The sequence below is a fragment of the Oryzias latipes genome, chromosome 19 (genome assembly GCF_002234675.1).
Source record: "Oryzias latipes chromosome 19, ASM223467v1".
NCBI classification, from domain to species: Eukaryota; Metazoa; Chordata; class Actinopteri; order Beloniformes; family Adrianichthyidae; genus Oryzias; species Oryzias latipes.
In genome coordinates this window covers 22,019,316-22,155,799 of record NC_019877.2, presented here as the reverse complement: position 1 = coordinate 22,155,799, position 136,484 = coordinate 22,019,316, and the positions used below count along the sequence as shown (strand labels likewise).

Here is a 136,484-nt window from a genome sequence, read left to right as displayed (position 1 = left end):
ACTTGTGTCATCTGCATATAAAAGAGTTTGAGTGTATTTGATACCAAGTGTCTGTCAATAATGTATAGGATGAACAGTGTTGGGCCTAATATTGACCCTTGTGGAACTCCATGGCTTAAATCCAGCAGGGATGATTTACAATCTTCCATTTATATAAACTGCTGCTGGTTCTTATTGTAACTGTTTAACCAGTTTAATTCCAGTCCTTGTATTCCATACTTTTTCAGTTTGTTTACTAAAATGTTATGATCAAAAGTGTCAAAAGGCTTTTTCAGATCCATGAACTCCTACTGTGAACTCTTCATTATCGGTGCCATTTATCATTTCTTCAGTTAGTTGCGTATTCGCCATACATGTTGATCTGTTTTTTCTGAAATCATATTGGTCGTCGGATATTAGTTTGTGTTTTTACGACAAAACTTTCCAGCCTTGTGAGAAATACTTTTCAAGTATTTTTGAGAATTGGAGTTCATTGTTCAAACTTGAAAATAAACTCAGATTATTGTTTTTCTGAGATTTTATTGATGTGTTTTGATAGGTTCTGCATATTCAGCGTTTAATAATTCATATTCGGGCTTTCCTTGTTTCTTTTATTCTTTTTATTGTTTTCATTAACAGTTTTTTAGTCCAAACATATAATTTGTGCTGATATGCCGTTAAGACATAATTCCCTGAAACACAAACTTCACTGTGTCTTCAACAAACTTTTGCTCTTTTTTTCTTTTGTTTAAATTGTGTAGAGAAAAGTCGCACAATATTTCATTGTTAGATTCAAGCACAGCACATATTTAAGAGACAGAATTTTAGTCATGATCCTAAAAAAACGTCTCCACAACCTCCTTACTGTGAGCAAACACAGGAAGTAAAACAAATCTTATCATAATTTGATAAGATTTGCTTGATTCACTGTGTGTTTCTTGCATTTATCTCATTTAAAAAACATTCTGAGCTTAAGCTGTTCTGTTTCTGACATGTTACTGCAGCGCCATCTGTCGGTCATTTCTGGTCATAGCCAGCATTTTGTTTTTAAAAATATCCTAATCAACCAGTGATATTTGGACAGCTGTTGATTCTGTGCTTTATATGTTCATCATTCTGTCTGTTTCCTCACTTGTACATAAACATGTCTGCAGGCCATTTCAGCAGGTGCACCAGCAGAAGCTGCAGAGGTTTATGTCATATTTCAACCATTTCCACCAGTGGTTCATCTGCCGATACTCATTTCCACCACCAGATGGCGTCACTCAACTGTTTCTCCTGAACACGTGCAGCTTTATCAATGCAATGAAAAAGTAATTTATGTAAAAATAAATGAGAAAAATATTCAAAGAATTCTTCGAAAAAAGTCAATATTGATGATGAGTCCTATAGTTTTCTACTGACATGTAATATCTGATAACATAATCACGTTCTTTTAAGGTAAATAATGATTTAACAGGGTCATTTGGAGAAGTTTTCTTTAGTTATTTTTTCATTTTACATTTTTCTTCACAGTAAAGTTTTCTGGATGTGTTTTGTTCAAATGCAAACCTTTGGAACAACTCACGTCTCCTATTTCACTTCATTTAACTGAGCTCAGCTCCATGTATATCTATATGCCTATAGTTGTTCTGGTCTCCTTAAGGCTCGGACTGCAGAAGTGCAGGACTCCCTGTAGCAGAACCGAATAGAACCGAAGCTCCTCAGCAAATATTCAGCTGTGGCTTTCAGAAGAACCAGAACCAGACTTCTCTCATTAAACGTTCATCGTTTTTTGTTTGTTTGTTTGTTTGTTGTTTTTTCGGTTTGTAGATGTTTGCGCAGAATCAAATGTAGTTGTTGTTCAAAAAGTGAAAGAAGTCTCTCTAAACTGCTTGTTTGGTTCGTGGAAGCAGAGGAGATGTTTGATGGATCTCCAGGACTCTCCTCCTCCTCATCCTTCGTGTCTCTTCCTCCTCCTCCTCCTCCTCGTGGGGTCTCTTCCTCGGCAGCCATGGAGATGAATGTTCCCTCATCCCGGATGTGGAGGGAACATCCTCCACGGTGAAAAGGGGGCTGGACTGGCGCGTCGTGAGGGAGCAGAAAGGGGGTAGATAGAGAGAGCATCAGAACCGCTGTGCGCTCTGCTCGTGGCTTGTTGCGCCGCCGCGCGCGCTTTTCCCGCGGATCTTCTGGGTTCTCCTCTGTTCGTCGACCTGGAGAACAGGCGCGTTTGCCGGAGCTGAAGATCCACGAGCCGCTCGGAGGTAAAGCCATCCAGGTAACACCTCCCCCGTGACCGCTGCGCCCCCCACCTTCCAAGGCTGCGAGGCTGGAGTTGGATGGTGGTTCAGGCGCACTTTTAGCGCGTTCTTTGCGTAATGGAGCTGTCCTCTGGGACACAAAGGTGACAGAAATCCCAACCAGGAAGAACAGCTGGGATGTTTAAACCACAGTGGCCTTTTGAGAGTGACGGACGTTCTTTAAAGGTGAAAGCCTCTGCTTTGTGTTCAGAGACACCCCTCCCCATAGAAGTGAGGGGCCTGGGTGGTCTTGGGTCTGCTGAAGACCAGGAACAGGTTCACAGGTCAAGTCCTGTAACAGCTGCTGCTTCTAAACTCAGAAGCTTCCAGTTTGACCTCATGAAGATGAGTCCGTCTGTGCAGAGTTTCATCATTTAGAATAGAATAAAGAAAACTTCTTTCACCAGTTTTTAACTCTGTGAAGTTTTGACAAGGCTTTAAAGCAGCATTTTTTTATTTGCTTGTGTTTTTCTGTTGTTTTTTTATAAGCAACAACAGAGTTGAAGCAGGGTTGGCTCTTGTCTTAGAATATGATTTTCATCCTCCTCGTGGTCTCGTTCAGGATCAGTTTTTCAGATTTTTGGGTGTTTTTTGAGCTTGGAGCCCTGTGTCTATAGGCAACCAGGTGTTGTCCCCATAAAGCAGCTCTTTTGACGTAACTCCACACCCCGATGAATCACACGGCTGACGCAGGGGAGTGGGGGGGGGGGCTGAAGAGGGCTTTGGACCGGCCCGATCCATGCTGGACGTCATCCCAGATAAGAGCTGATTATAATAAACAATGACTGCAGCTGACTCCTAGGGATTGTACTGAACACCCACAGGTGTCCCACCCCAAAACCTGATGATTCCAATCAAATGTGAAACCTCAGAAATCAGGGATTTGTCCATCACTGAAGAATATCAAATGAACAGAGGAGTGCTGGAGTCTGATTGATGGGTCAGCAGGTCTGCTGACCACCAAGAACCTACTGAGCCTATGAAACTCTGGCCAGATATCAGACTCATGACGTCCCTGCAGTCCAAGTCATCACATTTTTAACATTTTCTCATTTTAGACCTTGACAAAGTGTTTCAGACTCGTCATCTTCCTACAGAGGTCACCAGACTGTTTCCTAAAATAATCATTCAAAATGTGTCATCTATCTGTTATCCATCTTCACTTAATGAATGCCATAAAAATATGAATCAATTTTCAAACAGAGCACCATGTTTTTTCAGGCAAAAAGAGGATTATCTTTTGGTTTTTGATCAAATAATTCATAACTTTAGTAATTAAGGGTCAAAGTTGAATGTTTATGTGAATTGCGTCAAAACCAAATGAATTTAAATCAAAACCGTTCAAGGGTATGTGGACCTAAACCGTCTCTGCTGGCTTTATTTTCAGAAGAACTCATGTGATGTGTGAATAAAACAACATTAAAGACTGAAAGTCTGTGTGGAAAAACCTCTAAAAGTCTCAAAAAAAGCAGATGATTCCGGTAAAGACCGGCGTCTGGTAAAACCGAGGAGTTTCTCCTGAATGGGACGTTCCTGCTTAACGGGTGCTTCTTTATAGTTTAGTAATGTGGTTTTTATTTTTTCTTGATTAGACTTTGGTTTAAAGGTTGTAGTTTGAAACCCAAACAGCCGTCCACTCCTCCCTCCATGGTTTCTGATGCTGTGAATGACTCGATACCTGGAATTTCTGCCGTGACCCTCCCTGTCCAGGCTCGGTCACTTCCCTCTGCTTTGTTCATCTACACTTAAAAGCACTTTTAGGGACAAAAAGGTCTCATCCTTTGTTGCAGAGTGGTGTTTGCTCGTTACATAACGAGTGTTTGCCAGCGCTCAAACTGGTCATAGTTCATGGAGAAACGGCAGATAAAGGAATCGCTCCTCCATGGACCCCATTCCACCATCTCCTGCCTTAACGTATTTTCTGTTTTAGACATTTTTCCAGATAATTGTGCAACACTGAGTCTTTTTGTGTGCATTGACTCATGCAGGTGTATTATTTGCAGAATTGGGTGTTGACTGTTTCTGCTGCCGACCTGTACCTATGCGCTCTCATCAGATCTTTGTCATTCCCTCCCTGTTGGTCCAGGTGCCGTCAGAGTTCCTCCAGGACTGACTGAAGCCTCCATGACCAGCAACGGCACCCCTCAGGGCTGCGGCCCGAACGTGGACTCCCTCTACTACAACCTGTGTGACCGCAGCGCAGCATGGGGCATCGTGCTGGAGGCCTTGGCAGCGGCTGGAATCATCTTCTCCTTCGTGCTCTTCATCTCCCTGCTGGCCAGCACGCCCTTCATCAGAGGCAGCAGGCAGAGGAGCGCCATCCCTCTTCACACCGGCTTCCTGGTCTGCACCGCTGGCCTCTTTTGCCTGACGTTTGCCTTCATTGTGGGGAAAGACTTTGCCACCTGCGCCTCGCGTAGGTTCCTGTTCGGCGTGCTGTTTGCGGGCTGCTTCGCTTGCCTCCTGATGCAGAGCGTGAGGTTGAACATCCTGGCCAGGAGGAACGGCGGGCCCCGAGGCTGGGTGTTGTTTCTTGGAGCTCTGGGGCTGTGGCTGGTGGAGGTGATCATCAACACAGAGTGGCTTATCATCACCGTGGTACGCCATCCACTGGCGCCGATCAACGCTACAGGCGCAACCGGCAAAGCCACGGACACACCGTGCAACATCAGCAACCAAGACTTCGTCATGGCGCTGATCTATGTGATGGCGCTGATCCTGGCTGTCGTGGTGGCAAGTCTGTCAATCATGGGAGGCAAACATACGACGTGGAAGAAAGAGGGCGCGCCGGTGCTCGTCGCATCCCTGCTCTCTGTAGGCATTTGGGTGACGTGGATCGTCATGTACGTCTACGGAAACGAGACCACTGGGGGTCCCACGTGGGACGACCCCACTCTGGCCATTGCTTTGGTGTCAAACGCGTGGGTGTTCATTGTTGTCTACACCATTCCACAAATCTGCTGTGTGACCAGCGACGAAGAGAGCCAGCCGGACTACGAAGACCCTAACCTGTCTGACCGAGTCGGATATGAAACCATCCTGAAGGAGCAGAAGAAGAACACGCACAACATGTTTGTGGAAAATAAGGCTTTCTCTATGGACGAGCCCAGCAGAGGTATGCAGCCGCTATGATTCATTTCAGCCGTTTTGGACAAAGTGCTTGATGAGGGACTTTCAGATGTGTAAATATTCCAGGGTCAGTGAGCATTCTCACCAGCTTTTGTCTCTGAAATGTGTCTCAGAAGTCTGGCAGGTCTGCATTCTGCCTGGTATTTTGCATAGTTTTCCCCCCAGGATTGAAAGGATGGAACGATCGTTTATGTTGTTCTGGGTCCATTTATGGGCTAAAAGGGAAACTTTGATGATGGCAGATCTGCAGGTTTTATGTTTGCTTTGTTTGTGCACCAACTATGATCTTCTCAGAATAATTCAAAAATCTTAAACAGAAGACAAGTGAGGACTGTTCTGATCCTGTTTCTGTGTAAAATAATGAAGAGGAGAACCATGGAGACAGGTTTCTTTGTTTCATGAACTCATGCATGTCCAGATTGTGATTCATGCAGGAGTTTTCCATCAGAAGGTTGATACCGTACCTTTTTCCTTCAGAAGGGATGAATCATCTTGTTATTCTCAAAAGATAAATATTTGCCTCCTTGAGGGATTTTAAAAGGTTGTTTATGAGCAAATTCATGCGTTCAAGTGCAGACAGACGTGTGACACGTCAGGTAAAGCTGTCTGTCCTTTTCAAAGTCCACCAAGCAGCCATTGGAGCGTCCTGCCAGCCTATCAGAGTCCACAGAGTGACCTGCCCAATGTTGGAGTGGTGGGAAAAGCCAAAAATGCAGGTTCATTCCCCCTCTGTGTGATGATCTCTGCACAATCCGATATCCTGCGGCTGCAGAGCTGAGATGCACAGATCAGGCGGATCTTTCTGCAGGGTATCTGATGATTTCAGATGACGAGGATCCGCTTTCATTCAAAAAAACGAGCATTTGTAAATCATTTTGGAAGATTCCCCAAGCAAGCATCAACAGCTAATTGTGTTTGCTTTAAACATGATCCCACATTTAGTAACCCCTGCATGTGGCAGAGTTTAACATTTAGTTTACATATTTAATAACATGCAAATATTGATCTTTGGTCCCTTTAAATGACTTCATTCCTTTTTTTCCCGGCAAAAACCTGTTTTTAGTTTGCCTTTATTGTAAGAATTCACGATTCTATAGTTAGAACTTCCACCATTGCTCTGTTTATTATGTTTGTAGTGTTTTTATTATTAGTTCATTACTGAAAGTTTGTGAAGTTCCAATCTAAAGTTAGATTGCATTTTGGTGGTGATATCCAGCCTCAGTAACATCAGAACCAAAGGGACGTTTTGATCAACCAGTGCGGTCGACTGAAGACGAAGCTGTCCATCCTTCTGTCTGATGTGCTGAAAGGAGATTTTTAGTGAAGGTTACGCGAGCAGGAACCTTCGTTCATAACCCTTGTGTTATCTTAGATGACCCCACCCTTCCATTGAGGTGTTCTCCCTACCATGACAAAGGTGGATAAAGGTGGAAAGATTTCATGTAATCCATGGACACCAGTGAAGATCACAAATCATTGAAGAAAAAAGGTTCAGCGCACTGTCTAGTGGGTCTAGATGACCCAACTCCCAATGTTAAAGTGCCTAGGATACCACAAGGGTTAATCATTAACTCATCACAGAGCCCCAGCATTTCATAGTGAGCCATCACGAAGAGTCAATAGCGACCGTCCCCACCTGAGAACAAAAATGTCTTCCAACTCCTGCACAAAAGAGGCTTTTTCTTGTTGTTTTAGTGGAGTTCAAGGTGAGTGCACCTTCACAGTGACCTCTGTTAATAAGTGTTAGACTGAATCCCAAACATCTATTTTAGTCATGGCCTCTCTGTCGCAGATCCCACAGAAACATCAGGCTCTTTGTTTGCACGGTCTCCACGGAGACCATAATAGTACTCTAGCAGGAACCCTAGCCTCACCTCTAATGCCGATGTTAGAGTCCATGTTTGTCAAACCCTAACTTCCTTTGTTCTATCATTAGCACCTCAATAAACAAATACTGCTTGAAAAAAAGAAAGTAATGTAAGTAATGCTAAGATTATTCAAAGATCTGGACATCCAAACGCTGTTAGAGGAAAGTCTTCTGCTAAATGTCCTGTCCCCCAACCGCTAAGTACATTTTGCGCATTTTCCACGTTTAAATGTCAATCTTCGGTTATTCATGCGTGATCCGCGTCATTCATACGTGTTTCTCGGTTTGTCGATGTGCCCAGACGTCCTTCGAGGGTTTCAGCCGACGGATCTGTACGTGAATTCAGTTTTGAGCTGATCAGACTTTTTGGTCGGTTGAGAATTATGTAGTTTACGCTTATTTTATGTAGTTTATACACAATTATAACGTAAATCTTATGCAATTGTGTCTGATTTTTGTGAGATACAAACATAAATGTGTGTCTTTCCGTGACCGTTCCACGTTTGTCTAACAGACTTCACGCATGAACCACCGATGCATGACTTTATATCCTGTATACGGCGCACATATCACGTTGAAATGACGTAATTGATCCATGAATCACTGATGAATTGCAGATAAACAGCACAATAATCACACGGTTCATGTTCTACGTTGGTTTACGTGTTCTTTAAGGGGTTCATTCGTACTTCTGCCATGGTTTTAACGTGGTTCATTCCTCATCCATCTGTGAAAATTTCACGTAAAGAACCACAACCTTTCTCAATTTTTCCACGTATGTTCACGTATGACCAGTTTTCATCCGTGCAACACGTGCTAAATGTACGTAGCAGCTGTGGAGACACGGCCTAAAGGTTTGATCTCTGACCTTTCCAGATATCCACTGCTGTGATTCAGGTTTGAAGGAATCCTCTCTGATGGTTTTCCATGTTCTTCCACCATATTCTGGAATATTAAGGGATACTGGTTACAGCCTCTCTTTCCATGTGAGGCGTTTTTGCTAAATTGATTGCTTTTTTTCCTTGAAGCATGGCGCCATGCATGAAAGACAAATGTCTTCACTTTTGCTGACATCGTTTCAGAAGCGTCAAAGTCGTTTTTGGTTCTTAAAGTTGATCATGTTTAGTTTGTGCTGTGAGCTGGAGCTCACAAATGTGTAATGCAGGGCACCAAAGGTGAGATGAAATCAGTTTTTCCTTCTTTGTTTTCGGCAGGAGCCAAGTTTGTGTCTCCGTACAGCGGCTACACTGGTCAGGTGCGTAGTTCTGTCTACCAACCCACTGAGCTGGCTCTTATGACCAAAGCAGTGGGACCTGTGAGTATAAATGTTTACGGTTGCTCACTTTGAATATGCCCTACATGAGGTTTTCTTAGCATAGCAGGCAGTGGTGTCGCTGCAGGCAAATCACTATGGAAATAAGGAAGCTGCACCAGTTTTACAGCATGCTTTAAAGGCGCTCTTTACCAGAAAGAACCAATAAATCACAAACTGCTGCTCATATACAGACATTTGCCTTTGTGTGGCACAAACAGGAGCTTTCTAAAACTGTTTGAAGTTTGTTAGACATTTCTTTACATGATGTTGATCTGACCTTTGAAAAATTGGCCTTTTTTGACATTATTTTCAATTGTATGTCAATGCTGTGCTAAAATTTGTCTCCTAAATGAATTGGCACAAGTTCTATAAAGTTTTTAAGGTGGAAAATGTGCAATTCAAAGAATTCTACTGACAACTACTGTTTCTTTAAACGTATTTATGTTTGTATGCATTTCTTGTTGGACCAGATGGAAAAGGGAAGAGGAGGAGGAGAGTGGGATGTTATTTAAGGGCACAAATAAAACATTTGTCTTTTTTTCAATCATATTCAAAATGTTCAGATATTGTCTGTCACTTCTATCTTTTCATATTTAAAAAAAAAAAAAAAAAATTTAAATTGCATAAACAATATGAAACAGCTGATTTCAAACCTCAAAAGTAAAGAAGAGAACTTTTCCTTCAGCATGTAGACAAAAGATACCAAAACCTCCTCTGTAAATATAACAAAAGATGGAAGTTAGTATATAAATCCATTTTAAAAACAACTTCAAAACCTGCACAGAAGAATTCAGGATATATTTCTTGTTGTTAGTCCTATAAATAATAATCTATGAAAGTCATGCATGAAGGTAGCTGGTGTTTGTGGCAAGGATGCATAAGACAGGCTTAGATGGAGGAAGCTGATTGGCTGAGACAAGCCCAGAAGATAAAAAACCTAAAGGAAAAGAAGAAGAAACTCTCTGTCTGAGTCGGACCGGTACCGGTCCGCGGCCCAGAGGCTGGGCTAGAAAGAGGTTGAGGCAAACGTCCTCCCTGCTGAGCTGTTTTTGTCATGCTGGTGTTGTAACTTCATGCAGAAACCTCCGGACCAGACCCACGAAATGATTATTCCCAGAGCCACCGTGGGGTCAGCAGTCCACAACAGGGGCAGCACCCCCCCGGCCCACCATGACACCGGGAACGCGGCGCACACACATCCCAGCGTAGGTCCAGCCCTGGTGCCGCTCCTGCATTTCTTCTTATCATCTGCTGCACTCTCATTTCCTGCCTGTGAGCGTATCAGCCGCTCAGCTCCTGCTGTGGCCATGGCAACTTCTACCCGCTCACCATGAATCACTCCTTTGTCTAGATTTTCCCTTCTGTCCATGTTCCTCCTGTCCTGAGCAGGCCAGGTGCTTTTGCTTACAATCCTTTCGCTTTATTGAAAAAAACATGAAACAGGATTGTTTAAACTTTTATGATGTCATCACTGTTTTTAAAAATATACTCTTTCTGTGCTGTAAAGAGGTTTTGGCTAGGAGAGCTGATCTGTGATAACGGATCAGGGTTTGAAACCAATTCAACCCGTAGACATTTTGTAAAGGGATAGCTGCACGTTCTTGTAAGAATTTGCTGTTTGTGAGGAATTGATCTACAGCTGGACTGTTCCTGTCCCACAGGGTCCCGGCTTGCAAAGGACCGCCCAGTGGTGAACACGCCTCTTCTCATTTGCACGTTTGCTGTGATCCTTGGTTCCTGAGGAGGAAGGAGAGGGTTCCCTTCCAATGGATCTGAGATAAACCTTCTATTGAATGATTTTCCAAGTGCCACCCTGTGTCAGAAAGTCAAGAGCCAGACCAGCTCAACCGGAGCTCCCGGGGTGGAAGTCTCGCTTCAGAACCAAGACTTTACAGACGACACCTTTGCTGAACTCAGAGTTCTGCGCTGGATGTGGATGGGAGTTGGAGCTGATGTTCTGTGAAAGCAGCTGGTCCAAAACTGAAGCTTGGATGGGATATTTACTCTGTAACAACAAGCCATTTGGTTCCTGGGCCTAAATTTAAAAAAATAATTTATACTAGTAATAATCTTCCACTGTTACGCTTGTTGTAGTAGTTATTTTGCATTTCAGGAAATGTGGTTCCTGCTGTTTTTAATCACATTTCACAGACAAATTGGGCTTTTGGTTTGAAAATGCATGCTCTGAAATGTTAGTAATTTCCCATCATGGGATCAATTAAAGTTCTATCTAAATATGTCATTGATTATACTCTGTTTGGGTCCACTGTACTGTACTAATGTTAAGTTAAATTAGGACTTTGTGCTATTTAAATAAATTCTAAGAATCAAAGAAGTGCTTTGTAATTGTCTTTAGTGAAGGTCATTATATTTGTTGAGAAAAGCAGAATATAGAAAGTATCTAAACACGGCTAACCTGTCCTTTCCTGCCACAAATATTATCTGTCTGACAGAAGCTCCTCAAATACACAAAGATGCCTGAACTGTAGATGAAGGTCGACCGCAGCCGTTTCTGTGCACAGCCAAAGTTTTAAGTCAGCTGAAAACAGAAAAGGATGTTTCCCTTTTTCATTCATTTCATTACGTTTGAATGGTTGGTTTATGAGTTTCTGAGGAAGCCGGCTGGTCACGTGGAAATGTAACAGCAGTTCTGCAGATTCCCGCTCGTTTACCCGCCAAAAAGACTCAATCCAGCCGAGGTCTGAGAAGGACGCCGAACGCGGAGTGGCAGTTTTCAAGTAACAGGATGCAAGCCAGCTATTTTCAGAATGTCTGCAGAACAGAAAAACTGCTGCAGAAAGTGCTGACAGACCTTCATTCTCACTCTTTCTACCAGAAGCTTGTGAGCTGAACTGTTTTGAGAGGCGGAGCTTTGTGAAGCTGATTCATTCTGTTTTTTCCTCATGTGTCACAAACCGATTCCTTATGATCTGCTTTAAAACTCTGGTAGTTGCATTCAATACTTTCAGATTACTGTCTGTTAAAGGGAAGGGAACACTCGACGTCTGCTGGTGTCTCTGTCTTGGTTTGGGTGTTTTGCCTTAGTTTTTAGCTTCCATTTTGTTTCTGTCATGTTTGAGTTCTGTTTCCTGTTTTATTTTGACAGTTTTCCTGCATGTCATGGTTTTGAGTTTTACTTCCCTGGTCCCAGTCTCTCCTGTTCGTTTTCACCTGTGTCTTATCAGCTCTGTTTGTATTCAAGTCTTGTCTCTGCCTTCCTCTTGTGCTGGTCCATACAGTCTTTGCCCTCTTTACCTGTTTTACCTGGTTATCCCACAGTCAGTTTTGTGTGTTTCCCTGCTCAGCAGCTCTTTCTGTTTTGTTAATGAGCCCCTGGCTTTGGAACCGTGTGCCTCCCGTCTCTGCATTTTGGGTCCTTCATGCTCATCAAACCTCACACCTGATAGTCTCTTTACTGCCAAGAGTTTTTCTGGATCAAACTTCTCTTTAATCCACTCATCATCTTTCTAACACTTTCCATTAAAAATACTCCCAACAGACGAAAAGCTCAAGCAAGGTTAGTCTATTTCCAGCGTTAGTGACACTATAGGAAAGTCCTCCACCGTCGCCTCGGTAACAGGAATACACCAAAAACCGGTAACTGTTGGTTACCAATGTTGGTCATTCAAGATGATCTGGCTTCATTGAAGAGATCTAGACTGAATCCTAACTAATGTCACTCCGTCTGATGCCACATACAGGCCACTTCTGTATGTCGATCTGATGTAGAGCAATACAGAAATGATGGCATTACATGTGTCGTCCCTCAATGGAAGCATATTGCATTAAAAAATAAACAGCGTGATCTTCTTTCACATTTTTTTCGCGTATAAAACAATAAATACAGGTATTTCTGGTTCTACTTTAGATGAACCATTAGACGATGAGCTGCAATTAAAAGCTGTGTTGATCTGTTTTGTTTATGTGACTAACGTTTTTCTCTGTGATGATTGTGGATCAAGTCATTAAGAAGAACAGAACAGACTGGTAATGTGGTGACGAACATGTAAACTACATGGATAATGTCTATGACATGGACACTTTGTGTCTTTTCTACTTCTAATTGCAGCTAGTTTCCATGAACAGATGAGGTAAGAGTCCAGTCTGTTCAGAGTTCTTGAAAATATTAAAACCAGAAAATCCTATGTACATTTTCCAAAATACTCGCCACAACCAAAGTTTTATCAAAGAACGTGTTTTGGAGGAAACTCTGCCGTGTTTCCTGAATGTGGAATGAAGATTCAACCAGGAACATCCAACATGTTGGACGGAGGATCTTGGATTCTGAATGTTAGAAGTGCAGCCCATTCTCCACCCAACTCAACAACTGTCAAAAAAAACAGGAAGTTGGAAGCAGAGACGCCGAATTGGACTGGAATTGCTCTTAAGTCATACAAACTGGACCTTCCAACATGAAGCTGGACTTCCAGGATGGAAGATTTGACTCGAGACTGGGGCTTCGGGACTCATGAAAAATATGAATTTGTTTCTAGATTTTCCCTCTAGCTTATGACCATCAGGTCTCACAAAACTGTTTGTTTGTTTTGTGTGGTTTGGTTGTTGTTCGATTCAATTCAATTTTGTCTGTATAGCCCAAATTCACAACAACAGTCGTCCCGATGGGCTTCGTATCGGTAGTTCAAAAAGTGAAACATAAAATCAAAAGGATCATGAATACATAGAATTTAATAGGAAAATACTAAAATGAACTAACAAACTGACTAAGCTAAACTGGCATCCCTGCCCTTAGACCCCCCTTCGCGGTAAGGAAAAACTCCTAAAAAAAACGGATTCCGGAAAAAATGAAGAAACCTCAGGGGTGCCCACATGAAGGAGGGATCCTCCCCCAGGACGGACAGGCGATTTACCAGAACTCTTAGAGAAGAATTAACTTATCTAAATCTACAACTACATGTTTAAAGTCCAGCAGACGAGCTTCATCCAGATGGAGTTGGGGGGACGGCCAGGGGCCCGGAGTCGAGCGGAGACAGGATCCACAGCCAAGTGTAGGAGCAGGAGTACAGGCGAGCTAGAGACGAGGTACACGGTCAGGAACAGGGGCACGGATGAGCCAACTGGAATCTGGAAGCACTCCCACTCCCCAGGAGGGGAGAGAGAAATAGGGACAGTACATGAATCACACTGTACCAAACAGAGGCATGGAGAACTAAATGATGAATAATGATCAAGAATAGAGAAGAGAGGAAGGGTAGAAGTAGATGAGAAAAGAGGACAGAACCCCAGTGCACCATAGCTACCCCAGCTTCAACTTCTAGCAGCCTATAGTCTAACAATAAGCCAGTCCAAAGAGGAATGTTTTCAGTCTAACTTTGAATGTAGAAACTGTGTCGGCCTCTCTTCCATGAGCTGGGAGTTTATTCCATAAGACAGGGGCTTGGTGGCTAAACGCTCTACCTCCAACTGTACTTTTACTAATTCTAGGAACCACAAGCAGTCCTGTGTTTAGTGAGCGAAGTGTTCTCATTGGATGGTAAGGGACTATGAGGTCCTTAATATAGGACGGGGCCATTCCATGTAAGGCCTTATAGGTTAACAGGAGGATCTTGAACTTGATTCTAGAATCAACTGGGAGCCAATGGAGCGAAACTAACACAGGAGTGATGTGATCTCTTCTGCTAGTTCCAGCTAACAATCTAGCTGCTGCGTTCTGAACAAGCTGGAGACTTCTTAAGGAACTCTTAGGACACGCTGCTAACAAAGAGTTACAGTAAGTTGTTGTTTTTTGACCACTTATGCAAAGTGTTAAGACGTGACTCAAGACTTGGGACTTGAAAACAGGACTTTGTTGGGTCAATCACAAAACCACACCCCATAATATGCACTCATCGGAGCTCTAATAAAACTGACTTTTCTCAGACATGTTTCTTATGTTCCAGTCCCCCAGAATTTCTATTGTAATCATTTGTTTTTTTTCAACCAATGTCTATGCAAAGCCCTTTGAATATTCATTTACATTCAGGTTACAGCAGCTACTTTCACTGAAGCCACTGCTGTTTGCTGATGCAACACTGGCCTCTGATTAATGACCAGGACATCTGCTGGGCCTGATAACCTGCAGGTGTTAGGGGTGGGGGGCTATTTTAGGACAGAGCAGGCACGCCTGCTACTTGACATTTGGCTCAGAGATTTTGGTTGCCACACAGTAATGATTCTGCAGACAGAAACCTCTGCTGGGACCAGATAAGATGATCAGTGAAATCAATCAGAGCATGATGCAGCTTTTTTTCTTACTTTCTTTTTATTGCCCTTTGTTGGCAAAAAGTCCAGTAATGTGTTCTTCTCACCAATTTTAACTCCTTTGAAGTCTTGGTTTTCCCTGATGGCTTGTGCTAAAGGTTCGATAAATAATGCAAACAGTGTTGGGGACAGACAGCAGCCTTGTCTTGTAGCTCGTTCTAAACTTATACTTTCAGTGAGGCTGCCATTTATTTTGATTCTCACAGTGGGATTTTGGTGAAGTGTTTTTTTTTAATACATGTAACAGCTTTTGTATTGAAACCAAATTTTTCAAAATATAAAAAGGACCAATTCACGCTATTGAATGCTTTTTCTGCATCGAGACCTGTGAGGACTGCACTTGTGTTGATTTTTTGGATGTGGTGAATAACATGTAGAGTTCTTCTTATACTTTATTGGGTTTGATGCTTCATGATGAAACCTGTTTGGTCCTCATCAATAATGTCACTAATAAAGAATTCATATCGTTTGGAAATAATGGAGGTGTAAAGTTTATAATTTACTTTAAGAAGGGATATGGGACGGTAGTCCGAGCAGGTTGATTTTTTTTGGGATCACTGTTATCACCGCTTCTTTCCATGACGGAAGGATTTCTCCATGTTCAAGTGTTTGGTTAAATGATCGTTCAAGAAGTGGTACAAGATTTTCACTAAGTGTTTTATACTATTCCGTTGGTAAACCATCACTGCCAGGGGATTCGTTAGATTTGAGTCTCCCCAGTGCTTTCTCTATTTCCAGCTTTGTTGGCAAGTCTAGCTTTTCCAGAAATGCTTTCATTTGGTTCATAACTGCACAGTTTGATTGCTCATACAAATGTTCATAATAATTTATGAACTTATTTTCAATCTCCTTGGGGTCATTTATGGTCTGTTTTGTGTCTGGGTCTACTATCTTGTGAGTTGTTTGATCCACTTGCTGTTTTCTTAATCTTTTTGCTAATAATTTACTTGCTCGTGGGCCTGATTCATTATAAGATTGTTTCAAAAATCTAGTCTTTTTTCCAATTCCTCCATTGGTTGTTTGTGTAATTTATCCCTGACATTTTTCATTTTTTGGAGCAGCTAGGGATCTTGTGTAGCTTTATGTTGTTCAATTTCTAATAATTCATTTTTTCCCTGTTTAGAATTTTCTTCTTTAGCTTTGATGCAGCTTTTTTTTTTTAACAAAACCAACAACCCTGCTTGGCTTTGAGGGATCTGAAACCTTTTCTGAAATTCTTGTCTGGAAGACTAGACCAAGTCTTCTGAGCTATAAGTTATCATCCTGCTTCTTACTTAGGGTCCAATACTGTTGTGTGTTGGTGGCAATACATTTTACAGCCTTCGAGCTGTAACATCCTCTTATTTTGGTATGTTGGGTGATAGAATAAGAAAAAATCCTAAAAAGCTGCATTGTCCACGTCTGATCATTTACTTTATAAGATATATTTTCAATCTAAGCAGCTTATAGTGTGAAAAGACATACTTGGTAATTTTTGGAAACAGATCTGAACTGCTTCTGTTTGATTTGCATGAAAAATAGGCAGAAGGTTGTGATGTGTGAGTCTTCCTCCCGGTTACAGGCGGAGCTGTGTGACGGCTGTTGTGGGAGGATGAAAGAACCGGAGCCTTTAGAAAACAAGAGAACCCTGGGCTAACCGGTGTTGAGCTTTTAGCCATAATTCATGCGTGAAACACCAAGCATTTCGTCACAGAGAGGCATCCAGACCTGAAGAAAACAAAGATAAAAAACAGGGAGAGAAACAGATCTGCACGACGGTTAAGAGCTGACCACCACAAAGAAATTACGAAACTCTTTACAGATTTTCAGGTTTGAGTGGCCAATGTTGGGTTGTCCGTCGGGCGGATTCCTTTGATCTTCTTTGCCACGCTGGTGTCTGGGGGACCCTGGTGTCCACTACTGCTTCGCCTTGGGCGGGGTCCTGGTGTGATCTGACCAGGCATCCTCCCCATTTTGCATTTTATCATCCACCCTTTGACGGGGGTGATGCCACCTGTAGAGAACGCCTTACCTCCGGCTCCAGCCAACTAAAGCCAATTCAGTCGCCATTTGTCCCCGATACGGACGCCGCCACGTTAGACTTGGTTGAAGTCACATGGAAACTACTGTCGCCAATCAAGAGTGAGCTTTTTCAATGTCCACACCCCTTCCACTGAAAGCAGCAGGGAGAATCTGTCAATCAAACATTAGGGTCAGTTAACAGTCTTTCAGTTTCATTTTGTTTTTGTTCTCAGTTCTTTGTGTTGTGTGCGGGGTGGCTGTGGCTCCGCCCCTTCACCTGTGTGTACCTGAAGTGGCACACAGCTGCCTAGACTTAAGTTAATTTGTTTTGTTCTATGTGAGTTTGTTTCTGTGTTGACCTTCTTGTCTGCGCTAAGGGCCTGTGTTTTTGTCTTGTTCTTTGGAGTTTTCTTCCCACTTGTAATGGTTCCTTTTGTTAAATTAAATAATTCTCACTCCACTTCGCTTCGTCGTTCCTGCATTTGGGTCGCCCTGATTCCCTGTAACATTGCGGGCACCACATGCTTTTTTGAGGGGTCTGATTGGTTAGTTTTTGATTTGAATAATTTGTGATAAAGAAAAAATATCCTGAAAAAAAAGAGGATTTTCAAGAAGATGTTGAAAAAAAGTATCAGATCTAGAATGGTTCTTCTGACCAATAGAATGACGGAGGAACAGCTGTTTATTTCTCAATTGAAGTCTATGGGATTCTGGCTCCTCAAACCACTTCCTGTTTGGAACCCCAGGGGGGAGGAGTCAGTATGTCAAGTTCCTACATATAGTCAACCCTAAGCCTTATTATTTATTAAGTGTTTTTCCAACCTGTGACTCGTTTGAAAGTGGCTGTGAGGAGACAGTCAGGTCTACAGGAAGGTTGGTATCACACCGCCATTAAATCATTTTTAAAAGGAAAGAAATTCATGAATGGAAACACCCAAACTGCAGTTTTAACTCACTAATAAACCAGTTTATGGTTCTTGGAAATGGAACAAACCCTGGAAAACAAAGGGATCCACCTCATTGGCAAACAGTGGACAGATTTTTCCGAAACCATATCCTTTATCTGTTAGCTGTAAATGTTCTCCTCTGGTTCCCTTCTGAACTGAGAAACAATACTAACCTGATAATCAAATCAAATTCATCTTGATTTAAAAAGCAATTTTCAAACAGAACATAAAGCAAAGTTCTTTAAACCAGAACAAAGGGAACCAGTGTCACCACAGGCGGGGACCAGCCTCACCACAGGCGGGGACCAGCCTCATTAATTGGGGGGGCAGCCTCACCACAGGCGGGGACCAGCTTCATTAATGGGGGGGCAGCCTCACCACAGGCGGGGACCAGCTTCATTAATTGGGGGGACCAGCCTCATCAATGGGGGGGGCAGCCTCACCACAGGCGGGGACCAGCGTCATTAATGGGGGGGGGGGGGGGGGGCAGCCTCACCACAGGGGGGACCAGCCTAACCACAGGCGGGGACCAGCCTCATTAATGGGGGGGGGGGGGGGGGGGCAGCCTCACTACAGCTAAGAGGTGATCCAGGTCCCCATCTAGAGCTTCAGCGGCTGAACAGCAGCCGACCCAGAGGGAGAGGACCCAACAGAGGAAGCACCAGAAATAAAATAACCATAATTAGTAAGAGAAATAGGAGATATCCAGAACCATCTGGGATTTTCTCCAGGATATCCAGAACCGTAGCTCCTGGAAAACAGTGATTGACCGCATTAAAGAACCGGTCCTTCCTTATGGAGCATCCAAATAAAATAAACAGGAGAGGAGGAGACATGGGTGCAGGTGCTGAGCTGACAGGTGAGGCAAAAGGGGGAGCGTACCTGCATGATAGCGGGGCAGCCTCATCTTCCAGCCGCTGGGATGGCGGCGAGGCTCGAGCACCACTGGAATGGAAACGGACAGTTTAATGTCCCAGTAACTGCAGTTCTTCATCAGTCTGCCTTTTATTCTGGGCATAACTGGAATTCATGCCACCATCACATCCTTTCTGCTCATAGACACCAGAGATGCCGGATCAGATACTCTCATCCCAGTGTTTCCACATTTACATTTCTACTCTTAAAATAATTGTTGGTCCTTTTTTGGATAGAAGCTGCTGATTATGAAACAAGCCTGTCAACAGTGGGGGAAATGTTTTCCGCTGCTGCTTTATAAGTTTTTGATATGTTTATCTCACTCAGACCAACAGACATAGTTGGCAGCTAGAATGGCGCACAGAGGCCTGGCAACCTCCCCCGTTTTCAGCCCTGGGGTGATGCATAAGTACTTTAACGTGTCTCCAGAACCTGCTGTACTTGAACAGCTTCATGTTCTGCGGGGTTTGCACAGAGAAACTGAGCGAGTGGGCAGGGCTGTCATCGCACCTGAACCTGGCGGACAGAGGTGGTGGGCCGCACATTCAGGACTCTGCTTGTGGAAACACAAGCGTGGGAGACCTTCATGTGACCTACGCAGCCAACAGGCTAATGATTTACCAGCAGGGTAAACATGTAGTCCAGTCACCAACGCTGTTCTCACAAGGTCAGTCTGAATGCTTACAGAAACTCACATACCAGAGGTGGTCGGCATGTTCAGGTGTTATAGAGTAAAACAAGCTGACGACCACCACTGCTGCTGCTCAGAGGCAGAACTGGACACGTGTCAAAGGCTGCAGATCTCAGAGCTACAGTACAGACCAACTGGATGTCAGCAGGAGCTGAGCTTTCAGACCACATGGTCAGGCTTCGTGTTTAAACCTTGAAATGATCTCCAACAACTGCTCCAAACTGAACCAAAAGACAAACAAAAACCGCCTGCTTGAATAAAACCCAGAAGTGACTTTGTTATGCATTCGGGTAACTTCTACTGTTTTGGTTCAGGAAAAGTCAGAGCATCATTGTTCTTCGTCTTTGGGAGGCTCCCTTTTGAAAACAACCAAAAGCACTGGATAGTGCCCTCTTGTGGTTGAATTGATCAGGGCATTAGTGCACCTTTCACAGTTTTTCTTTAACGCTAAAACACATTTTACAAATGTGTCCTCCATGTTCCCCAACGTCTAACCCTTGTGCCATCCTAGGCACTTTAACATTGGGAGTTGGGTCATCTAGACCCCCTAGACAGTGCTCTGAACCTTTTTTCTTCAATGACTTGTGATCTTCACTGGTGTCCATGGATTACATGAAATCTTTCCACCTTTATGCAACTTTGTCATGGTAGGGAGAACACATCAATGTAAGGGTGGGGTCATCCAAGATAGCACAAGGGCTACACACAACACCCTTTTCTAAAGCTACGTAAACACCACACCTTCTCACTTCAATACTCAAACTTTCACAGCAAAAGAGCAGCTTGAAGCTTTCAAAACTTTGAACAAAATTTACATCATTACACATTACAGCAAACCAAAGGAAAAACCAATCCTCAATTTGTGAGAAGAATCTTGTTTCACAACTGCCAATATATATTTGTAGAAACTTTACAGTAATTGATGTTCTTAGATCTCTGCAGAAGATTAGGAATTTAGTTTTGAAAGATTCATATGAAGAGTATATGTCATGGCTAGCTTTAGCGAAGCAGACCCAGACGCTGGAACCCGGAAGGAAAACACAGGTGAGTGTTGAGGTAAGTAAAAAGATTTATTTTGTCCGGCGTGGTTTGTAGTTGTGATGAGGCAGATGGGTGGATCATGGATCATGGATCATGGCTCATGGCGTGCCTGGAGGTAGCAGTGGCTCGTGGCATGACTGGTGGGTAGTAATGGCTTGTGGCTTGGTAGAAGGATCCCAAGGATTCCGTGAAAGACTTCTGTTCAGGAAGACTGGAGAGTCAGGTGACCACTCGTGGTTAGAATTTACTAAAGACAAGGCATAAGACGAAGTTAAGCGAATATAGATACATGGGTCAAGAATAAACTTAGTGAACAGACTAAGCACCATCGGGGGCAACGAACTGGCGATGAATACTGGATCTGGATCTCCTTAAGTAGGTCTGGATATGATGAATTGAGTGGTCACAGCTGGTTCAAGTCAGGAGCAGAGCAGAGAGAGCAGGGGCAGGAGAGCTGGCAGAGGCACCATGACAGTAAACCCCTCAACGACCGCCTCCGGGCGGTCCTGGACGCCGATCCGGGTGGGCCCGGTAGAAGTCGTCGATCAGGGATGGGTCCAGGATGAGGGAACGGAAAAACCAGGACCACACCTCAGGACCGTAACCCTCCCAAACTGGTCGATTTGGAGGGTCTGTGAAAAATGGAATGAAGGGTGTACCTTGAGGGCTGCCGGTAGTCGGAGGCGGACACCGGAGGGATTGATGTTTTTTCTGATAATGTAGGATCCGATGTATCGGGGAGCCAGCTTCCGGGAAGTAGCTTGGATGAGTATGTTCCGTGCTGAGAGCCAGACCCTCTGTTCAGGGTGGTAAGTGGGTCCCACCACCCTGTGTCGATTGGCGATGCGGGAGTTGCTCTCCTTGGCGCAGAGGAGAGCAGCCCTGGTTTTGTGCCAGACGCGTTGACAACGCTGAAGGTGATGTTGGACCGAGGGCACCGCCAAATCCAATTCCTGGGACGGAAACAAAGGTGGTGAGTACCCGAGGGCAGCCTCGAACGGAGACACCCCAGTAGCGGAAAAAGGATGAGTTTTATGAGCATACTCGATCCAGACTAGAAACTGAGACCAGTCCTTATCGTTCTGTACTGCCAGGCAATGGAGGGCTGCTTCTAATTACTGGTTGGCCCTCTCTGCTTGGCCATTAGACTGAGGGTGGTAAGGCTGACCATAGCACCTAAGGCGGAACAGATTGCCCTCCAAACCTGAGAGACAAACTGAGGACCACGGTCTGACACAATATCCGAGGGTATGCCATGATGCCGGAACACATGATTAACTAGGACGTCAGCAGTTTCAGAGGCGGTGGGTAACTGAGGTAAGGGGATGAAATGAGCCATTTTAGAGAATCGGTCGACAATAGTAAACAGGACCGAGTTACCCTGTGAGAGAGGCAGGCCGGTAACAAAATCAACGACGAGGTGGGACCAGGGACGGCTGGGAGTAGATAGGGGATGGAGGAGTCCAGCAGGGGCTGAGTTAGACGATTTGGAGCGGGCGCAGGTGGTGCAGGCAGCAATATACTCCCAGACGTCTTTTCCCATTGAGGGCCAGAAGAACCGCCTACGGATGAGGTCAAGGGTCCGGTGAACTCGGCCGTGACAGGACACCCGGGAGGCTTGTCCCCAAGAGATTACATCAGACTGGGGGTGGTAAGGCTGACCATAGCACCTAAGGCGGAGCAGATTGCCCTCCAAACCTGAGAGACAAACTGAGGACCACGGTCTGACACAATAACCGAGGGTATGCCATGATGCCGGAACACATGATTAACTAGGACGTCAGCAGTTTCAGAGGCGGTGGGTAACTGAGGTAAGGGGATGAAATGAGCCATTTTAGAGAATCGGTCGACAATAGTAAATAGGACCGAGTTACCCTGTGAGAGAGGCAGGCCGGTAACAAAATCAACGACGAGGTGGGACCAGGGACAGCTGGGAGTAGATAGGGGATGGAGGAGTCCAGCAGGGGCTGAGTTAGACGATTTGGAGCGGGCGCAGGTGGTGCAGGCAGCAATATACTCCCAGACATCTTTTCCCATTGAGGGCCAGAAGAACCGCCTACGGATAAGGTCAAGGGTCCGGTGAACTCGGCCGTGACAGGACACCCGGGAGGCTTGTCCCCAAGAGATTACATCAGCCCTGAGAGAGGATGGGACAAAAAGAGTACCCATGGCACAGGATGCATGATCTGGTTCCTCACCCTGAGCTTGGAGCACCCTGGTTTCAATGTTCCAGGTGAGGTTGCCCACAATACAGGTAGTGGGCAGGACAGTGGTAGTGGTGCGTTCTGTGGGGCAGTACTTGCGGGACAGGGCATCAGGCTTGACATTGCGACTCCCGGGTCTGTGTGTGATGGTGAAGTGGAAACGATCGAAGAAGAGGCACCAACAGGCTTGCAGGGAGTTAAGTCTTTTGGCCGTACGCAGATAGGCCAAGTTCTTATGGTCAGTCCATACGATAAAAGGTTGCTCCGCTCCCTCCAGCCAGTGATGCCACTCCTCCAGAGCCAATTTGATGGTCAGCAACTCCCGGTTTCCGACATCATGATTCTGCTCAGCTGAGGACAACTTGCGAGAAAAAAAAAAGCACAGGGTTTGAGCTTGACTGAGGTTTCTTCCTTTTGAGAAAGGACCGCTCTAACTCTTGAATCTGAGGCGTCCACCTCCACAATAAATTGTCGTGAAGGGACGGGTTGAATGATTATGGGAGCCGAAATGAAGATTTTTTTGAGTTTATTGAAGGTCGTTTGGACTTTTTACGGTTGTCGGGAGGTTCCCACTTAATGAAGGCTTCGATTTTGGAGGGATCAGGTCGGATGCGACCAGCGTCTAGGATGTAGCCCAGAAATTGAACAGTGTTGACGTGGAATTCACATTTTCCATACTTGACGAATAATTGGTTTTACAAAAGCCTTTCCAGAACCTGACATGGTTTTCATGTTGTGTTTGATTTTGTGAATAAATGAGAACATCATCCAGGTAAAAGAAGACAACACGATTGAGGAAGTCTCTGTGAACGTCGTTTACCATCCAGGAGCTTTGGTTAACCTGAAGGGCATAACTAGGTATTCATAGTATCCGAGGGGTGTGTTGAAAGCCGTTTGCCACTCGTCTCCTTTTAAGGATTGATTAGGCCATCCTGCTTCTACCGCTAAAATACGGAAATCTATAACATGGTCGCTAACCGATTGATTGCATTGCTTGAGGCTCAGCAAACATCGGGTGGCTTCTTCCTGCTTGCGTGGTTGGTCAAAGATTATCCGGAATTCATTAATGAAACGATCATATTGCAGGTGTGAAATAGGATTGGCTTTTATGAACGCTTTGGCCCATTGCAGAGCTTTATTTCTAAGAGAGTTGAGGATTTAAGTGATTTTGCTGTGATTGAAGTGATAATACCTGGGTGCTAGCTGGAAGATTAATTGACATTGTAATAGAAAACCTCCACCTCGACGTCTCCGAAGAAGGGTTCTAGTTGGAGGCAGAAGTTTTCCTGTGAGGTGACGGAACCGGAAGCGGAAGTGGAGATGTTGCCGGAAGATGGAAGGGTCGTGGCAGCTGTAGGATTAGAATATTGTCCGGTTAGTTCAATAAGGGTTTGTGTCATACCGTCAAGGCGACGAAATAGGTCTTGTTGAGCGGAAGCCATTTGGGACAACGCATCAGCTTGGCGTCCTAGCATGATTCCTTGTTGGGTGACTGCGAGACGAAAGCCTTCCGGGTCAGCTGGGTCTGGAGTTTGGCCAGTTCGTTCTGTCATGGCTAGCTTTAGCGAAGCAGACTCAGACGCTGGAACCTGGAAGGAAAACGCAGGTGAGACTTGAGGTAAGTAAAAAGATTTATTTTGTCCAGCGTGGTTCGTAGTTGTGATAAGGCAGATGGCTGGATCATGGATCAGGGCTCATTGCATGGCTGGAGGTAGCAGTGGCTTGTGGCATGGCTGGTGGGTAGTAATGGCTTGTGGCTTGGCAGAAGGATCCCAAGGATTCCGTGAAGGACTTCTGTTCAGGAAGACTGGAGACTACTGTGGTTGTGGTTAGAATTTACTAAAGACAAGACACAGGACAAAGAGCATAGATACATGGGTCAAGAATAAACTTAGTGACCAGATTAAGCACCATCAAGGGCAACAAACTGACGATGAATGCTGGATCTGGATCTCCCTTAGTAGGTCTGGAGGTTGATGAGTTGAGTGGTCACAGCTGGTTCGAGTCAGGAGCAGAGCAGAGAGCGGAGGGGGAGGAGAGCCGCCAGAGGCACCATGACAGTATAAATCTGTAGTCAATTCCGCATCTACACTACTGTAACACATTTCAGTGCAAAATTTGAATCTACAGCACACTATAGCACTCTGGAAAACATGATCAGGGTGTGAAGTTATTTTATGTAGTCTATTCACACTACAATCACTGTGCAGCATAATCTCGTATATGGGTGACTGTCATTGTCCTTCCATCTCCCCGAAGGAGAAGAACTCCTCTATGAGGTTCAGGAAAGGGGATGAGGGTGGCTGACAGACGTTTAAAAAGTGGTGAACCACTCTCTGATTTGATTTGTTCTGTGGGTTCTTACATTGTCCCAGATGATCACACAAATGTCAAATGTTGGTGTTCTAGGAGGATGTCTTTTGGCTCAACTAGGAACGTGAGGAGACTTTTGGTGTTGTAAGACCCAAGGACAGCATGCCGGTGGACATGCCCCTCCAAACCCATCGCTGCACAGAAAGGAATATTACCCCCCTGCTGGCCAGGAACCTCAGGGATGGCTCTCTAGCCAATGATACTACGCCGTCTTTGCCTTCGTTTCTGCAGGTTGAATGCCCTGATTATGGTGGCCACGAGGAACCTACTCAGGTTTGGACGGACTCTTATTCCCGCTTCAGCCATTGTCATGCCACGGACAATGTCATGGTCAATGACTGTTGTTCGCATCTCATCTGTGATGATGGTGCAAGTTCATTTTGCTCTCCCTCCTGGACCTCCTCCTCTCCCTTGTTGGCCTACTCCTCCTCCTCCTCTGATTTGATCTCCTCCTCCTTGCTGGCTGGTTCCTCTTCCTCGATGGCCAACTCCTCTTCCTTGTCTGATTTGAACTCCTCTTCCTCGTTGGCATGCTCCTCTTCCTCCATGACCAGCCATTCTCCCTCCTCTGACTCGAATTCTTCTTCCCCTGACTCTGCCTTCATCCATTGTGTTTGTTTGAAATCTTCATCAAACTGTGACTCTGAACTTACTTTTGTGGTCACAGCATTATCAACAAGTGTCTTCAGTTTAGAGTTGTTGTGTCTCATGATTGACACCAGGTGTGTTCATTGTGTTCAAATATTGCTGACTGTGGCAACCATTCTGCATTAGATGAGCTTTCATTTGAGAATATAAGCAGAGTTCTTTTGCAACTTGTGTTTTAGCAAAGAAAAACATGTTAAGATATATGAGAACGGAGCATTGTGTTTTGTGAATTGTGTCTTCGTGTGAAATGTGTTTATGATTTTGGAAAATGAGGGCTATATTTAGTAAATGTGTTGAGACAACTGGTCATTTGTTTCAGGGGATTGTTTTTTGTGTTTTAGCATTTGAGACAATAATCCAAAAACTCCACAAAGCTTGTCCACCCTTTTCAGTTTTAGACTGAGTTTGACTTCTGAACCGATGTAGGATTGTTTGTCATAAGAGAGAAGGCTTTATTTTTGAGCACCACCAAACACCTTCTAGCCATCTGACATGTTCATTCTAGCAGGTAAAATCAGTTCTCATCAATCAGTCTGTGTGTTTCATTGTCAGGAAGTGTGGGAGAGCGACTGCAGCAGACACCAAAAACAAAAACCAGCACATGATGACAAAAATGGGAAAAGAGCTGCCAGAAAACTCCAATGCAAAAAGACTGAGGGTTCAATAACAGAAACACATTGTGGCTGGAAATTTAAACCTGGTGGGACACTGAGAGAAGATAGGAGAACGAAACTGCAAAGCCACTGAACTGGGTGGTGGGGGACCATCGTCGTCTGCCACGTGCAAATCCGATTCACGTTGAAGGTTCCTGCCTCTGCTGACGGTGTGAACATGTGAACTTGACCAAACCTTCAGGGGTCACTGTTTGCTGCTTTAACCCTCCAAATCCATCCAGGGGGGCAGCAGGTCCTCCAGGGTCGAGCACGTAGATGAAGACCACTTCAGGAGTCCTCATAGCGCTGGTTTGATTTCTGGCCAAAGTTTTCTACATGTTTCTATTGAACCTCTTTGTGGATTCTGTCTTGAAATCCCTTTCTTTGTTGTCTTTTTTTAAGCAATACAATACATGAATGTCAGAAGCCTGAAGCCAAAATAACCAAGCAAACTTCATGTGGTTGTTCCCAACAATCTCAGTGGAGAAGAAAAAGGTTCCCGGCAGAACTGTTTTTGGTTCTGTGCGTTCACATCCGCCTCCTGCTGCCTCCCATGACCACGTGACGCGTGTCAGTCACTCGTCCTCCTGTAGAGGCATCGCAGCCACACAACACGGTCTTTGTGTGCTCAGGACAAAGCTGCTGCTGTGAATCCTCTGTAGACACCTGAGCACAAAAAATCCCAACTCATCTAGCTTTTTAGCATTAGTTCATCCTCATGGAAACGACGGCCTTCCATAATGTTAGCGTGACGAGGACACGTGCAGCGAAAAGAAGCAGTCTGTTGTCAGATCAACCCAAAGCCTCCACAGCAGGACATTCCCAGCAAAAGAAGAGACTGTTCAGTGTGTTGTACTATATTTAGAATCAGACTGATGCCTTTCAGGAATTTGGACCAGCTCTGAACCAACTGAAGGCCTTTTCCTTGCCTGTTTGGCAGTGGGACCATGAAGGATCCGGCTAATCCTGCAGGAAGTCAACAGCCAGGGGGGGGTTCTGTCAGAATCCATCAACAGTCTAGTACACCCCTCCACATGGAGGTTTGTTTTCTTGTACTTATTTGACCTGCAGATCTTCTAAATCCTCATTGTTGTGTTTGAAAGCCAGGATGAGAACGGTAAAGGTGTCTGTCTGCAAACCTCCACTGGAGGTCCGGACACCACCTGTTGGGAGCCTGAAGGAGTCAGAACCTCCGGACGGTTACATGTGCCTGACAGATTCTGTAGTTTGTCTGAGGAAACGCCTCTCCGATGTACAGCAGGAAATGGTTGAGAGAAACCTAACCCAGGAGGTCTTTGGTTGAAGGAAAGGCTGGCCGCCTGCCATCCTGCAGACAAAGGAGGCCTGGCTGCAAATACCTGTCATACCTGTGAGATTCCCAAGCTGTGTCCTCATGGTGACTCAAAGCCCTGGATTCAGACAGAAAACCTTGGATATGAAAATCTATCAACTATTTTGACTCAGGAATGGAGATAAACTATTGTGTGTTGTCACTCTGACTCACTCTCTCTCTGTGTATACAGTGACACTGGTTTAGTGTAGTGGGTTGCCTGTTTACATCTATTTTACGGTTGTTTTCTGTTTTCTATCTTTGCTTTAAGTTTGTGCATCAAAATCTCTGGTCTGTTTGTTTCTTTCATGCTGTCTATTTGTGTTGTAGCATTTTAATTGTGATGCTGAATGTATTTTGTGGGTTTTCTCCCTGGAGTTGTGTTGTGTCTCTTGCTGTCGACATTGTTTGTCCTCTGATTGTTACTGTCTGTTTAAATTTGCTTCCCAGGGACCTCTGGCTTTGGTTGAGCGTGTGTCAGCATGAATGGGGGGTTTGGATTTTTCTCTGTGACGTCCAACGTTTGCTGTCACAGCTTTCATGGACATTTTTGTTTAACTTTCCATTCCTCATGAAACAACAATTGCATCAAATAAGGATCATTTCTCTTTGTATGTGATGTTATTTTTACAAGCAGTAAATGGATTGTGGTTTGCTTCTGTTTGTGGTGAAATGGGAATCTTTGTGCCTGTGGGACGGAGCCCATTGTGTGCTCTGCCTCAAAGCTTTGACTGTAGCAGCAGAGGGCTGAGTCACTGAACACATTACGAGTGTTTGCTCAGCTCCTCTGGTTTGATTGTTTTTCCTCTGGAAATCTTTTCTCTTGTTTTACAAAAACCTTTAAGTGAACAAAGCGGCGAAGCGAGCCAGGACGAAACGGTAGGGAGGCGTCTTTCGGCTGGGTGAAGTCCCGGCGAGGCCACAGGAGACCTCTGCTCAGACAACATGGCCCATCATGCACCTGCCATTTCCCATCGGTGCTGAGCAGCTGCTGTGTTTCCACTTTGTGTTACCAAGGATGACAAGTCCAAACACTGAGGTGTGCAGAGCACCTCTGCACGGTTAAAACGCCTGAAGTGCAGCCTCAGCAAATGCACCAGCTGAGTTTATCCACAACGGAGCTGACATTCAACTCTGAGAGCGCAAAAACAGAATAATTGCTGGAAAAATACAAATCTGATATCAGGGCAGCTTGGAATGTGATTAAGGAAGAAGTGACCCATCAGTGTGAATCCAGACAGAATAATACGTGCATTTATGAATTCAAGCAAAGCATTTGTCCTTATTAATCAGTCACTACTTTAAAAAAAACATTGAGGTTTTAGAGGTGGTGGCAAAGCCACAGTATTTAAACAATAGTGATTCAGTGGGTTCAGCAGATGGACGGATGGATGGACGAACGGATGGAGGGAGGGAGGGATGGATGGATGGATGATGGGTGGATGATGGGTGGATGGATGGATGGATGGATGGATGATGGGTGGATGGACGGATGGACAGACGGATGGATGGATGGACGAATGGATGGATGGATGATGGGTGGACGGACGGCTGGATGGACGGACAGACGGATGGATGGATGAATACATGGACGGATGGATCGACGGACAGACGGATAGATTGGATGGATGGATGGACAAACGAACGGATGAATGGATGGACGGACGGATAGATGGACGGATAGATGGATGGAGGGAGGGATGGGTGGATGGATGGAAGGATGGATGGATGAAAGGAGGGATGGAAGGATGGAGGGATGGGTGGATGAATGGATGGATGAGGGATGGATGGATGGATGGATGGATGGATGGATGGATGGATGGATGGATGGATGCATGGTGGGATGAATGGATGGATGAATGGATGGATGGATGGATGGATGATGGATGCATAAATGGATGGATGGATGATGGATGGATGGATGAAGGGTGGATGGATGGATGGATGGATGGATGGATGGATGGATGGATGGATGACGAACGGACGGATGAATGGATGGATAGATGGATGGCTGGATGGATGAATGGATGGACGAACAGACGGATGGATGGATGGATGGATGGATGGATGAAGGGAGGGATGGAGGGAGGGAGGGAGGGATGGATGGATGGATGGATGGATGGATGGATGGATGGATGGATGGATGGATGGTGGGATGAATGGATGGATGGATGGATGGATGATGGGTGGATGATGGGTGGATGGATGGATGGATGGATGGATGAAGGGTGGATGGATGGATGGATGGATGGATGACGAACGGACGGATGAATGGATGGATAGATGGATGGCTGGATGGATGGATGGATGGACGAACAGACGGATGGATGGATGGACGGATTATGGGTGGATGGATGAATAGATGGATGGATGGATGGATGATGGGTGGATGGATGGATGGATGGATGACGAACGGACGGATGAATGGATGGATAGATGGATGGCTGGATGGATGAATGGATGGACGAACAGACGGATGGATGGATGGATGGACGGATTATGGGTGGATGGATGGATGGATGGATGGATGGATGGATGGATGGATGGATGGATGGATGGACGGATGATGGGTGGATGGATGGATGGACGGACAGATAGATGGATGGATGAATAGATGGACGGACAGATGGATGGTTGGTTGGACGGACGGATAGATGGACGGATAGATGGATGGATGGACGGATGAATGGATGGATGGACGGACGAATGGATGGATGGATGGATGGATGGTTCTCTCTAACAGTCTGCTGGAAAGGCATTGATGCTTCTCCTTCATTGTGTTTTATTTTTCAGAGAAGAAAGTGACCAAAGGTCACCACAATTTTAAAAAACATTCAAATCCAATCAGAACTTCTCGGCTGCCTTAGTACAAAGGTCTCTTGGATCAGACTTTAAAACCCTGAGGCAAGTGACCCTTTTTCTGCCATAGAACCCTGCGGATGCACGAGAGTCTTCACAGGAAAAATCCTGACTAAATTAAACTGTCTTGTTAAAAAGGTTCATTCCAAATAATCTGCTCAGCAAACAAAAAACTTGTGTTTTCTTGTTTAAACTGGATTATCGGCTGTCACTGTGAATTTCTTTGTGTTCTTTTTGGGTTGTTTTACAGAAAGTTGAGGCTCACAAAGTTGTCCTCCTGTGAAGCTGGAATTTGGTCACATTTTCCAGACGTCTGATGGACATTTCTTACATAACGTAGGATCCCATAAAAATCCACTTTGTCATCAACAAATACACTGAAAGGCACTCTGCTGTTTGTGAACTTGTAAACCAACGAACAAAGTGAGCTTCAGATCAAAGGGGATTCTCCAGGCTTTACTCATTTAAAGTTGTTGTTGAAGAGGCAGACTGCACAGTTGTGTGATGGTAGGAGTTCCAATGGAAGTCATTCTGATTCTGATCCTACTTTTCCAACAAGTTCTGATGACACACTTTTAATTCATTTATGCTGCTATAAACACAACAGACGATGATGAAGAGTTTTACTTCAGACCGGAGAGGTGATGGAGCGAGCAGAGAGTAGATGGAAGTGTAAACAGAGAGGCTCCTGTGGAGCTGAAGACAAACTATTAGTGGAGACTCAGCCTTTGATGAGACGCACACGGTCTTTGAAGCACACGTGTTCAATTAGACAGCCGTGTAAAATGCTCCATGACAATAGAAAACAAACAAAAGCTGACGTGAGACGATAGGACTCCTGAGACTGCTCATTCTGTCAAATGAAAAAATCCACTTCCTTTGGAACACTGACATCTTGCAACTTTGTGTTGTTGTGTTTGTTTATCTTATAGATAGTGGGTTTCCACCACAGCATGTAAACTTCAAGAAAGGATTTTTTTTTTCTCCAAAGTGGCATCGTCGTTTTTATTTTTCCTACAGTAAAAAAAAACCGTCTTGGTTCCAAAAAAAACAAAAAGCCCTTTGGTTTGTGTGATTAATGGTGACACCTTGTGGCTAATGTGTGAAAATGCAGTTGTTTCTGTAGATCCGCCCCCAGAAAAGTCTGCTTTTTTGATTGGTTAAAATCGCACTTCCTGTTATCTGATTGGTTGATGGTGTTTTCCCTCCGGTCAATCGGTGATTTGTTTACGAGCCTGGGTCAAAGTTGATAGTGGGACATTTTTAACCACTTTTAAAGGTTTCACCGCTGTGTCGATGGAAAATACGATGGTCGCGGGTCTCAGTAACCTGTTTTAGGAGCATCCGGGCCGCTGGGAAGATGCCGTGTCTGTGCCTCAAACCCGGAAGCTCTTCGCTGCATTTACTAAAGGTTTGGAGCTGAGCGCTAAGCTAGTCGACGTGATTAAACGTCAGTCTTCGGTCATGGCTACAGTTACAAAGACCTTTACCTCTATTTTCTAGAAACTTTTGGATTTATTAACGTTCAGCTTGTTAGTTTGTTTACAGACGAATCATTTGAAACTATTTCTATGAGCTAATTATGTCCCTTTAACTTCACTGGAGCGTTTCAAAGCTTAAACACATGAAGAATAATTATATCGTTGTATGTTGCTCAATCATCATGACCCTGAACTCATTCAGTCTCTAACCTAAGTTCAGGATTTTAATACCGTTAATTACACCAGACAATGATTTGAAAAACGGTAGAAGTCATCTCACTTAAAAGTCAGTGACTCTAAGTAAACTGACACTTGAGCATCGATCAGGGTTACACTCTGGGATCTGATTGGCCGGTGAGAGGCGGAAGGCTGGCAGCAGACAGACGCTGATTGGTTGATCAGGCTAAACATTTTCTGCCCGCGTGCAGAACACGCTACAGCACTGAAAGCCTGTTTTGCAAAAGCACAGAAATATTCCATTCTGGCTAATTTTCTGGTTTGCAGATGAAAAACATCATTTGATCTGTAAAATACTCTCAAACGGAATAAACCATCACGTCATTCTTTTGTTCTGTCTCTCCCCCACAGTTATGTCAGGCTTACCTTCACAGTGGGGCAGTTTGCCATCTGCCCCGTGGGCCCAAGACCCCTGCCCCTCCTCCTCCAGCCCTCTCTGACTCCCCAGATCCAGAACCGAACCAGAAGAACTCACCGTGGTCGCCGAGCCACGGACCCCCACCCGCTCCCACCCACTGCTGCATGAGCGGCTGCCACAACTGCGTGTGGATCGAGCACGCCGAGCAGCTGCTGATGTACTACCGTGACGGCGGCGACCGCGCTCTGGCAGCCATCGAGGAGAACGTCCTCGATGAGAACCTGAAAGCGTACCTAAAGATGGAGATCAGGTTACTGCAAAAGACACGATGAGTCGCTGCTGCTGCTGCTGCTGCTGCCGACTCGGCGTCCTGCCAACGACCTGGATTCTGTTCAGAGTCTCAGAGGTTATGGGATGTTCAGACGGTGCAGTTCAGACTGATGTGGTTGATTTTGCTGTGAACGTCATGTTGGTCACAAACACACCAAGAGTGTTACACTTACACACATGAAGTGACTTGACGCCGTCAAAGTACATTTTAGTGAAGCTGCAGTTCATTAACGTTTCTGGATTGAGTGTTAACTTTTTATATCTGATTTATATTATTTATATATTTGAAATAATATATTTGAAATGACGATTAAATGTGATCTACAACTATTTTGGTGTGATTGTGTTTTCTTAAGTCATGAAATAAAATGGTTTATATGTGACGTTTAAAAGGACAGCGTTGTGGAGGAGGTGTGTTCAGATGTGGAAAACAAAAAGCTGCATAAGTTATTTTGGAAAAGGAATGTCACTCATGTTGCTTTCAAGTAGATGCTATATAAAGACAATAAAGTGCATATGCATGAGGGGATAGTGATCAAGTACCTCCGGGGTGACGTCAGGCCGTCTGCTGATGTTTCAGTCGGACAGAGCTGGTTCTGCAGGTGACCCTGATCTCCCTGCACTGACTCAGCATCTGTCTGACTAGAGCCATGCGCTGGGAGTCCTAATTACAGCGTGTCCAGTGCTGCAGCTCTGACTCCACAGATCACACATACTGATGCTGTGGGGCAGCGGATTACAAAGGAGGTGCTTTCCTCACCACGCAGGTCCGACACAGGAGACTCTGACGTGATGGGAAGATTACCGGCCCCACCAGGATTTATTCTGTGGAATGTAAACCTGCATAGTCATTGGGTGGAGGTTGTTGCAAATGGTAGTTTTCTGTTTCCTGTACCTTTCATGATTGATTCCTTCAGCTTTAGATGGAAAACAGAAAGTAAGTGTAATGTCTCATATGTCAAAGGAGTCTGGGAACACGCCGTGCCTAAACGCCACAATCAACAGGTCGGATCTGAACACTGATGAACACTCAGGACCAGACTAAAACCCCAGTTTTAGATTTTCCAGACTATTTGTGTTTCTCATGATTCCAAGTCAAAACAAACCCTCAAACTTTCAGCGAGACCCCACTGAGAAGGCTGATGAGCCCCCCTGCACCCAAAATAGGTCACTGAACGTTTGTCCGCTGATGAGACATTGCTGCAACTGTGTTCTCGGAAAACCTCTGATGGATTCACCTGAGTGTGTTTTTGTTCTTTGAGCTCTTTACATTTGGTGGAAACAGTTCAAACATTTGGGATTCAAATGAACTTTATTGATTCTGTGTTTACTTATCATTTAGCAGCATGTCTTCTCTTCCCTGTTTGGTGCTTAATGAGGAACAGATATTGATCTCTTCAACCAGCAGTGATCAATTCCTGGTATTTAACATGGTGGAGGCATCTCGACCGTAAAGGCCGTGTCTCACAGCCACTTGGTATCAGACCTCCATGCTCTGATAAAGCTCCCCTCAAAGCCACACGTTCTGTCAAAAAGGCTCCAGAGCTTCACCAAGGATGATTTAAGAACATATGGATCTCAATCCAGCCTCCGTACCAAACACTTTCATTATGACTAACATCACAAGGGTTTTTATTCACTTCTTTATTTTTCTCTTTTTCCTCCAAACTGACTCTGAAAGCAGGAATTTTGTTTTTGGTAACTGTGGATTCATTGGTGTTGTGTTGAGCCGTGTTTGTGTTGAAAAGACCATAAAACAGGAGAAAAATGGCCTCTGAGGAGACTTTGCTGGAAAAATCCAAGTATTTTTGGACCAGTTTTTCTGCTGACTGTAACATTTAACTGGTTTAGAACAAGTGACGCAGGTTTGTGGTGCAAAGAAAAGTGCAACGTAAGCCTCTGCTGTGTGAGAGGCTTTCAGTCTCCTTACCAAATATTTACATTCTGCTCCAGAGCGGAAAAGAACCCATAATTCTTCACACTTTACAGGTTTAGAAATAATCGAGTGATCTATGATTTCCCCTCACCGGGTTTTTAGCCGGTGTGTGTGTGTGTGTGTGGGGGGGGGTTAACCATCAGGCACATTTTCTGCTCATGGAGGTGCTGAGTTCCTGTCATAGTCTGAAATGTCAAGAGCAGAAAAAAGATTTTCCAAATCTGACATTTCAAACTCCAAATAAACCAAAAAATGTCAATCATTTAAGGATTTAGAAAAGTTGTATCCGTACGTAATGGATTATAGTTGGGAAAAAGATGATCACAAAATAAAACTTTTGGTTAAAACATTGGCACAACTAGTTAAGCCTTATTCATTCGTTTGTTAATTTTCTATTCCGTTTTTCCCTTTTGGCGTCACCTACGGACGAAGGCAGGGGACACCCTGGACAGGTCGCCAGTCTGTTGCAGGGTAGAATGTCCACAATCACACACCCATTCACTCTCACATTCACACCTATGGACAATTTAGATTAACCAATGAAGCATGTTTTCGGACGGTGGAAGCCGGAGACCCTGGGTAGAGCCCACACATGCACAGGGAGGACATGCAAACTCCACACATAAAGGTCTCCAGTGGTGTTCTTCAGGTCCCCCAGCCGGGACTTGAACCAGGGTCCTTCTTGCTATGAGCCTATTGCGCTAACCACTGCGCACGGTGGTGTAGGCGTTCTTGCAAAAAATCTTGGGTAAAATAAGAAACTGTGAAAGAAATTTTTTATATACACTGACCAAAAATATAAACGCAACACTTTTGTTATTGCTCCCATTTTTATGCTATGAACTCAAAGATGTGAAACATTTTCCACAAACACAAAATAACCAGTTCTCTGAAATATTGTTCACAAATCTGTCTAAATCTGTGATAGTGAGCACTTCTCCTTTGCCAAGACAATCCATCCCACCTCACAGGTGTGCCATATCAAGATGCTGATTAGACAGCATGATTATTGCACTGGTGTGCCTTAGACTGGCCGCAAGAAAAGGCCACTCTGAAATCTTCAGTTTTGTTTTATTGAGGGGGTCAGGGGACTCAGACAACCAGTCAGTATCTGGTGTGACCACCATTTGCCTCATGAAGTGCGACACATCTCCTTCGCATAGAGTTGATCAGGTTGTCTATTGTGGCCTGTGGAATGTTGGTCCACTCTTCTTCAATGGCTGTGCGATGTTGCTGGATATTGGCAGGAACTGGAACACGCTGTTGTACACGCCGATCCAGAGCATCCCATACATGCTCAATGGGTGACATGTCCGGTGAGTATGCTGGCCATGCAAGAACTGGGATGTTTTCAGCTTCCAAGAATTGTGTACAGATCCTTGCAACATGGGGCCGTGGATTAATAATAATGGATTAGATTTTTCTGCGCTTTTCCAGATGCTCAAAGCGCTTACATTGTGTCCATTATTCATTCACTCCTCATTCATACTTGGTGATGGTAAGCTATGGTTGTAGCCACAGCTGCCCTGGGGCAGACTGACAGAGGCGTGGCTGCCAGTTCGCGCCTACGGCTCCTCTGACAATTTCATACACATTTACACACCAGTGGAGCCACACTGGAGGCAAGGAGGGTGAAGTGTCTTGCCCAAGGACACAACGACATTTGGCTGGTGGGAGCGGGGAATCGAACCGCTAACCCTTCGATCATTGGACGACCCGCTCAACCACCTGAACCCCTTTTTTTATTTTATCATGCTGCAACATGAGGTGATGTTGTTGGATGTACGGCACAACAATGGGCCCCAGGATCTCGTCACGGTATCTCTGTGCATTCAAAATGCCATCAATGAAATGCACCTGTGTTCTTCGCCCATAACATATGCCTGCCCATACCATAACCCCACCACCACCATGGGCTACTCGATCCACAACATTGACATCAGAAAACCGCTCACACACACTGTCTGCCATCTGCCCTGAACAGTGTAAACCGGGATTCATCCGCGAAGACAACACCTCTCCAACGTGCCAGACGCCATTGCACATGAGCATTTGCCCACTCAAGTCGGTTACGACGACGAACTGGAGTGAGGTCGAGACCTCGATGAGGAGGACGAGCATGCAGATGAGCTTCCCTGAGACGGTTTCTGACAGTTTGTGCAGAAATTCTGTGGTTATGCAAACCGATTGTTTCAGCAGCTGTCCGAGTGGCTGGTCTCAGACGATCTTGGAGCTGGACATGCTGGATGTGGAGGTCTTGGGCTGGTGTGGTTACACGTGGTCTGCGGTTGTGAGGCCGGTATGATGTGCTGCCAAATTCTCGGAAACGCCTTTGGAGACGGCTTATGGTGGAGAAATGGACATTCACTTCCCTAGCAACAGCTCTGGTGGACATTCCTGCTATCAGCATGCCAATTGCACGCTCCCTCAAAACTTGCGACATCTGTGGCATTGTGCTGTGTGATACAACTGAAGAATTCAGAGTGACCTTTTCATGTGGCCAGTCTAAGGCACACCTGTGCAATAATCATGCTGTCTAATCAGCATCTTGATATGGCACACCTGTGAGGTGGGATGGATTGTCTTGGCAAAGGAGAAGTGCTCACTATCACTGATTTAGACAGATTTGTGAACAATATTTCAGAGAACTGGTTATTTTGTGTATGTGGAAAATGTTTCACATCTTTGAGTTCATACCATTAAAAATAGGAGCAATAACAAAAGTGTTGCGTTTGTATTTTTGGTCAGTGTTTTTCTTAGACCTGCACAATAAAGCTATCGTTATCATTAAATCAAGCTGTGCACTATGCATATCGCAAGAGTGGTCGAAAATTGCGATAAATGGTTCCCTTAAATAAGCTAAAACAATCTTATGGCAGCTTGAAGTATTTAATGAATCAAACAAATCCATGCATTTGACCCATCGGATGGGGCCCTTTTACTTTATGTTAGATGTTTGCCTCCTGTGTAGGCGAGGCTCGTTTGGAGAATAATTTAAGGTTGACTGTTATATAAATTAAACTGTTGTGTGTTTTTGGTTGTCTTGCTATTTGTTCATGTGCAGCAATTATATCGTCATCGCAATATTGATCACTAATATCGTGTATTGTGAGTTTTCCTCATGGTGCAGTCCTATTTTTTATCATAGTTTAAATGTGCTTTAAAATGTCAACTCAAACTGACCTTTTTAGCTTTTAGCAACAGTTATTCTGGGTTTTCTCGCCGGCGTTTACCCCCAACTAGGAGAAGGGGGATGTCCTTAGCAGATAGCTGAAAACATGCCTAAAAGGTTCATTGCAAGACACCCCTGATGAACTTTCAACTTTGTTTCTCTGCTTGTCAATTGTAACCTCCTACTTGGATTCTTAATAGAAGGAGTTCTGGGAGAAGCAGTCCTTTGAGAGAGACGAGGGTGATGGGAGTCACACAACAAACTAGTTGTTGTGGTTTTTTAATTGTGTTTTTCTTTGTTGTGTAGGTGAATTTCTCTGACAAAATAGTAAGAATGAGAGCATGCAGGACATTAGAGTGCACATAGGGTACATGCAGGTGCAGTACGGAGGTAAACTTTGGCTCAAACGCAGACATCTCAGGTGCAGAAGAAGCTGGAGGCGGCACCTTCTTAATCTGCAGAGCCCAGAATATAAAAGGGATCCTGGTTTGTCCCTGCAGCCAGCCTAGCATAGAAGTCCAGTCATCGGAGCAGCGCCGCGCTCACACCCACTCGTCTGGCTGTTCTTCACCCAAGCAGCCGGTGAGTACAGCCACATCGTTCACTTCTCTGCAGGCTCCTGGAAATGTGTTGCCAGCCAGAAAAGATCAACTTTCACCTCTTTTTGAGGCTTTTTTCACATTTGTGATACATCAGACCAGAAGAATTGAGAGTCACACTGCAGTCCAAGCTGTTGAATGGGTGAGGGCAGGAGCTGACTGCAAACTTCTTACCTTGTTAGGATTTAAAAGTTGTGTTAAACTCTTTTTAAAGAGTGGGCGGGGGGGGGGGGGGTGACTAAAGCAGACTAAAAGACCTAAAGTAATCGGCTGGTAAACATATCTGAAAAGGTAAAGTTTGTCCTCAGAAAATATCAGAAGAGAGAAATAATTAAAATAAATATTCCCATTGTTTGAATCCAAAAATAAAGTCAAATGTTTTTAGTCATTATATTGTTTCTTTTTGTATTCTTTTTTAACTTTCTTGTCCTGAATTCCTACATTTTGAAAAGATTACTTTCTGACATTCAGAAGACTTTAACCTCCATGCCGGGATTTCTGCTTTATTTCATGAAATATATGTGAATTGGGTTAAATCTCGTGAATGAACATTTGTGGCTGTTGAGTTTAAGGCATGAGAAGTCTCTCCTGACAGACCAAACATCCCAATGCTCTGTTTTGGTGCTGAATGAAGCTGGATGCCTCGGTTTGAATCCCTGCTGACGGTGAAACAGCACTAAGGCAGTCCACGTCAATGTCAGCGGGACGCAGAAGACGGATCCACGGCTCAGACCCTCAGTGCCCAGCTCAGCACTTTTGCCTCGTCGTCCTTTCTTTAACAAGATTACCTGAACATGACCAGCCTGAGACAGAAAGGGCGAGAACTTATTAAGTTGATCAAGGGATTATGGGAAATTGGATCATCTTTGCAGGACAGGCTAAGGCTCTACGCGCTGCAGGGAACCAACAGGGTAGTAATTCCTGTTTGTCAGGCCTGTAAGAGGATTGAAGATGAATGTCAGGCAGAGGTGACAATGGATGCAAATGAGATTTATAGGCTGGAAACATGTGGCAGGATGCTTTTATTTTCTCCTTTTGAAGGGGTTCTTGTCTCCCCAAAGCAGATTTCACCGCGACGACTGAGAGCCATCTCTGAGGCCAAGAGTCAAAACACATTTGCATAACTGCTCAAAATGAATCTTGAGCCACCGAAGGCCGAGATCAAGTCGGCCACCCGCGTAAGTGGAGGCCCCGCCACCCCACGCAAGGGCCCCCCCAAGTTCAAGCAGAGGCAGACCCGTCAGTTCAAGAGCAAGCCTCCTAAGAAGGGGGTGCAGGGGTAAGCCGTAAACGCAGAGTTAGTCAGTAGGTTTCAGTCAACAAACGTCAAACTGAGTATTTCACATCATTCTCCACAGCTTTGGTGACGATATCCCCGGCATGGAGGGCCTGGGCACGGGTGAGTTCACCTAAGGGCCAACATTTACAGAACAAATGAGACACTGGTGTTTTAATGTACCTCAATGATCCGCCTTTCCTTTCAGACATCACTGTTATCTGCCCCTGGGAGGCCTTCAGTCACCTGGAGCTGCACGAGCTGGCCCAGTACGGCATCATCTGAGCCTTCCTGCACCCCCCTGCCACCCTCTGAGGGTTCCAGGCGGTGCTTCTCAAACCATCTGCCTCAGGCTCCATCTCCAACATTTACATGGAACCGCTCAAAAGAAACAGTGATGAACTGCAACAAACATAAAAATTGAAAAATGGGAAAAAATTGTCACAAAAAAAAAACCTTCTCTCTTCTGTGTCTTTGGACTGTTCTTCTGTCTGCAGCACCACTGCTCACATTTAGGATCTGTCGATTTCTGTCTCATCATGTCACTCTCTAGACCGGACCAGAACCTTTCCTCTCCTGCTCTTTTCTCGTTTGCTCTGCATCCTTTCTTCTTTTTCTATACACCTGAGGGAAAAACAAGAAACTTACGCAAGCAAGGCAGCCTCACAGTGAGTAAAGAAACAGACCCGTGAGGTGGGTGGGTCCCCACTTCACGCGCTGCGGCACCTCTTTTCCCAGCGTAGAGGTTTCCTCCATCCACGCCGCGCTTCATAAAAGACATAACCTGAATTCTGTAGAGAGCAGACACCAGCTGGCCATTGCTGAGCGTAACCAAGCAGGATCAACCTATTCTTATGTAATGCTTCATTTTTCCATTCTATGTCATTTCAGTCATTTAGTTGTTCCTTTTTAAATGTCCAGAAAACACTTAGATGTTTTGGGTCACAGTTCAGAGTGATGTGATTGTCAGTACTTCATAAACTTTATCGTTTTTAATAGTGGAAAACATCCTTTATATGTCTCCTTTTTCTACACATCCCTTGTATTGTATAATATTTGTATACATATATCCTGTTTTCTCAGTGTGTTTATGTAACTTCACCATGCTTGTCTGTCATGTTAATATTTTGAAGCTTTTAGTTCCAACACTCCCACAAAGTCATTCTGTCTTCCATCCCTCTGAGTCCCGTTTGTCTGCGGTTTCATCTCCACGTCTCCTTCCCACATGGACGGATGCACTGACGGAGGGCAGAGGGATGAATGACAAAAGTCACATGACTAAGATCTGATGGAAAGAGTAATGGAGCTTTGTCCTCTCTACAGGACGATGGGGAAAAAATAAAGCATAAAAAGGGTAAAATAAAAATGGTTTCCTCTTATTAGACTCATTGGGAGTCGGATGCTTTGGCACATCATGAAAGGGAATTGTTGGCTATTTAAACAACAGTTTGCATATTCCAAACCCTCTGAATTCCTTCTGGGGGCATGGGTTGCTGGAGCCTGTCCCAGCTGCTGTGGCATAGGCAGGCCACACCCTGGACAGGTAGTCAGTGCGTCACAGGGTCAGATAATCACACACTCTCACATGCACACGTAGGGTGGATTTAGGGTCCTCGGTTAATCTATGAAGCATGATTTTGGCCGGTGGGAGACCGCCAGGGTGTCTGGAGAAAAACCATACATACACAGGGAGGACATGCAAACTCCACAAAGGAAGGTCCCAGCTGGGATCTGAACCAGAGACTTCTCACTGTGAGGAAAAAGGGCTTACCACTACCTCACAGCCCAGCCTCAAGATACAAAAGTACATATGTATATTTGGCAGGCAGAGGATCACTTAATTAATATCACCTGCTGCTTCACCAGCAGAGGGCTGATAAAAGCCCCCCACTCCGTCAAAACTAGAATCAGCCTAAGACCCAGGTTGGAATGTGCAGCAGGTGTGCAGCAGTGTGCAGCAGTGTGCAGCAGTGGGCAGCAGTGTGCAGCAGTGTGTGGCAGGTGTGCAGCAGCCGGTCTCGACCTGCCCTTGGGGCCCGCCAGCACCGATACAGGACACCATTGTGGAGCTCCAGGTCACCCCAGAGGGAGTGCAGCGTCTTCAGCCCTGGGTCACCAGCTGACACAGCTGACCAATCAGGACGCCGTCCTTCCTTTAACCACTTCCTTGCTTCGGCAAAAGCCTGGTCTGCCTCTTGTGCCTCTTGTAGCTGCTCCTGCAAAAACAGCTCCGCCCCGTCACCGTGCTCCTGTGGTGATGTCACTGCCACAGCCACCGTTACTGCTGTCCCCTGGCTCCGCTCCTCCTGGCGCCTGCAGTATCTACACTCCTTTAACGAGACAAGGGCGCCGGGAGAGTGAATCAGTGTTGGCATGCCACTGTTCTGGAGAAGTCGTACTCCTGAAGCACCTCAATCCATCTGGTCACCTGACCCTCTGGCTGAAGGAAGTTCAGCAGCCAGGTGGAAGAGGCATGGTCGGTCCTAAGCATGAACCGGGTGCCAAGCAGGTAAGTCAGAAAGTGCTTCACAGCCAAAACCACAGCTAGTAGCTCTCATCTGGTGACCCAGTAGTTCTGCTCCGATTTCTTGAGGCTGCAGCTGTGAAAAGCCACCACTCTCTCCCCACCTTCTCCAGGCTGGGTCAGCACAGCACCAACCCCAACGCCACTAGCATCAGTGTCCAGGATAAAAGGCTGTCCAGGGTCAGGATAAGCCAAAACAGGGGCCCGTGTCAGTCCAGCTTTGAGTCGTTGGAATGCCTCAGTGCAGTCTCCAGTCCAGTCAAACTGACTTTGAAGGTGAGTTGGTGAAGCGGTGCAGCTACTGTAGCAAAGTCTCGAATGAACTTGCAGTAATAAGAGGCCAGGTCCAGGAAACTCCACAACTCATTGAGATAGGCTGGCTGCGGCCATTCTGTCACTGCTGTCACCTTCGCTGGTTCAGTACTCACGGCCTCACTACTGACCACATGTCCCAAAAAGTGGGTTTCTCTGGCCATAAACAACACTTTGCTGGGTTAAGGTGCAGCCTTGCTTCACAAATGGCTAAAACACTTAAATTATCCAGGGCAGTGTCAAAGTACTGAGCATACACCAACAAATCATCCAAGTACACCACACAGCGGCTGCGGGTAATATTCCTCAATACCCGCTCCATGAGCCACTCACAATGCGGCAGGTGCATTGCACAGTCCAAATGGCATCACAGTGAACTGCCACAGCCCCTGTCCGATGCTAAAAGCAGTCTCAGCTCTGTTTTGTTTGGCCAGATCAACTTGCCAGTAGCCGCTCCTTGATTCCAAGGAGCTAAACCACTGGGACCTAGCGACATAATCCAGAGCATCATTAATCCATGGGAGGGGGTAGGAATATTTCCTCGTTATTGCGTTCAGTCATCCGTAATTCACACAGTGGCGCCATCCTCCATCTTTTTTTCGGACCATGACCACAGGTACAGTCCATGGAAGGTCCGATGACTCAATAATTCCATTCGCTGCCATGCTGCGAATACAATCCTCCGCAGCCTGCCATTTGGCCAAGGGCAGTCTATGTGGCTTCAAGCGAATGGGAGCTGCATCCCCAGTGTTGATGTGGTGTGGTACCAGAATAGTTCTAGTGCAGTCCTCGTCTCGAGCAGCAAAAATGTCCACATACTCCAGCAAGAGGTGATTCAGCTGCTCTTTCTGTCCTGCATCTAGTGATTGGCCACACCGGGCTGCTAACTCCCTGATTGGCGGCTGCAGCTGCTGTGGCAGAGGGTGGGCAGTCTGGTGTAGGCTGGTCACAGGCTGCGACTTGGGTACGGTGGTTCCTTCGGCTTGATTTGTGAGTCTTTACGGGGGTCTTGGTTGAACCAGAGTTGCGCAATCTCTGCACCGAGGTAAAGTCGAGCCCTTGAGACGTCAACTTGTGCCCCTCCATCGGCTTAGTAAATCCAGCCCCACGATGCTCACATTTCTGGGTTCCAAAATCAATCAATACCCTGCAATGGTAATCCCCAACACTGCACTCCACAAACAGTCCCACCACTGGACAGAGGGGTGACAGGGCGAGGCTTCCCTCTCACAACCTCGCCCCACCTTCGTTTCCCGCCCCGCTACTCATGCTTCTGGGTGCTGGAGCCAAACACTCTCTGGCAAGGTGGCCTTGGTCCCCGCGGCGGTGGCAAAGCAACTCTCGGGGTGCACGTCGCCTTGGGGGAGCAGACTCAGTCCGGTTAACTGGTACTTCCAAGACTGGTTCCTCTCCATCCTCCACACCAGCTGCTCGAACCAGAGCATGAGGTGGTGTGGGTCGGCTAGCAGTAATTCCTCTGCAGTCTCACCTTCACGCAGTGCTGCCTCTAGGGTAAATGGTCTCGCCAGACGTGCATGCTGGCGCAGACGTTCCAGAGCAAGTCCTCTGAGGAAGGCATGTAGGCTCAGTTACTTTAATGTTGCAGGTGGAAAGGTTGGTTAACCCCACCGAGCGAAGAGCTGCACATCAGCAAGCGAAGATCCCCAGGCATTTCTTATCTCTACTGTGACGAGACTCCAGCTGCTGTCAGTTTCATTCCGTCGAAATCTGCTCTCCAAAGTGTCCCTTCAATGCTGCTGTCAATGCCGACAGTTATCCCTACTTTGCAGAAGAGAGGTCCAGCAGTACCTGGAGTACAGCACCCTACAAAGCCAGTGCTAGGTGTGTAACAGTCTCTTCGGGACTCCAGCCCCCATAGCCACCCGCCAAGTTGACCTGAGCCATTGTATCGCGGAAGTTTGATTGGGTTGCGCATTGTCATCACAGACTGCTCTGGAAGGTTCATCACTGGCGTGGAAACCTGACTCGCAGGGTCAGGCTGCAGATGACGGCGGTTGCTCGTACCATCAGGGAGGTGATTGTCCCGAGTTGACTCCAGGGTGCGTATGTCGCTCTATTTCAGCCATCTCTCACTCCATGGCGTAGCTTACCATGGCGTAGCAGCACCGGCTAAACTATCCCACTTCTGACACCAATGTAACGACACAGCTGGTACTTCACTGTAGCAGGGAAACGAGACCCGAGGTGCTAATTAACTGGCTGGGTTGGAGACCTGTCCGTGCCCCATACACAGCACGATTGTGAACAGTCTCAGAGTGGGAGAAGTAAACAGAGAAACAGATTGCATAATCTCCTTTCCGAAATCAATGCCCATTTATTTGAACACATCTACAAACAGCCAAACAGCATTGTGGTCACTTCTGCTCAAAGCCCCTTCACTCATGGGGAGGAACTTCACACCCAAGATTCCCCACTTCCCATGAGACTTAGGGGCTGAAGGCAGTGCTAACCCCCAGGTCGCCACAATATTAATAAATGGAATAAAAAGCAATTTTCACATATTTAATGTTTTTTGTAATTATGAAAATGCAGACATGTTCAGATGCATTGTTGAACAGTTCTAGAGGGGTCTGCAACCTTTACTACTTAAAGAACCAGTCAGGGTCGATTTCCCACCGATGACCACCCAGCAGGAGCCAAAAAGTCTTATATCTCCATTTAAAAACAAAGACACATATAATGCATGAATGTTTTTGGTACTTTATGGTCAATCAAAAATAACTAGTGTTCTTTGACATAAAATCAAATGTAAAGAATAAATTTCCTTTTTTTTAAATATGAATATGAGGTTCACATGACTTCTTTTCATAATAAAAGGCACCTTGTGCCACAAAGGATCATCTCATTGCAGCAAATGTAGTAGTATAGTGTGATAAAAATCCATTGATTTTACAATTTGTGGTGCATCTCAGCCAGAAATGTATAATTCTAATGAACTAAAAATACATAAGAGCTTATCAGGTGACCTTTACTGTATTTTTTCAAACCATTAGGCACAACTGTAATCTTTGAATTCGTTCAAAAATAAGAAATCTGCCTAATGATGCAGTGTGCCATAAGTATACTTTCTGATTTTACTTACTGACCTCAAACTGATTTTCTGTGGTACACAGAATTGTCAATTGGTGCGACTTTGATAAACATAGAAGGATTGGTGGATGGAGATTTATGACTACCATAGTCAGAGTGATAACCCCATGAACCTTTTATCTGCTTTGCTCTTTATGTTTTTGAGCTCAATGAATGATGATTTGAATCGTACTAAACAAGCAACTAGTCCCACAAAGTAATGGTAGTTGAACCTTTTACCTAACCAGGTTTTACTTTCAGCAGCAAAAACCCTTTTTATCATCAAGTTAAAGAAATCAACCTATAAAAAAGGCCTTTGCAAATTTTAAAGCAAGTATATGAAGGGTTAATGTAACAGGAAGCTTTTGAGCTTCAAGTGTTTTCTTTCTCTTAATGTATTGACAATATGTTCCATATATGGAAGTAATATATTTTTCAGAATATTAAAATATTTTTTGATTTTATTTTTTTGAAATGGTTTATTTCAAGCAATCAAATAATAATAATAATACACAACAACAATACAATCATCAGTTATACATTCATACAATGACGAATCAAACTTAGGATAATTAGACATATTAATAAATATTGCTGTAAAGGGAGTGGAAGGAAGCGAACTTATATAATCCCACCCCTGTTCTACCGTAACCATTTTATTACATGATTTATCATTATCCCATAATCGTAACACCCAGACTTATATGATGTTACACATGTAACAAATACATATAGCTATGACTCAAAGACTTTTTTTCTTTTTTGGATTATGTAAACAACCATGTAGTATTACAGTCAACAACAATTAAGTTATATAAATTACATAGCCATATGGGGTTCATCCATTTCCTTATAATAAAAAATGTCGGTTGAAAAATCTTATTTAGGGTTTCTACTTAATGACCAAAAACATCTATTTCAACAAAGACACAAGCAATTATGAGAAAAGGTTTATTTACAAACTATGAGATTTTACATATTTAAAATCCAGAAATAGGTTTTCCTCCATATATTGCTATATATTTTAAATTATATGTGTAAGTTGCTGATGTATTTAAATGTATTTCTTAATATATATGATTAGGGGTAAAACGATTATACAATTAATAAATAAATCTATTTCTGTTCCTATGATCCAACCTGATCGATCTATCTGAGGCAGAATCGAATCGAATCGACCCGATACCGACAAAGAAACGTTTCAAAATTAGATCAATGGATTATAATCCATCTTGAAAAACACCATTTGGATTGAGACATTTAAGATTTATTTTTTTATTTTTCAAGAATAGTACTTTTCTAATAATTGTGAAAGCTAACAGAAACAAAAACTTTTTTTAAACGGAAGTAGGGGGAACCTTTCTTTTCCGATTGGTGGTTTCCACCGGGCTCGTTCCGTTGTTGAACTGGTGTCAAACTGAGTTCTGTGATGGAGCTTTGCTCTTACTCAGCCTGTACCTGATCGTTAGTTTCTTTGCATCTGGTCTGAAACACAGCGACACTGACGGAGATCCTCCACGAAGAACCATGGCGGACAGCATAGTAAGCGTGTCGGCGGGCCGGGTGACTCTGCGCGGGGAGCTAGCAGGCTAACGGTCGCTAGCCTCTTAGCTGAAGTCGGGAGTGATGAGGCAGCAGAATTAGCTCAGCAGTTAGCTAACATTAGCAAGAGTGACTGCGGCCTTTTGAGCTCTTCCACTCAGATTAGCTTTCAAGGTTGCTTCCAAGCTTCGGTTAAAAATAGCCGGAGATGGAAAACGTTTTGTTTAAATATTTAATTTGTGAGTTTTATTTCTAATATATCCCAGTTTTTTCAATAGATGATGTAGCCACAGTCACTCAGTGCTGACAATGATGTGTCTCAAAAACAATAAGTGAGTGACAGCAGCAGAAGTTTGTTTTTCTCTTTACTAAACGGGTTTCCAAATGAACCTTTAATTTGGGTTGGGGCCGGTAATTCTGCCGCTGACAGAACCAGAGAAGGTTCCTGGTTTTTATGTACTGTGGAAACAAATTCTCCAGAAACATCATTCAGTTGATTTGATGTCTGGGTATATTTGTTTCTTTACTGATATTTTAAAGCAACAGTTGACCAAAAAAGTACATCAATTCTAAAAAATAAAATAAAAACAGAAGAATAATATAGTTTTGCAAATGATGAAACCAAGCTCAAATTTTTCAACATGAAGAGGTCTAAGTCCATCCTGATGTTTTGAAGATCTGTGAACTACGCTGAAGTTGGTTTCTGATTGGCCAGGCCACTAAAGGAACTTTCCACTGCATTTTTCACACTAACACCACCTAGGACCTGCTGGTCCTGTTCCAAAACCACATGACCTGGACTAACCTGGATTCACTTGTGATTTAGATAGTAAAGAATACATAAAACACAGTTGCTGATTTGTGAAACCTTCGTCTGATTTGTGAAAATGTGAAATAGGGTCATTTTATCTCATTTTACACGCCGAGTCCACCTCAGACCAGGTCCTGTTCGAAAACCCGCTGGACCCGTTTCAAATGTAAACATTTGTTGTCTGGAACTTCTGTTGCCTCCCGTCTTGTGAATTTGTGTTGCCTGTCTACAATCCAGCTCACCCCACAACAATGGGCAGACTGATCAACTACAAATCAGAAACTGTATTTAATGTATTCTTTACTATCTAAATGAATTGAATCCAGGTTGGAGCAGTCCAGGTCCAGCGGTTTTTGAACTGGACCCGGTCCTAGGTGGTCTTGAGACTGTCTTTGAGACTCTAAATGTTTCCACGTGGTTCTCTGAACTCCCAAAGGGACCGGCTGACCCCAGGGCCCTCATTAGGCTCCAAACCACTTAACGGCTTTAAATTGCTAAAAAACTGGCTGCATTTGAAGTCCAACAAACACTGGATTTTACTGGGAGACGGTTGGAGCAGGGCAGCTGAGTGTTTTATGTTTCAGCGGACCGCTCTCTGCCTCCACGTCCACTCAGGTGCTGTGTCTCTGACTGACAGGCCGGGCTGCTGTGGATGATTTAAGGACGTGTTGTTGTTTGTTTTCAGATCATTAGGGTTCAATCCCCTGATGGAATGAGAAAAATTCCTTCTACCAAGAGGGAGACGGCAGCTGCTTTTCTAAAAAAGGTAATGTCCCAAAGTCTGGAGTCGTTCCCTTGATTTTGTTCTGGAATAATGAATCTTTGATTGTTGAAATGATTTTTATCAAGCGTCTGTCTTTAGCAGAGCCTGTGAAACTGTCCTCAACAAACAGAGTGAATTATTCCAGAGACGTGAGCAGAGAGCGACTCTGCACTCAGGGATGCTCAGGTTTCTAGGCTCTTTCCTGAAACCTGCATCCTGAAAATCAATGTCAGAAAAGACATCAGGTTTCTGAACATCAGACTGTTAAACACTAATAAAATCACCTAGCAAATTAACTTGTTTAAAAAAAGTCGATTATCCTAAATGAAACGGCTTTACCCATGATCCAGTTTTCAAGGGCGGTAATTTAAGAAGCCAAACATCTATCCTCATTTTTTAGGTTTTATAGTCCTGTTCCCCGTCTTTAGTTGGTGCTGTTGTTGTTTAGGGCGTGAAGTCGTGCAGGTTCCAGGGGGGACACGTCTGACACCTCCAGACTTTTGAGTGGATGTAATGCAAACTTAGGGTTGTTTGTCTTAAATTTACACTCGAGCCCTGAAGCTGCTTGCTTTAGATTAGTGACTTTCTAAAGGTTTAAATAGGTCTGAACTTCAACAGAGCATTTCTGCATCTCTTCATTAAAGATGTATGAATGTATGTGACGGTGCCGGGGGGGGGAGTTTAACAATCTTTAAACAGGAAATCCTAATTGAAGCAGACTGTCTGCAGAGGCAAACCATGAGTCTGTGGTTGTGTCCACATTCCTGCCCTAACCCCTACCTACTAAAAAACAGTGACGTGCGGTGAGGTTAATGGCTGGTGAGGCACTGACGTCATCAGTCAGATTTACAAACATATGAACCATACTGAGTAACTTATTCACCATTTGATTGACAACAGTTAACGTGTTTTGTTTAAAATATCATTTCAACATGTTTTTTTTCATATACAAACTGCAGCATAGAAAAAAGCACAAACATTATTATCATCTTACCTTTACTTGTAAATAAAGTCCATACGCCGCTCCTTCTGAAGAAAATGACTTGCCGCTTGCTATCACTTATTCTATTGTTTTTTAGCGTCATAATCTCAGGGCTCACCGGCGCCCCCTAACATGAGGCACGAGAACTGCTGGCCTCACCCAGCGGCTTTTTCGCCGGCGTTTAGCGCTCAGCACAAGAAACACGTCCCTCACATACAGTTATTTATAAAAACAAGCACTGTGCATCAAATATATCTGCTAAATTATGTAAACTCAGCTCATATAGTACAAGTGATTGAACCGACATACAGAGAGACAGCAGCACCGTCTGACTGCATAGGTATTGCGCAATCCAAGGTGAGGCTCAGCGGGCTGGTGCCTCATCACACATCACTTCTTAGTATCTGAACGGCAAATGCGGAAATTCAGCGATTTTGAAAAGAAAAAAACACCCAGAAATGGTAAATTTAAATGGAAAAAGACTGCAAAGCACAAATTACTGATTAAATATAATAATTGAATTTATTTTTTCTCTTTTCTTCCCATAATGACAGGTGAGGCACAGCCTCACCTGCCTCTCCTGACTGCACGTCACTGCTAAAAAACTATCTAGTGTTCAGACACCACGCTCACCACTTTTTTTATTTTTAATGGTGGATATGATGTCATGGATTTCATGAAGTTAAAATCTAATTATTATGAGCGTTTTGCAACGATTATTTACAGTATGACTCCACTGTCTTCTGAAGATAAAAATGTTGATGGTTTATTTAAAAAAAACAAAAAAAAATTGGCAAAAATTCTTCCGCTGCAATGCATTGTGGTCTATATTTGTTGATCTAGTGAGCATCGATACACACTGGTTTTTCGCAGAGACTTCTGGGAAATTTCTAGGGCACTGGATTTTGGAATTGTAGATTCAGACAGTTCTAAATATCGCGTGGGCACTATAGAGGGCAGTATGTAGGGCTTACGGTGGGAATTGGGACACAGCGTCTGTGTTCACCTGAGAACAGCGACTGTTTTTGGATAATAGTGAGGATGGATGACGACATTTGCTCTCTGACTTGAAACCAACTCTTTGTGGTCATTTAATTCCTGTCAGAACAAGCGACATATGAATGATAGCAGGGAGTTCCTTCAACGCAGTGAGATGTGGGGCTGGTTTTCTGTCAGGCACTGTGGTGGACGGCCTTCCCGTCCCAGCAGCTGAAAATTGGGTTACGACAAGCTGCTCTACAGGAGGCTCTGCTGTTTTTGTTGTACTGCAGCAAGAATTCAGTATTTACAAAGTTGTCTTTGGGGAAAACACTGGAGCTTGTACTTTGTTTTCCGTTTGACAATATTAAGAAATCTTGTGTGTCTTCTACAAACTTCATCTCTGCTGCAGGTGGCCAAAGAATTTGGCTTTAATTCCAATGGATTCTCAGTTTATCTGAACCGCAACAAGACCGGAGAGATCCTGTCTCAGAACAAAACCCTCAGCTTACTCAAGATTAAGTAAGTACAAGAAAACTCTTCCTGAATCAACATTACAGCCGTTGTGTTGAGAATGACAGCGTAAAACCCTCTGCACACTTATCGTCGGAAACATTCAAGCTGCATCTTCCAGTGCTAGAAGACGCGGATGTGCCTGATGACTGTCAGATTTCATACTTCTGTTGGTTCTCCAGCTGTTTAGTTCAGACTTTGAGCTTCGTCTGAGCATCATCGGGTCTTTTCTCAGGCCGCTCCTGGTCACGAGAATCAAAGTGGAAACTGTTGATACATTTACATCTCATCTCCTTTGACCCTACACATGTTCTGACACTCTCTGTTGAATGGTTCAGAGGTATAGAGAGGAGCTGTTGCTCAATGGTCCAAAGTCAGGTTTGCATTTGGCGGGACGGTGTACCGCTCTTCCTGCTGCTCTCCCTGACTTGCTACCTGCTCACACCGACACAGGAACCTCGAGTTTGTTGAATATTTAGATTTATGGACCGTTGTTTAGAGGAAGATGAGATGCCAGAACCGGCGAACCTGAAGGCAGCTGTCAGCAGAACCAGGGCAGAACGTGACGCTGTCATCCGTGCAACACCAGGTCCAACCGAGAATTCCCATCATAGGAATGAGCGGCTGACAGAACAGAACATCTGTGTGGAGAACATCCTTCCTTTGATCAGCCGGATTTTATTTCTGAGAAGCTACACTTCCTTTATTAAAATGAAGATAAAGTGAAGCTCAAAGTATTTTAATCTTCACACAATGCAAGCTGCATTCATTAAACTGACTGGTACAGCTAGTACATCTTGTTTTAATAATCTAAGTTTTGGGTTGTACCTGTACTTTAGTCGGGTTGTCATCATTTTTTGATCTTTTTACTGTAGGCATGGGGACATGTTGTTTCTGTTCCCGTCTACATCTTCTTCCTCCGGGGAAAAAATGGATACAGCCATCCCGCACTCGTCTTCATCACTACCGTCTCTCTCCTCCTCCTCTTCGTCATCCTCCTTGATCCCTCGGTCCTCCTCGGCCCCCCAGGTCCAGGAGGACGAGATCGATCAGTATCTGGCTAAGCAGGATGGCAAGATCTACCGGAACAGAGATCCACAGCTGTAAGAGTCCAGATGCTGCTGTGTTACGGAATCCGACGCTGGAAGCTTCACCGTTCTGTTTTCTTCCAGGTGTCGCCATGGCGCCCTTGGGAAATGTGTACACTGTGTTCCATTAGAGGTAAATCCCTCCTTTCTCTCTAAAAACCAAACTGCTTTCCTCCCCTAAACATCTGTTCTGCATCTGGATGCAGCCTTTTGATGAAGACTACCTGAACCACCTGGACCCGCCGGTGAAGCACATGTCGTTCCACGCCAACCTCCGGAAGCTGACTGGTGGAGCAGATAAGTAAGTGAGGAGCCGCTCGTCACGGTCGGCTCCGGTCCTCTGGTTTTCCTGTCAAACTCACCGCTGACCGGACTCCCCTCCCCGCAGAGGGAAGTTCGCCGCTCTGGAGAACATCAGCTGTAAGATCAAGTCGGGCTGCGAGGGTCACCCGCCCTGGCCAGACGGGATCTGCACCAAGTGCCAGCCCAGTGCCATAACTCTCAACAGACAGGTGTGTTGTCAGAGCACAGCTCCGTGAGGCTTTCTGCTCTTTTGGAAAAACCAGCACTGGGCTTCTGTGGCTCGCACAAAACAACCACTTTGATAAGTTTGTGTCCGTCTTGCTTTAGAAATACAGACATGTGGACAACATCATGTTTGAAAACCACACCATCGCAGATCGCTTTCTGGACTTTTGGAGGAAAACGGGCAGCCAGAGGGTGGGATACCTGTACGGCAGGTACACGGAGCACAAAGACATCCCTCTGGGTATCAGAGCCGAGGTGGCTGCCATCTACGAGCCCCCACAGGTGGGAGTCCCAGCCGACACGTCCCCCTCCCCTCCAGGATGAAGGGAAACTCTTTCTTTGTGTAACCAAACCTTTGTATGGGTTACAGACTGCCAACCAGAACAGCCTGGAGCTGTTGGAGGACCCGAAAGCTGCAGCTGTGGATGAAATCGCAGCCAAACTGGGTCTCTGCAAGGTGGAGCTGTTTCCTTCTGTGATCCTCAGATTCTCCTGTCTGCTCAACAGTTCAAGGCTTTGACCTTTAACCCTAGTTTCTGAATCGGGTCATTAAATCACACTTGATTTCCCTTTTTCAAAATATGTAGTAAAAATGTTTCTGAGTATAAACGGTTGTCTTGCTGGTTTTTATAGCTTTGCCAGCAGAAACAGTCCTTGTTCTCACCCAAATGACACATGGATTCCCTCTTTCCTGAATTAGGTGGGATGGATTTTCACCGACCTGCTGTCTGAAGATACAAGGATAGGGACGGTCCGTTACCTGAGGAACCAGGTAAATAACCCAGAGGGCCAAAGCTGCGTTCCTCCATCTAACCTGCCGGGATCGAACCAGCGCTGCTTCATTCGTCTCATAGGAAAAGCTTCTTTCAGCCTTTGTGTGCTGCTGTCTTTGAACCTGATGTTGTCTTGTCCTGGTTCTGTTTTTAGTGGTTGTTTTTTAAGGATAAAAAAAGTAATTGCGGTCCAATTTATGTAAAAAGGGTTCAGACATGACGCACATGGAATTCAAATGTTAGATCAGAGGTTTGTGATACTGCTGTAAATCATAGAGGTGTATAAAGGCTAAATAAATGTGTAACTTTGTGTGTCAGGATTCCTACTATCTGAGCGCAGAGGAGTGCATCACTTCTGGGTACTTCCAGAACCAGCATCCAAACCCATGCAGACTCTCTCGAGACGGCTTCTTTGGATCCAAGTTTGTGACTGTGGTGGCTACAGGTCTGTTTTACAAACTCCACATGCAGAAAAGTCTGATCCTAAAGTCAAAGCTGAGATGTTTCCTTCTTTTAAAAGTGAAGGCCTCTGTTGGGTTTTCCACCTCTGAGTGTTTCTCTTCCAGCTTTGCGTCGGCGCCACCTATGGACAAACGGCGCTCAAACTCTTTTTGGGCTCTAGTTTCTGTCTTTTTCTCTGACCGTTTCTTCGGCTGATGAGTGTTTTTCTCCCCCCGAATGGCCCGTTTCGTCCTGAGCTCAGGCGGACCTGATAACCAGGTGCATTTTGAAGGGTACCAGGTGTCGAACCAGTGCATGGCTCTGGTGAGAGACGAGTGCCTCCTGCCCTGCAAAGACGCTCCAGAGCTGGGCTACGCTAAAGAGTCCAGCCCCGAGCAGTACGTACCGGACGTCTTCTTCAAGGTCAGACCCCCCCCCCCCCCCCCCCCCCCCCCCCCCACAGTGCGTGCTGCTGAAAAAACGGCCCCACGAGGAAAACGCTGACATGCTGCTTGTGTTTCTGTGGGGCTTCTTGGACCCAACAGGACAAAGACAAATTTGGAAATGACGTGACGTTTCTGGCTCGCCCTCTTCCCGTGGAGTACCTCATCATAGATGTGAGTCCCAGGATCTGCTGGGGAGGGGGGCTCAGCCACGTCTGCTCTTCTGACGCCGTGCTTTTTCCCAGATAACCACCACCTTTCCAAAGGACCCCCAGTACACCTTCACGTCCACGCAGCGCTTTCCCATCGAGAACCGGGATATTCTTGGAGAGACCCAAGTAAGTGATATCACGGAAGGCCTGGGGAGGGGGCCGGTCCTGTCAAAATAAAAGCCTCGTCTTGTCTGAATCCTGAAATATTTGAAAATAATGTCAGGAATGACTTCTATTGATTCAGAAACCAGTAGATGTATCAATGGAACCAAAGAAAAGGCATTTAGACAGATAGAAATGAAGGGCTTGCTGGTCTTTCTGTGTTTCATCGTTGTAACTCCTTTTGGAAGCTTCACCTCCTCCAGCAGGAGGTCAGACTCCCTCCCTGCTGGGGGCTAAAGCTTGACTCTGTGTCAGAACCTGCAGAATCGTCCTTTTGTTGGGTTGCAGGATTTTCACAGCTTAGCGACGTACCTGTCCCAGTGCTCCTCCACGTCATTCCTGGACATCGTGTCAGACTTCCACCTGCTGCTTTTCCTCGTCACCAATGAAGTCATGCCCCTGAGAGTGAGTGTTTCCATTCTGAAATGAGGACCTCTTCCTGTGCGGTCTGGAAGCCGTTGACTTTTTTTTTTTTTTAATTTGTAGGACAGCATCGGGCTCCTGCTGGACGCAGTGAAGACGTCTAACGAGGACCTGGCACAGACCTGGAAGAAGTCTGAGCAGTGGGCCACCATTGAGCAACTGTGCAGTGAGTCAATAGACTTTAACAGCGGTGAAACGTAGCGTAAAAAAAGATATGTTGAGTGGTGTCCCGGTTCACATCAATGAACCTTTGAGGCTTTCATCCCACAAGCCATCCAAGCACCCAGTGAGTCCAGGGTGGGGAAAGACTCAAAGGGTTCCTGAAATCAGGTCTTTCCTTCAAAGTAAAATCCATCCTCTTGGCTATGCTTAGAAGATCACTATGGCTGTATTTACACTGCAGGTCTTGATGCCCAAATCCGATTCTTTTGATGACCCGCTTATATCATCTTTTAAAAGTGACCATATCCGATTTTTGCATTTACACTATACAATGCTGAAGCTATCAAACGTAGACGTTCTGAGGACTACGTGACGTAGCAGCATCTCCGCCTTCCGCGGACCTGAGCACTGACCGCACGGATTAAAAAAAGTATGAGCAAGCCGGCCCTTAATAATAATCATAACAGTAATTAAATCACATTTAGAAGATGCGTGTTGGTCCAAACGGCAAACGTTTAACATGGCGGTTGTCATGGAGGCAACGCAGCGAAGGAAGGAGGCGTTGCCTTGGGCGCTCCAGGATGAGGCAGGCACACGAGGGGATGCACAGGAGGGGAAAAAGATGGGCTGCTCGGCCGGCTTAAAGGCTTATGCGCTCTCTCTGAGTTCTGAATGAGGAAGTGTTTGCAGACGTTGTGCTGCACTAACAGTTTGATTCAGGCAAAGAAATAAACGGCTTCTAGCCTGTTCCAGAGCAACGGTGTCCCGCTTGATTAGTTACCGTTTGCGTCCTGACCGGGACCGGACCGGAAATGACAGCGGTTTCCGACTACAGTCTGAAGCCTGAGGCTGAAAGGTAACACGCTGATGGGGCTCCAGCTGTCCTCCAACAGCAAAATCAGCACAAAAGCACCTATAAAGTCATGTGATCTCAGTTGGTGGTGTCTTGAATTGACGTCACTGACACACGACTCTCATTTACTGGGGAATATCCGATCTGTCTGCTTACATGCCACACGCAAATGCACGTATCCGATTCGGATCCGATTTATTTCCACATATGAATGAGGCCTGAATCTGATCTGAGAAAAATGGAATCCATGTGGTTTTGTCCTGCTTACACGTTCACCGGTCATGTCCGATCTGTGCCACATGAGAGGAAAAGATCCGAATTGGGTCACTTGAACCATGCAGTGTAAATGGGGCCAATGAGAATGGAAAAAACAACATGTAACTGACATCCAGGGAGCTGAGGAACTGAAAGAGGCGTTGCACGTGCTGGCGGGACGCTGCTCTGCGTACACCTGTAGTGTTTCGGAGCAGAACCTTCCACCTCACCTTTGTCTCTTGTTCTTCAGGCACAGTGGGCGGCCAGCCATCCAGCTCTCTGGGTTACGGGGCCATGGGCGGCGCCTCCGTTCCCGCCTCGTCCTCGGCCATGTGGTCCTGTCTCCATTGCACATTCATGAACCAGCCCGGCACAGAGCACTGTGAAATGTGCAGTCTGCCTCGCAGTTAAGACCCCCCCCCTCCAGCCCGAGCAAACTCTCTGGTCCAGGATCAGCTGCAAGATGAAGGCTCCCTCCAAGCTTTCCCCTCCTTTGTTACTCGGGCTGCTGTACACCTGAAGGGAAACGCCTCAGGACCCCTTCTCCTCCCCCAGCAGCGGGTTTTTGGTGAAGAGCTTTCCAAACAGCCCCCGCCTTCTAGGAGACGGGGGTGAAGGTTTCAGCTCCTCGGCTGCTTCGGAACATTTTTGTTGTTTGTCCTTCTCCTTTGAGGGTCTTTTGTCAGCTGTATCAGATGGGGGGGGGGTCTTCTCTCATGCTCAGAGATGCTGGTGTCCCACAGGCCTACAGAACCAACATCAGTCAGACACACACACACACCACACACCCCCGCAGAATGCCAGCAGCTCCACCAGAAATCCCCTGCACAGCTTCACTGTTCCTGTTGGCAGAGCCACATTTAGGTCCAGAAGGGGCAAACAGCAGCTGCTTGGTTTCTCCCATCAGACCTTTCAGTGGTTCCGAGCGGTTTGGATGCTTCTGACTTCAGCAGACGTGAAATGTAGCCTCTGTTTCCCTGACGACAAGCCCAGAGAAAGCTTAAATCCAACTGCTGCTTGAAACGGGCAGATCTCCTCTTCCTGCAGAACCTGGGGTTCTTCTCATGCCGGTGGTTCTGCAGCTCTCCTGGGCCGGGTTCCTGTGGGTTCTGCCGTCAGGCAGTGGGAGGAGCTGTTAGCCGTGGTCAAAGCGGTTGAGACCCCTGAGCTGAAAAGTGCTGGTTTCTGCTCGTCTGCTTCTTCTGCACGGACGCAGCGATGCTGAAAGACGGATTCATCTGAAAGGGGTTTTCCTGTCGTCTTTGGTGGGAGGCTTTTCACTGCAAACATATTTCTGACAGATTTCCAGATTTATCTAACTGGTGGCTGTGTCCCGTCCTGAGCTAACCCTCGGCAGGACGTGGGGGCTTTCTGGAGTCGTCCTCTCTGGTTGGAGACTTCAGTCGGCAGGAAAGCTCGCTGCAGGCGGTGTCCGTCACTCCGGCTCACTTTGGCTTCATTCATTTGCAGGATTAGATTGGGACCAAAACCCAGAGATGCAGCAAGTGCTTTAGACGAGCCAGATGGTTCTGATGTCCATCTGAAGCCATAGAGCTGTGACCAAAGCGGAACCCTGAGCATTGATGCTCACACACCCAAACGTCAGCCCCAGTTCTTAGCTTTTCATGGCCTCCTTGTTCCACGTGGACTTGAGGATCCCGTCAGGATCCATAGAGTTCCTGGCGGGCCTCCTCTGAGGACGGGTCTTCTGCAGTAGGTTTGCCGTGTTCTCCTCACATTACTTTCTTAGTTGAGCAGATGAGGGGGTTTTCTTTGTGTTTTGCCCGTGTGGATTTGCTCCGTTTTCCCTCCTGCAGACAGACAGACAGACAGGCGGACCGTTTCCTTTTGCACTGATCCTGGCCCGGTTCCTTTGAGCGCTCATGCTCCTTGACTTTTCTGCTCTCCGTGAGATTTGGGCCCTGAGAGTTGTATGCTGTTGACCTGAATTTGAAACAAAAATTAATAAATTAATTTTTAAAAAGTGCATTTGTGGCTGACTCTTCTCTTCTCTTTAGCTTGGAAGAATAGATGGATTTTTTATTCCTATCAAGTGAGATTTATTTAAGTAGCAAATGTAAATATTTAATCTTTGCTTTCAAAAACTATTTTTTTCCTTTAAAAAAATTCTTGCGTTTGCAACACAAATGTTGTTGTCTTTGATGTCGCATTATTTCCTATTTTTGATATTGTTTTCATAAGTTTAAGTTTGACGTGACAAAGCTGCCACCAAACAGCTGCTGACTGGTCCAGATTCTAACCAATCAAATCGCTGTATTTATCTCTCATGGTTTCTGAGGCTCAGAAGCTGAAACAGCTCTTTTTATCCTTGATTTAAGGAAATTTCATTTTGAAACATTTTAACAATACATCATACTTTTATTTTTAGCATTTATTCAGTTTTATTTAGTCAGATTTGTAAATTTATGGCTGAGGATTTCCTGAAACTGTAAAATAAACTAAGTTGATCTGATTTTCTTTAAGAACTGTTAAAGAAAAATAGAGAGAGATTTAAAGCACATATTATTTATGCTGCACAAGTGTTTTGGAATAGATTAACAGCAGTAATAAGCAAAAGAATCGACGGTTCACCAAAGTAGAATCAATGATTTTAGCAGAAGAAGCATTTTTAACTTTTATGTTGATTTTCACAGAGTCTTATTTTTAAGAACTCCTCTGCTTTTGTCCACCATATGGTTCAGAAATGGGACGGTGCTTCAGTTCATGTGTGAGTCAGGGCAGCTGAGACGATACTTTTGGCAATAAAGTGTAGTTTTTTTTTAACTAATAGACGTTAAAACGAGGCTTAAAAATAGTTCTTGTTCTTTTTTGTTGTCTTTAAAAGCTGATTTCTGAATCTCACGGATGCTGTGGAACTTGTTCTATGACTGAGTGTAAGACTTTCAGTGTAATCTGGTTCCACTGGTGCACATTGGCAGCAGATGAGGAGCAGGAACGTGACCTTCAAACATCTCCTCCAAAGCTCCCAGAGGACTGACCCCCTCCCTCAGCTGCTGTCTGCATCTGCAGCCTCCCTAAAAATGAGTAACAAGCTGTCAGCCGAGCAAACGCCATTCCTCTGAGACTAAGTCGGTACAGGTGGAGGACTGCAGGAAAATGGTGGGAGGAGACCCGGAGCCCCCCCTTCTGCTGCAGATAAAAAGCAGGTGCTGTGGTTCAAACTCCAACAGCAGATCCTGGAGTCTGAATCCGACATTCTGCTGGTGACGGGATGAAGCCCGCCGGACTTCTGCTGGTTCTGTCTGCTGCCCTCGGTGCTGCTCAGAGACCGGAGGATGGCGGTAAGATCTGACGGCTTTGGCTCTAATGACCACATCTTTACATGCAGGTTCAGATACAGGCTGGAGTTGTGGATGGAAATACCAGCACAGATGTCCTCCTGCGCTTTTTCTTCCATAAAAACACGCCTTCACAATACTACAGTATAACCAAGTACTTTTCCTTTTACACTATGTAGTAAACATATTTGCTTTATAATTACAAAGGTTTCTTTTTTATGTTTAACTTGAGTCTCCTTTTACTAAATCTTTGCCCTCACTATCTACACTTTAACTAAATACTGACTAAACGTTTTTTGAATTCTATGGAAAAATGGTTAAGTTAGAAATCTCACCACAGTTTCCATGAAATTATAGTGATGAATCTTAGTGTTTCTTTGTTTCATAATGGTTAGAAGAATGATGGACAGTTGATGTTAACCCAGAGTTTACATCACTGAAATCCTTTTGTCAGCTCATTAAAGTTGGGTGACTGACTGGAAAACATTTGGATTTTTTTAGAAAAGCATAAAAAAGCTCAGGTGCTCCCAAGTTGACCCGTTTAAATGAAAGAGCAGATCTTGGTCTGAAATAAACCCGTTCTCCGTTGGTTCCTTGGCCTCCAGCTGACGCCATGAACACCAGAGGATGTGCCAACCTGACACTAGTTCTAGACAACTGGAAATTTGCCATCGTGACTCAGGTGAAGGATCTCCTGCTGCACGATCACAATGCGGTGCTGCCTGACTACGGCAGGTGGGAACACACTTACACACAACACATCCACAGATCACATCCATACATTACATCCATACATTACATGCATAGATTACATTACATCCATACATTACATGCATACAATACATGCATAGATTACATTACATCCATATATTACATGCATAGATTACATTACATTCATACATTACATCCATACATCACATGCACACATTACATCACAAGCATACCTTACATCCATACATCACCTGCATACATTACAACCATACATCACATGCTTACATTACATCACATGCATACATTACATCCATACATCACATGCTTACATTACATCACATACATTACATTACATCCATACATCACCTTATACATAACATCCATACATCACATGCATACATTACATCCATACATTACATGCTTACATTACATCACATGCATACATTACATCCATACATCACATGCTTACATTAGATCACATACATTATATTACATCCATACATCACCTGCATACATTACATCCATACATCACATGCTTACATTACATCCATACATCACATGCTTACATTATTTCACATGCTTACATTACATCCATACATTACACGCTTACATTACATCACATGCTTACATTACATCCATACATTACATGCTTACATTACATCACATGCATACATTACATCCATACATCACATGCTTACATTACATCACATACATTACATTACATCTATACGTCACCTGCATACATTACAACCATACATTACATGCTTACATTACATCCATACATCACATGCTTACATTACATCCATACATCACATGCTTACATTACATCACATGCTTACATTACATCCATACATCACATGCTTACATTACATCACATGCATACATTACATCCATACATCACATGCTTACATTACATCACATACATTACATTACATCCATACATCACCTGCATACATTACAACCATACATCACATGCTTACATTACATGCATTACTTCACATGCGTACATTACATCCATACATCACATGCTTACATTACATCCATACATCACATGCTTACATTACATCACATACATTACATTACATCTATACATCACATGCTTACATTACATCACATGCTTACATTACATCCATACATCACATGCTTACATTACATCACATGCATACATTACATCCATACATCACATGCTTACATTACATCACATACATTACATTACATCCATACATCACCTGCATACATTACAACCATACATCACATGCTTACATTACATGCATTACTTCACATGCGTACATTACATCCATACATCACATGCTTACATTACATCCATACATCACATGCTTACATTACATCACATACATTACATTACATCTATACGTCACCTGCATACATTACAACCATACATTACATGCTTACATTACATCCATACATCACATGCTTACATTACATCCATACATCACATGCTTACATTACATCACATGCTTACATTACATCCATACATCACATGCTTACATTACATCACATGCATACATTACATCCATACATCACATGCTTACATTACATCACATACATTACATTACATCCATACATCACCTGCATACATTACAACCATACATCACATGCTTACATTACATGCATTACTTCACATGCGTACATTACATCCATACATCACCTGCTTACATTATATCCATACATCACATGCATACATTATATCACATGCTTACATTACATCCATACATTACATACTTACATTACATCACATGCTTACATTACATCCATACATTACATACTTACATTACATCACATGCTTACATTACATCCATACATTACATGCTTACATTACATCACATGCATACATTACATCCATACATCACATGCTTACATTACATCACATACATTACATTACATCCATACATCACCTGCATACATTACAACCATACATCACATGCTTACATTACATCCATACATCACATGCATACATTACATCCATACATCACATGCTTACATTACATCCATACATCACATGCATACATTACATCCATACATTACATTCGATCCATACATCACATGCATACATTACATGCATACATTACATCCATATATTACATGCATACATTACATGCATACATTATATGAATACATTACATCCATACATCACATGCATACATTACATGCATACATCCATACATCACGTGCATACATTACATGCATACATTACATCCATACATCACATGCATACATTACATCCATACATCACATACATTACATTACATCCATACATCACATGCATACATTGCATCACATCCATACATCACATGCATACAATACATGCATACATAACGTGCATACATCACAAGCATACATCACATGCATACATCACATGCATATGCACTGGAGTTTGTTTACTCTCCAGCTTCTATTAAAACGATTAATCTGGAACAAGCTTCCATTAGAATCCAGGAGTATGGTCAGTACTGAAGACACCTGCTCTCTTCCTCAAAGGTGAGAAATGTTCTTCCTCACAGGATCCAGCTGCTGTCTGAGGCCTTGGGAGATCTATACAAAGAGTTCAACTCCCTGAAGGAGCGGCTCACGGAGCTCACAGCCAGATTTGATTATGTGGAGAGCTTTGTGGATGCTACGCGTTCAGGAAGGAAACCACCACCTCCAGGTGCACCACCTAAAGAAGTCCCTGCAAGGCCCCGGGGAAGGAAAAGCAAAGTTCTCGTTCGCAGAATCTTCCGACCTTCTCAGGACTGACCACAACGCATACGTGATCGTTTGCTGCGACATCCAACAGAGGTTTGGTGGCAGATTTCCACCTGGATGCTGATGGCCTCCTTAAGTCGCAGTGACACATGATGAGCAAGTCACTAATGATATTTTAAAATGTTTGGTCTTTTGACAGATGATTCTGCAGTTCCAAATCACTAAACTGGGTGTTTTTATTTTTGTATTTTTGATTGCATCTCTTGGAAGTTGAGAGCTTTTTCCTGCATGTTTCTTTAGAGCTAATCTTCTCCTCCAGATGAATAAAGTTAGAGTAAAGAAGCTGTTTTTCTCTATAAAACATTGATTACAGACCGGTGACATGTTACTAAGGGCACTTTCTCTGATTGTGGATGAATCAGCTGATCACCTGAAGAAGGACGACTCGCACTTTGAGCTGGATTGAAAACGCAGCTCAAGTTTTTTTTAGGAAACTTTATCAACAAATATTACACATACATTATACCAAACAATAACACGCCACACTATGTGCAAAACACAAACCTTTCTCATTTGCCAGGACAATGAACAAAAAAATGTATATATCTAAAAAAAGGCCATAATAATAGCAATATAAAAACAAGTTAAGAAATAAAGGTAAAGGAATCTGTTAAAGTTTTAAAAGTGACCATGTTTCAACTATTCTAACAGCTTTTTGCAGGGTTTACTGTTTGCATACAGAATCATTTCTTTCTGAAAAACATAAAATTCTGGATTTTGATGGCATATTTAGCCATAATTATAAAGTAACTAAATAAAATTTCTCTGCATTGAATCAACCGTGTGTGTAAAATATCCAAAAATAATAAGTTCGTAAAATAATTGAAGGTCTTCACATAAATGCCTTGTTATAAATCTTTCCAAAGTTTCTGATTCGGTCAGAAACGAAACCGAAAACGTCGTTTAGAGTTCATCCGAAAATCATGACTCTAAAGTTTTCAGAAGAAAGTATAAATATGGTGCAAAAAAGCATCAGCTGTCCGTGTTTTTCCTCCGGGTCCACCTTCCACATGGTAAAGCTGATCAAGGAAGGACCGGACGGAAGGGACGTGAAGGAACAGACACGGGGCGGAGGGACATTTGCAGACGGTCCCTAACGCAGACCGGGCGGCTGCTGCGCTGCTGGGCGGGTTCTGGCTGTCCGGACAGCTCGGTTCTGACTGCAACAGGTAGGTCTGCATGCTGCCAGCCTTTCACCGTTTTGGGGGCTTTTATAGGCGAATCATTATCTATATTATGTCAGCTTTAGGTTTCACACCTGATGACGTTTCATGAAAGCGGTTCGGCGTTTCTGATCTCAGTTCTGGTGTCTCCTCTTTTGTAATTTGGACCGGGCTGCAGACAGCCAGCAGTCCGGTCCAGCTCTCACTGTGGGTCTACCTGGAAACAGGCAGGTGACCTCGTTGAGAGGAAGTGGATCTGAAACGTCTTTATGGCTTTTAAAACTGTTTTCCACATTGATTTGAGACGTAAACCATCAATGCCCTCAGACACCATCCCAGGTGTCACGTGGGCCTTTTCAGCAGGAGGGCGTCTGTCAATCAGTGGGTGAGTGGGAGGGGCTTAGACGCTCACCTGTTGGCTGTGTTTGCATCCATTCAATCCAGAATATTTCAGAAACAGCTCAGACGAGCATCTGCTGACTGTTTGTCCACATTTCATCGCCTACAGTAGGGTTGCCACAATCCCACATGACTTTCTTACCCACAATGCTGTGCAGCAAAGAGCCACAACAGTAAAACAGACCCGACCCGCTTTCTGACCTCACAGACAGTCTTTCTGCTGAAAAGGTCATTATAAATATGAAATTAATTGATTTTGGAGCCAAAAAATCTGCTTTGAAATAAGTCAATTTTGAAATCTCAGCCATAGGTTCAAAATCAAGAAATAATAATCAACATTTGTTTTCATTTACCATGAATTGATGACATTAATAATGCTATCGTGGAAAAAGGGGCAAACTATAAAGCATAGTAGATATTTAATTGAACCAAAATTAAAACATTCCTCAATATTCAAATTATTGATTGGTTGTGGAACTTTTTGCAGTTTCATAAGACTTCATTTGAATCTCACCATAGCAGACAGTTTGATTTGATTTGATTTCAAATGGTTTATTTCAAGCAGTCAAATAAAAGTAATGCACAAAAACCACACAATCATCAGTTATACATTCACACAAAAACGTATCAAACTTAGGATAATTAGACATATTAATAAATATTTCTTGAAAGGGAGTGGAAAGAAGAGGACTTCTATAATCCCACCCCTGTTCTACCGTAACCATTTTACTACATAATTTATCAATATCTGGTTCATAACTTCTATCAGACAAAAATTAAGAATCCTGAAACATCAATAAAGCACATGAAAAAGATGAATTACTTATTTATTGTATAAAAATAGACATAACTATTTTAGAAATTAACATAGCACATGCAGATCAGTTATCTAAAATACATGCAGATTATTTTCATTAAAAAATCATGACTATGATTAAAAAATAATACAATATCAGAAAAAAATGACATAACACTGTTTCTGAAATCATCATAGCATATGGAGATCAAGTATCAAAAGTTAAAATATGTGCAGATTATTATTATTCATTAGAATAAATCATGACTTTTTTGGGCAAGGGAAGTGATATAATTAGAGATCAATAACTTCAACCATCCTCAATAATTTTGTTATTATAATTATAAGGTAATGCTGTGAAATACAGTTTGTTGAATTTGTGATTCCTCATTACAGGTTCATTCCCAATAAACGTCTTTAAATCTCCAACCTACATGAATTTACTATTTTGTATCTGGTATGTTTTTTCGTGGATATTTGTGGGAATTATTCCAAACTGTCTTTATTTTCTCGGGTATGCAGCAGCGACTCTCCTGAAGACGTTCTTCTAGATGGAGGGGGGGGCAGGAAGCAGTTGGAGCTCCTCAGGTATAAAATCTGGAGAAACAGAGAACGTTTCCAGCAAAGGACCTCGGAGGAGAACAGAGGTAGACGTCCACCATCTTTGATATTTAGGTTTAGCCGTCAGTAGCTTCTTCTGACAGCCGACCCAATGTTTGTTCCAGCAGCGAGGAGCTGAAAACTCCCCAAGGAAGAAGAGGAGAAGACAAAGGCAAAGAAAGAAAAGGAGGAGCTCTATCGAAAAAGTGGATGGAGAAAAAGAAGATGAAAGCAGAGAGAAAGAGCTGCTGGAGGATAAGGGGAGGACATCCGTCCAGAGTGAGACTGTCGACGTCCAACCTGAAGACAAGCTGCAAACGGAGAAGAGCAACGATGACCAGAAACCTGCTCCAAAGGCGGAAGCTGAGACTCAAACAAGAGGGTTTCATGGCAAAAACAAATCTACTCAGACTCTAGTCGCATCTCAAAAGAACCAGGAAACACAGACCGACTGGACTGAACCGAAGCGGGACGATGCCGGCCAGGACAAGAGCCAAGCTGGCGCCGATAGTCCGGCTAACACTGAATCTACAGAAGAGGAAGCCACACATGGACCTGAGCCGCAGTCCACCGATGCTGCTGACGCTGCGACTCCAGAAAAAGACGGAGCCGTGTCAAAGCCTGAGGAACAGGAGCGTCCTCCCGCTAAAGGCTCAGGCGAGTCGGGAACGGCTCCAACAGAGAAAGAAGCCAAACCGAAGTCGTATGCCCAAGCGGTTTCATCAGAAGATACAGGAAAGACCGATCAAAGGCCCCGGTAAGACCCAACACCTTCACCCCACGCTGGCCCAGCCCCATCCGTTACCGGGAATGTCTGTGTCTGCAGGGATGGAGGTGTGGTGAGAGCGCCTCCCGCCGCCGCCATGTTCGGTGTTCACATCTACGCCGTGCTGGACAAAAAATTCCGGTTCAATCCAGATTGGGACACCCTTGTTCTGTGCTACGATGGAGGATGGTCGCCCCTTCAAATAACATATTTTCAGTGAGTATTCGTACAGTCATTAGGACGTAATTGCAGGTAAACGGGCAGCTGTAATGCAGTGGTACAGCGGGCGACCTCTGATGAGAAAGCAGAAGGTTGGATTCCATGTGCAAAAGTGTCCTGGAGCAAGACACTAAACCCGCATTGCTCCTGGTGGTCATTGGTTGGCGCCAGTGTTCAACAGCAGAGCCGCCATCAGTTTGTGTGCGTGTGTGCATGTGTGTATGTGTGCGTGTGTTCCCCAATTGGAGGAGGAAATGGCAAACCCCCCCCCCAAGAAAAACCTGTGACCAAATAAGCCAAATAAGTTCAACTTTAATACCATATCAAAATCTCAATCATTCCTGCTGCTAGAGACTAGAAAACATGAAATAAAGGATGGTTCACTTTGTAAGAACAATAACATTTAACCCATGTGCAAAAAGAAACACAAAGTTGTGTTCATGGCTGCAATATTTCTGCTTTGTGCTACACATCTGTTCAAAACCAGGCTGCAGGTTTGTTACTGCAACTCTCAGTTTTGAGCCTAGCTCTGTCTGGGCGGCATTACTGTTGTTTTAAGAAAATAAAACTGCCGTTAACAACAATAATTACGTCTTCAAATGTCCCGGTGAGGATCAGGTTCAAACATTAGTCCCTCCCCCCACTTCCCAGCCCTTATCCCACCGGGTGACTCGGGGCCCCCCCTTAGATCCCCCCCAAGGAGGCGCGTCCCACAGTTTGACAACCACTGGATTAATTGGTTCTTTAGAGAATTGTTTGGGTTTTCAGTCTAAACATCTTTATTCAGAAATACGTTTTTTCCAAATCGACACTTGAAAGTCAAATTGTCTCTGCTGTGACTTAAATCGCTGCAAATCCAAAATGTTGCAAGACGTGTAGTTTGTCCCGTACTCATTAGATTACAATGGACGGAATGAAAAATTCAGACAAATTCTTTGTAGGTTTTCTGTTGGCCTTAAAGATGTTTAAAGAAGCTCAAATCAAATCACCGGCTTAAAGGTTTTGACGTGTGAAGCACACGACACTCTTGTGTCGTCGGTAGGGACAGTGCTGAGGCGGAAACACATTTGATGTTGCACTGCATCACTTTTAAATGTTGGAAATATTGGAGATAAATAATATTAATAATAATGGATTAAATTTATCTTCCCTTTTCCAGGCGCTCAAAGCTCTTACAGTGTGTCCATTATTCATTCATACTTGGTGATGGTAACTACTGTTGTAGACTGACAGAGGCGTGGCGGCCAGTTGGCGCCTACGGCCCGCTCTGAACATCACCGGGACATTCATACACATTCACACACTAGACTGGAGGCAGGGAAGGTGAAGTGTCTTGCCCAAGGACAAAACGACGGTTGACTGTGGGGAGCGGGGATCGAACCGCCAATCCTCCAATCATTGGATGACCTGGTCAACCGCCTGAGCCACTGCCGCCCACATTGACATCGACCTGATGTCAGTTCTCAGGATAACTGGACTCACGCTTTGACTCCAGTTGTTAACTGTTAATTTAAAATGTTACCGGATAACTTGGTCTTGAACCAAACGACCGTGGAGTTACACTGAAAAAGCAGTGTGTGTGTGTGTGTGTATGTGTGTGTGATTGTGCGACATCCTGGTGATATGTCCAGGTGAACCCGGCCTTCGCCCAACAGTAGCCAGGCTAGGCTCTGGTGGCCCCGCGACCCCAAAAGGGTAACAGCAGGTTAAGAAAATGTGTTGTAGATGGGTTATTTTGTCTTTTACTGATAGAATGATAAAGATTAATTCACGTAGCTTTCTTGTTTAAGCCCAAATCCAGTCATTTCTGGCTTAATAAACTAAATTAAATTCCAGACCTTCACCTTTGCAAAGCAAACATGCAGGTTTGCAGTCGAAGAGCTCATTTCAAAGTCAAATTGTCTGCAGAGGCTCACATGAAAGACGATGAGGATTTAGACAGGAATTGTTTTTTCATTGGACAAATGTGTAGACGCCTCCCTTTAGAACGGAAGCATGGTTTGGTGTTAACTTTAGTTTGGAACTTGTCGCATAGACACCAATCAGGGGAGAGGCCAGCCCAGAAAAGCTGTTTTTTCTGGAGTGTCATGAAAAACTGCAGTTTAAACACATCTCTTTTATATCTTTAGTGGCATGAAGCAGGAAGGCTATCTGGTTGAAGCAACTCTCTGGGTGGAAGAAAACCAGCTGGAAAGAGGTTTGACATGGAGATATTGGTATGGTGTGAAGCAGAGACAAAAAGAAATTTCTGCTAGTGCTACCAGAGTTCTACACATTCCAAAGAACCCAACTGTGAAAGGTAAATGCTGGCATGTTGTGTGAGCTGCTGCTCCTTTAGATGAGCTCCACCAATCACAGACCTGTTTGTGACGTCTGCAGAGCTTCACCTCTACGAAGGCTTCATCTGCCGGCACGAGGCCAGCCTTTTCAGAGCTGGCCTTCAGGTGGTTGGCCTGGGAAAACCAAAAGGCGTGGAGCTTTCCGATGCCTGGCAGAGATCAGCAAGAGTTCTGCTGAGGAGAATCTTGGAGAAGTGGACTCCGTCAGACAAACGTAGCACAGAAAGCATGTGTGACAGTTTGATGTGTTATGCTGACTGCCTGGGTCAAGAGAGAATTCGTTACCCAGATGGTTCTTCTCCCACACTTAAGGTAAGTTCTGAGAAGTGGGACCTTTTGCAGCCATGGTGCCCCTGCAGAATTCCAACCACTGCTTTGGCCTGCAGGTGTCAGAGCTGGTGTCCGAAAGTTTGATACGGATCTTGAAAAGAGAACCAATGGAGGCACTTCCACAGACCTGCAGGAACACCAGTGGCCTCGTTCTGGGCCTGTCTGTTTTCATGGCCACCAGAAGATGCAACATCGACCTCGGAGTTCAGGGATGGGCCGAACTCTGCCAGCTGGTGACCTCGGACTCCGCGATGGACAAGAAAAACCTGGAGGAGCTGAATGGTCTCTTCAGTCAACCACAATAGTAAGTCTAAAATGAAAAAAGCCGGAGTTGAGGAATCTGACCACAGAAACCCTTTGGTGCATTGGGGATCTTGTGGCTGAAGCGAGAGCTTTCCGAAGTTACTGTACGTTTGAAAAAGAGTTAGCATTTCAGCTTCCCAGATGGCCAAGAGGCTCTGCATCCCCTCAAGACTCCATGTCAGTGGAGTGGAAAGTTGAGTCTGTAGTTCAACCCCCAGCTCTGGTAGAACATCTTCATCCATCCACAGAGATGCTCAGTGCGGTTCGAACCGGTCCGAGCCTGTATCCGGCGGCTCGGTGCTGACGGGCGGCTTTCAATTGTAAATGTGGGCTCAGACATTACACGACTTTATCTTCGTCTCAATGACGCATTTTCAAACCTGCTTCTGCACAGTGGAGTAGTGCAGTGTTTTTTAACCAGTGTGTAGTGGGAAATTGCCCTCATTCACTGATGTAAAAACATTTCCCATCTCCAGGATATCAGCTCTGTGTTCATCCAAACAAACCCTGATAAAACACTGAGAAGTTAGGAATATAAAAGATCATTAAATACTTTTTTCTTTGTGTTTATTTGATTCTATTAAAGACATTTTGATAAGAATGACTGTACCGCGATTTAGCCTCAGCTTTTGCTCTGTTTTTGGAAAAGTCCCGCCCCTTCAACTGTCTCCACCAATCATTCTTTGAGGCTTAATCACACGGCATCAGTCTGACCAATCAGAAGTGGTTAAAGTCTTCACTTCCTTGTTCTGATTCTGCTCATAAAGTCCCTCAGTTCCAACAAAAATACCAGCTAAAGCTCGTCTTTAGTGGTGTAGTTTCCACAGAATCCGGTGTCAGACCGTGGAACAAGTGAACAAAACAATGAAGCTCAGAGACGCTTGTCTGTCTGCGGTCGGCGGATTTTTGCACTACATCTCCCATGATGCATTGGGTTAAAGTGACAGCGTCTTAGCGCACAATGAGTCACAGCTGCAGCTTCCAACTTTTTCTGCCACAATTATCACAAAAATGCATGTGAGATTGTGGAGGGGCTGGAGATCAATACAGACTATGAGTTTCTCCTTTTTCTTTTTTTCTTTTTTTGGATGCTGGTGTGCCGCGGGATTTTTGTCAAGGTTAAAGTGTGCCGTGGCTCAAAAAAGCTTGAAAAACACTGGTGTACTGGTTAGCCCTCTTGCCTCACAGTGAGAAGGTTCAAATCCCAACTGGGACTCTTCTCTGTGGACTTTGCATGTTTCCCTGACAAATTTTCTGTGGCTTCCAAAAACGGGTTAAGCTGTCCCCGACATGATCCGTCAGGTGTGATCATGTGGCCTGGATCACATGACAGCGTGGCAGCCTGCCCAACAGCAGTTGGGATAGGCTCCAGCAACCTCATGACCCTGAAATTGGTCACGCAGGACCGTGAGATGGTCGGAGAGATGCTTCTGCTTGTTGACTCATACTCATGTGCATGCGTGAACTTAAATTGAGCATCGTTTACAGTGTGTTGCTGCTAAGAACCTGTGTTTATGTGGATGCCGTCCTCCAGCACCGTCTTAGGTCTGATGAACCACTGCGCTCAGCTGTTGGTGGTGGAAGTGGTGCTGCTCCTTCCTCTGCTGTTCAAGCTCAGACATCCAGGAGCTGATGCCCAAAAAGTGGGTCCAGCTGTTGAGGAGGGTGACTGGTCGGGACTTGCTGGCTTCGATTTCATGGCGTTCAGAGAAAAAATGCAGTCACACCCAGACAAACGCCGGTGAGCAAAGGAAATCCAGCTGAAAAGTCTTTTCTTGTCATGCTTTTACCACGGTTCCTCTGTCTTTGCAGGGCGCTGCTCCATTTGCTTCGGAAGCATCTGCCTTTACTTGCAGAGATGCCTCTGCTTCAGTTGAGCTGGTCGTCTTTGCTGGCCTTTGAGGATCTTCCTGAGTTTTCAAACTTCTCAGGGATTCCTTCAGAACACCTGATCCAGAGTCTCTTTTATAGGATTCGCAAATCTGCACATGACAGGAATCTGCAGAGATATGAGGAGGCCGCAAAGGTGCCAAGATGCTCCACATGTTCCTCTTTTGTAGACCATTTCAGCCTAATGTGTGTTCTCTGTTATCTTTGTCCCGTCTGCATGCAGCATGCTGACAAATGCCTGACCCACATACTAACAAAAGTAGAGCAGGAGAGAGACAGGTAATGACATCTGAAGCGTCCCTGTGGAGAGGTGGGCTTTGCTCTGTCCTTTCTAACTTCAGCTTTGTGTCTCCAGGCTAAGTGAATCTGGAAACAGTGAGCCGGCTCTCATGAGCAGCATCGGTGTTTTGAGAAACGTGTGCGCGATTGTGCGGCTCGTCCCTCAGTACCGCGCGGTGGTTCAGTCTTACACGCTGGTTGTGAAGTTAGCAGAAATTCTGGAAGCTAAACTGAGGAAGGAGGTAAAGGAAAACGTCTGCTCGGTTTAGCCCGACGTCCTGAATATAAAGCGCATTGATTTAGTCCTTTTTGGGTTTTAGCTCAAAGATGATGTGAAAACTATGAAGCAGAAGCTCCTTGACTGGATTCTGCCTGTGCAGCAGCAGATCAGGGAGTGGAGAGACGAAGTGCTGCGGAAACCACTCCTGACTGCAAGGAGCCTGACTTACCCAAAAGAAATCCAGGTTTGAAATTCCAGCCAACCGCTTTAATTCACCATGAGATGCCGGTCTCCTGTATCTGTAAACCTGTGAATTATCAGATGTGGGATGAACTGCTCAGTGTGGAAAGCTCCTCTGAGGACATTTTAACCCTTTGGAGTCAGAGCCTGGAGAAAGACCTGAGGAAGAGGATAAGTGAGGTCGCTGACTGTTGATTGGTCCATTTATTTTGGTGACAGCAGAGGTCCAGCCCGCACTAACAGACAGAAACGTCTGTTTCCTCTGCAGCTCTCTGAGGTGGACAGAGTCCTGGTCTGCTGCCTGGAGTCATCGCAGTCTGTGATCAGGAGGAGTCACCGTGTGGAGCAGCGCTGCTTTGACGAGCTGGGTCACTCTGCCATCAGGAGCATCTGTCAGGTCTGTGGGGGGGGGGGGGGGGGGGGGGTCCATTCAGAGCTGGCAGGAATGTTCAAATGGGGGGGATCAGAAGAAAAGTCAGCCTGCTTTATAGTAGACTTTCACTCATTTGCTGTGACCCTTTTCGGAGTTTTTACCTTCAGACAAATCAAACTAATTTACAGAAATAAACTTTCCTATTTAAAGAAAAACCTATGTAATAGGTTTAAAGGTTTAAAACCAACGATCTATCATAAGACTGATTTTACTGTTCACAAATAAACCCTCATTTCCTGATTTACTTAAAGGGTCTGTATTATACAAAACCACAGTTTTGAGCTTTTAAATGTATTATTCCTCACTAAAACAACCCGAAGTGGTATATTGATCCACTCATTTCTGAGTATTCCTCTAAAAACCTGCAGTCTGAGCACCAGCCCCTCCCAATCTATGAAAACCAGTGGTTCCTCACATTGTGACATCACAAAGTGAGGAACCAGGAGGAGTCTGTGCTACCAGCCCCGCCCCCAGGCTACCAGACACACCCACTTTTTCCATGGAGCTAGCTAAATGCTTTCATTTTACATGAACAAAATGAACGTCCATCCTTGCAAAAGTTCAGATGTTTGTTTTCGTGGGAGAAACAGAGACACGCCGCTGAGGCAGACTCTAGGATGGTGTCATGAAATGGGCGGCACCCACAAGGAGAGAAAGGCGGAGCCTCAGAGATCAAGTCGTCTTGGAAAAAGCTGAAAATAACTTTTTTTTTTTTAAATCGTTCTTTGGTTTGTCAAAGGTCATTCATGATCATAAATATGGAAAAATAGCATGATATAGAGCCTTATACATAAAGAATAAAAAATGTAGTTCCACCATGCAGGCAACCAACAGTTTTTTAGCGACAACATTTTTTTACGTCAGTATTTGTTAAAATGTTATTTATTGGTAGGAAATGTTGAGTGGCCTTTATAGTTCTGCAGCTTTCTCTTTTCAGAACGGGTCATGTGACTCGTCCAACCTGTACAAAGTTCCGACTGGATGTTTGTCTTTTTATAGGCAGCACAGGAAGCTGACCTGCTGCGAAATCTCTGCTCAAAGGGGGAAATTCCCCAAGGCATGTTGTCCGCTATCATTGTGGAGTCTTCATCCCGGTTCAGAGACCAGATGGTGGCCAAGCTGCTGGAGCCGCAGTCGGCCATGAACTTCCTGCTGTCTAACTGTGAGCGGCTGAAAGCGTTTTTTTACACGTGTTGACTCTTCCTGGTTCATGTTTGCGCCTTTGCCTCAGGGGAGTGGAGGTCTCTGCAGGTAGACGACACGGCCGGACTGGTGGTGCACAGCTGCTTGGAGGCCCTGACGGCTCTGCTGGTGGCGCTTCTCCGAGGAAGCGTGACCCTGGGAGACCTGCAGACCTGCCTGAAGTATCGAGAGCAGTTGAAGAAACTTTACCAGCAATGTATGAGCCTTGATCAGCTTTTTAAAATCCCAAACAATTGATCAATGACCAATGATCATGTTTCTACAGACAAGAAAAACCCAAATTCTGAAAGGGTTCCTGTGGATGTGGAGACTGTTTTAGCTCAGAGAGAGATGGATCTGAACTCCTTCCTGCAGCAGAGGCAGCACATGGACGCACTGATTAAAATGATGGCTAAGATTAAGGAAAGCATTCGAGGTAAGGGGGACTCCAACCAGAAACCTCCTTGTGGTTTCAGTCTTCATGTCTTTTCTTGTGCTGTCTTGCTTCCTCAGCCCCAGACATGGCACCTATCGAGAGGAAGCACACCGCAGACCTCACAGGAGTGAGCCTGAGCAAACTGGTGCTGGTTCAGGCCTTTGGTGCAGATGGAGGCCCAAAGAAGATGCATGCTGCCCCCGTGCTTTGGTACAACCCAAGCCTGAATGTCCTGAGGATGGCCAGTGAGATGCACAAGCTGACGAGCAGCAACCTCATTCTGTCCTCCTGGGTCAAACAATCGGCACGTTGGGCATCAGCACAGCCTCCAGGCTCCACACCTGTGCAGGTGACCCTCGCACACGTCTGTGAGAACGTCTGGAGCCCTCTGCTGACGGACTTCCTGCACCTGGGAGTCGGGATCTCGCAGGCCAACATCTCCTTTAAGCTGCTCGATCAAGTCGTGGTGGACTCTGGCGACCTAGGTGACGGGCGGCTCCTGAACCAGGAGCTGATTCTGATGTCCGGGGCGATGCCTGCAGCTGGAGGAGCTGAGGAGGGCTGGGTGGAGCGGAGGCTGAGGCAGATCCAGGAGTATCGAAAGCTGCGCGAAGCGGCGGCTGCAGCCAGCGCCGTGCTGAGGATCGCAGAGGAAATGAAGCTTTCTGGGAACTTCGCTGCAATCGAGACCCTCCGCCAAATGGTAATGAGCGCGTTCATGACGGACGCAGCTGGGACTGATTTCCTTTGAGGCTTCCTCAGCAAATCATCCAATTCCAAACTCTTCCTATATTCTTGAAGTATTCCAGCTTGTGATCCCCGTCCTGCCTTTTGGGCATTCTGAATAATTGAACTTGAAGAGTATTTTTGCTTTTGCTTTTTTACTGCTTCTGTCATGATTACAGCTGGCAGCTGCTCCCTCCTCCTCCTCCTGGGCAATCACCTGGATCTCAGCTGTTGTCTGTTTGTAATTTGTGTTTGTGTATTTAGGTTCCTGTCCCTGTGGTTTCTGTGTCGCAGTGTCCTGTTTGTTCAGTGTCACTGATGTTTGTTTCCTCGAGTTTTCGAGTAAATCTTTGACTACTCAACGTTTGGCTTTCGAGTCTTTCCTGCATTTGGGTCACTCAGTTACGAGCCGTAACAGCTTCAGCTTATCTTTTCATTTTGGCTTTTTTGTGGCTGAGTCATGTGATCAGATCCTGACCTGAGATCCTGACCTGAGATCCTGACCATGGATGCTCTGCTTTTTTGAGACTGTTCATGCTGTACCTTCACATTCCCTTCAGTTCACGTTTGATTCATTTAGATCGTGCCATGAAACAAGCAGCAGGAAGAAAATGAAACTCAGTGTGTTGATTACAAGTCTATGTAGTCCAGATTTTTATAAACATGCACATTTTGTCTTCAGGGTCCTTCAAATGCAGCGTTGTGGGAAAACCCGTTTCCGTCACATCGTTGTGGACCCGTGTCCTGCTGGCTTTCTGACTTTCCAAACAGATGCTCATTCTGCCTCTCGTTTGGTTGTTTTCTACTTCTCCCATCACCTTTACTTTACAATATTTTCCCATTTTCTGTTTACCTCTCTTGTCTAACTCATTCTTAAAAGGATCTTGCTCTATTCAGGCTCTCCTGTACCACTGCTGTATCCTGTGTCCTCCTGGCTGCTAGAAGCTTCTCAGTTCACATCGTGTGACGTTGGGCCTGAAGGTTCTTCCACAGATGCACAGCCTTTTTCATGGTGTTCTAAGGATTTGCTTTTGCCTCTAACAGGAAGAAGCGTCTTTCAAACAGAGGCCGCTGAGCTCCCTCACTGATGACCTGCTCTGTGCCGGGCAGCAGCTCGCCTTCGTCACCAGGCAGCACACATCCTGTCTGGAGGAGTTTCTGAGGAGCCAAACTCTGACCCGCTGGGTCCAAGAGAACCTCAGAAGTGAGACGGCTGCATTCAAATACAGTTGTTCCTTTTCCAGAGGCTTTAGGTCACGGTTCTTACTGTTGAACCTTTTGGCCCTGTCAACAGATATGAGTGACGTGAAGGTCTATGTTGATCTTGCTTCCATTTCTGCCGGAGAGAACGACCGGGAAATCGACCAGGTGGCCTGCTTCCATGACGCCGTGATGGGCTATGCTCCATTGCTTTACTCGCTCTCCCCTAAAGCTGGATTTGAGGAGTTCATGAAGTGTGCTCAGCTGGTGTGGGACGCCCACAGCCGGGACGAAAAGCTTCCTGACAAACTGGTATGAACCTGTAAAGGCCCTGCCTCTGTTGAGTCATTCAAAGGTCTCTCAACTGGGAGACTTTAGGTCCGTAAGAGAATAAAAGCTGGAATACACTCACTGGCCTCTTTATCGGGTACACCTGAATCAGCCAATCACATGGCAGCAACTCAATGCATTTACGTAGACATGGTCCAGATGATCTGCTGCAGTTCTAACCAGCATCAGAACGGAGTAGAAAGATGATTGAAGGGACTTTGAACCATGGTTGTTGGTGCCAGACGGGCTGGTCTGAGGATTTCAGAAACTGCTGATGTACTGGGATTTTCACCCACAACCATCTCTCGGGTTTACAGAGAATGGTCTGAAAAAGAGAAAATATCCAGAGAGCAGCAGTTCTGTGGGCAGAAATGTCTTGTTGATGCCAGAGGTCAGAGGTCAGACTGGTTCCAGCTGATAGAAAGACAACAGGAACTCCTCTCAGGGGTATTTACAGCAGTAGCATACAAATAAGTTATTTAAAAGTCATGCAATGTGACTTCCAGACATAGAGGATGGACGCGCAGCTAAGATGAAAATAACAGACCCCTCCATGATTTCTAAGCGGGAGAACTTACAAAACCACAGCGCGGTTCAAATACTTTTTTACCCCTAACTGTATGGACCAAAAAATCTGAGGAATGTTCCCAGTACCTCGTTGAATGGATGACACCGAGGATAAAGGGGGTCCATCCCGGTACCAGCAAGGTGGACCTAATAAAGTGTCCGGTGCGTGTTTGGTTCAGAGGAAGAATGAAACATCCTGGTTTGTTTTCCAGAGAGAGTCAACTCGCTTACTGAACTGGCTGAAAGCCCTGAAGGAGACTCATGGCTCTGTGGAGCAGTCCTCGCTCTCGCTTGCTTCCTCCATCAATGAGTGCGGAGTTTATTCAGTTGGATGGTCTGAAAGGAACACGGAAAGGGTGAGTGGACAGTCTTGAGATGAAAACCTTTGGGCTATTCCTTTTTTCTTCATGTTTTCTCACTTCTAGATACCAGATTCCTTTTTTTAAAGAGATCATTAGCTGTTTTCCCAAAAACAATTGGTCCTAAACCTGTACTAGACTGAAAATAGACTAAAAAACAGCCTGTTTTAAAAAGAAATCACACACAAAAACTGTGCTGATGACCACATTAAAAAAATGCTTTTAAAGCCTTAAAAAGTTGCTAAAGCCATTTTGCACAATAGCGTATTCTTCATCCACTTTAAAGTCAAAATGTTTAATATCTGATGAAGAAGAATGAGCCTTTGACCTGTTTCCCCTTTTAGAGATGCCTGCAGAACATGGTGCAGGTGACGGTGAACAGGGGCAGAGAGGAGAAGAGCTACAAGCACGAGGATCTGCTGGAGCTCCAGAACAAGCTCATGCTCATGTCCTCCAAGGGAGAACATGGAAGAGAACAAGTTACCAGGTTTACTGAGGTCAGAGGCCTTTTGCCTTTAATATGTGCAAACTCCTAACTCAGTCTGACTCACATTTGGGTTTGCCCTTTAGATTATATTGCCCTCATCTCAGTTTAGAAGGAGGAGTAGTACACAGAAATAATGCATAAACTGAAGTTTTGACAGTTTTGAAATGAGTGAAGCTAATTCAAAAGTGAACCTGCGCACCAGGGTTCCCTCACTCCTGCTTGCTCCTCCGCCGGTGAGAAAATCCCTCCTGTTTCTGTCTCGCTGAAACTGCAGCCGGTGCAGACTGCAACACTTATGCAGCCAGTATCGTGGCACCACCATCTGACTGAATATTTGATGGAAAAATTAAAGACTTGTAAAGCAAAACATAAGTTCTCGTCTGTCTGAAGAAACCAGAACCAATGTAGCTTTTTCTCTGAAAAGATGCTTTCTTGAACTGTGATTCTTCCCTCGTCTGGTTCTTATAAGACAGGTTTTAGTTTGTTTAAAACCTGAAAGTTTCTCCTTTCATGTTGGTGGAAAATGAAACCAGTGATTTTATTATGACGGTGGCGTCAAAGTCATGACAGAGTTAAAAACATGACATAAAAAGCTTAAAGCGTGGATGTGGCGATATGACCGGAGCCGTAGCTGAACCTGCTCATCTGACTCATCAGATATTTCATTCATTTTATGGACTGTTTGAAGTGGTCTGTGGAATAATGTTTGGCATCTTGTCCACCCCATGATGCACTGCAGGTCTTTGAAGGAGTTCAGAGAGTGGGGGCCATCCTTCTTCAGATGCAAACATCTGGGAACATGCTGTTCTGGGACTGGCATGCCCGGGCCTTCTGCTGCGCACAGCAGCAGCAGCCTTGCATCAGGATCACCTTCTCATCCCTGGGGGGTGAGCAGATGGAGTACCACGGCGAGGTGTCACAGCAGCTGCAGCAGCTGGCTGAACTGATGGACTTCTGCCACAAAGAATGGCTGGACTTCATCGGTGAGATGCGCTCCAGCTTCAGCGTGCTGAACTACTACACCACGGAGCAGATGGTGTACCTGTGCCGGTGGATTCACAGGGTTTGTCTGACGCAGGCGTCAGCTCCGCAGCAGCTCTGGAACCTACTGGTTCCCGTAAAGTCTCAGTGCACGCTGAACGAAATCAGAGCTGCTTATGCCAGCGCGGCCAGTTTGACCTCAAAGGACAAAGAACAGCAGCAGGGAGGGTCTGACACCGAAGAGAAGGACTGTGGATCCCCAGGCAGGGAGGGGGAGGAGGCTCATGATTTAATGGAGTTCTCTTCAGATGATGAAGATGCTGTGAAATGGGACGTCGACCTCACAGACAAGATCAGAGGCAGAAACCAATGGAAGCAACTACAGAGAGACAAGTCAAAACACCTGCGGGAGTGCCTGGACATCAGGACTCTAGCCCGCGTCCTCGCATGCCTTTCGGAAACAAATCAGATGCACATGATCAGAAATCTTCCCAGACAAATCCAGGAAGGGAAGCCCAACCTTGTGCTTTGTCCAGATGCGGAGGTTTTTACCACCACACTGTCCTTTTACATGGAGAGTCCAGAGCAGCCGCTGCCATCTGCAGACGAAGTTTTGGTGTGCACAGACAAGACCACTCGAGAAGAAGTGGAAGTCTTTCTCCGTCGAGTCTTCAGCCATAACTGGCAGAAGATCTACGCCCTGGTTAATCCTGGGCTGCTGGGATATGATGTCAGTGAGGCCTTAGTGGAGACGTATGAGGGTCTTGAGAGGAGCGCCAGCTCGCATTTTCGGTTGATAGTTGTGAGTCCTGTCGCTCACCAACACAAATGTGTGCCGTCCTACTTCAGCAACAACAAAATTCAGGCAGGTGAGAGTATCAGAGAAGAGGTTGCCAGGAAGTATCTCTGCCACCACTTCAGACAGAACACATCAATCCCGGTGGCATCCATCTCCCCGGACCAGCTCTCCATCTGGATGGTTTCATCGGCGCGGCCTGCAGTCGGTAAGGTTTCCCTTTTGCTGGGAGAAAATGCTGCTGTGTGTTCTGTCCTGAGTCAAAGCTTTTTAGTAATACACTGCTATTGACTGTTTTTTAAATCTATACTCGTCAAAAGTTATAGCATGAAACAAGAAGGCATGCTTTTTTTCCAGGGAAATCCCTTTTTGTGGATCGTTTGTTTGAAAAGTTCCAACAGAAATATCCAAGAGCAAAACACATCAGGATCCAACTGATCCAGCCGTGTGTGGACACCGATTCACTGACGAAGAGTCTAACAGAGAGACTGTGTGCCCTGAGAGAGCACGACCCCGTTCTTCTTCACATAGACACAGCTGCAGTAAGTAGGCTGGCGTTTGTGCCGCTGCACTGATGGCTCTGTCGTTCGTGGCCTTTGAGAACCCGACTGACTTCTTTGTTTCAGGTTCGCTCTGGACTGGAGGAGCTCCTGTTTCGTTTGTTGGTCCTGGGCTGTTTAAGTGACGGCCATGGGACTTTGTGGAGAAGAAATGGAGCTCAGCTGATAACTGTGGAGGTCCTGAAACCAAACTCAGCTCCTCAAAAACAGCCTAGAGAGGTAGCACAGTCGTTTTTTGGGAATAGATGCTGTTTCTCATTAGAAAACTGCTTGTAACTTACCCCAAAATGATTGTTCTGTTTTGCTGTTTGGTAGTTATTTTTTCTTTTCCTTTTAGGGAAAGCTTCAACTTTTTGACGTTCTGCCCACCATTCATTGTAGACCACCCAGAGAGGTTAGGCAACTTTTGGCAAATCCAAGATCCTTGTCCAAAAAATCCTTTGATCCACTCATGAATGAAGAACAGTTTCGAAGTGAAGGGATTCAACGACCTTATCAGTACCTAAGGCTCTACAACCAAAACCAGCATCTGGATCGGTTCAGCTACAAGGACAGATCTGTTGTTGGGAACCCGAGCGACTGTCTCCATCATTTCCTTTTATACTGCGGCATGGGAGATCCGTCGTGGGGCGAGTTGAAGAACTTCTCCTGGTTCCTCAATGTGCAGCTGAAAGACTGTGAGAACTCAGTCTTTTGTGATCCTGATGTTCTTGCAGACCATCTGCCTAATTTCAAGAGCTTCATTGTAAGCTTCATGATTGTCATGGCTAGAGATTTTGCCTCCCCGTCTCTTAACAACTCGGATGAAAGCCCTGTGCCGGACAGGAACACGGGACGCGCTCAGGATGAAGACCTTCTTACTCGTCTGACGATTCGCAAGCGCTGGGAAGAGGAGCCTCATCCATACATCTTCTTCAACGCAGACCGTTCATCGATGTCTTTTCTTGGTTTTAACATACAGCGATGTCGAAACGCACTAAATGCAGTTGATCCTCGCAGCCTAAAAGTTCTGATCCAGAACGTGATGCCACAGAAACTTTACGAAGGTTTGCTTCGGCAAAAGATTTGTCTGACGGAGAACTTTGATCTTTTGCCGCGGTCAGACAAAATCAAAAGGATTTCTTGTGTTGTTGGTGCAAAGAAAGGCATAACAGACAGGAGCTTTGATCCAGACCCAACATACGAGCTGACTGCTGACAACGTGATGAAAATGTTGGCTATCCACATGAGGTTCCGATGTGGAATTCCAGTTGTCATCATGGGGGAGACGGGATGTGGGAAAACCAGACTGGTCCGGTTCCTTTGTACTCTGCAGAGAGAAGACAAACCAGTGGAGAACATGGTTCTTGTCAAGGTTCACGGCGGAACAAATGCCGAAATGATCTACAGGAAAGTGCGGGAGGCTGAGGCTCTTGCCCTTAAGAACCAGCAAACACATAAGATTGACACCATTTTGTTTTTTGACGAAGCCAACACCACAGATGCCATTTTTGCCATTAAGGAAGTCTTGTGTGACCGAACGGTGCAAGGGGAACCTTTGAAGGCACAAAGCGGCTTGAAAATAATAGCAGCCTGCAACCCTTACAGGCAGCACTCCCCTAAAATGGTGGAACGTTTGGAGCTGGCAGGGTTGGGGTACAGAGTGAGGGCAGAGGACACCAAAGACCGCTTTGGCAAAGTTCCTCTGAGGCAGCTGGTCTACAGAGTGCACCCTCTCCCTTCAAGCTTGGTCTCTTTGGTGTGGGACTTTGGTCAGTTGAGTGATGCAACCGAGCTTTCTTACATCAATCAGATTGTTCAAAAAAAATCAGCCGATCATAGTCTGCCGGATGCGTGCAGGAAGGTTATTTCAGAAGTGCTGGCAGCCTCCCAGAAATACATGAGAAGTCGGAAAGATGAGTGCAGCTTTGTGAGTCTCAGAGATGTGGAGCGGTCAATGAAAGTACTGGTTTGGTTTTACCAGCACAGCAAGGACCTTTTCCACAATTGCGAGCATCTCGGTGACGATTGCAAAGTGCTGAAGTGCTTGATTCTTGCTGTTGGAGTGTGCTACTATCCATCTCTGGTGACAAAAGAAGAGTACCTGGAGGAAATCTGTGTTCACTTTCCTCACCCTCTCAACTCCGCGGCAGCGTTGCAGGCGGATATTTCCTCCTGTCAAGATATCTTCCTTCAGAACATTCAGACCCGAGAAACCATTGCCAAAAACATCGCCCTGACAGAGAATGTGTTCCTCATGGTGGTTTGCATTGAGCTCAGGATTCCGCTGTTCCTGGTTGGCAAACCAGGCAGCTCCAAGTCTCTTGCTAAAACAGTTGTAGCTGACGCCATGCAGGGCCAGAACTCGCACTCGGAACTGTTTCAGAAGCTCAAGCAGGTTCACATGGTTTCCTTTCAGTGCAGCCCTCACTCAAGTCCAGAAGGCATCATTGGGACCTTCAAAAACTGCGCCCGCTTCCAGAAGGACAAAAATATGGAAGAGTACGTGTCAGTGGTGGTTCTCGATGAGATCGGGCTTGCAGAGGATTCTCCTCAGATGCCCCTAAAAACTCTTCATCCTCTCTTGGAGGATGGATGCATTGACAACGACAAGCCAGATCCGCACCTGAAGGTTGGCTTTGTCGGCATTTCCAACTGGGCTCTTGACCCAGCAAAGATGAACAGAGGAATATTTGTGTCCAGATGGGATCCCAGTGAGGAGGAGCTTGTGCTTACCGCCCAAGGAATCTGTTCATCCATCAATCCGATTCTCCTCAAAATCAAACACCTTTTTCCATCTTTGGCAAAAGCCTTCTTGAACATCTGCAGAGAAACTTCCAAAAATCAATTCTTTGGTCTGAGAGATTACTACAGCCTCATCAAAATGCTCTTTACATCAGCTAAAGCCACACAGCAAGAGCCTGATGGACAGCAGCTGGTGGAGGCCATCTTGCGGAACTTCAGCGGACAGCCAAAAGGTTTCGACTCTGTTGCGTTTTTCCAAGAAGTTCTCCAAGATAGTCATGAAATTCCCAGACCCAGCACTCTGGATATGGTGAAAAAGAACCTGGACCATGAGTCCAGCACAGAGAGCAGGTATCTCCTCCTATTGACCACCAACAATGCTGCTCTTCATATCCTTCAGCAGCAAGTCTTTGCAAAAAGTATTTCACCTCCTGAAATCATCTTTGGTTCAGGATTCCCAAAGGACCAGGAATATTCTCAAATATGTCGTAACGTGAACCGCGTGAAAACATGCATGGAGACCGGACGCACCGTCATCCTCCTCAACATGCAGAACCTCTACGAAAGCCTGTACGATGCACTGAACCAGTACTATGTCTACCTCAGTGCGCAGCAGTATGTTGATCTCGGTCTGGGCTCCCACAGAGTCAAATGTCGTGTTCATCCAAACTTCAGACTAGTTGTGGTTGAAGATCAGAAGAAGGTTTATGAGCATTTCCCAGTTCCCCTCATCAACAGGTTGGAAAAACACAGAGTGGATCGGAGTACTGATCTGGAGTTATGGCAGCACAGAGTTCTCGACAAACTGAGAGAGTGGGTGGAGGGGTTCGTAGGTGAGGCCAACCAGGATTTCAAGCCATCTGACACTTTTATTGGCTTCCATGATGATGCGTGTGCTAGCGCCTTGTTGCAGGCATTGGAGGAGACAAAACAAAAAGATGTGACGAGGGAATCGGGACAGCATCAACAGGAAAACATGGGACCATTTCAGTCAGATGAAGAGGAAGAACTGATCGACCGGTTTGTTGATGCATTGGGCACTGAGCAAGAAAAGGAAACAGAGGACAGAAGCAAAGAGGCTGGCAAAAAGATGCTGGAAGATGAAGAGATTATGGAGACAGAGAGTTATGCAGAATCTGCCGAGCTACAGAAAGAAGAGGATGTCCTTGAATTAGCCAAAAGTCTGCTGTTGAACTGTGCTACTCCGGATGCGGTGGTGAGGCTCAAATACTGCGACCTGTCAAACCAGGAAAAGGGCAGACTCCAAAAACTGTACTTCCAGCAGCAGCATCACCACTCCCTTCGAGATTTTCTGGATGAGTCCATGAGCAGATATGACGGCTGTTGCAGGTTTCTGGAGGTGAGGCATAAAATGGAGCTACCGATTCATTATCTCCTCATGCGCCCCACAAACCTGACAGCACTGTGCACCTTGTGGTTGTGCGCAGATTACCACCTTCTCCAGCTTGTTAACCAGGTCAGATGTGAGGGTGATGGCCCGTGCTCTTGGACTGCATCCAGACAGATTCATGCTGCTGTCCCTCCACCAGTTTGACACCGAGGTCTCCTTCTGCAACAAAATACGGTATGAACTCGACCTCTGTCCTAATCCTGTTTGATTGGAAATAGTTAAACATAAACATCAAACTATAAAGTGCTTGTCATTTTTTATGAAACCATGTTTTTATTTTTTTTAAGTTTGGTGTGACCACATCTAGTAAGTGTCTTATAAAATATATAATGATATAGTTTATAGTGTAGTGGTGTTCGCTGTTAATCTGCTTGGCTTTGTAATCAGTGGTTAGAGACTTATCCTGTAGTGTAGAAATACATTCTTCTGTCTTAAATGATCTATTGAAGTAACAGGAAAGCTGATTATTTACCGTATTTTCCGGACTATAAGTCACTCCGGAGTATAAGTCGCACCAGCCCAAAAATGCATTATAAAGTAGAAAAAAACACAGATAAGTCGCACTGGACTATAAGTCGCATTTTGACAGGAAATTTATTTGACAAAATCTGAGACCAAGAACTAATAACTTTCACAACCTCATATGACACAATCATAGCAGAATGTTTATCTCATAATTTCACAGTAATTCTTTCTCATACTTATTTATTTATTCCTTTCATGAAGCATCATTGGCCAACTAATACTCTGTTTTCATCCTGTATTTGTAGAAACAGTTGTCATTTTTATTGCATTTCTGAATCTATGAAATCATTGAAAATAGAATATTATGTTGTTAACCTTCAAGATCTTACTGTAAAAAAGTTTGCTGATTCTCTGAGTCACTTAACATACTCTTAACACTTAACATACCTCATACATCAAATTGACCCAGGAACATCATCTCTGTTCCTCACAAATGAACATAACAGGAGGGTTGACAATGTATTTATTTCAATTTATTTCTAATATAAGTCTCTGCGGAGTATAAGTCGCACCACCTGCCAAACTATGAAAAAAAAGGGCGACTTATAGTCCGGAAAATACAGTATTTATGAATTACATATTGAAGAACACAAGCCTTAACAGAAGCTTATGTTCTCTGTTCTGTGACTACTACAGTGTAGAACAGTCAGTATTTAGCCACTGAAAACTTCTCTATATTAAAATGTACTTTACCCCCCGTATTCATGGAGGTTAGAGACCAGAGACATCCACAAATAGGCAGAATCCATGAATGCAGTGAACTCCAACAGCCGAAGAATTTCCGTCACCGATCCTTCCCCAAAAACCCTTCTGAAACATTTCTGATGCTTTGTAATACATTTACTAAAGAAAATTAGAATATTGAGTCAGATCTGGGTCAGCTGATGCCATTTCTCTGTGCAGGAGCACAAACTTCGGTAATAGCGATTCAGGAACCGCTGAAACCTGCCGTGACATATTATTTAGCAGCCGGCAAGGAAGCTGACAGGCCGGCGTGCTCTTCATCTCCACTCCCCTCCTCAAAAATTCGCGCGGCACATCCCCTGGATGCAAAAATCTTAAACAAGTGTCTTGAGTTGTCTGAGCTTTTGTGATGAACCGGAGGAGTCACATGACTGGAAAAAATGTGAATACGTGAAACCACGAATACTAAAATGCGAAAAAGTGCTGGAACAATGTAAATACGTGATGGCATTGTCATGGGACTGTTCGATGTTGATCCATGCCTTCTTATAGTAATGGTTCTGGTAATAAAGACGCAGCAAAAATGTCCCAAATGGTGTTAGTTTTTAGTTTTGATGGATGGATGGATGGATGGATGGATGGATGGATGGATGGATGGATGGATGGATGAATGGTCAGATGGTTGGATTGCCGGAAGTATTGATGGTTGGATGGATGGTTGGATGGATGGATGGCCGGAAGGATGGATGGATGGATGGATGGATGGATGGATGGATGGTTGGATGGAACGATGGCCGGATTGTTGGATGGATGGATGGCCGGATTGTTGGATGGATGGTTGGATGGATGGATGGCCGGAATGATGGTTGGATTGATGGTCGGATGGTTGGATGGATGGTTGGATGGAACGATGGCCGGATGGTTGGATGGATGGTTGGATGGAACGATGGCCGGATGGTTGGATGGATGGTTGGATGGATGGATGGCCGGAAGGATGGATGGATGGTTGGTTGGATGGAAAGATGGCCGGATGGTTGGATGGATGGATGGCCGGAATGATGGTTGGATTGATGGTCGGATGGTTGGATGGATGGTTGGATGGAACGATGGCCGGATGGTTGGATGGATGGTTGGATGGAACGATGGCCGGATGGTTGGATGGATGGTTGGATGGATGGATGGCCGGAAGGATGGATGGATGGTTGGATGGATGGCCGGAAGGATGGATGGATGGATGGATGGATGGCAGATCAAATTGCGGTTGATATGGTTTCTCTCTCTCAGGAGCTTCTTGCATCATGCTGGTCGCTCTCTTCACCTCCTCTTCATCCAGATGGACCTTGAAGAATCCCAGTGCAGCGATGAGCTCATTGCATCTGCAAAGTGGGTCACAAAGTCACCCCACAACATTTTTGTTCATTCCAAGGCTTCAGACAGAGACGGCGTGTGGTTATCCATCAACAGGTACTGTACCATGAATTACGTGACGTCACTGGAGGACGGGGTCTGCTGGGTGATTTTCATCATCAAGGTTTCAAGGATCTCCAGTCAGTCAGAGTACATCGGTTTCCAAGGAGGCAAGGAACAATGCAGTTCCATCATCGTTTTGAGAGCTGCCGTTGGTCTGACCTACAAAGGACATAAACTCTGTTTTTTCCTTGCAAGGTGTCTGGAATTCAGTGCACATCGATGACCTGAGGGATCCGGAAGACATGAGTCTGAACCTGTTGGACTTCTGTGGAACTCGCATTAGCAGCCTGCTCAAGCGTGCACTGCCAGGTAAAAGCTGTGCATGTTCAACACCCACCGCAGTCCTGATGTTCTTTGAACTCTTCTTCTAAATGGTCTGAACAGTCATTGGCGTTCTAGTGTGAAGAACATGAAGGATGTAGACTAGATCGTGACTCGAATGACCACCAACCAAAGTTGCAGCTCACCAGCCGGCACCTGCTTTAAGTTACTGCTCTTTTCAAAAATAGCAGTAAATAAATACATTTAAATGCAGTAATTACAAAACGTAGTAACCCTAAGAGCTAGGTAGGCGTTAGGCAGCTGACAGTGTGCTTTTTGTTACCAAACCATTCCGTTTGACTTTTCTTTGTATTGGAATGGGGTTAAAGTCTTTTTCTCAACCAAACCTTTATGAAGCTACTTCTTTAGGTTTAGGCTTTGAGTCTGTCCTCGTTGTACTTTCTGTATTTTTGTGCCAAATAAAGTGGCTTCTGGGTTTTACGCAGAAAATCAAAGTGAAGCCAAAGAAACAAGAAGAGGCTCTAACGAGCTCAGAAGTGTAAGTGAATGCGCCAAGTCTTAAACGTAAAACCAGCTTTAGTCAATGAAACCTTCATGAATCTCCGTTTTTCTTTGCTCTGGATTGATCACAGACGGACACGGCGCACCTTCACCCCCTGTCCTTGGTGAGGTCATGCGTCCAGAAAGCTGTGAGTTTGCTGCGGGACCCAGACGGCAGGCCGTCGAGAAGCATGCAGAGGATGCACATCCTTCTGGGTCTGTTGAAGTCCGATCAGGAAGACGTAGGAGGTAAACATCCAAAGCTCTTGCTGTATGGCTGATGAAAGCCGCCTGAAAGCGTTTTATAGAGCTGTCGCGTGAAAACTGGGGTTTGTGTTGCAGCTCGCTTCCAAAGTGCGCTGTTGGACAGGCTGGCCGAGGCTTTGGAGCAGAGGGAGGAGCTGATGAGGGCTCCTAAGGAGTGGGTGAACATGGAGGCCAAAAAACGGCAAGCCCTGCAGGAGGGGGGGACCCTCAGGTAGAAATCCACCTGAAAATACGTTCCAGAAAAGGACTTTACTGTTGTTGTTCCATAAGCCGTTTCTCTGAAAGTCTTGCCAAGAGTTTATATTTTAACATTAACGACACCAAGACGTCTTAAAAAAACAAAGCAAGGTTTTTTCTTCAGCTTCTTACATGTGCAGACTCATTTTTATTCTGATTTTTAGGCCCTTAATAAAAACACTCAAAGATGATTTCACTTTATCTTTATTTTTTGTATCAGCTGTTTTTAATAGAACTATGGTAACATTTCCCTTTTGTTAGATCAATAAAGTTTCATTCTATCTTGAATAAAACCTGTGCAGGGTGTTTCAGTGCAGGTTTTTCGGGAGTTCTAACTGGAAGGAGTTTGGCCTTCGGTGCTTTCTGAGGATCAAACTGACCTGAGCGTCCTTTGTGTTTGTGAGGCAGACACACTCTGTGGCGGTGCCTGCAGTCCTCGGTCATGCCACTCCTGGCCGGCATGCTGGAGGTCATGGATCGATACTCCAACCTGGAGCTGCTCTCCACCCGCAGGCTCAGCGGCGGCCTGCTCCGCCTGTGGGTGGACATCCTGGCCGATTCCCAAATTCTCCACCATTCACCTCTTAAAAGCTCAAGGTAACGACAGGTTTAAACAGAGTTCTATGTGACCCACTCTGAAGCCTCACAGGACATCCCAACAGTTCAGAGTCACTATGTTGTTGATTCAACCTTCAGTGAGTCAGACCAGGAGGTGTTGGTGCAACACTACTTCATGTTGGATGGTGAAGAACTGCCATGTTTGGCCCCCTTTAGCTGGCTCATCAGACTGCACCTTGAAAGCTTGTGGGAAGAATCAGAATTTATGCCGGGTTAGTCTGATCTGTCCTGAAAACCCCCAGATGTGGAAGCGTGTTGTTGTTGTTGTCGTCTCATCTCTGCCTCTTTCAACAGTAACACAAAAAGGTTGCACAGAGCGGATTGTGCAGCTGGTGAGCGCCTTCCACAGCAGCCGGCTGGGCGTTCTCCTGCAGGAGCTCTCAGAGGCGGAGAGGCAGGAGCACGCCCTCCTCTACCTGCAGGACTTCCTGCTGCTGTCCCTGAAGATAAAGTCAAAAGACGAGCTGAAGGTACGCACGTTCAGCGCACAGCAGCTACCGGACGAGGTCTAGGGGGAAAAAACGACTGCTTTATTTCCAAATGGAGCTCAATCATTGGTCAACATGTGTTCCCCACCTCCCCAGGTGTATTAGCAGGAAGCAAACATTTCTATTTACAGGGCATAATGTGAAGTGGGAGTCCTCCTCAGAACTGGGGGGGGGGCTCTGTGATCTTCTCAGAAGGCGAATAGGGTTCATTCTCCTTCCTCATTCTCACCTTCAAGGACTGATTGTTTGGAGATCGTGTCACACAGCTGCTGCGTACATTTTGCACATTTTCCACGTATGAAATTTGTGATAAAGGCGTGATCTACGTCATTCATACGTGTTTCTTGTGTTCGTCGTTGTGCTCAGACGTCCTTTGAGGGTTTCAGCCTACGAGTCTTTACGTGAATTCAGTTTTGAGCTGTTCAGACTTCTTGGTCGGATGAGAATCACCTCCATTTACACGTATTTTAGTAGTTTATACACGATTATTACGTAAATCTTACACAACTGTGTGTGATTTTTGTGACATGCCTACACAAATGTGTGTCTTTCCGTGACCGTTCTACGTTTATCTAACAGACTTTTCATGCATGAACCACTGATGCATAACTTTTTTATCCTGTATACGGCGCACTTAACACGTTGAAATGACGTAATTGATGCATGAATCACTAATGAATTACATATAAACAGCACAATGATCACACGGTTCATGTTCTACGTTGGTTTACGTGTTCTTTGCGTGGTTTATTCGTACTTCTTCCATGGTTTTATCGTGGTTCATTCCTGATCCATCTGTGAAAATGTCACGTAAAGAACCACAACTTTTCTCCCTTTGTCCACATATGTTCACGTATGACTAATGTTCATCTGTGCAGTATGCACTAAATATATGTAGCAGCTGTGACACGGCCTTGACCATTAAAGCAGCAGGGATCTCCGGCGCCATCCGCAGGTGTTCACCAAAGCCGTTCAGGGGCTGGTTTTCGAGCTCCAGGCCTCCATGGGAGTCCCTGCTGAGCTCTCTCCTCCCTGGATCACAGCAGCTGCAAAGGTCTGCGCAGCCAGAGTCGACACGCTCAGCCACCTCTTCCTGCTGCAGCCGCACCTCGCTGCTGACGTTCTTCAGCAGTGCTGGAAGAGGACGCCATCGCAGGAGGTGGTAAGAAAAGACTGTTTTTGTTTCATCATCCCTGTCAGGAATCCATCCAGCCATCTTCTGAACCCACGGGGGTGCTGGAGCACTACCCAGCAGCCTTTGGGCAAAGGCGAGGTTCACCCTGAGCTGCTCTCCAGTCCATCGCAGGGCCTGCCAGTAATCTAAAGCCTCGTTTGCACTGAGCTGCATTTCCATCATAAAATGGACCCATTGAGCCGAACGACCATTTTTGGGCCCTCGTTGGTTTAAGGTCCAAAGAAAAATGGACGGCACCGGTTATGGTGGAGCTCCTGTTGTGACACGATGAAGGTCGTTACAACAGTAGAAAGACTCAAACCAGCGCCAACGGTTTCGGCTGCTTTCCTCCTCGCCGCCAGCAATCTTCTCTCAAATAACATGAAATGATTTGTGTGGAAGAAGAACCAAAAGTCAAGAAAAAAAAAAGAGCTGCTGGATGACCGCCATTGTTGTTAGCTTGTGCTGTAGTTGCTCTACTGTGATGGAAACTTCACTGCACATGCGCCGTGACGGTCCCACTCTGAAATGCCTGGACCATTCTGACCCGACCGCTCAGTGGAAACCAGGCATAGGTCCCCAAATCTTTGCTGCACATTTGGGGTTTTAACCTGTGATGCAGCTTTAAGGTTTTCAGGAATCTGACGCCGGTCGCTTGTTGTGTTTTGGCAGCTGGAGGATATTTTGGCTCTTGGCATCTGTGTTGAAGAAAGCAAACTTCTGCTGGTGGATTCCCTTCACCAGTGTGAGTCCTTTGTGAGCAGAGTCCAGCTGCTGCAGCCGTGTCTGGACCGAGCTTTGGGTCAGAACTACGCCGAGCTCTGTAGTGCTGCCCATCTGCAGCATCTGGGCTCTATCAGGTCAGTCTGCAGATGCAGAACATCCTCAGGTGTCCGTCCGTCCGTCTGTCCGCATTTATGCTGTCTGCCCCCCCCCAGGTCTCTGTGGCACTGGATGCTGATTGTTGCGTCGTTCATCCAGCACGTCATCTTCAAGATTGAAGAAGAAGACTCCAGATTGATGGAAGTGGCTATAAAACACTGCAACCTCCACCTCAACGTATGTAGAAACTCTGCTGCAAGAGCAGACATGACTTACAGACTTCCTGTTCTTCACTGAAGCTGCACGGGGGTCCAGTGGTCAGCGGTCTTGCCTCACAAGGCCCCAGTTCAAGTCCCGACTGGGGGACCTGAACCACATTTACCTTTCTGTGTGGAGTTTGCATGGTCTCCCCGTGCATTTGTGGGTTTTCTCCGGCTTCCTCCGACCGTCCAAAAACATGCTTCAGAGGTTCATTGGTTTCTCTAAATCGTCCATAGGTGTGAATGTGAGAGTGCATGGATGTGTGATTGTGGCTCTGCGACAGACGGTCCAGGATGTCCCTGCCCATGAGTGGTGGGGATAGGCTCCAGCAGGTCCGTGACCCCGAAAGGGGTTTAGAAGATGAATGAATCTGCATCAGCCTGACTGTTTCAGCAGCTTCATATTTTTACACAACTTTAGTCAAAAGTCAAAGTAAACTTTATTGTCAATCTCTATAATGTTTTCACATACATAGAAATTGAAATTCCGTTTCTCTTCAAACTTCAGTCTAAACGTGGAATCTAACTTCAAATTACAGAATAAAATAGAATAAGATGAACAAATAAGGTGACTATAAAAAGAGAAAAATAAAATGACTGTAAAAATGAGAAAAATATAAAATATTTATATATATATTTATATTTTATATTTCTAATTTAGACCCTTTTCTTTTTTGTGGCTAATTTCTTAGAATTATTTCTATTTCTGTTGGTAAAAGTTCATAATTTATTCCAAAATATAAAGATTGTCTTTTACTGAAAAGGTGATTTTTTTTTAGGCGTATCAGTGCTAAAAATGTTCCTGTCAGTTTGTCCCTATTAAAGGTTTGTGATTCTAGCAGTGGTAAAATTTGTGAGAAGTATTTTGGTTTTCCTCCAGCAGCTGATGCAGGACTCGTCGGATGTGGGGAGTGTGGACACGCTGTCGCAGCTGATCCGCATCCTCAACTCTTTTCATGACGAGTGCATCAGCCGGAGCCTCAGGTGGGACCTCCTGCACACGACGCCTCGCATGTGAGATGCTTTTTCAAATGCTCTTCCACACAAGCCTCTGTTTCCTCTCAAGGTTCGGCATTTCCTGCCCCGTTTGCCTGCTGGAGCTCAGCGAGCCGTCGCTTTTGCCCTGCCAGCATGTCGTCTGCCTGCCCTGTCTGCAGCGCTGCATCCAGCAGCACCGGCGGTCCTGCCCCAAGTGCAGAAAGGAGCTGCAGAATGACTTCACGCCAACTGTCTCCCACACAGTCAAGTACGTTGCAGATATCTGTTTAGTTATCCACTTTTTCTGAGAGTTTTTGAGTCTCATGATAAATTCTGGAAAACCTTAAAGTTGGCTTTTTGAAGTGTTGATTGAGTATTTGTACTGTACTGTACAACATCCATCGCCATTCTACTAAACAGAATATAAATACCACTAAGCAGATTTCAAACTGTCCTGAGAGGAAAGCTGTTTTTTTGCCTTTAATCAGCCCTCAAACCAGCCGGTACTTCCTCGTTTTGAAAGGATGCTTCCCATACGTCACTACCAAAGCCGAGTCCCCGATTGGTCAAAGTTCAACTGGTTTAACTTTCAGCACGCGTTCAGTAGCAGCACGTTTTGTCCGTAGAAACTCAAAACAGACGCAAAACCGTGTGACTGCAGGGGTTTAGAGCGCAGGGGCCCAAAAAGCGCATATATGTGATTTTACTTCGACTTTTCTTTGGAAGTTGTTGCTTGAGGCTTGAGGTTGGCGAGGCCGGCGTAAACGTGGCGTGACGCTGAAGCTTGAAGATGTCAGAAGCGGAGTGAGTCCAGCTGCGCTGCCGCAGCCTCTGATCACCAAATGTTTGCTTTCAGGGCGGCTCTGCAGCAGCAGGCGGCCATCAGGGGCCGCTGCAACGCCTTCTTCCTGGAGGTGGTGTCCAGCTTCTGGCTGTCAGAGGGCCAAAGGCCTGCAGAGGGCGTGGTGGAGCTGCTCTTCTCTTTGCTGGTCTCTGCCAATGGTTGGCCTTATTTTCTGCTCCCTTTCCCTACCTATCATGTGTGAAGGATTGTCTGTTTGAATGTAGAGAAAGGGACAGATTCAGTAGATTTTTCACCACCCGTCTTGTTGTGATGCAGGAGACGTGTACCGTACCAGAAAGCTGACTCCCTTCCTGGAGTGTGTGGATAACAGCCCGGTGGTCCGATCTGTGCTGCCTAAGCTGCTGCTGCAGTACAGGTGAGGAGGAGCGTCGGCATTTAGGAGCATCCATGCCCCGTAGATGCTGTCAGAGACGTCCCCGACAGCATCTACGGAGCATCTAGGTGTGTCAGGGGTGTCCCTGACACCTATGCTGGCATCTATGCTCCGTGAAAAGTCTCTGTAAATGTCAAAGTCAAAGAACGTCACAGAAACATTTGGGATCGTGTTTTTTTTCACATGTGGGTTTGTAAAGTTCCTTCCCAACAGATGTCTAAGGAGTGTACAAATGAAAAAGGACGGACCTGGAGCTGTAAACCACAAACATTGCCTTACGTTTTTTTTACATTTGTAAGTTTTGAGGAGGTGAAGACCCACATTCAGACCTTCCTAAAGGACCTGGAGGAGAATCTTCTAGATGCAGAGGACCGCACTGAACTTTACCTGCTGTTTGTCAACTGCTTCCAGGTGAAAAACTCCCAACCTCTTCTTCTTTGTTGATGTTTTACATTTAAAAACTAGTTTTTAGAATGATCTCATTCTGTAAAGTTTCCTTCCCGTCTCGACTGTTGCTGTTGATTTATTTCTAGACCAATTTCTCCTTGGTTCCCAAAAAAACCTTTTTCCTCCAGGACTCTCTGTTGTGTTCAAACATGAATGGAGGACCGTCTGCAGACGTCAGCTTCCTGGGCAGATTCACCAGGAAGCAAACTTCAGCCAGAGAAGAGGATCCTGCAGAGTTCCTGCTCAACATCGCAAAGCTGAGAATTTGCCTGAGTGCTGCAGCGCGGCAGCTGCAGGGAGCCACAGGTCAAGGTGTGTCTGACGTTTCACTGCTGCTGTGTCAGAGCTGAACGTCCGCTGGCGTCCGTTGACAGTTTGGGCTTTGGTATTGTGTGTGAGCAGATGCGGACGCGGAGGACGGCGTGCTCCTGCAGCAGGTGAGGGCTGTGTGCGAGTATGGAGGCAACGACTGGGTCAGGATCTACCTGCTGCGAGCGCTTCACAGGCTCTCCAGCATGGACCTCATCCTGTCCCTGATGAACAGCTCGGTTCACCGCTGGATCTTCCCCGCAGATCTGCTGCGAATGCAGGTACATCTATCGAAAGTGGCGTTCAAGAGCAGGGAACGCTGCTGTGTCTTTTTGAAAGATGAAGCGTGTGCATCTCTCAGAACCAAAGTGTTGCTCCATTTACTGGAGTTTGTGACTCTGAAAGGCTGATTTTACGTTTTCATCCAAAGAGGATGAGTCCAACAGATGTGGATCCCTTCCTGTGCTGCGGGACGCTCTACAGAGACGTTAAAGAAGCTTTGGTGCAGGCTGTCCTCCAGAACCGCTCGGACACACTTGTGGCCCAGCTGCAGGTAAACCCCGGTGACGGCAAAGATGTTTCCTAAAGAAAAGGGCTTCGATAGGACGTTTCTCCTGATGAAGGTCAGGGGGAGGGAATGATGACTGAACAGCGACGCTGCTAAACGTGAAAGTGAAAACAGAGACGTTTTGTTTTCTCCCTAAAGACCTGCTGCAGGCCGACGCAGTGGTTAGAGCTCTCACCTCACAGTGAGAAGGTGCTGGTTCAAATCCCAACCGGGTTCCTTTTGGTGTGCATGTGTGTGTGTGTGTGTGGCCCTGCCACAGGCTGGTCACCTGTCCAGGTAAACGCCGCCTTTGCCCAGCAGCATCGTGACCCTGAATGGGATTCAGCGGCTTCCGAGGACGGATGGATGACTGACTCGGCTCTTTTTTCTTTTTTACTGATAGTTCTCGTGCATCTAAAGTCAAAAAGGATGTTTCTTTGTTTTTATTCATATTTATTTACAAAAAAGTTCAGTTTTAAAAGTTTTAAAGTATGAAAAGTTTAGTTTTAGTGTGTTCCCTAAATATTTATCCTGTACAGCCGGCGAGCTGAAGTGGCGGAGAGACTTTTTCAATCTTTCCTTAATTGTCAGAGAAACATTTTAGGACTCTTTTACACACACATGTAAATATACTGCAATGTACACTCTCCTACACACTGCCTCATATTACACAATATAGCCTAAAAGCAAAACCTGAGCCTCTAAGCAGACAAAATAAGCATACATCAGGGGTTTATGTAAGTACACCCATGCTGTGTCACATAATGTAGCTCCTGTACAAACATGAATGTTTGTCTTGTTTCTCCAGAAGCTGAGAAGCTCTCAGGTCGGCCTTGTGGTTCTGGCATTGTACCGATGCGTCACCTGCCGCTACAGATCACCGGAGTCCAGTCTATGGCCCTCCTCTCAGGTATATGAAGGGTTGGTTTGACCTTCTGTCGTTGTGAAAAAGGACTTGTAGGGATGTGGGGAGTATTTCAGTGCATGGAAGCACCGAATCCTCAACCATGCATTTATTTACATCACAGAGCAAGTGACACATTAGAATATTTCTGTTGGACCTGTTTTAGTTTAACCCTTGTGCTATCTTAGATGACCCCACCCTTACATTGACGTGTTCTTCCTACCATGACAAAGGTGGATAAAGGTGGAAAGATTTCATGTAATCCATGGACACCAGTGAAGATCACAAATCATTGAAGAAAAAAGGTTCAGAGCACTGTCTAGTGGGTCTAGATGACCCACCTCCCAATGTTAAAGTTCCTAGGATAGCACAAGGGTTAAAGAAATCTGTCCAGGAGGATTGTGCTTATCCACATTTCTTCCATCTTTTTTTGCCATTTTGCATAAAAACTCTTATTAAAGTTCCGATCTGAAAATAAAACTTTGATATTTCACTATATAAAGTTCAGTGAATAAATTGATTACAAGGCCCATGAAGGACAATTTAAAAAACATTCCGTCTTTTCTATCCTTGTCCCGCTCTGACTGACAGGAAAAGGAAAAACTGGAAGTCCTTCTCAGAAACCTCTTGTCGAGGGACTTGGTGGACTTCTGCTCGTCTCTTCTGTCCAATCAGATTGGCGGTCCGTCCTCCCATCTCCGCGTCAGTTTGAATCTCCCCCCACAGAGACAAACGGTCCTGGAGCTGCTGGTCCACCTGGGCTCCGTGCTCCTCTGTGGAAACCCTCTGCTCCTTCCTCTGAACGAGATCGCTTTCCAGCCGGCAAACGCCACCGTGAGTCACCGTCCACTCGTTTGTTCTTCTGAACGACCTCAGAACACGATGCAAGCATCAGCTGCTGGCACGAAGTCTGCAAACTGCGGCTCATCTCAGCTTTGAAACTGAAAGTCTTAAGTGTGATGGAGAGGCGTTCACATTCTCTCCACCCGTCCTCGTGTTACTCAGTAACTTCAAACCTTTTTTCCTCCAAGAATTATTTTCTGCCAACCATGCCGGACGATCATTCCAGTGAAGCCCGACAGTGGCTGCAGAGAGAGCGACTGCACACATACAGTACGTCTTCCTCCTCCTCCATTTAAAAATAACATCACCATTTCAAACTCTCACTTAATCCAGTTTCTACGGTGGCCTGGAAGTGCAGATCACTCTACGCAAAAACAATGTAAAGATCATAACAACAATTTCAAAAGCAAAACAGACAAACATTACATTTTAGAAGAACTTTCCAGAAACCAAAACCCAATTTAAAAAACAAAAACACTGTTCAAACAACAAACGTAATTTCTGGAAATCAAAATGAAATATGGAAAAACAAAACAAATGAAGAAACCAGTAAAGGTACGTAGGTACTGTTGGACATTTGTCCATCATTTCAACCACAAATCATTTGGCATGAAGCGATCCTGGATCAGCTCCGTACTAATCAGAAAACTTTACTTAGTCTGCAAACATGAAAGACGCTTTGAAAAAACATCATCATCCAATCAGCGATCTGCACCAACTTTTTCCAGCTTCTTGTGTTTCGTTTTTCTCACATTTCATTTTGATGTCTGAAAACGAACTAAGAGGGAGTAACTGTCGTTGATCTGACTTGAACTTCCGGGCCACCGTAGTATCCCACTCTGATTCAGAAAAGCTCTAGTGGTTTATGTCTGGCTGCATCTGCTTATCTGTCTATTTGAAAGTAGATTTAGATAAACCTATGAAAAAGGGAGAAACTACACAATCAGCATGAGTCACAGCTGTCCTCACAGGTGGATACGGCATGTCTGCAGGTGAAACATCAGTACGGGGCACACAGCTGACACAGCTGAGAAATGTCAAGGTCATGACGAAAATGTTCATGCGCATGTTTTCCACGAGCATGCTGCAGGTGAAAGGTCATGGGGAACCCTTAAAAACACGGCAGGGTGAAGCAGGTTAAGTAGGCGTGTCATACTAAAGCGTAGCATAAAGACTGATGTACTACAGCATCACTGGACGTCAAAAGTGTGTGTAACTTCCATTATCCTTATAAATATTCTATGATACACTTACCACACACACAACAATGGTACGTTCCATTTTCACGGTGTCTCTTAAGGAGGCTAAAGGGACCCGCAAGTCCCACCTGCTCCCCTCTTTAGATGCGACTGCTCCTCTACGTGACCCTCTACGGGCCCAGACAACCCAAAACCCACAGGGCCCGTACAGGTCAACCGCCACAGGGGGGCATGTGACTCGTGCACAGGAAAGCTTAATCCAGACTCATGGGCAGCACAAAGGCTGCCTGTTCAGGAGCAGAGCTAAAGTTTTTCTATCGTTGTGTCTCTGTTTGTTTTCAGCTTGTGCCAACGGACATGTGTGCTTTGTTGGAGAGGTAAGCTTTTTCTTGTTCAAAATATGACAAAAAGAGTTCCGAAAATGTTTTATTCATTCTTACTTTGTTTGTAAGTGCGGTAAACCAATGGAGAGATCCAAATGCCTTGAATGTGGGCTTCCTGTTGGAGGAGAGAGACACACCCCTGTTGCTGGCTTCCTTCAACAAAACCTTCAGAGGTTCGATCGTCTCCAGCCCTGCAGGAAGAGTTTTTGTCAAACAGCTGTCTGATTGGTTTCTGGGTTTAGAGACCAGACCAGGACGGGACACATTCTTGGGGAGGCTCATCGGAGGTCTGAAGCTCCCGAGAGACAGTTGACGTCTGCTCAGGCCTGCATCCTGAGGCTGCTGACGCACCTCGCCATGCTTCAAGGCACCAGCAGAGACCTGAGGGTGAGCCTGGGTGGATTTAACACATCGCTGCCACAGACGGCGGCTCCATGACACTAAACCTCCTGTCCTGCTCTGTCCACACAGAAAGTTGGAGACATGATCCACCCAAGACCCGGCAATGTTCTCAGCTTCCTGTGGGACCACCTGGAAAAAGACATGGAGATGCTGAGCCGGACTCTGGACCTCAACATGGATGACACTGCAATTACAGTTCATTTGGTCCTGAACAGATGCTCTGCAGGTAAACTGGTCCTGGGGGGTCTTTTTCATACCCGGCTTCTAACTGTCCAGAAATGAGTGTGTCATTAACGATGTTGAACATTTAACTAAGGTTTCCGTGGTGCCACACCTGACCTGTCCTCCAGACAGGGACGGCAGCGATTTGAGGAGCTGCTTTGCGGCTCTGCCATCAAGCCAGTGCTCCAAGTAAGCAGCATAGTTCTTGTTGAGCAGTTTACATGCTTTATGTTTTCTGCAGTCTTGAGTTTAGACTGAACCTTTTTCAGGATCTGAAGACAAACTTGAGCGAAGCTCAGGCCAGCATCAGTGCTGATGAGGGCCTTGCTGGAAGCCCCCTGATGACGGTGCTCTACGGGGATCCTGGGACGATGCTGTCCCTCCCCTCCAGCTGCCCCACTCACCGCTCATCTTTCTGGACTCTGCGGGAGACGATGACGGTAGAGCGCTTCTCACAGAGGGTGGGAGAGACAAAGGGACGGTTGTCTTTACCCCTGCTCTGCCTGTTTCTGAAGAAGGTAAGCAGCCCCTTTCAGACAAGACCACCCTTTCAGGGCCTTTTTTAGCTTCTGACAGTCTGCTAACAGCTGATACTTCATGAGCGCTTGGCATGGAAGGTGGCGTGGCAACTGTCTGCTGTTCTACAGATTGACTCATTATCTATAGAACCAGATTCCTCGTTTTAAATCACACCGTTAATGATCACTTTGACCTCTCCTCCTCATTCAGTCGGTAAAGAAAGTGTGTAACTGAGACAATTAAAGCCTAAGAAGCAATCGTTTCAATCTCACGTGACGTTTACTCCGTGCACAGACAAAGCAATGCTCCAAAGCCTTATCTGGCAAATAATAATAAACTTTATTTATTGGTATAAAACACAGAATATAAAAAAGAATTATGAAAAAGCAATTTTAAACAGATATATTTTTAGCTGTGGTATTAGAGGAATTAAAATACAATCACACAAAAACGACCAAAACAGAAATAATACCATATCCCAAATACCCCCCAAGATCCAGCCGTACGGTTCTGATCCAGATTCCAGCTCAGACGAGGAAAACAAAAGACGGTCATGGATCCATTTGTCTGAGAGTGGATGATCAGAAAGGGGCGGAGCAGGAAGCTTCTGGCCTGCAGTAGGAACTTCAATATCACACCTACAAGGTTATTCCAATGGCATTTTTTCTGCTCCTGAATCATCTCAATATGAATAAAGAAAAACTCGAAAGGTGATTTAAAGCTTTATTTTTCTTGATATAAACTAGATTACAATAAGTATTGGCCCCCCACCCAAATGATCAGAATCAGGTGTTCCAAGCCCTCGGTCGGACCACAGGGGAATCAAATCAGCCCTCAGACATGCAGACTGTATTTCCAAACATTAGTGAAAGAATGGACTGAATTCAAGCCTGGAACTGTCATAGGACGACGCCTGTGCAACAAATCCAGAGGTGAAATGTCCTAAATCTTCCACAGTCAGCTGTCAGCTCTTTCAGAACAACATGGAAGTGTTTGGGAACAACAGCAGCTCAGACACCAAGTGGTAGACCACGTGACCTGATGGAGAGGGGTCAGAGGACGCTGAAGCACAAAGAGGTCACCGACTTTCTGCAGTCAGTTGCTACAGAGCTCCAAACGTCATGTGACCTTAAGATTAGTCCAAGTCCAGCACCCAGAGAGCTTCATGGAATAGTTTCCATGGCCGAGCAGCTGCATCCATCCACACATCACCAAGTGAATGCAAAGCGTCGATGCAGCGGTGGAAAGCACGCCGCCACTGGACTCTAGAGCAGTGGAGACGCCTTCTCTGGAGGGATGAATGACACTTTTCCATCTGGAAACCTGATGGACCAGAGTCTGGGTTTGGAGGTTACCAGGACAACGGTACATTTTGGACTGCATTGTACCGAGTGTTAGATTTGGTGGAGGAGGAATCATGGTGTGGGCTTGTTTGTCAGGACTTGGCCCCTTAGTTCCAGTGAAAGGAACTCTGAATGCTTTAGGATACCAAAACATTTTGGACAATTCCATGCTCCCAACCTTGTGGGAACAGTTTGGAGCGGCCCCTTCCTCTTCCACCATGACTGTGTACCAGTGACCAAAGCAAGGTCCACAAAGACATGGAGGACAGAGTCTGGTGTGATGAACTGGACTGGCCTGCACAGAGTCCTGACCTGAACCCCATAGAACACCTTTGGGATGAATTAGAGCAGAGAGCCAGGCCTTCTCCACCAACATCAGTGTGTGACCTCACCAATGACCTTCTGGAAGAATGGTCCAAAACTCCTAGAAACACTCCTCAACCTCGTGGACAGCCTTTCTAGAAGAGTTGAAGCTGGAACAGCTGCAAAAGGTGGACTAGCATCATGTTGAACTCTATTGGTTAGGAATGGGACGGTACTTCAGTTAAAGCAGCTGAGACGATACTTTGGTAATGAAGTTTATGTCCTCCATCATCAGAAAAATGCTTCAACATGTTAAAAACACTAAAAACACAATTTTCATTGGACGCGGTCTGGTTCCAGCACATCTTCACTGCTCAGTTAGTGAGAAAATTCCAATAGAAGGTCTAAAAGTGCTAACCTGTGTGTTTGTGTTGGTGGTCCTCAGATACAGTGTGTGAGGCAGTTGCATCACCTGCCTGACCTGGCTGCGTTACAGTGTGACCTGCTGCGGGGGGGCGCTCTCCTGACCGGAGGTGCCATGTCTCAGACAATCGCACAGGTTTTACAGCAGATCCCTGCAGGTAAAGTGGTCGCTCCTGCCAATGCACCAGCAAAACAGGAAGTAGTTAGTGCAGAGCCCAGCTGAGTGCTGTCATCTTCATCAGGGTACCAGAGGAAGACCCTCGCTGACAGAGTGGGCACCTTCATCACAGTGTGGAACTGTCTCAGAGCAGAGGTGGCAAACAACTGTAAGCATGATGAACGCATGAAATCACTTCTCACATAACTAGAGACACTGAACAAACTTTTATCAGTAAACGTATCAATTCTACATTACAACTAACAAAGATGGTCTTTTCGGGACAGAGAAATGCATCAAATCAGGTTGTGTGAATATCTGGTGTAAAAATCTCTGCCAAACCCCCTGTGTGAATAAGTGAAAGCTGATTGGCTGTGGTGACCTCTGAAAGGATATGCTAAAAGGTGAACAACCAGGAAGTAAAATCTATTCATGGATTGATTGAATTGAAATTTCCTCAGGTTTATCAACATTGAAGACAGGAATCCGTTTGCTTTAGGGAGTCAACATTAAACTAACTTCAAAAGAAAGGAGCACCCAAGTTAGTCATCCTGGGTTCTGTAACTGACCATAAAAACCTTTTGTGTTTCACAGCTTTGCACCTCTGTCCTTTTTGAGGGAGGGGGGGGGTCATCTGTGAATTGATGGCATTGCAGAGACAGGAGAGCGTTCAGTCTGATGAGGTCGTGCTGCTGGCCTTGACAGACTTTAGGTGGTCTGTGAGGAAGAGGATTCTTTGTGTAGTAGTTTAAAAGCTTTGCATAACAAAGAGCATCCTTACCAAAGACTCATAATGCCTCAGGTGACTCTGGGCAGTTTGGAAGCAGCAGAGATGGCTTCTCTGAGCAAAGGAATTGGGGTACAGTCTCTAAAAACCAGCCTTTGACAGCTTCTACAGGGATGATGGGGGACTCGGGGTGATGCCTGTCCGATCCCAGACGACACTGATGGTGGTAGACTTGTAGATTTCAGACTGGGGGGGTAGCGGGCTCTGACAGGGGGAGCTTGAAGATTAATCAAACACATTGGAGAGGTGGTCAGCACAGGCTTGACGTATTTTCCCGGGCCCCTGTTGGGGCCACAACAGGGAAGATAGGGTAGCTGTGTGTCCTTTGCTGTCCTGTCCGGGTCCTCAAAGCAGATAAGGTAATGGTTCGACTACTGTACTCCAAAAACATTTGTGTTTTCTGTCCCACGTGGTAGAACTCCTTCCCACCCATACCTGGGTTTTTTTCTGAAAAGTAATCAAGTGTTCTCAGCTACCCTGCTGGAAAACAGAGATTTGGCTGAGCGTTACAGCCACCTTAAAGTGCTGTAGTAACTTTATTCATTCATCGTCTAAACCCCTTTTTGTCCCTTTCGGGGACACGGGGCCAGAGCCTAACCTGGCCACTCATGGGCGAAGGCAGGTTACACCCTGGACAGGTTGCCAGTCTAAGACAGGGCCACAATCACGCACCCATAAGAGTCACCAATGAACCTATAAAGCATGTTTTTGGACGGTGGGAGGAAAACCCATTTGTGCACGGGGATAACATGCAAACTCTACACAGAAAGGTCCCCCATTAGTGTTCTGGTTCTGGTCCCCCATTGGTGTTCTGGTTGTGGTCCCCCATTGGTGTTCTGGTTCAGGTCCCCCATTGGTGTTCTGGTTCTGGTCCCCCAGCCGGGTCTGGAACCAGGGGCCTTCTAGAGAGCACAAACTAGAGTAACTTTTATTTTTCTTCTGTTTGAGGAATTCTGCATGAAAACGTCCTAAACTGCCCGTGCTTGTTTACTTCTCATCTTTGTGCCCCCAGCAGCCGATTTGGGGGTGGATGTGAACTTGTGCCATAAAGAGGTGACAACGGAAAGCTCTGGGGAGTACCTGGCACCACGTCGACATGGACCGGGTTCGTGTCTACAGACTTTGATCGACTTCCTGTCTGAGACTCACAACAGCCTGGTGAGAGAGGTCAGGAGGGCGAGCCACATGACGGACAGGTCAGTCCTGCATCAGCAGTTGAGCTCTCTGCTAAAGGTAGTTTCTCTGCCGCTTCAGAACGAAGTCAGAACTACAGACGGGCGTGATGGTTCTGTGTACGCCATGCTTCAGGCTTTCTGTTTGACTAAGCTGAAAGAAAGTCTGCATTCTTTTAAAGTCAGATCTACTACATCTGGTGCTCAGAGGGCAGGTTTTTAGAGGTAACCTGCTCAGAAATGCACTAACAGATCAAAATACCCCTTTGGAGATCTTGCTTTTTTGACGCATTACCATTATAATACACTTAAAAGCTCACAAGGTGATTTTTCATGCTTGTGTATTACTTGGGCTTGTTCTAACAGTATTTAGTGTTGGCATGGATGTTTCCTAACCTAGATGGGATTTTCTTAAATAACATCTGTAGAAACCCTGGATGTTTTGGCACAGATTTCTGTACACCAGACACAACCCTGCATTTTATCCAGACTTGGAACCCTTGTGTCTTTCTAGTTAAGCAGTAGCCTTATCGATCCTTTTTAAAACTTCTGACAGTCGTGGAAATTGTAGATCTTTTTGTGTCCATTGGCTTCCTGGAACAGCTTCTTTTGTTTCCTCAGTGAGTTCAGCGTCCCTTTGGAGAGGATTTCAGCGACCCAGCTGACGCTGTGCCACCCTGAGCGGGAGCTGCTGCCGCTTGTTCTGGCAAACTGCAACTACAGCCTGGAGAAAGGCGGAGAGATGGGCAGCAGCTACGACCTGCTGCACATCCAGACTCAGCTGCGCCGCCGCTTCCTGGCTGGAAAACCTCTCATCCAGGCCGTGCGTTTGAACACGCGTCTGCACGCAGAGGCCGTGAAAGCATTCTGCTGAGCTTTATTTCTTTTCTTCACATCAGGACACCTCCAGGTATTTGAACCGACACCTGCAGGACTTCTCACTGGTTCTCAGTGAAGTCAGAGGAAAGATCTGCCAGGTAGTGTTTTACTTTTAGTGTTTTATTTTGGTGAACCCCCCCCTGTGAGTGGTCCCATTCCTCCGACTGGTCGCCCTCCCGTTGCAGAAAGCCCTGAAGGGCTCGGTGAGCAGCACCATGACTGCAGCGCTGCGCTCCTACACGGACGTTTGTGACGCCCTGTTTGTGTTGGAGATTGGCCTTCGCTTCCTGGGGAAGACGGGCGGTAGCCCCCAGGCTCAGCTTTTGTCGTACCTGAACGACTCACTGCACATGCGGACCCAGATTTCCAGCACTGTAGCAAAGGTGAGAGCCCTCAGAGCCGCTACGACCTGTTGGTTGGTGTCATCTCATATCCTGCCGCCTGTCTGGCTCTAAAAACAAGTTTTTCCTTTTTACTTCATTTATTTGGTTTCTCCTAGTGTGACCTAATAACTTCAAGTATTTTTACAAAGATGTCCATCCGTCCCAGCAGATGAACAAAGCCTTAAAGGTTTTGTGACTTCCAGTGAAAACAATAACCCGTAACATCAGGTTTTTCTGAAACTGTTTCTTTCTTTCAGTTAGAAGTTTCGTATTTGTGGGTAAAATCTGTTTTCACAACAGAAACAAAAACTCAGCTACATTGAATGTTCTAACTGGAAGGTGAAGCGGCTGCTCTTATTGGTTGAATAATAAAAAGTATTCAATTGCTTAACTCCTTCTACAATTTTTCATCTATTTTAACCAGCTCTTTCAGCTTTTTCCAGCTATGACTTTTGGTCCTTCAAATCCTTGAACTTTTGAAGATATTCCAGGATCATATAGATTATGTATGAAATGTCAACTGTACCTGGTTGGTGGTGCAATGGCATAACATAGCTGTGGTGTATAACTTTGCTGGTTCGATACCCGGTGGTCACATTTATCACAAAAATGGCTTTTTCTCTTTAATCAATCTCAATAATTTTTTTTGGCCAATTATTTCCCTTCAAGTTTCCTTTTCATTCAGCCATATAGCAACCAAGCCTGCATTTTATTCTGGAAATGCAGCTCCTTCTAGTTAGAAGAGGTTTTCTGTGTTAAAGGGGAACAAAGTCAAACGTTTGAATTTAAAAGAGCTTTTATTTTTGTACCAATTACACTTCAGGGCTGTTGTCGATGACATGAACCCCACTTTTTTCTGCTGACACAAAAACGAACAACCGTCAGAAAAACGAGTGAAAGTGTGACTTTGTGTGAAGACAAACCTGTTCTGGCTTGTTTCTATTCCAAACATGAGGGAGACGTCGGGGTAAAAGCAGAAGATGTTTTACAGCCTTTTCCCAGAAAAAAACAACTAATCTCCTACAGGGAGTTTTAGTACCGTCTTACAATACAGTCACCTCATCTAGAGCTTCTTCATCCTTTTATTTCTTTTAGAGTCTTGGAGAGAGCAGGTTAGAGCACAGCATCTTCACCTGGCAGCTCCTCACCTGTTGGAAATCTGACTTGATGCTTAAGAGGAAGCAGGTGGGTGAACGCAGATAAATCTCCTCCTGTACTGGATGTTGTTAAAAAAAATTTAAAAAAGCACCAACAAATTGCTGATAGTCAGAAAAACTGTAGAAGGCAGACATGTACAAAGCAGATGTGAAATGGATGGACATGTTGTCTTTTTCCAGGAGCCATTTCCAAAGCTTCCCCCAGAGTTTCAGCAGAAGCTTTCACAGGATGACAGGAAGGAGTTGAAGGATTTCCTCGCCGTCACGGATGTTGACACGTTCATTTTGGAGCTGCATGAAATCCTTCTGTTGAAGACGGGCGGCGGCACTGGTTACCAGCCACACTGGGAGTAAGCACAAGTCCTTAGCTCATCAGCTCCAAATAGCTGCTTCTGTTCGTGGGACTGGGTTTGGTCAGTGGGTCAGCGGTTTGCCTCCCCGGTTTAGAAAAAAGCCAGTCACAAACTGCAGACATTCCAGGGACCCCCTCAGCGTAAAGGCATTTACAGATTGGAGACACCCCCCTTTCTCCTTTTGGGATTTGGGGCCTTTTGACTTCCAGGTTGAGAATGTGACCCCTCCGAGCACCATCTGTCAGAGGAGAGCAGCTTGTGGCTCCTATGAAAGCAGCAGCTGCAGGGGGGGGCTCTATGGGAATGAAGCAGATGCTCTGCTCACAGCTGTTTGTTTCTGTCTGCAGCATCAGGTCCACCTTGGAGACCCACCTGGAGCAGAAAGACTCCCCACCTCTGCTGGGGCTGGACGCTCTGTCGGAGGAGATCACGCTGGGCCAAGGGGCAGACGTGTGGAGGGCTGCTGTGGAGTTTAGAAGAAAGTAGAGACGGACGTGTAGCCATTCCAGATGATTGAATAAAAAAGTGTCTTTCTGTTTTGGACCAATCACAGCTTCTGCTTGTAACGGTGTCGTTTGTTTGGTGTCCCGAATAAATGATGAAGCAAAGGTTTATTTTGTTGTGGAGGAAAAGCCAACTCTGCAAAGCCAACCAAACAGATCGGAGGACACGCCCCCTGTAGTTTGGCCTGATGACGGACGCGCTCCGTCAGCCTATCAGGGCCAAGAATCAGAAAGCAGAGCTACGATTCCACCAATCAGAGGCGGACATGGGCGGAGTCATCGTTTCCACAGCGATGGTCGTCCGCGTTCTTTGCGGGACCACATTTATCCTGCGGAGAACTTTCCCCGTTTCCCGGAGGGATTGTCTTGGGAAGAAGCGCTCCGGCTGAAGACCGGCGGTTCTCCGGTAACGGCGCCCGTGCTTCCTTTCAGAGCGGCGGGGATGGAGGAATGTTGCTGTCTGCTGGCGGCAGATGAAAGTATGAGAGCATTAGGTTTTGATTAGGCTCAGATTGAAATCGAGGCTTTCGTCGGCTTTAGCGGTTTCCCACCGGAACGGTCCGCTCGGTTCGCCTGTTGAAGAACCCACGCAAGATTTCCACGCGTCTAATGCGGTGAGAGAAGAGTCAACAAACCTGCCGAGGTCACGTTCATGTCAACGACGATGTTTAGAAACAAACAGCGACACTGAATTAGTCTAATTCAATAGATGACATGAGAGAATGATCTCTATGATGTACTTCATACATGACATGTGTGACGTGATTAAACACATCTCTGTTCGGCTGTTCTAAACATTTATGAAAGAAATATGCTTTGACTGAGATTGTGTAGTCAGGTAGCAAAATTGTCTTTAAGCTAATAGCTGTTGTTCTTTAAGCTAATAGTTGTCCTTTTACTTTAGCTAATATAGCTGGTATTTTTGACTTTATTTATAAAAATGTACAATACAGGTAATAATAGCTGTTCCTTCAGCTGAAAGCCTGTCCCTTAGTTAGTTAATACCTGGTCTTTAGCTATTATAGCTGTTCCTTTGGCTAATAGCTCTTTCTTTGGCTAATGGCTGTTCCTTTAGTTAATTCATAGCTGTCCTTTACCCAATAGCTGTTCCTGTATCTAATATCTGTTCCTTTAGCCAATAGCTGTTCATTTAGCTAATAGCTGTTCCTTTGGCTAATAGCTCTTTCTTTGGCTAATGGCTGTTCCTTTCGTTAATTAATAGCTGTCCTTTCAGCTAAAACTAAAAGCTGTTCATTTATCTAATAGCTGTTCCTTTAGCTAATAGTAGTTCCTTTAGCTAATACTAGCTGTTAATTTAGGTAATAGCTGTTCCTTTAGTCAACAGCTGTTTCTTTTGGTAATAGCAGTTCCTTTAGCTATTAACTGTTCTTTTAGTTAATAGCTGTTCTTTTACCCAATAGCTGTTCCTTTAGCTAATAGCTGTTCATTTAGCTAATAGCTGTTCCTTTAGCTAATAGCTGTTCCTTTAAGCTAATAGCTGTTAATTAAGCTAATAGCAGTTCCTTTGGCTAATTTAGCTGTTAATTTAGGTAATAGCTGTTCCTTTAGTCAACAGCTGTTTCTTTTGGTAATAGCAGTTCCTTTAGCTATTAACTGTTCTTTTAGTTAATAGCTGTTCTTTTAGCCAATAGTTGTTCCTTTAGATAATAGCAGTTCCTTTAGCTAATAGCTGTTCATTTAGGTAATAGCTGTTCCTTTAATCAACAGCTGTTTCTTTTGGTAATAGCAGTTCCTTTGGCTAATAACTGTTCTGTTAGTTAATAGCTATTCTTTTAGCTATTAGCTGTTCCTTTAGCTAATAGCTGTTCATTTAGCTAATAGCTTTTCCTTTAGGTAATAGCTGTTCCTTTTTGTCAAAAGCTATTTCTTTAGTAAATAGCTGTTCCTTTAGCTAATAGCTCGTCCCTTAGGTAATTGCTGTTCCTTCAGCTAATGGTGTTGTGCAGCTAAGCTGAACCTCCGGTGTAAATGTCTTGGTAAGAACACAGGTTCTGCTTAGCTGCTCAGCATCATTAGCTGAAGGAATAGCTAATGATGCTGAACAGCTAGCCTGCGGTGGTAATGTGTTGCGAAACACGTTTTCTTGGGAAATTCAGCAGACATTCCTGACATACTTGAGGCAATAAATTTGACTGGAAACATAATTTAGCTCCACACCTGCAGCTTTTTCGTGCTCAAACGTTTTTATGATCCAGTGCTGACCTTAGGAGAGTACTGCCTTACCCAGCAGTCCAAACAGCGGCGCTCATACTTCTACACCTAAATGAACTGTGTGCCTGTCTTTTCCAGGTTTGTTTTTACGCATGATGCATACAACAAAGAGCCCTTCTTCCCTCCCAAAAGCCTCTCCAGGAGAAGCTTTGGACCTCAGCCTGTCCGGGTCCCAGCTGTCCATATCTAAACGACCCAGCAGTGCATCGCCGGGAAAGTGCTTCTCTCGGTCCATATCAGTGTCTGTGGCCGGTGACAGCAGGACAAAACGCAACCCTCTGGTGAGCCACCAACATCTGCTGATTGGTTGGAAGCTCAGATCTAATCCAGATGCTGGAATGAAGAAGATTTTCCCTGAAGCTCTTTGTTGCACAGTTCTCTTCTTAAGAAGCTTTTTCCATCTGCAGGGTGATGCCAACCTGGGCAGCTCCCGCTCCGTCAAGAACCTGAGACGTTCCAACAGCACCACTCAGGTTAACCAGCAGGCCACACTCAGCTTAAGGTACATCTGCTGAACATCAGGATCTGGTTTAATCCAGCTGTTTGTTCTTCTCGTCTGCAATGACACATTCAAGTGTGTGCGGTCCACAATGAGCTCCGTCTGCCGGTCCAACGCCGAGCTGCAGGACTCCAGGCTCAGAACCACAGCTGGCAGAACAAAAGGAGCCATGGGAAAGGCTGCCATGGGGGTTCTGATGGGGGGACGGGTTGCAGGGCTTGGCTTTGTCCGGTGTAATGAGGGGGAGGGCCCTCTCAGGTCAGATGACCCCTCCCTCCATCAGGAGTGCATGCGAGCCACGCTTCGTGTCTTTTGACCGGCAGCTGCTGCCATGCGCCCTCCCTTGTTTCCCCTTTAAGAGGATTTAAAGTTTTACCCCCCCAACACTTTACGCAGTCCACAGTCTGATTGGGTCTGACCTCTGGTCTTTTACACACACACACACACACACACGCGCGCACACACCCCGGCTTTCTCCATCAATCACTTTCAAAAGAAAAACTAAAGGAATGTGTTGCCTGAATTGTTGGATGTCTTTTCTCTGGGCCAGCTGCCCCCCCCCATTTATATAGTTAAACTGAATCCCAGCTCCTGTTGTGTTTGGGGGGGGTTGGCATGCATCTACGCCCCGCGGAGGAGGGGCCACAGCACGAGGCCTTCAGGATCATCATATGACCACGGCGGCCCGTCAGCTGTTCACTGCATTCCTGAAGACGTGGGCGAGCCACGTTTGTTCAGCTGCCGTGAAAGCTCGGCGCCAAATTCGCCTCGCTAAACCTTTGCTTTGTTTAACCAGAACACGGCAAAGCTTCTTCAAAACCAAAAGATATGCACGCAGCTTTTGAGAAACGGTAACCGCTCGTGTCTTCTTCCAGTCCCGGCCAGACTGAGGAGTTCTCCACTCTGTTTGAAAGCAGCTCAGATGGACGCAGGAAACTGGCGAGTTTAAGCAGGACAGAAAGAACCACGTGGAACATTCTGGTATTTACCATGAGACACGCTCACACACACATCAGGCTCTACAGTGAGGACCTCAGAGGACATGAAAGCCCTTCAGCAGGGTGTTCTGGATGTTTTCAGGATGACCAGCCCAGAGCCTCCGCTCACAATACCGGCAGCATGGAATCGCCCACCAGCCTGAAAAAAAAGGAGCCTGGTGTCCCTTTAGCAGCGTCCTTCACTGCCAACAACAGGTAGGCCCCGCCCCCTGTGTCACGCAGCCACACAATGGTCCAGATGTCTCCCTGCGGCGTCGCTGTGGCTCATGTTTCCTACCTGTTGATCTTCTCAGCTAATATGACTGCCTTTGGGAATTCTACTCACAGGAAAACAGTCAGAAACTCGTGTTCAGAAACCACAGGGGGGGGTGTCAAAGCCTGGATGATGTTGCTTACAATGATGCTTTTCACAGGAGCAACAAGGGAACCGTGGGCAACTCGGTTACCACCATCCTACACAATAACTATTCGGAAAAGCCTCTGACTCCCAAGAGCTCCAACCAAAAGCCGTCATTCAAGTATGTCTGCAGGGACTGTGGTTGTACTGCGGCACGCCATCAGCTCTAAGGAGACGTCTGTGATTCTTTCAGCAACCTTCTGAAGGCTACAGCCAATGACGAAGTGTCTCTGGAGAACAGCTCCGTCACCAAATCCCAGAAGAATTTCTGCTGCTCTTCATCAGCGTCCAACAACAGAACCTCCGGTCCGTGCAGCCCTGCCTCGCCACGCCGGAGGGACGCCACAGAGGAGGAGGCTGAAAGGTCGGAGCGCCTGAACGCTGATGTCCTGGCTTCAGGTCTGTGGTTTGTGACTCAGCACTTCTCTTCCCGTCAACCTGCAGGTTCATCCAGCAGGTGAACCAGGCAGCGGTCACCATTCAGCGCTGGTACAGACGCCACGCCAAGAAAAAGCACAGCAACAAGGCAGCGCTCAAACTCCTGCTCGCACGTAAAAAAAAGGTATTTCCCAGACCCTCTGCAGGTTGGGTGGCGTGCTCCTGAACGCTGACGGTCGGTCTTTGCTGAGCAGGAATGGCAGGAGAAGAGAGCGGAGGACGCTCTCCAGGAGCAGCAGAGAAAACTGGAGGAAAGGAAGCAGCTTCGGGAGGAGAAAGCTCGGCTCGCTCGCCTCGCTGCCATCCAGGTGCCCCCTCCCACCAGAAAACTTTGTTAGCAGCACTTTTCATGTTGGAACTGTTGGACATCAGAGGTGTTGAAAGGACAAACGTCCTTAGATATGCGGCCAGGCGTAAAGCTGTTTTTGGAAACCTAGAAGATATTACATTTTTTAGTGCTTTCTTGAAGCATGAGTGAAATGTGGATTTATAGGAGAGCTCGGTTGCTGTTGAGGTTGTAAATAAGAGCCCGTGTTTAGCGCCTGTTTTTGTCTCCCCCTTGACCTGTTTTTGTCTCCCCCTTGTGGCGAATCACAGGAGCTGCAGCAGAAAAGACTCAAGCGCTCTGAGGCAGCGCAGCAAGCGACCGAGGTGCAGTCAGAAAACCTGATGCAAGCTGGTACGGCGGAAGGGAAGAAGCTGCCGAGGAGCTGCTCTTCCAATGACACGCCAGTGTTGCAGAGCAACAGCGTGATGTCGCCCACACACACCAAATCCACAAACACAGGTCGGCACGTCCCAGCCTCCATCCTTCCTCCCCTCATGTTTCGTTACACTACGGAAGGATGCAACCTCTCATCCTTTTCTCCATCATTTGTGTCCAAAGACTCCAACATGGTGGCTGAGCTGGAAGAGCTGAGCTTCAGAGCCATATCTCCTGCTTCCTCCGGCCTCAGAGGCGTTGCATGTTCTCAGGTGATAGCAGCCGTCCTTTCCCTGGGTGTTAATGTGTATTTTTTATCAACTTTCCTGTGGTTTCTGTTGGAGCAGGAGCAAACAGCAGGAGGAGATGTTCCTCAGCAGATTCATAAAGAAAACTCTGGACTCAGCCGCCTTCACGCTGCTCAGGTGAGGAGCTCAGACCGTTTCTTAAGCTGGTTGTAAACGTTTAAGTAGAAAAATGCTCTTATTTCTGGGCCCTTTGTCTCCCTGTGTGGGGGTGGCACAGGGGGGGCCGCAGAGAAGACCACAGCCGCTATCAGCTGAAGGAGTGCAGGAAAACCTGAGGCATTCTGCTGCGAGGGGACGCAAGAAACCGCTCCAAATGTCTTCAACCAAGAGAAGTTCTCTGTCTGTCAGCCCGTCACCGAGCAACAACGGCCTGATGTCACCAGCAGAAACCAAAACCAGGACCCCAGGTTTGTCCTGGAAGTGACAGGAGAACACACCAGCTTCTGCTGAAAGACACGTGTGACAGACACTAACTTGAACCCAAATGCTGCAGCTGATGGGGGGGACGTCGGCTGCAGAGCTGCTTCTCCAGCCCTGTCCAATCCCAGAGGGTTTCAGTGCTCTCAGGTGAGGGGCGGAAAAGGATTTCTGTTTACTGCAAAAGCCGGCCGTCTCTCATGGTCCGGTGCGTCTTTTCTCTAGGAGCGGGCTGTGAGCATGGAGGAGCAACGTCGGGGACCTAGCGGACCTCCGTCTAAAACCACCCTCAACGAGCTGCTGGATACCCTGAAGCTGCTGGAGGAGGAGGAGCCACAAAGGCTTCCAGGGCCAAAGTTCCACCACAACGACAAGTACGCCTGGATCGACAAGGTCAGGGAGAACGTCCAGGAGCCTCCATGGTTCTCCTTAAAACGTGGAGACTCTTGAAAAAAAGTCTTTTCCGTCATGGTCACAGGACGCCGACTCCAACTCTCTCACCACTGACAACTTGGAGCGCCACGGCCAGATGAACCATCAGACGTCACTGCCAGACGGGGGAGCGCTACTCTCAGAGGCCAAGCTGCAGAGCATCATGAGCTTCCTGGATGAAATGGAGACGTCAGAGCAGGAGAGACCCCGGTCCATCACCTCAGGGTCTCAAAGAGAAGTACAGAATGTCCCGCCGCCTTTGGCATCAGTGAGCTGTGGCGGCGTTTTGCTCAGCTGCTGTTTGTCGGCTTTGCTTTCAGGCGCTGCTCTCCGAGGACGAGCTGCTTGGCACTGAACAGGCGTCGGCCGAAGTCACCGGCTCGATGATGAGGTTGAAAATGGAGCTGGAGGAGAAGAGGCGCAGCGTCAGCATGCTGCAGACGGCGCTGGTGAGGAGTCGTGGTCCCTTCTGGATTGGTGGTTGTTGTTTGTCGGCAACATGCAGAAAAGTGGTACGTTTGTGCGTCTCTTGGCGTCCAGGCCCAGCAGAGGGAGCTGACGGCGAGACACGTGAAGGAGATGGAGCGGGAGCTGAGCAGGAGCTTCCAGCTCCAGAAGGAGCAATACGAAGCCACCATCCAGAGGCACCTGGCCTTCATCGACCAGGTGAGCAGCGGTGCAGCCGCCACCACCGCCGCCACCGCCGCCACCGCTGCCACCACCCGCGCTTCCTTCCCTCTATAACGTGGTGTGTCTTCAGCTCATCAGTGATAAGAAAGCTCTAAGCGAGCGCTGTGAAGGCGTGGTCACGGAGCTGAAGCAGGTGGACCTGAAATACACCCAGAAGATTGCACAGATGCAGCAGCAGCATGAAATGGTGAGTTCACTGCAGTGGGAAAAAGGAACTTCTCATCTAGTGTTCCCTGCAGGCCTGTGCTTTGCTCCTGCTGTGACCTAAACCTGCTCCTGTCTTCTCTCCCATCCTCTTTGTCTGCACCGCCTCTCACCTGTCTCTGTTCTTTCTCACCTTATAGGTGTGGCACATTCTCGGCCCCTTATGTGAGGTAACTTCCTCCTCTTCTGTCCTTTGTCCTCGCTGCGCTCATCCCCCTCTGACTTTGGTTTAATTTGTCTGTCGCACCACTTCTCTGGGACAGTTTGTCTGCATGTGAGTCCCCGTTCGTTCCTGCACCTTCGCTGCTCGGGGTGCTGGTTCCTCTTCCCCTCCTCTTCCTCTCATCAGCAGCTTCTTCTGTCACTTCCTGTTCACAAAGACAACACTTAATTGCCGTTTCATCTTCTTCTGACTCCTGCAGGAAATCAAGAAGTTAAAAGACCTCATGAGTGCTTCAGAGAAAATCCGGCGGGAAAGGTGGATCGACGAGAAAACCAAGAAGATCAAGGAGATCACGGTGAAAGGTTGTCCTGCTGAACAGTAGAACCGACTCTTTATTTTTTTAATGTATGCGTTTCAGTTCTTGGCCCAAGGCAGATTGAAGTCTCGCTGAACCTTTCTTTGCAAATGTTGTCAGGTTTACGTATCAGTGAGAAGTAGCTAACGAAAGCTGTTAGCGAGTCACAGGCCGGACTTTGGACATGCCTGCCTTAAATTAAAGAGTTGACATAGAAATAAATGGTTGAAATGGGTGGATTCATGTGGATGTGGTCAGACGATACGATTGTAAAACTGCTAATATTAGCTAAACCAGCATTTGTAGTCCTGACCAGCCCATCTGCCCCCCCCCCCCCCCCCTCCTCAGGACTGGAGCCAGAGATCCAGAAGCTATTATCCAAGCACAAACAGGAGCTGAAGAAGCTGCGCACGCTGCATGAGGCGGAGCTGCTGCAGGCGGATGAACGCGCCGCACAGCGCTACGTCCGCCAGTGTGAGGAGCTCCGCCTACAGCTGGAGAAGGAGAAGGAGGAGCAATGCCAGAGGGAGAGAGACCTGGCCAAGCAGCGGTGAGCAGCTCTCCCCTGCAACACTTCCAAGAGGCCGTTCATGACGGTCTTGAGCCGGTTCAGTCTTTGTTCAGCAGCAAACGGTTTTCCCGTCTGTTTTTGTGTCAGCTATGAGAAGCAGCTGCAGGAGGAGGAGTTGTCCCTGCAGCAGCAGAGGAGGCGCCTCTACAAGGAGGTGTCTGATGACAAAGAGAGGCTGACCCAGCTAGCTGCCAGGTGAGGTCAAAGGTCATGGTGGGAACCAGTGTCCTATTTCAGTGGAGGGATGACCTCCAACACATTGACTGCATATGAGAACTGGACTGAGTGACCCCGCCCCCTGGCGTTCCAGACAGGAAGTACCTGTCGGCTCCAAGAAGCCAAAACGCCATATACGTCTACAGAGAAACAAACAGCCTCCCTAGTGCTCGTGTAGTGATGAAGACGCCGTATTCAGTCAAAATCAAAAAACCAGTGTAGCTTTCTAGGACATAGTTTCTGCAGAGTGGCAGGAGTTCTTCAGAAATTCACCTCTGAGTTGTGGGCGGGGCCACAGGTGGGTGCATCAACCCCCCTCCTTCCCATCATCTATCTGTGTACATGCTCCCCCACTAGCTTACAGCCCCTCCAACCCCAACCTAACATTAGGTGGAAAGCTCGGTTGATGCACCCACCTGTCTGTCTGCAGGTGGGTGCATCAGAAAGGGGCGGAGCATGGAGACTTTGAACCGCCAATTGTAGTTTATACGCAACAACTCATCTATTTCAACTGTGTTTGGTCATTTGCTCCTGATTTTCAATGATTTGAATGAAGAAAACTAGGAAAACAACTTGATGTCCTCCATCATCAGAAAAATGCTACAAGAAAGTGTTAAAAACAGCAAAAACACTGTTTCCAGTGGAGAGTCTGTAAGGTTTTCCTACTAACATGAGTTTTTTCATGACTTTTTTTCTGCACCCCTAAAACAAACGGTACAAATTCAAGCTAAAAGAAACAGATAACACACACACAAACACAGACTGAAAGATTTGTCATGAACATTAAAGTAATATAATTTTAATGTTTTCATTTTTGGTGTGAATGTGACTCTTGCTTCATCTGCAACCTGCCTCCAGTGGTCATTTGTGGAACTGCAGTCTGTGAGACTTGTGGTTTGTGTCATGTTGGTGGGGCTTCATCAGTGTGCAGCAGTAACACAGGTTGTTTGTTTTTTTCACTGTAGTTTCTATCCTTTGTTCTTTTCTTTTGGGTGGAGTAATTTCCCAGATGTTAAACATTGAAGTTCAGGGACGTTGGTGTTCTTTTGTGGTTAATGTTATGTTAAGGCAGGAGCTTCATGGGTTTTAGGTATGTTGATGTTTTTGTTGCTCCGCTGATGTGGTTCCAGCAGCTGGTGACTGTTTCAATGACATCTTTGAAGGCTTCGTCAGCCCGGCTGCATCGTCTCTCTTTCTGACTTTTCTAGTCTTTTTTTGCGATTCTTGTTTTCTCTGTAAAACCACAAAATTCAAACGTATTTCTGGGTTTCTGTGGAGCCCATCCGACAAATAAAACACAGAAGATTTGAAGTCAGTTTCTCCAGGTGTTTAAAAACGGCTCCACACTAGTTGTAGTTGCAGAAAGCGTGGGATGCACGGACTCACGGCTCTGTTTCAGATCATTTTCCTGTCTGCATGTCTGTGACAGACAGCGCTCAGAGCTGGAAGACCTGCGGCGGCAGCTGGAGGAGAACAGCCGTCTGGCAGAGCGAGCTCTCCGGGAAGAGCTGGAGAAGAGCAGAGAAGAGCAAGAAAAGAGGCACCAGGTGATCACAGAACAATCCCAAACATCCTATTTTTTATCCGCTGCGACCGGAGCGATGCAGGAAGCTCATGCTCCATGGTTTCTGTGCCTAGATGGAGGTGAAAGTGTTACAAGAACGTCTGGACATGGAAAAGCAGACGTGGGAAGAAAGTTTCAAGAACAAAGAGGTTTGAAGTGACGAGACTTTATCAGCTTAAACAGGAACTCTTTGAATTCATTGACGTGTTTCCTCAGGAAGCATGGATGCTGAGTCGTGAACGCGAGATGAAGGAAGAACTGCGGCGAGAACGAGACAAAGAGATTGAGCTCGCCATCTGGACCCTGGAGGAAGAGACCAGCAAAGACAAGGCAGAGTGTGAGCGTGCAGCTGACAACAGGTGTGTCTGAGCGCCGTCTGGCCTGAAGCAGCGTCAGAAGAAGGTCGTGTCCCCTCTTCTTCTGTGAGCGGGGACTTATGCACCGCCTCTAAGCCGGCTGCTGGTCATAGATTTGGGGTTTGGTGGGATGTTGGGCTGGTTCTCACTTCCAAATGTCTGAATCGTGGAAGTTCACAGTCGAACTGATTCATTAATATTCAATCGAATTTATGTAATTGAATACTCCATCTACTTCATAGGTTCATTGGTTACTCTAAATTGTCCCCAGGCGTGCATGTGAGTGTGATTTGTGGTCCTGCCACAGACTGGTGACCTGTCCAGGACGTCCCCTGTCTTCACCCACAAGTGGCCGGGTTAGGCTCCTCCCCATGGCCTGAACATGACAAACACGGGTTTTAGAAGATAGATGGATGAAAGGATGGACGAATGGATGGATATACGGATGGCTGGATGGATAAATGGACGAATGGATTGATGGATGGATGGTTGGATGGACGAATGGACAGGCAGATGAATGGCTAGATGGATGGATGAATGAAGGTGATCTTCTCCTTCTGCTCATCCTTTCTGTCTCCAAACCCAGCCCTAGTTGACGTTTAGTCCTCCGTTTGCTGCAGCCCGACTCTCTGTGTCTGCAGGGTGAGGCGGCTGAGGGAAAAGTACGAAGCCGAGCTGAGGGAGCTGGAGAGCTCCGAGAGAGCTGCTGTGGAGAAACAGCAGGAGCTGAGAAGGAAGCAGCTGGAGATGGAGGAGCAGCTGGTCCGCCTGCAGACTTTGTTCAGGCAACAAGAAGCCGAGATGGAAGGCGTCAAACAGGTACGAGGCTCGTCTGGGCCCTTCAGACGGCTCTTTCCTCCGTCTGCAAAGCAGCTTGTTCCCACGGAGCTTTCTCCTCAGACCAGGGACAAGCTAGCAGAGGAGCGCTGCAGCCTCACGGAGGTGATAAGGCAGGAGTTTGCAGAGCGCCTGGTAGCAGCAGAGGAGGAGAACCGAAGGCTGAAGCTGGAGGTGTCTGAAGTGAGAGCCAGGCTGCGTCTGGAGGTGGACAGAGTCCACCAGGAGAAAGAGGAAGAACTGGCTGAAGTCCACCAACGGTGAGGGGTTGATGGAAAATGGATCGTTTCAGTCCCTGACAGACAGCCAGACACTGTCGCAGGATTGTGCCCGTTTTTATTTGAGGGGGAAGGTGCAGAGCGTTTTCAGAAGGCTCCGCCTCCACTGGCATCGTGCTCCTCTCGTCGTTCTGGAGGGAGCCGACACGAAATACCGAACGTCATTCACGGAGAGCTTGAAAGCCTCACAGGGAACATTTGCTCACACGTCCATTTGAAGAAAGCGAGGTTCCATGGGCTTTGGTGTCAGTCCTCACGTCTTTTTCAGGTCTTTCCTGAAGGAGTCGCGCTGCTTTCAGGTCTTCAGGGGGATTTCATGACCGACTGTCTTTGGTCTTTCAGGGTGAAGTCTGCCATCCTGAAGAAAGAAGAAACTGTGAAGAACCTCAGAGGACAGTATGAGGTGAGTTGACTAAAGTTCTGTAGTCTGGATCTGGATCCTGGTTGATCCTATCACAGAACAGCATTTGGTGCCGTTGGTTTGATTCCCACTGATGCAGGCTCAAAATTTTTTATTTCTGTGTGGGTGGGTGGGTGGATGGATGGGTAAGTGGGTGGGTGGGTGGATGGGTGGGTGGGTGGATGGATGGATGAATAAATGGATGGATGTGTGAGTGGGTGGGTGGATGGATGGGTACTTTATTGATCTCTAAAGAAATGACACGGCAGTCTATTGGTTTCAAACATGTTGATAATGTTCAATGAGGCACATAAATGCCTCCATTCACCCATCAGTGTATTAAATAAGTAAAACGTGTTAAAGTAGATCAGTTAAGCCAATAGAAACAATAAAGACAGTGGATAGTTGGACATTTAGTGTGCAGTGCCCCCCCCCCCCCCCCCATCAGTGTCATACAGTCAGCAGTGAGTGAAGGCGGCTGCTGACTGAACTCCTCTGACCAGAGCACACTGGGTACTCGGGGGGGGGGGGGGGGGGGGGATCAATGGCATCAGGCATTAATGGCTGGGAGTTTGAAGATGTGAGGATCAGTCCACCTTAAACAGTGTCTGCTGTGAATGAGCCAGAACTGCAGCTACAGACCCTCCATGGCATTTTAGAGAACAACCGGCCAAGTCAAAGTATAACAAGGACCCAGTAGAGCATGAGAGGAATGTAGTTAATAATACACCTGGTGAGAGAACACCTGCCCGAGGAACAGTGACCTTTCTGTTCAGAACACCTGAGCATTAAGTGTTGCAAAACCTCTGATTGATGGAAACGGCAGGACTCAGGACCCACATGGGGCGGCGTCAGTCCAAACATGCACCCTCACCCTGCAGACATACACGTCTTTGACTGAGGGGAACCGTTTTTTCCTCTGGAGCTCCCATCGGCGTTCAGATCAAGAATGCAGAACTGGTCTGAATCTGTGCCCCCCTGAGGGCCTCAGCGTCCATTCCTGTCCAGAGCCCCCGTCAGGTTCACCCTGTTATTCAGCTTCTGATTGTAGTCCTGGGAGACAGACTGTGTTAGTGCAGACATGGATGAAACGGCTAAAGAAGTAAAAACAAGAGCCCAGCCCACTGCTCAGGTGTTTCCAGCCAACAAAGGCAGCACCTTTTTAAAGCAAAATTACCCCCCCTCCCCCCATTAGGTCTTTAAAGCATTACTTGTGTTACTTAGTTACATGCACACATACGGGGGTGGACCCGTACGGGGGCTGCAGGTTTGGGTTGTCCGGCCCTTGGAGGGTCCAACAGAGGAGCGGCTGCACAAGTGTGTCTTATAGTTCCCTTGAGCCTCCTTAAGAGACGTTATGAAAATGGAACGTACCATTGTGTTCAGAGTAGGGGACACGCCCCCCATTCACGCTGCTCTCTTCCTCCTGCCGGCTCGCACTACCCGACAGTATTGAAGGCACCACAACAATCTCAGAACATGATGGTTATTTTACTGAACCACAGAGAGCCTCAGCACAAGGAGGAAGGAGCCGCATGCGCCGCTGACATAGAATCGTCTGCGTTTCTATGACTCTTACTGGGTTGAGATCTGAAGGATGTTCTGGGAACTAGGGTCTCTTAGCTGACCTGCGTTTTCCCTCCAGCCCTCTGGGGGGCGCTGTGAGTCTCAGGAACCCAGCAGTTCCAAAGAAGCAGGACTTCCTGTGAAGTGATGTTTGTGTCCCCCCTTCAGTTTTCTGGACAAAGCGTTCAGGTTGTCTTCATTCATGCAGGACAGACTGTAAACAGACACCTGGCGCTCCCTCGTAGGCCGTCAGGTGTGAGCTCCCCTCTGCCAGAGCTGCGCTGTGATTGGACGGCTCGTCTGAACAGGTCTTCTCTCCCGACAGGCTGCCTTGAAGAGGGCCGACCATCTGGAGGCCCTGTGGGAGCAGCAGAGGAAGCAGCTGCTGGAGAAGTGATGCACGGGACGGGCCGCACCCCCAGCCAGGACGGGATCTGCAGCCCCCCCACCCGCACCCCTCCCTGAGTCCATGTGGAGGCTGTGGGAGGACGCCTGCTGGAAGCAGTGGACAGTTGGACAGTTTCAGGCGTTTCACAAACCCCCCCCCCCCCCCAGTTTGCTGGTTTGCAGGCGGGGGCTGTTTCCCATTTACCTGTTTCCATACCGACCAAAACATTACCCCCCCCCCTTCTGGGCAGAACGGAGACGGGTCAGAATGTTTATGAAGAGAGAACAGAGGGATGTTGGAGCAGCTGAAGGAAAGACGAGAAGACGAAGGAAGAGAGGAGGTCAAAGGTCAAAGCAAAGTATGAGAGGATTAAGAAGACAGAGCGGGGGGCGGGGTCAAAAATAGAACCGTCCTGACAGAGGAAGTCAGACTTCACATGTGGAAGTAGAGGGTTACAGCGGTCGTGGCTGAGCGGCGTGGGGAATCAGCTGACAGGAAACTGGGGCAACGGCGCCAAAGACGGACGCCGGTCCCAAAGATCCACCTTTTTTTTTTCTTTCCTCTATTTATTTCAGAACCTGAGTCCGTGCTGTGAAAAGGCCCAGGATGTGAGGACGCTGTTACTGTTTCTTCCTCCTGAACACTCACAGTCCTGATGACGTTGGGGGCGTGGCTTTGGCGACAGAACGTTAGACTGCATTTCAACAGATGCGTCAGAAACAGTGAGGCGCTCGCTGTCACATGCTTATCATCACTCGGTCACAAGGACGCTATTCTGAAGCTGGCGACTCCGCCCACTCGCCCCTCGCATAAGCCTGTGCAGAAGTGCAGATCACTCCCCGTGTGTGTTTGCTGGTCCTGCCCTGACCCGGCGTGACCTCACACAGCCGCTTTGTGTTCTATAACGCTGTGAAAGAATAAACGTTTGTAAAACTGCTGCTTTTGTGGTGAATCTGAATTGAAACCAGAGCCGCCGGTTCCCTCATGGCGTGTGGAAAGCGTGACCCACTTCCTGTGTCTTCCAGCAAACTCTTTCCTCCGGCGTGCAGCAGCGAGCCTCTTCCCTCCTCAGGACGGACAAAAGCTGCAGCCGCCGTGGCTGCTGGTCGCTGGGAACATTTCAGAGCTGCCTGAGGTGGGATCCTTCCCCCACTTCATTCTTGCGCAGGACTTCAGAGAAGTGGGGGGGGACCAATTGCCAGCAGCTGTTGCTCATTTCCACAATGGTCCCGCCCCTACAGTGCAGAGGCTGGCAGCTCTGAGCAGCAGATGACAAGGAGAGCTCTGTGAGAGGAAGAGCTGTGCAGCGAGGAGAGGGAGACTCAGCCCAGGTCTGCAGCGGTGAGAACTCTGCCGTCTCTTTCGGGGGGGGGGGATGGAACCCGCCTCTTTCTGACCCCGGCTGGCACCGTTATGTGAGCACTTGAAACTTTTCAAGCGGTGAAAGCAAAGTTTTCTGCTGCTGGAGCCAGGAGAACGGGACGAGGGCAGCACATTCCTTCCATTCCCCCCACTCAGTCACAACTGGAGGAGCCAGGATCTGCCCCCGCCTTTCAGGAGTAACGGCGGAGCAGATCCTCAGCTCTTCCTGCCTTGAGGCTCAGACCTGAGCAGAGCCTCAGAAGCAAAAGTTTCCTGCTTGTTTCCTGTCTTAGCATGACGTCTGATGAGGTTTAGTGTCTTCCTCTCCGAGCTGGCGGTTGGTAAAGACGATGAAGAAGCTGCTGTGTTTTTGTCATTCGAGTATCTGTTTCTGCTCAGAGCTAAGGTTTCCCTCCAGACTCTCCTCTGCCTCCTCTCTCTGAGGCTGAGACCAACATGGGCTAATTGGAGCTCGGTTCTGCCTCCTCCTCAGAGAACCGGACCGAGTCCTCCTCGTCTTCCACGTTCTGCCTCCTGATGCTCCGGCGGGCGCACGGCGGAGCTCGGCGAGCACACGCAGCCTGCTGGCCATGGCGCTGCTGAGGAGGTTCTTTGTGGCGGTGGGGGTGGTCAGCTTCATTCTGTGCATCTACGTCCTGGTTCTGAACCGGCAGTGGCCCCCATCTGCATCCCTGATGCCTCACGGGTATCGACAGGATGTGACCCGGAGGACAAACAGGTGAGACATCCAGACACGTCCACCACTTGTCTCGGACCTAAATCCAAACATTCTGATTTAAAAAAAACTTTTATTTTTTATCTTGAAGCTCTTAATTTGAGTTTTGGACCAGCACCGAGCGTAGAACCTCCTGCTCTTTTGGCTGGACACATGATCCAGGTGATCATGTTTCAGCTGGAAACCCCAGCAGCTAAAGTGTCATCAAGAACTTTTAGACGTGTTTGGGGTCTGGAAGTCTCTGCCTGAACCTCTCGATTAAAAAACTACAAACAGGAAGTGACAATAAAGTAAAGAAACACCAAAAGATTCAGCGTCTACACTTTTCCTTTCACTCTCTCATTTGAAGAAACCTCCTTCAGTGTTGGAAAGTTCACTCCTTTGTCATGTTGTCATAATAATTGTGCGTCCTGCACGGCTTGTTTACCTTTTCCCTCCTGCTGCCGTGTGACTTTGGGGCAAAGGGCTTCATGCAGAAAACTTTGAACCCTTAAGTGTTTCTTTACGGCCTTCAGTCAGAGATAAGAGCCAGAGACTTCCTCTTAAAGCGTTGACGCCTCACACAAGTCCTCTTCTGTTGTCTTCAGAGTCAAATGTGGATGTGTGCACATTTTCGGGTCAAACTCTCTGCTCCTCTCCCTCCTTGTGCCGTGAAAGGCTCTCCGGCTTTCTGGCAGCAGGGCTTTCTCGGCCCGCCGTGGAAGTGTTGGCTTTGTCCCAACAGGCACCGCTCCAGCTCTAAAGGCCAGCAGCACCTCTCGGCTGCATTTGGTCAGAGGAACGGACACAATGGCTGACAGGGTTTCTTTTCAGCCCAGGCCTGATGACGTGGGAGCCTCTGACTTCAACCGGAAAGCGAGCTCTCCTGTACATCCTGTTGCAGCCACGTGCACAGTTTGTGGTGAACGTGGAAACGTCTGCAGCTGATAACGTTTTAATCTTTGATCAAACATTGGGCCGTTTTCATGCTGAACTCTTTCCAACATCCGGATCTTTTGGGTCAGCTGTTCAAAGTGCTGATCTCCTGGTAATCCAGCTCTGTCGTGTCACCTGGTTTCTTGTAAACCTTTGACCTTTCGGGCTGCTGTCGGTTACAGTTGTTTGCCTGCTTTACGAGCCCTGAATGCCTGTTTCTGCATCAGCGTGGCTTCCGGTGTTTGACTGGAAACCAGGCAGCCTGTCGGGCTGGAGGAGAGGACCCCCCCCCACTACAGGAGCTGGTGGGAACGTCCTCTCCGTGTCAAACCTACACAAGCGTAGAGGTATCCAATGAAAATGAGCGAGCCACGGACCGGATCCGTGTTTTAGTTCCTGAACTGTAGATTGTTGTGCAGAAAATGGGTTCCAGCTGCAGTTTTTGATTAATCTGTTCTGAGTTTTAAAGTTTGTCTTTATGTTGATGCTTGTGAAGCTGCAGGCAGGGACCGTAATAAAGCCCCCCCCCCCAGACAGACGGTAGCTGTTTGTCTGTGACTCACCCTGAATAATCCAGAAAACATCACAGGAATTCACGGACCGATGTGGCTTTTCCACTTTGAATAGTTGGCTTTCATGAGGAGATGCAGCCTGTTTGGAGTTCTTAAAGGAAAAAAACTTTGCTTTTTTTTTTTTTTTTTTAAATTGAGGTCAATTCTCTTCCATACAAACCAAATTTTGAACTAAAGCTTTTTTTCTTTTTTTTCTTTTAGAAACTTGCGGTTACATTGCGGTTCCCTGCTGTCAGAGTTAGTGCAGAGATTCCTATTTCCAGCTTTCCTCTGATGTCGTCTGTGGGGTCATGTGACCTGAACGGTTTTCTGCTCGATCCGCTTGTCCTTGTTTCCCTTCAGGATCTTGTTTGGCTAAAAAAAACATGATGTCTCGGCTTTGTGGCTCACATTGTCTTGCTTTGTCCCATCTTCCATTCTGGAACCGTCAACCCTTTGGAACCACAGTGGGCGTGGCCTAAACACTGCAACCAGCCTGAACAAATGGCCAGTTCAGACGTTGGTGACACGGGGAAGCAGTCCAGTTACTCGGGAACGGTTTCTGCAGGATCTGACTAAACAGACCCATGTTTGATTTTCCTGTCATTCCCTTGTTCTGTGAAACAGACGGTCACCGCAGCGCTCTGTTGGGAAAGGGTGGAGCAAAGACGTCCATGGATGTTTTGCATTGTATGCTTTACGCTGACTTCACACCCTGAATAAATGTTAATACTTAAGCCGCTCTCCATGGCAGACCCTCCTTGGTTAAACAGTATTGCCTTCATGCTGGCAGAGAACCCGCCTGATACCAGAGAGTTGTGGGTTTGAATCTGAAGGTATTCTGTCCGTCACAGCAGTTCAGAGGAACCCAAAGAGCCTCCAGGCAGACGGGACGACCCCCACCGGCAGCCCGACCTGCTGTCCGCCTCCCCCACCAAGAAACCTCTACCAGGCCACAATGTGCAGACTCCAGCAGCCACCGAGCCCCACGTGCACGGAAAAGTACGGGCGAACGTCTCCACTTCCCCTCCAGGCTCGGACCAGGTGAAGAAGGCAAACGAGTCGAACAGAGTTCTGCCCACGAAACCAATCGGACCCACAGATCCGCAGTACATTGGAGACTCCTACATGAGTGACGGAGTCTCCCTGCACACGGTGAGTCATCCAGAACTCCCTTAATGACCTAAACGTCCTCAATGTTAGCAGATCATGCAAGAACCTCATGGTCCAACGCCGTCTATACCATTAAAAACACACAATCTGAACTTTGTTGCATGGTAGGAACATGTAAACATGTCACGTGTGCACATGTGACGGTTGGTTTCAATCCAAGAGTTTTTGGTGAAAGTCCCTTTAAAGGAGGAGTAGGACAGGTGAGCCCAGGAAAACTGTGAGTTAGAAGTCAGGTTTGCATGAAAGCTCTCACAACGGCGCTGGAGACCAAAAGAATGTCCCTCAGCAGGATCCCGTTGCTGCAGATGAATCTCTGAAATGCTCTGATAATCCTGCTGCTTATCTGATTTCAAGTCTGCTACTGTGCGTGACGTCCCTAAACCTACAGAAGGCATAGACTGAAGGAACGTTTACATATCAGTTCTAGTTTTTCCAGTTCGGGTTTTGTTATTTAAACTTCTCATCAAGTTTCAGAATCTGTTAGTTCATCCTGAGATTGAAGAGTAATCTTTGTATTCAGTTACATTGAGTATTCCTTCATGTAGTCCTGATTCAGCTGAAATGCAGCAGCTGCTCCGTGTTCAGGTGTCCGTGAACCAAACCATGACTCTACCTCTGCTGTGCCTCATTGTGTTTGGAGATGTTTTCCAGGTGTTTACCAAGCCTGTCTCCGTTCTCAGAAATGTCTTCCCTTTTCCTTCCATGAACTATATCGTTTTCATTGTTTTAGCGCTTTTGTCTTGGTCAAACTCCACGTCAGCAGGCGCCGGCCCGTCTGCACCTGTCTGGCTCACCTGAAGCTCTGAGATGTAAATGATTTGAGAGAATGCAAAGCAGCAGGACTGGGGACGATTAGAGGTTTGCTTTTTCACTCCTGCTGTTAAACAAATCCTCTTTGGATCAACTACACCGTTCTTTCATGTTGGCTGCACGCGTGTGTTCAGCTTCCTGTCCTTCATCAGTGACCACCTGAGGTTCAAGTCTTGTGTGTAAATTCTGGGAGCTCTCACTTTTCCTTAACCCTTGTGCTAACCTATGGGGTCAAGATGACCGGATCCTTCCATTGACGTGTTCTCCCTACCAGGACAAAGGTGGTTAAAGGTGGAAAGATTTCATGTAATCCATGGACACCAGTGAAGATCACAAATCATTGAAGAAAAAAGATTCCAGAGCACTGTCTAGTGGGTCTAGATGACCCAATGTTAAAGTCCCTAGGATAGCACAAGGGTCAACTGAGGATTTTTGAACCTAAAGTTCTGAAGTTATGAAGACAGACGCCTCCTCCTCCGTAAGCAGAGCATGCAGTGATGTGGAATGCGAGGAGGAGCTTTAGGCTTCTGCTTTGGCCTTTTCTCCTCTGGATGGTTTCTTTTTCAGGACTGAAGAGCAACACCAAATGCTATTACACACAGCTGTATAAAGATAAACGGGGCTAACCTTTGACCTTCCAATCAAATTCAAGCCTAAACAGCACAAACTGGTCAGATATAAAGGACACGACCCCGGAGGCAAATTACATTCTCTATCTAGATGCCTTCTCTCTCTCTCCCTCTGTCTTTGTCTCTCTCCCTCTCTTTGAAGTTTAGTTCTTTGGTCAGAGTTTTTGTGTGAAGGATGGTTGGAACGGTTTTCCGTCCCAGAACAACCTGAACACGGATGAAACGACCTTTAAATGTCTCTGCTGCTGAGCTGAGCTTGAAACCACAAGTTAATTATTCAGTAACGGAAGCGTCTCTCCTGCTGTTGAAAGGCTTTCTGCAGCTCTAGAGATGCTCAGGAGGCGGCTGATGCATTATTGCCTCCAACTACGGCTTCAGGAGGGAACTGTTGGATGTTTCTCTTCTATGGCTGCTTGTGGTTTTGCTGCAGGTTTCCAGCGCCGCTCTCTCTGTGGGTCTGGATGTGAACTTGAGAGCCGTTTTGGGCCTGACCACAGCGGACTCGTCGGCGCTGAAGTGTGGTTTGCTGACGTCCTGCCTGTGTTCTCTGCCCACAGCTCTGCCCAGACGGCGTCCGAGCTCGAGTCCAGAGCTCCGCGTTTGGGAGCAGATTTCTGGAGCGGATTCCGGTCCTGCAGACGCTCAAACATGCAACTCCTGAGCAGTACCAGCGTCTGAGGCGTTACCCAGGGACTCACGGCTGGGGAGGCGTGGACTTCAAAAGTGAGTTGTTCTTCCACAGAGGGGGTGATGGTCCGTCCTGTCTGCGCGTGTCGGTTCCTGCGGACGTCTTTGGTGATCGGCAGCCGGACAGCGGCTGCACCTTCAAGCACTGTGGTCTCACCTTTGGTGTCCTGCAGTGGTCCAGTACCGTCTTTCCCCGTAGAAAGGAAAACTACAGTGGTGGACAAAACTGTTGGTACCCCTCAGTTAAAGAAAGAAAGTCCACAATGCTCCCTGAAATGACTTGAAACGTACAAAAGTGACAAATTAAAATTTGTTGAAAATTAAATCATCAAAATAATGAAATAGGGCTGGACATAGATGATGGTACTCATAACTTAATATTTTGTTGCACAACCTTTTGAGGCAATCACTGCAATGAAACGGTTTCTGTATTTGTCAATGAGCCTTCTGCACCTGTCCACAGGTATTCTGGCCCCCTCCTCATGAGCAAACTGCTCCAGTTGTCTCAGGTTTGACGGGTGTCTTCTCCAAATGGATGTTTCAGCTCCTTCCACTGATGTTCAATGGGATTCAGATCTGGGCTCATAGAGGCCACTTCAGAATAGTCCAACACTTCTCTGAGCCATTCTTGGGGTTTTTGGCTGTGTGTTTTGGATGGTTGTCCTGTTGGAAGACCCATGACCTGCCACTGAGACCAAGCTTTCTGACACTAGGCAGCACATTTCTACCCAGAATGCCTTGGTGATCTGGAGATTTCATTTTACCTTGCTATAACTTCAAGACACCCTGTGGCAGATGCAGCAAAGCAGCCCCAAAACAGAACTGAGCCTCCTCCATGTTTCACAGTAGGGACAGTGTTCTTTTGGTTGGATGCTTCATTTTTGAGTCTGCCAACACAGAGTTGATGTGCCTTACCAAAAAGCTCCAGTTTGGTCTCATCTGTCCAAAGGACATTTTCCCAGAAGCTTTGTGGCTTGTCAACATGCATTTTCGCAAATTCCAGTCTCAAAAGTGGTGTCCTCCTTGGTCGTCTCCCATGAAGTCCACTCTGGCCCAAACAACCACGAATGGTGTGATCTGACACTGATGTACCTTGATCTAGGAGTTCACCTTTAATGTCTTTGGAGGTTGTTCTGGGCTCTTTGGATACAGTTCCAACTATCCGTCTCCTCAATTTGTCATCAATTTTCCTCTTCCAGCCACGTCCAGGGAGGTTGGCTACTGTCCCGTGGGTCTTAAACTTCTTAGCCCTTCACAGGAACTTCAAGCTGCTTAGAGATGGTTTTATAGCCTTTACCTTCATGATGTTTGTCTATAATTTTGTTTCTAATGTCCTGGGACAATTCTCTCCTTGACTTTCTGTTGTCCATATTCAGTGTGGTTCACACCTTTACACCAAACAGCATCGTGACTATTTGTCTCCCTTTAAATAGGCAGACTGACTGATTATGGGTTTGAAAACAGCTGTGATGTCAATTAAAGGACATCCCTGAGTTCATCATGACCCCCTGGGCAATTAGATCTCAGTCTTTTATGGAGGTACCATCACTTTTGTCCAGCCCTATTTCATTAGTTTGTTTTTTTAAATAATTCTGTTAATCAACAACTCAGAAGTAATGGCTGATTTTGATTATTTAATTTTCAATAAATTTTAATTTATTGTTACTTCTGTATGTTTCAAGTCATTTCAGTGAGCATTGTGGACTTTCTTTCTTTAACTGAGGGGTACCAACTATTTTGTATGTGTCACTGTATGAAAGACACTTCCCTGCTGGATCCGTCTTTTGTTTGCCTGGTCCAGTGGAACCGCAGAACTTTAGTCCTGTCTGAGGAAGACTCATCAAAAAGTCCAAGTCCTCTTCTTCCTCAAGCTTCAGAAAATGCCTTTTTTGAACGTGTTGCAACATTTCTAGTCAAGTTCACGTCTGTGCTTGTAACTGTGTTCAGGTAACGTTATCTTTCCCTAGGAAGCAGCCAGACTGAAGCTCTGAGTTCATTCATGTCAAAGTTGCTGTGCTGTAAAGTTGGATTTGTTCTGTTCTGAACACCGACTGATCCTTCACATGAAGCTGAAGTATAGAAGGACGTCCAGCCCGTCATCCACACTCGTGAGAGGGAACGTCCCACATTCCATTGAGGAACATCACTACTTTCCTTCAGGGCTTTAATGCCTTCAGTTTTCAGCCTCTGTGTGCTTTAAGCACCACTGACTGTTGGTTTCATTTTTAGGATCTAAACTGGTTAAAGAAGTCCTTTCCTTCCGTTACTGAGACGTTTGGAGAAGCTGTGGCGAACATGTGGCCTCCACACCCAAAACCTCTGAGCTCAACACTTCACAGCTTCCAGATGGAGCAGCAGGAGGATGCAGACGCCCTGAACAGGCTCCATTTACAGTCTGCATTCCTTCATTTTGCTCGACGGCACAATCTGTGTCTCACTCAGGACGTGGAGACCGGATCCAGGTTCCGCTGGAGTTACTGATCCGACGGGCATCGGCGGTTCCTGCTGCTCCTGGTTTCTGAGTCCAGAACCGTTTTTATTGGCTAGAAGACAAAAAGATGAATATTCTTTAGAGGTTGAACGGGTTCTTCCGTGTCTGTTTGCTTTTTCGAGCATCGTCTGCTTCTGGAACCGTGTTTGTTTTTCTGCGGCGGCGTCTGAGTGAAGACGCTCACGCCTTTGCGGCTTCTCGTGTGTTTGCAGAACTGTCAGTAACTTTTTCTTCCCACCTTTGTCTCCAGCTTTGGTGGAAACTCTCTCCGTCCTCAACACGTCTGCCAACCGGGAGATGCTGGACGACTGGCAGCGCCGCGGCGCCGCCTCCAGCTGCAGGCGCTGTGCCGTGGTCGGAAACGGCGGGATTCTGAAGGGCTCAAAGAAAGGCAAGGAGATCGACCATCACCACTACATCTTCAGGTAGAAGGAGGAGCACGCGGGGGGGGGTTAAAGGTTTTGGTGTCGTTTGGATGAGTAGCAGAGGCGACTTCGGGTCAGAGGCAGCATTAGTCCTGACTCTGCGTTTTTGACCCTCATCAGGACCAACGGGGCCATCACCAAGGGCTTCGAGGAGGACGTGGGCTCCCGGACCACTCACTACACCTTCTCCACCAACACGCTGATGAACTCCATGAGGAGCTACGCCCGCTTTGGCTACAGCAGGCCTCCCGTGTCAGAGGTAAGGGGGGGTCGCGGGTCTCTCCTCCCCCAGAGCTGCAGCAGAGACTCACCAACGCTGTGCTGCTCCCGCACAGGAAACCAGATACGTCTTCCTCCCGGATCACGACCGCGATTACCTGCTGGCGAAGGCGGCGGCGACCCACACTCTGGTGGAGAGGGGGCCTGAGAGGAAACAAGAGTAAGAAACACCCCCCCCTTCTGGTTTTCTGTCTCAGTGAGCTTCAAACCTTTTGCTTTTTCAGACCACAGGTTTCACATTTGAATAAAGAGATACTCAGAAATGTTTCAGGTTTCCTCTGTTTTCTTTATAAATGTCTCCGTCACCAACAGGGTTTTTCTCAGAGTGGGTCTTTAAAACTTTAGGATGAAGTTAACAGTCGGTCTAACCTGAAACTTTCCTTTCAGTCCTAGGAAGTACTTTGGAGAGGACGTGTCTGCAGAAAAGTTGAAGATCTACCATCCGGATTTTGTCCGTTACCTCAGGAACAGGTCAGAGAAAAGTCCTTTATGAAGACATTGGAACAAAAAACGGGTTTTCACTAAGCGCCCCGTGCCTAACAGCACCACAGTAGTACTAGTACACACATCTAGTACCTGCTGAGTATGAGTGAACGACTGGAGCCCCGGGGGGGGTGGACTGAGGCCTGACGTGACGGGACGTGACGTGACGTGACGTGACGTGACGTGACGGGACGTGACGTGACGTGACGTGACGGGACGGGACGTGACGTGGCCGGGCTGCCCGCTGTCACATCTTTGATTGATGGCTCACGTCTCATCTCACTTTCTTCCTATCTTTGATTTTGGTCTCATAAGTTTCAGTTTGATGTGACAAAGCTGCCATCAGACAGCTGCTGATTGGTCCAGATTGTAACCAATCAGGTGTCTCTGTCTCACATTGACGGTGCTTGGAGGCAGACATGGACTTTGAGTCGGTTCTGTCCCAACGGGGTTCTGCTGTCTCCAACCATTCTGGCCCGTTTTTCAGAGTAAAACCCAGAAGGAGCAGCAAAGCAGCTAAAGTCAAACAGGTTTAGTATTTATTCATGTTTGTGTAGCGACTAGAGTGTTTAAAATGTCTGCAGCAGAAAAAACGTCTGAGCTTCGACTCTGTTCAGCTGGAAGTTACTTTTATTACGATTTTAAATTCATAACTGAACTATTGTTTTATTTTCATCAATTAATGTTTAAATATAAAAAGAAAATAGCTTTTTAAAGGGTTTTTTTTTTTTAGTTTGGACAAAAACACAGGAATTCTTAAAAATAAGACGCTGTGAAAATGAAGATAAAAGTTCAAAATGTTTCTTCTGTTAAAAACATTTGGTCTACTCTGGTGAGCCATCATTATTTTACTTATTATTGCTGTTAATCCATTACAAAAATGAAATATGTGCTTTAAATCTACATTTTTTTTTAACAAATCTTAAAGAAAATCAAACTTTGGGCATTCACAGATCACACACAGGTCTGCTGGTTTAATGTCAGCAGATAAACGTTACAGTTTATTTTACAGTTTCAGCCATAAATTCACAAATCTGACTAAATAAAAATGAATCAATGCTAAAAAAAGAAAAAAAGTATTATTTTTAAAATGATTAAAAATGAAAATGTCTTCATCCAAAGAGACTAAATGGAGATAAAAAGAGCTGCTTCCGCCTCGGACGCCACGTTAGATAAATACTACGATTTGATTGGTTAGAATCTGGACCAATCAGCAGCTGTTTGACGGCAGCTTCATCACGTCAAAATTAAACTTATGAGAGCAAAATCAAAGCTAGGAAAAAAGGGCGAGACGAAACACAACGCATGCAAAAAGATTTGTTTGAATAAAAAAATAAAAAAATTTGAAAGCAAATATTTAACGTTTTCATTTGAAGCTCATGGTGTGCAACGGTGGGGCATAAACGTCACTCCGTAGTTTTCCAGCCCAAAAGTCTAAAACCACCGGAGCCAAAATATCACTCGGTAATTAATCATCCATTGTTGACCTGCTGATGTTCCATCGATCTGCCATTTCTGCTGTCAGTCAGAGCAGAACAGGAAAAAGAGAACTTCTGTTCAACTTTATCAGCAACCATGTTTTCCCCAAATATTAAAACAATCAGAAATAGCAAAGTGAGCTTTTATCCCCGTTAGGCAGCCCAAAGTTCTTGGAAAGGCGCCTGATAAATAAAATGTATTCTTATTGTTAATATTTGTTAACTTCAGTTTATTCTAAACCAATAAGAACCCAGATCCATGTTTCCTTCACATGATGGTTCTGTGGGACGCACCAGCGACCAAATGGACACATTTCTGATGTTCTTCCACCTTTTCTTATCTTTTACACGGATGGTCATAAACAAAATGTTTATGAGGCTTCAGCGCCGTGTTTTGTCTGGTCGTGTGGAAGCCTAAGGCTACAGCGCCGTGTTTTGTCTGGTCGTCTGGAAGCCTAAGGCTTCAGCGCCGTGTTTTGTCTGGTCGTGTGGAAGCCTAAGGCTTCAGCGCCGTGTTTTGTCTGGTCGTCTGGAAGCCTAAGGCTTCGTTCTGCAGCTGTTGGGAACATTTCTACTCACTGATCCCTTTGAGCTCCTACCACCCTTCTCATGTTCTGCCCTCGCCTCAGATTCCTTCGAGCCGGCATCCTGAAGGGGCGACACAGGGACATCTACCGCCCCTCAACGGGGGCCGTCATGCTGCTGGCTGCCCTGCACACCTGCGACCAGGTAACCTCTGGTGACCTCCGCAGTGTTTGTCTGATGGGGGTGACAGATGACTGAACGGTCGGCCGTTCTTCCCTGCAGGTGAGCGCGTACGGCTTCATGACCCCCGACTACAAGAACTACTCTGACCACTACTTTGACACCACCTACCGCCCAGTGGCCTTCTACGCCAACCACGACTTTCGGATGGAGATGGATCTGTGGCAGGAGCTGCACAAAGCAGGCCTGATACGGCTCTACATGCGCCACTAAGTGACCACACGACTGCATCTGGGGGCGTTACCACGAGGCTACGTCAAGGGCGGGAAAGTGCGGCGTAGCGGCGGGCGATTGGACTGACTATGCCGCAGATGGTCTGCTTTTCCTGAGGGAATGTAGTGTGAAACAGCTGCTGTCAATCATTTATGCTGTAGGCTGTGATGTGGGTTTACAAAAACAATGGATGAAAAATGTTGCTGAAAGTGTTTGTTTGGAACGGCAGCAGGAAGCGGATGAACCACTAGAGGGGAGGTGTTGACCTTTTCAGAGCCGTCTGTGCCTAAATGTTGGATTCTGCTGGATGGAGCCTAAATGCTGTTAAACGGTCGGATGGGAGACCCGGCTGAGGATGACGCTTCTGGAAAGACTTTTTCATTCTGGGAGGGGGTGTCATTGCAGATGTGTCTTATGAGTTTCTCTTTTTACCGTGGTTTTTGTCTAATTTATTTAACTTTTTAAAACTTTAACAGTCTGTCAACGTGACACAAAATTGCTGTTTTTCTTTTAGTGAAGTATTGAGCGGCGCATTTCAAAGTTCTAGTTTCCATGGGGAGCTTTTTCTGTTTGGAGCGTTTGGAAAGCGGACCGTCGTAACGGCAGTCCTTCACAATAAAAGCGTGGAGCTGTTCTTCTGAACCGGCTTCTACTCCTCCTGCCCGACGATGCAGATGAGAGCGCTACACTGCAATGAAGGAAAATGTAAAAATGCTGCAGGTTTAGGACAAAAAGGGGAGAAATGACCAAACCAGGGAAATCAGGGAACTTTGTAACGCATTGGTGTTGGACGGACCTGTTCATGCTGTGACTCTGAAAATCTGTGGTTTAGAATAGAACTCGGTTAAGGGAAGGCCTTTATTGCGAAACTTTGTCATCATTAACAATGTTTTTGTTTGTTTTTTTATTCTCTCACAGGTTGAAACTCGTTTTTGCAAATGTGGAAAAGTGTTCAGCTGTGAATGTGGGGAAACATTTTATGACTAATAAACTGAGATTTGTTCACAAAATCTGGATGTTTTTTTTTTTTTGCTGGTTTCTCATTTTTAAAGTCAGAGTTTTTCCCCAAAAACCAAGAAGCTCAGGATTTCTCATTTCTGTATTTTGTCAAATCTTTTTTGGAGGAAACCAACAGAAAGGCGTCCATATTCCAGCGGCGCAGGAAGATTCTCCTGATCCTCTCAGAACTGCTACGGTTCTTTCTGAGCACCGTTACACTTTAACTTTATCTGTTTCATTACGGTTCAAAACACAAAGATAGTCATAAAATATGAAATGAAAACAGTACCATGACACCCAGATGGGACCCCTCCCTCCACCCACCCCAGCCGACCCAATGACAACGAGCACCGCGGCAACAGCCCCCCCCCTACAGGCGGGGCCGGTAGTGCAACACTGAAGTAAGAAAC

At 46.1% G+C, this 136,484-nt stretch overlaps 7 protein-coding genes across 22 annotated transcripts; all 7 read left to right on the top strand.

The window, feature by feature from the left end:
* The first annotated feature begins 1,989 nt into the window (after positions 1–1,989).
* LOC101173094 (G-protein coupled receptor family C group 5 member C) lies at positions 1,990–10,907 on the top strand. 4 transcript variants are annotated; one of them, XM_011488516.3, is made up of 5 exons: positions 1,990–2,239; positions 4,348–5,376; positions 8,472–8,512; positions 9,652–9,777; positions 10,234–10,907. In XM_011488516.3, exons 2-5 carry the CDS (start codon positions 4,386–4,388, stop codon positions 10,264–10,266), a joined length of 1,191 nt encoding a protein of 396 aa, XP_011486818.2. In that variant the 5' UTR covers positions 1,990–2,239; positions 4,348–4,385; the 3' UTR covers positions 10,267–10,907. The 4 variants fall into 4 exon arrangements, with proteins under 4 accessions (XP_011486818.2, XP_011486817.2, XP_011486820.1 ...); XM_011488515.3 differs by having other exon boundaries at positions 1,992–2,225; positions 8,472–8,572; XM_011488518.3 differs by having other exon boundaries at positions 1,993–2,239; positions 8,472–8,572.
* A 20,773-nt stretch (positions 10,908–31,680) lies between these two features.
* oxld1 (oxidoreductase like domain containing 1) lies at positions 31,681–33,228 on the top strand. The gene is made up of 2 exons (XM_004080707.4): positions 31,681–31,903; positions 32,562–33,228. The coding sequence occupies exons 1-2, from the start codon at positions 31,853–31,855 to the stop codon at positions 32,898–32,900; spliced, it is 390 nt and encodes a 129-aa protein (XP_004080755.1). The 5' UTR covers positions 31,681–31,852; the 3' UTR covers positions 32,901–33,228.
* A 5,253-nt stretch (positions 33,229–38,481) lies between these two features.
* On the top strand, positions 38,482–41,247 carry pde6g (phosphodiesterase 6G). Of its 2 annotated transcripts, none has more exons than XM_004080706.3 (4): positions 38,482–38,588; positions 39,670–39,884; positions 39,964–40,004; positions 40,090–41,247. In XM_004080706.3, exons 2-4 carry the CDS (start codon positions 39,739–39,741, stop codon positions 40,164–40,166), a joined length of 264 nt encoding a protein of 87 aa, XP_004080754.1. In that variant the 5' UTR covers positions 38,482–38,588; positions 39,670–39,738; the 3' UTR covers positions 40,167–41,247. The 2 variants fall into 2 exon arrangements, with proteins under 2 accessions (XP_004080754.1, XP_011486813.1); XM_011488511.3 differs by having other exon boundaries at positions 38,489–38,588; positions 39,667–39,884.
* A 5,933-nt stretch (positions 41,248–47,180) lies between these two features.
* nploc4 (NPL4 homolog, ubiquitin recognition factor) lies at positions 47,181–58,723 on the top strand. Its single transcript, XM_023949282.1, has 17 exons — positions 47,181–47,349; positions 48,846–48,926; positions 51,296–51,405; positions 52,272–52,499; positions 52,569–52,617; positions 52,691–52,785; positions 52,873–52,996; positions 53,115–53,294; positions 53,383–53,469; positions 53,713–53,784; positions 54,104–54,230; positions 54,489–54,649; positions 54,772–54,843; positions 54,915–55,007; positions 55,332–55,448; positions 55,530–55,632; positions 56,987–58,723. The coding sequence occupies exons 1-17, from the start codon at positions 47,335–47,337 to the stop codon at positions 57,145–57,147; spliced, it is 1,875 nt and encodes a 624-aa protein (XP_023805050.1). The 5' UTR covers positions 47,181–47,334; the 3' UTR covers positions 57,148–58,723.
* A 5,882-nt stretch (positions 58,724–64,605) lies between these two features.
* LOC101162961 (E3 ubiquitin-protein ligase rnf213-beta) lies at positions 64,606–108,175 on the top strand. Of its 6 annotated transcripts, none has more exons than XM_020712047.2 (65): positions 64,606–64,681; positions 66,393–66,517; positions 66,599–67,227; positions 67,297–67,452; positions 69,585–69,754; positions 69,835–70,106; positions 70,181–70,428; positions 71,962–72,168; positions 72,240–72,453; positions 72,541–72,596; positions 72,673–72,838; positions 72,917–73,060; positions 73,138–73,236; positions 73,325–73,453; positions 74,489–74,651; positions 74,721–74,888; positions 74,958–75,107; positions 75,185–75,810; positions 76,878–77,037; positions 77,128–77,345; positions 78,143–78,286; positions 78,634–78,786; positions 79,516–80,761; positions 80,911–81,095; positions 81,180–81,332; positions 81,451–85,197; positions 85,286–85,422; positions 87,742–87,840; positions 87,922–88,034; positions 88,123–88,236; positions 88,695–88,747; positions 88,842–88,998; positions 89,092–89,227; positions 89,662–89,850; positions 89,950–90,083; positions 90,166–90,341; positions 91,315–91,521; positions 92,206–92,393; positions 92,472–92,592; positions 93,496–93,599; positions 93,682–93,861; positions 94,450–94,595; positions 94,714–94,813; positions 95,131–95,242; positions 95,407–95,590; positions 95,681–95,868; positions 96,018–96,140; positions 96,943–97,044; positions 97,630–97,872; positions 98,070–98,151; positions 99,423–99,457; positions 99,533–99,636; positions 99,706–99,850; positions 99,935–100,091; positions 100,182–100,276; positions 100,357–100,605; positions 102,698–102,833; positions 102,918–103,001; positions 104,632–104,815; positions 105,413–105,614; positions 105,691–105,768; positions 105,856–106,053; positions 107,149–107,238; positions 107,391–107,560; positions 107,911–108,175. In XM_020712047.2, the coding sequence occupies exons 2-65, from the start codon at positions 66,422–66,424 to the stop codon at positions 108,047–108,049; spliced, it is 15,153 nt and encodes a 5,050-aa protein (XP_020567706.1). In that variant the 5' UTR covers positions 64,606–64,681; positions 66,393–66,421; the 3' UTR covers positions 108,050–108,175. The 6 variants fall into 6 exon arrangements, with proteins under 6 accessions (XP_020567706.1, XP_020567705.1, XP_020567709.1 ...); XM_020712046.2 differs by having other exon boundaries at positions 66,596–67,227; positions 93,499–93,599; XM_020712050.2 differs by having other exon boundaries at positions 66,596–67,227; positions 95,407–95,584.
* Positions 108,176–108,336: 161 nt separating this feature from the next.
* On the top strand, positions 108,337–123,015 carry cep131 (centrosomal protein 131). 2 transcript variants are annotated; one of them, XM_023949280.1, is made up of 30 exons: positions 108,337–108,680; positions 110,377–110,579; positions 110,706–110,800; positions 111,673–111,778; positions 111,878–111,990; positions 112,209–112,313; positions 112,386–112,556; positions 112,637–112,754; positions 112,825–112,938; positions 113,228–113,417; positions 113,517–113,605; positions 113,681–113,758; positions 113,859–114,048; positions 114,135–114,208; positions 114,284–114,451; positions 114,537–114,728; positions 114,811–114,939; positions 115,031–115,156; positions 115,251–115,367; positions 115,525–115,554; positions 115,807–115,909; positions 116,251–116,452; positions 116,561–116,668; positions 118,119–118,236; positions 118,328–118,402; positions 118,470–118,612; positions 119,251–119,428; positions 119,510–119,706; positions 120,067–120,127; positions 122,016–123,015. In XM_023949280.1, exons 2-30 carry the CDS (start codon positions 110,391–110,393, stop codon positions 122,085–122,087), a joined length of 3,651 nt encoding a protein of 1,216 aa, XP_023805048.1. In that variant the 5' UTR covers positions 108,337–108,680; positions 110,377–110,390; the 3' UTR covers positions 122,088–123,015. The 2 variants fall into 2 exon arrangements, with proteins under 2 accessions (XP_023805048.1, XP_023805049.1); XM_023949281.1 differs by lacking the exon at positions 115,525–115,554.
* A 96-nt stretch (positions 123,016–123,111) lies between these two features.
* st6galnac2 (ST6 N-acetylgalactosaminide alpha-2,6-sialyltransferase 2) lies at positions 123,112–136,085 on the top strand. 6 transcript variants are annotated; one of them, XM_011488483.2, is made up of 10 exons: positions 123,112–123,409; positions 123,934–124,179; positions 126,497–126,797; positions 128,812–128,977; positions 131,683–131,857; positions 131,978–132,116; positions 132,193–132,296; positions 132,524–132,607; positions 134,727–134,826; positions 134,905–136,085. In XM_011488483.2, exons 2-10 carry the CDS (start codon positions 124,031–124,033, stop codon positions 135,073–135,075), a joined length of 1,389 nt encoding a protein of 462 aa, XP_011486785.1. In that variant the 5' UTR covers positions 123,112–123,409; positions 123,934–124,030; the 3' UTR covers positions 135,076–136,085. The 6 variants fall into 6 exon arrangements, with proteins under 6 accessions (XP_011486785.1, XP_011486782.1, XP_020567519.1 ...); XM_011488480.2 differs by having other exon boundaries at positions 123,112–123,419; XM_020711860.2 differs by lacking the exon at positions 123,112–123,409 and adding an exon at positions 123,477–123,493.
* Positions 136,086–136,484: the final 399 nt, after the last annotated feature.

What these genes read in the sequence shown, in the direction of transcription:
- LOC101173094 (XM_011488515.3), top strand. Translation starts at nt 4,386, where the DNA reads ATGACCAGCAACGGCACCCCTCAGGGCTGCGGCCCGAACGTGGACTCC. An exon ending in TGACCAAAGCAGTGGGACCT is followed by an intron (nt 8,573 to 9,651) that starts GTGAGTATAAAT and finishes AACTTCATGCAG; the next exon opens with AAACCTCCGGACCAGACCCA. An exon ending in CGGCGCACACACATCCCAGC is followed by an intron (nt 9,778 to 10,233) that starts GTAGGTCCAGCC and finishes CCTGTCCCACAG; the next exon opens with GGTCCCGGCTTGCAAAGGAC.
- oxld1 (XM_004080707.4), top strand. Translation starts at nt 31,853, where the DNA reads ATGCCGTGTCTGTGCCTCAAACCCGGAAGCTCTTCGCTGCATTTACTA. An exon ending in CTTCGCTGCATTTACTAAAG is followed by an intron (nt 31,904 to 32,561) that starts GTTTGGAGCTGA and finishes TCTCCCCCACAG; the next exon opens with TTATGTCAGGCTTACCTTCA.
- pde6g (XM_004080706.3), top strand. Translation starts at nt 39,739, where the DNA reads ATGAATCTTGAGCCACCGAAGGCCGAGATCAAGTCGGCCACCCGCGTA. An exon ending in CCTAAGAAGGGGGTGCAGGG is followed by an intron (nt 39,885 to 39,963) that starts GTAAGCCGTAAA and finishes CATTCTCCACAG; the next exon opens with CTTTGGTGACGATATCCCCG. An exon ending in CATGGAGGGCCTGGGCACGG is followed by an intron (nt 40,005 to 40,089) that starts GTGAGTTCACCT and finishes CTTTCCTTTCAG; the next exon opens with ACATCACTGTTATCTGCCCC.
- nploc4 (XM_023949282.1), top strand. An exon ending in ATATTCTTGGAGAGACCCAA is followed by an intron (nt 55,008 to 55,331) that starts GTAAGTGATATC and finishes GTTGGGTTGCAG; the next exon opens with GATTTTCACAGCTTAGCGAC. An exon ending in CACCATTGAGCAACTGTGCA is followed by an intron (nt 55,633 to 56,986) that starts GTGAGTCAATAG and finishes CTTGTTCTTCAG; the next exon opens with GCACAGTGGGCGGCCAGCCA.
- LOC101162961 (XM_011488510.3), top strand. Translation starts at nt 66,422, where the DNA reads ATGGAGGGGGGGGCAGGAAGCAGTTGGAGCTCCTCAGGTATAAAATCT. An exon ending in CTTACCCAAAAGAAATCCAG is followed by an intron (nt 73,061 to 73,137) that starts GTTTGAAATTCC and finishes GTGAATTATCAG; the next exon opens with ATGTGGGATGAACTGCTCAG. An exon ending in AGCAGAGGTGGCAAACAACT is followed by an intron (nt 103,002 to 104,631) that starts GTAAGCATGATG and finishes TTGTGCCCCCAG; the next exon opens with CAGCCGATTTGGGGGTGGAT.
- cep131 (XM_023949280.1), top strand. Translation starts at nt 110,391, where the DNA reads ATGATGCATACAACAAAGAGCCCTTCTTCCCTCCCAAAAGCCTCTCCA. An exon ending in AACCAAAACCAGGACCCCAG is followed by an intron (nt 114,049 to 114,134) that starts GTTTGTCCTGGA and finishes CAAATGCTGCAG; the next exon opens with CTGATGGGGGGGACGTCGGC. An exon ending in TGCAGCAGCAGCATGAAATG is followed by an intron (nt 115,368 to 115,524) that starts GTGAGTTCACTG and finishes CTCACCTTATAG; the next exon opens with GTGTGGCACATTCTCGGCCC.
- st6galnac2 (XM_011488477.2), top strand. Translation starts at nt 123,791, where the DNA reads ATGAAGAAGCTGCTGTGTTTTTGTCATTCGAGTATCTGTTTCTGCTCA. An exon ending in GGGCCTGAGAGGAAACAAGA is followed by an intron (nt 132,297 to 132,523) that starts GTAAGAAACACC and finishes CTTTCCTTTCAG; the next exon opens with TCCTAGGAAGTACTTTGGAG. An exon ending in CCCTGCACACCTGCGACCAG is followed by an intron (nt 134,827 to 134,904) that starts GTAACCTCTGGT and finishes TCTTCCCTGCAG; the next exon opens with GTGAGCGCGTACGGCTTCAT.